The 144,179-nt window shown below is 35.2% G+C and overlaps 2 protein-coding genes across 5 annotated transcripts; both read left to right on the top strand.

Moving 5' to 3' along the window:
* The first annotated feature begins 13,592 nt into the window (after nucleotides 1–13,592).
* LOC119076410 (LIM/homeobox protein Lhx1) lies at nucleotides 13,593–69,709 on the top strand. 2 transcript variants are annotated; one of them, XM_037183142.1, is made up of 7 exons: nucleotides 13,593–14,437; nucleotides 33,328–33,523; nucleotides 34,865–35,085; nucleotides 51,664–51,848; nucleotides 51,908–52,129; nucleotides 65,932–66,214; nucleotides 67,414–69,709. In XM_037183142.1, exons 1-7 carry the CDS (start codon nucleotides 14,398–14,400, stop codon nucleotides 67,620–67,622), a joined length of 1,356 nt encoding a protein of 451 aa, XP_037039037.1. In that variant the 5' UTR covers nucleotides 13,593–14,397; the 3' UTR covers nucleotides 67,623–69,709. The 2 variants fall into 2 exon arrangements, with proteins under 2 accessions (XP_037039037.1, XP_037039038.1); XM_037183143.1 differs by having other exon boundaries at nucleotides 65,932–66,199.
* Nucleotides 69,710–96,527: 26,818 nt separating this feature from the next.
* LOC119076401 lies at nucleotides 96,528–108,071 on the top strand. 3 transcript variants are annotated; one of them, XM_037183116.1, is made up of 5 exons: nucleotides 96,528–96,647; nucleotides 96,726–98,447; nucleotides 98,566–98,569; nucleotides 100,060–107,906; nucleotides 107,940–108,071. In XM_037183116.1, exons 1-4 carry the CDS (start codon nucleotides 96,606–96,608, stop codon nucleotides 107,607–107,609), a joined length of 9,318 nt encoding a protein of 3,105 aa, XP_037039011.1. In that variant the 5' UTR covers nucleotides 96,528–96,605; the 3' UTR covers nucleotides 107,610–107,906; nucleotides 107,940–108,071. The 3 variants fall into 3 exon arrangements, with proteins under 3 accessions (XP_037039011.1, XP_037039014.1, XP_037039013.1); XM_037183119.1 differs by having other exon boundaries at nucleotides 98,566–98,568; nucleotides 101,652–107,906; XM_037183118.1 differs by lacking the exons at nucleotides 96,528–96,647; nucleotides 96,726–98,447; nucleotides 98,566–98,569 and having other exon boundaries at nucleotides 98,575–107,906.
* The last annotated feature ends 36,108 nt before the right edge of the window (nucleotides 108,072–144,179 follow it).

Genomic DNA, 144,179 nt, shown 5'->3' on the forward strand with positions numbered 1-144,179 from the left:
TGGCTTGCATATTTTTACTATGGCGAGTGTGGCGTTCAAAGTTCGAGCCGAAGGAGATGGACACAACCATACAAGTTTTTGCGCTATTGTGATGCCTTGGCATCACACTCAATACACGCTATAAATTATTAGCGTTTGAGTCGCTCGTGAAGAACAATTTCGTCACAAATTGTATCGATATTAGCAACGATACATTCCAATAAAATATTGAAATTATAAACATAGCTTGGTCAGGAACTTAAGTGTGTCGCACAAGCGACTGAAAATGCTTAAAATGCAATTCTGCATTACAAGCATATTCAGCCGCTCGATAAGTGGGACATTTGGGTTCGTCGCCAAGTTCATGTCTTAGCGTTATGAGCAAAAATTCAGTCAGTCTTTTTGGAACCGCGATTGAGATTAGTTCTTCTTTTGGAAACGACAGTAAGTCTAGTTTTGGTATTTAATAACAGCGACGGTAGTGAAGTAGTGAAACTAAATTTGGTGAATTACCGCGAGATTAGTAAAAGAGAGAAATTATTGTGAAGAGTTAAGAAATCAAATCAAAATAAAGTTTTGCGTTTATGTTAAGAGTATTACCGTGAAAGTAGTACAAGAGAGAAATTATTGTGAGAAGTTAAGAAATTAAGTCAATGTAAAGTTGTGTCTTTATGTTAAAATAGCCAAAGTTGCAGAATCAAGTTCAGTATCGTATAATATCTGCAGTAAATCTTATAAATCATAAAATCGTATCAAATAAATGTTCAACCGATAAACCAGTGACTTTGAATTAGAAATCTTAATAACATCTTGGCACACCTTTGGATTAGAGGACATAGAAATTTGTCTCCCGCCGAACCCGGGGTACGACACTATGGCGGAAAATGAGTCTGCGAGGTGGTGCACCAGCAGCAAGTAATGATACTATATCAGGTTGAAAATTCTAAAACTTCCAAGACGATGATGATGAACTATCAAGAGATGTAATGTCCAAAGCTCTAACATTTTTTTAAAGTCAGATTTATTAGAGCATCAATACACCTTTTCACTTAAAACTGAACTGATACATATGACTATTTCATCTGTTAATGATAGAAAAAGACAAAAGAAAAACGATGAGCTCCGCATATGTCGCCTTATTATATGAAACTAATGAAGTAACAGAATCTGCTTCAACCAGTTGATAACAAAAGTAATAGATTCGCCAAATATTTTTGCGTGCTGGGATCTTTAATGTTGCAGATTGTATATCGACGGTCTTTAGGAAAAAATATAAAGAGGAAATATCTAAACACTTGTCAAGCAAATCTTATTCGAAACACCAACACTGCCGATTGTCATAGTCAATTGATTTGTCTAAGTCTTTCCCTAGAGTACCAACTATTTCCGATTTAAACGAAATGTTGTAACTGTTCCTTATGATCTGAGGTCTAGAAAATTGTGCTAATTTTATTGCGCAAACTGCTACAGGGATTAACCTTTACAACTGACTCTCTATCATATCATAACCCACATCAATGCTGTAATTTTTATAAAACCGAAATGGAATCAAATTTTTGCAGAGTGTTACAAACGGATTGAGAAAAAAAGGGAATTCTTCTCGATCACGTATATATAAATACATCTTTTCGTTGCCAGTGCCTCCAAAAAATGAATTTAAAAATGTCAGAAAATTTAATGAAGGTAAAATCAAATAAATCAAAATTCTCATTTTCTAATATTTTACATGCATAATTTTTGCATTATGTGGTTCAGTTTCACTGCAGACGAAGAATTTATACCTCTTTTCGAATTATGGTAAACAAAAACAAACTTTTTTTTGCGGACCAAAACGTTTTACACTCAAATTTGTATATTATAAGACAAAAGACTTATCGTTCTGCGAATTTTTGGGCTAACGATTTTCATAGCGCATCCATAAATTGCTTTTAATGAATGAATACCAATCCTTTCCGAAATATATTTTATAACAAGCAAAACCAATTCGAATTTCTATCTTCCACATAAATACATTTTAGATTTTCCAATGTCTGACGCTCCATTCCATCCTCGACTCCATCCGACCGGAGAGAGATATTACATAATTTTGCATTTATATTGAAATATCACCATGAAAATGATAAACATTGTGTGGGACGACGATTCATAATTTATAGTGACTGGAAAAAGCAAAGAAGAAAAAAAAATGTCACACGTGCGTTTGAAGCAAATTCACCGATGCGTAGCCCTGTAAACATGACAAACGAGAGCTGATTTTCTATTTCTACACCGCAATGGAATCCTTCGGAAATATTAGACGATTTTTCGAGTGAAAAATGTGCTTGAAATTTTACTAATTAACTTATTACCGAACATCGGATTGAGGGACATTTTTTACTTGATTTTTTTTTTCCTCAAATATAATTTTGTGTGAAATATCGGGTAATTCTGTGAGCGTGAAATGAGATGTTAGAGAAGAGGAGGAAGTGTAAAATGTAGATCGAATAATTAATTTTATTTTCTTTATTTTCACCGCAGAACTGTATGACATTATAACAAGCCATGTGTAAAATGCATATATGATTTATGAGGAAGGCGAACTATTTGAATATTGGTGAGTCTGACATCTACACACAGTAGCTGATAATAGGACAATGTTTTTTCTAACTAAATGGAAATTGTAATTAAGCTATGTACAGTAATGTGTAAATGGATTTTCATGTTCGCACTAGTATGTAAGCTATGTACGCCAATGAAAGTATAAAACAGGTATGGTCTATTGTCCGCCCGGAGGACATAAAAATTTGATTTTCGTACTTAAACGCACTCATTTTCATATTATTTTGACATAAAATGTGAGTGCGTTTAAGACGAATTCGCCGATCAACCATACCTGTTCTAGACTTTCATTGAGGTACGCACTAGTGCGTAAAAGTAACGTTTGTAAAAATGAGAATCCAATTCCTGTACAAAAGATGTTGTTTTTAACTTGTGTCTAAACTCCTAACCCTTTACATTTGGGTATACATACAAAATTAAAGTTGTTTTACAATTAAATACTGAAAAAGACCTTCTACAACAGACCAATCTACTTGATGAATACACAGAACCACGAAAGTGTTCCTTCTGGTCAAAAGTTCTAGAGCTCAAACTGTTCAATTTTCTAAAGCTTTTTTTTCTTTTGATCTAGATTCATTGATTCTTGTATCAAATAATAGGAAATGGATTGAATTCTAAATCTGTCATTCGCAGTATTGTTAACACGCAAGATCGGGATGTATAAAATGCACAGATAGCAAGGATATCAGCTTTTTTACTATCTGATCTATTACTTCATTTAATGTAAGTATTTTCAAGAGATTGATTTCACATCTATTACTTCATTTCTTTGAGCCTGCAGGTTTTACTAAATTCACGCCATAAGTGCGCTTCATAATTTAAATTTTCGATGAATCGATGGATGAACCAATGAATAAAAAATAAATTGTAACGCATTCTTAAATGATATTAAAGCGAGCTGACCAAATACAACGCAGCCTTTGATTTGGTTGTTGTGCGTATCATTTTGAATTTGCAGCGGATAATGGTGTGAATTAAGACCATGTGTCGTTCATTTCGAAAAGTCTTTATCGATAACATGCATTAGCCTTCCGTAACAGGTTAACTTAGAGATAGGAAAGTAGTGGTATGACCGTACAATATAAACCGGATAGTTTAAAATTTGATGGTGGTGCTACCATTTTTTCAATCATGTCCTTTTGTGTGAGAAATTGTGGCACCGCGTCACTGTGCATTACATTTTTGAAATTCTCAAAAAAATTAAAGTTTTCAAATTTAAGATTTTATATTCATAATAATTATTTGCACCCGGTACATCATCACAACGACCGTTATCTGACATTATTTTACCGCCATCATTATAACAGATCCGACTGAAATCTGATTTGTTTGATGGCTGTGAATTTATTTATTTATTTTTTTACTCCATCCAAAGACAAAAGGCTGTTTATTTCTTATCAGGTCGGTGAACAGTTGAACAGTTGACAGTTCAACAAAAACTCGCTTAGAATATCATCGGTTATTGACAATTTCGACAAAAGTAAACGATTAGCTTTTCCTTGTTCGTTCTTATATAGATAAATGTATGCTAAAGCTAACGAATTAGAACAACATACTTTAAAACCGTTTGAAACATTAGAAGTACTAGAATCGTTAAAAAATTACAAGGCTTCTTATAAGAATCCTGATGCTTGAAACCACAGAGGTCGCAGAGAAGAAAGAAAGATAGAAATTGTGGCTGAATCAGCAGGATTTTAAAAGTTTCAAATGTTTTGAATCATTATTTAGAATGTCATATCTCTACAAAGATTTAATTAAATTTGGTCATTTCTATTCGATCCTGAACGCGATTCAAATCTATTCCCCGAAATGCCATCAACATTAGATTCTTCCAGTCGTATTGTTGTAATCAAACAAAATCTCATTGTAATGCACCATCGTCTTATAATGCACAATTTACTTCAAAACTAATTAAAAATCAAATATTTTCTTGGAATATGAGAACAGCAGACGTCTATCACTTTTATATTAAAATGATACAATTTTTCATCTGATTTGTTTATCATATTTTCCTCGTTCATTTCATCTAAAATAAAAGCCAGACAGTACCATGCTGCACATTATATGCATTTAATAACATCAACATAACACAAAAAAATATATTTTTCATGTTTAACAAGAACAACAAAAATATTTGATTCTCATTTTTCTACAACATCAACAACCAAAAAAAATAAAAAAACGAAAAGTTGAAATATAATAAACCAAAAAAATATTTTTGTTTTTGGCAGAACCAGAAAAAAAGTCTGACTTTCAGAGGATATGAGGTTCGGCGTAGATGGACCGGAACAATAAATTTATATACTTTCCATTTATATAGTTAGAACCAACCAAAACGAAGCGCATTCATATACGAATATCATTATCAAACAATCTATATCTTTAATCATATTATATTTCTCTTTTCTTTCCTTCATTTTTTTTCTTCTTTTCTTGTTGGAGAGGCACGAAGCTCTCGTTTTTAATAGCATCTTTATATATCTACAAAAGCATTGCATTAATGAACAACGAATAAAAAAAAATTGTTTTATGAATGGAAATGATGTTCACACCAAAATAAAAACGACTGAACGAAACGCACAGGAAAAAAAAGAAGTTTTTTTTATCATTTTATCAGATTCAAAAATATATGGACCGAGACTGGACTGTTCGCGGATATCAGTTTTAATAATCTTTTTATTTCGTCTTTTATTTTCTTCTTATTATTTGAGTTTTAGACGTTTTTATGAAGACGGTTTAGAGAGGCGGATACTCGTTTACCTTATATAAGGTGGGTTTCGTATCATAAATTTGCGTAAATATAAAAAAGGAGAAGAAGAACGGAAAAAATTAAAATGCTGATGTTTTGACACATGATATACGGAGTACGAAGACGTTTTTTTATTGCTTTTCTCCCTTGAGAGTTACTTCTTTTGCCAACGTTTTCTATTTGAAGGATCATGATCTTAATGTTTTAGAACAAAATACACTCAACCAAGTTGCATAAACTCTATTTTTGTGACAAAAGTGTTCTACAAAAATCAACTTGTACAGTTAAATCCCATTGTGTTGCCGCATTAGCACAAAGTGTCTACAGACCGTATCAGGATGTTCTGGCAATTATAAGAACTGTGAATGGATCAGTTTCATTCAGTTTCTTTTTAAATCGGATGGTATAGCCCCGAATGTTTTGAGGAGCTTAGCTACATGAACGAAAAGCAAATCACCAGTTTCGAATCTATTACTTACTTTTGATAGATTGACAAAAAATCTTTTACTTCGGTAGTTCTAACACACGTTTTACTATAAAACTCCTCAATAGCCAGATCTTATTGTTTATTTTGCCGTCGTTGACGTATCAGATGAGGTATAAAGAAAGGTATTACCGATCTCACCATTACTTTACATCCACACAAACATTAAAAACAGTCTAACGGTTTTACCACCGCGCGCGTGTAGCACCTAAAACCGTATAAGCAAGTATAAATAGTTTTGATTGGATGTGTTGGTGTTGATCAGTTGAAAAGCTGAATGAAAGTGGTAATACTTCACTGTCTCTGACTTTAAGGTTAAAAAACTAAAAGTTTAAGATTTTTGAAAGAGGTGTTGAACACCTTTTCAAAATCTGAAGCTTATTAATCTTTTATATTTAACTCTAGTGTAAAAGTACAAACTCGGATCGGTACTACCATATCCAGTAATTACATGTACTTATATGTATTGAATTAGCATTAAGTGATTGAAAATGAAGCTTGTTGAATTAGTAACGCCTTACTTGTGAGACTGCAACTCGAACCACTTTTTATGCTCGAGAATTATTCACGAAGCACTAAGTAATTTATGTCGAATTTAAATAAGATGGATACAAGCCTGAGAAGGAAATATATTTCTTTCAGGCTCGGATGGGAATATTTTTTTGGATCTGAGCTTATCCTGCAAAGTTTCAAGATAAATTTCTGCCTGGTTTCTTGTTATCCGAACATATAAAACAGAAAATTTCAATAATTCCAGTAGTTGAAATATATTTTTCCCTGGAGGTTTAAATTTTTTCAGTACATTTTTTAAACCATTTTCCTAACAAAAGGTTTCTCAACATATGTCCACTTGTGACGCAAATTTCTTCACTGATATCAGTTATTTTGTAAGTAAGATAATGGACTTGCGTCACATTTACCCTTTCAGGGTTTTTTGACTGATATCACCACTTTTGTTTGTCGTTTCGACAACATTAAAAAACCTTATGGAAATTGAAAAATTCTAGAGAAATCAGTCTGAATCTTAAAATCTAAAAACGAATCTTGGAACACCTCACTTATGTCGAAAATAAATCAAATCCATCAAAAAAATATAGAAGTTAGGTAGTGCCAGATGCCCAAAATTTAGAAGCCAACCTTGGAACACCTTACTTATATCGAAAATAACCCACATTTATCGAAAAAAACAGACAGAAGCTAGGAAGTGCCAGACGAATCATTTGTCATCTCAAAATTTAGGAACCTACCTTGGAAAACCTCACTCATGTCGAAAATAACTCAAATCCATCAAAAAATCCTGTAGAAGTTAGAAAATGCCAGAGAAATCATCTGTCATCCCAAAATTCAGGAACCAACCTTGGAACACCTCACTTATGTCGAAAATAACCCAAATCCATCAAAAAATCCGATAGAAGTTAGTAAATGCCATAGGAATCATCTGTCATCCCAAAATTTAGGAACCAACCTTGGAACAATACTGACTATATCGAAAATAACCCAGATCCATCAAAATAACAGATGGACGTTAGGAAGTGCCAGAGGAATCATCTGTCATCCCAAATTTTAGGAACAAACCGAATGGAAGTTAAAACTTAATAATCCACACAATTTCCAACAAAAAACACATCCCCAAACAACACACACCTTTCACCCCATGACCATCCACAACATGCACCAAAATATACAACACTCACACAATATTTCGAAGTTCAATATCTCGGCCAATTTTGAAGCTGCAGTAACGTGTGATAGCTCGTTGAAGTCGTATCGACTCCTAGATTCCATATATTGTAGGCCATTGGAGGCAAAGGAAAGAAGTCAAAAAGTTGCTGTAAATATGATCCGCCGTCCCATAAAATTCTTTTTTAAACATTTTTGGTAGTGGACTTGCGTCACGCCCGATTATAGTTTTGCTATTTACGAATGTTCGGTTTTTCGGTTTTACCCTCTCTTGAACGAACACCAACGATCACGTTTATAATAAAAAAAGGGAAAATCATGGAGCCACAAGATGGACGAAATATCTGACATCGTGTCCCCTAAAGTCTCATCTCTCCAAAAGACTGCAAAACGCAAACAAAAGGATTTTTAGTGCAATTAGAAAATTTCCAAATCTGTGTCATCATTGAACATGAGTTAAGTTAGAAATTAGGGTACTCCTGTTTCAAGACTTTAGCTATCATTTCCCACGCGCCTTGTGTCTTCCTTGAAATTTATTCGAGACAGTTCTAGAAGCAAAATCCCCCTAAGACACTAATGAATCCGAGATCGCGATAATTATGACCAAAATACACTAGCTCAGGTAATTATTACCCAACATGTAGCGCAGACCTTAATCACACATCTCGATAGCTTTGTAGCTATATGCAAAATAAGCCATACCCACAGAAACAAATTAGATTATTCAATTAACGAGAATACGAGAACGTTTACGGTTGTAGCCTTATTAAAATTCGAAATGAAAAATAATTTAAAATGTATTCTTTCAAGCAACGACTTCAAAGCACCTGCATATAGCACATAGATGGTATTATTGTGTTTTGAATTGCTTTTGAACGAAAAAAAACATTTTTTTTTCTTTGGAATTAACCTCCACACACACCACACTGCAAATAAAGGATTAATAAACAGCCACACATTTTTCAAAACAAATAAACGAAAGAAAAGCTGTTTTGTTATAACATCTTACATCTAAACTAAGATGACACACGTACATGAATGAATGAATGAAATATGGCACATCTTACGTTCGGTGTGTTATATGCAAAATTATACGATTTTTTTATCTCTTATTTAAAAATCCGATTATGATTAGCGGCTTATTGTTGTGGTGACCCTTTTCAGATGGTCGGAAGAATTATTGTAACTTTAAGTCGGTTAAGCTGTTAAAGAAAATAGAATTATTGTAAGTATATGTTGTAGCATATACGACTGGAAATGATGTGGGTAAAACGACTGGTGACATTTTTTTTGCTTATCAGGTATTTACATGAAAAGATCAGCATAATGTTATTAAAAAAATCGAAATTTGATCAAGGCTGAAGACAGGAAAGTACTTTTGAAATTCGCAGATTTCAGCCTCTCTGAACCTTTTGTTCTTAAGACGTATTTGCACATAACTGTTTAAAGAAAGTCGATATTTCATTGTCCAACAGTTGGTCTGGTCTACTTGGAAGAGAAACTTTTTTATTTAAGCTGAAGACTCGGCTGGGCTAAATTTTTATTGAATCTTCCACATTTAAGTAATTAAGAACCGATAAATCAGACATGTAAAGTATAGTAATACCAGGTATCAATGCGATAAATTGATCAAATTTACTTTGGTTGCCACAAAGGAAATACAGAGTCGAATCTGCAACTTCTTTTGACCAAAGTATTTTTGAACTTATTCATCTATAAACTCTTTTACTTCATTAGTGTTGACACACACTTTGCTATATCAGATTAAGTCAGAGTTCATCGCTTTATATTCACTAGGGTCGGTTGATTTTTGAAAAATTTCAAATCGTGCTCCTGGACCTAGCTGATCCCACTCAGCTTAACCCCCCGAAGATTTTAAGACAATTTTTTTTTTATTTTAATGTTCTATGCTTTGCCCAAGACGATTTTTTTAGAAATTTTTTGTGTTACTCCTAATCAAACGATTGAGTAAATTCTTTCTTTTTTCCTATCCAAAAATCGACCGACCCTAATATTCACCATAGAACTGGCCACTAGTAAGTAAGTTTGGTGTTTATATTTCAACTATGATTCGCTAGACTTTTTCGTGAGCAAATCGGTATAGTGTTAAATAGAGCACTGTATCGAGTACCACTGTCGCCATGGCCTGATGAGAAATGGTATTTTTGAATTGCATATTAATGGAAAACGTCAAAAGACGTATCAAATTTTCTCACAGATCGAAACAGTGATCGAAACGTCTTATCATATCTTCAGTTGTTTTGCTTGGTGCTGTCAATGAAATAAAACGTCATTGTTTACAGGTCTGAATCTGAATGTACCTGTATCCTTTGGCTTAGAAAGCACGACGGAAAGATTGAAAGTTAATTTGAGGTATTTTTTGAGATAAAGAATCGGTTTGTTTGTTTTTAATCGAACTTCTTATTGATCTTTCATGTCTACTTTCGAATATCTCATTTGTTATATGAACTCAAGAAATCCGTCTCTAAAATAGTCAGACAAGGTCTCATGACAAATTTAGCCCAGACATTTCTAAATTGTTTCTAATCTAACCAAAGAAGACTAGATGTCCCAATTCTTGGCTCTTATAAAAAGAAGACGATGGGATACTGATGATGATTGCATAGAAGTTTCGGTTCTACTAGATTGCAATTAATTACCTGATTCCAATTCATCCTCCTAAAAATCCATTAATTTTCTTGAAGTTCAGCATGTGAAATGACATCGATGGATTTCATGAAACCTTTAAATAACAAAACACTCAAGCAATCCTATTATCACTATTAGCCTGGCGTATTATCGTTACCAAAATGTTCTTAAATTTTTATTTTTTCAAGTTATTTTGTCGAAACGATTTTTTCTGCACATGGCTCATGAACCATAAAGAATGTAATTATCAGGAGCATTAACTTCGTAGCTCTGTACGAATTTTTGCTGACTTCATTCTGTGGTATTTTTGAACGTTTTTTTTTTGTCTGAATAAATGTTGCAGAGCACGCATAATTAAAAGGGCGCCTTAAATTAATTAGAATAAAAAAAACGGAGCTGATGGAATTCGTATGTTTGCTTTCATTGCGATGAAGGATGAATGTCATCAACCAGTGGAAAAATTAACGTAGCGTAAATGCCGTTGAGTCTATAAAAAGAATGGAAAATCATGCATGAGGCGCATGTGACAAATTTGCCATTTAAAATAATTTGCGTGATGAGAGGGGACAATTTATGGGATTATAAATATGTAAATTTCGTGTTTGAAACTTTTTCGATTCAAATATGAATATAACGTTTGATTGACTAGGTAAAATGTTATGATTCCGCTAAACTAACTTAACCATCGGTAAAGAAGTGAGATAATAGAGATTTCACAACTCACCCGAGAAAATGCAATTTCCAACTTTTATCCCAAGGTTTGAAAAACCAGGGTTCTAACAGATTGTCACATACGGTTATTGATAACAACGACAAAAATAATGACAAGCTCTGAGCAATATAGTTCTTTATACAGTAAAATGAATGTTAAAAAAAATTGAAGTACAAGATTTGAAATCAACAGATTAAAAATACTTTTTGATCGATGGAAGTAATAGACCCGATAATAATACTGGTCATATAGTCAATGTTCAAATATTGGAAATTGATTTTCAAATTTCAGTGTTGGTCAAGAGGTAATCGAATTTGATGATTATTTTTCTGGGTTGATGTTCAGACCTTAAGATGATCAAGTTGTAGTTGACCGAAAAAATCAAGTTGATTTGAATATCAAGTTCTCAATTATGCAAGGCTGTAAACTTTGGGGAGGTCTAGCAGATACAGATACGCGGGTGACAAACACAAAATGTGACATTTTAATACATTTTTGTAGGAGATGGATTCTCAAATTTGACAATTTCATAGTAAGTGAATTCTGTTTTGTGTGTCCCTACGTATCTACTAAAATGGTAGTCAGCGTGACCTCCCTAAAAGTCGATAGCCTTGACAATTTTAAACATTAGGATTGATTTGATGTCATAGTTGAGTTGACATTGGCTTTAGGACCCTGATGTAGCCCCGTTTTTCACAACAATGGCTTCCCAAGTTTCAGCGGATGGGAGAGTATTTCTATTTTCTCGCCTACGATGTAAACAATATGTTACTGTCTTGATGCTAGAAGACGACTCATTACCGTATCAACAAAAAAGAGTTTTTCGCAATTTCTGGCATAGTTAAAGTAGCCCAACAGTCGGCTTTTTCTTCCCAGGATAGCTGCTCTCTATTAACGCCAGCAATATTGAGAACAATTTGGAACCGTTTTTGCATAAATTCTGCGAAAAATTAAAAAATCTGGTTTTTCTCGTACCATTTTTTACACACTAGAAGGTCAACGAATCTGCAACCCGGTGAAACTTTACGTCAAGTCTATATTCGTTTAAAAGCTCTTGAGATTCCCGTTAAAATGAGCTACGACACAACTATATTGATTTCCAGTCACAGTTTTCAGAAAGCTTTATATCAAGAAAAATTCGCAAAAAGTCATGGTCGGGCGCTTTTTTCGTAATTTTTCATCGGTGAGTCAAATTTTTTTAAATTTTCAAGTATGCCAAATTGAAGCCACGGTCTCTACGAGTAATTATCATATACACTTAACACATTTTTTTCCACCACACAGTCGCCAGAACTGATCTCACTTTGGCTTTGGGACCAAAAAGTCGGTTTTCAGAGGTGCGCATGAGAGCTTTTTAATTAATTTTGACCACTTGAGACACGAACGAAGAAAATCATTGCCCGATTTATGAGGATGTCCTTAGATTGTGATTGTACTTTGCAAGCTTCTTCGAGCTAAAAATTAAGTTTAAAATCGACACAGAAACACCTCAATTGGTTAGAGCACCACCCCAGTAAGGTGAAGATTCTGAGCACAATTTGTAGAAAATCCTCTAAAGCTTTTGTTAGCTTTTCGAAAGAAAATCTTTAAACTCAAGAAAATCCTTGAATTGGGAGAAAATCATAGAAAATCTCAAAAAAGTCATCCAGAGTCAGGAAAGAGTCTTCAAAAAATCCTAATATCCTCATTTAGAGGATTTGCTTTCTGAAAATCTTTCGTCAAGGAAATTTACAAATATCCGTCCCTCGATTTGCATAAAGTTTCTTTGGTTAACAGTGACTTCACGTCTAACACTTTTGCTTGTTTTCTCACCATAGTCGAACTCATCCAAAGTTCTACTCAAACATCATTCCAAATGTTAAAATTTAAGATCAATCCAGCAAGCAACAATTTGTTATGTAAATCAGGACCTTGTCTATACGTATAGTACACTCAAAAAAATACTTTGTTCAATTTGACAAAACAAAAATTTATTTTCTCAAGTACAAGTTCACATTAATACAAATAACAGCACGAGATTGCATCGTTTCGCACCAAATCCCACCAAGCCTAATGTAACATTCACACATTAAAGAAGGAAAAAACTATACCACAGCAAACAATAGATGCCGTCAATCCTTTATCACCCGAGTGGTAAGGGGCATTACAGAGCAAAGACCATGGTATGTACCGAGTATATACATACATGCAGCATGATACAGCATATACAGGATAAACTTACGATTTTTAAATTTTCTCCTACTGTACGCCCTTTTTTATGATTATGTGCACTTTATTTTTGTCTTATTTGATTTGTAACACTGAATGTACACCACGAGTACTCCAGGAATGTGTTCGTAATTCTTTTTTTTTTATTCTTCTTGTGTTTCGTAGTGATACAACATAATACCCCAGCTATATCTGTACAGGTATATAACACCGCATCGTACAATACTATAATTTACTATGTGATCGGTAAACATCAACTCATTCCAATGTTGACACACCTACAGACAGCATAAAAAATCAAACTTGGTAGTCATTTCACAGAGTCACACCTCGGTAGGTAACGTAGAGAGGCGGAATCCATATATGCCATTGGTTCAAAGCAACAGTTGCTTAGCAACGCCCATTTTTCTACTGTGTGTATATTGAGGAACCGTATAAAGCGACATTTTAATAAAATGCACACACAAACCAAAGCAGTCACCATTTATATATGCGATAAGAAAAAAGGCATCGGGTGGTTTATAAAAAAGTTTTCATAATATTCAGTTAGCGATCGTATGTCGTCGGTGTTGGTTGTTCGCATTTCATTCAAACGTCGATTCTGATTCGTTTTTACATAGATTTGTTGTGTGAGAGGTGAAACGATTATTGTGGTGGTTTCTATTTTTCAGTTTTTTTATTTTGAAATCTTGCAACTCACACAGTGCAATGATTTACACATTTTTTGTTGTTTTTATTTGGCCTATGCAAACATCGTCCTTATAACTTGATATACTAATTTACGGTGCCGGTATTAGCGTTGATTAACTCGACTGGATATTCGAGTCGACGCCGAACACTGAAGGATTACAAGTATTCAACGGCCATTATTGTTACGTACAATTTGTGCAACACACCCAGCCATCTGATCATGGGTCAACTAAATGGATTAATTATTTATAGAACATAAAAAAGTGACGAAAATAAAATAAATTGTTTTGATGAATAAATCGATGCAGCCCACATTGAATCCACATTTTTTTTTAAGCCACAAATGGTATCCATGTGCATTGTAATAATTGAGTGATTTGTGATTGGTGGTGTGGGTTCATCAATATTAGTTGTGGATGGAAAGTCAAATAAAAGAATTTGTTTGGTGAAAGAAAAATTGTCTCTCCGAAAAGGGAATCCCATTTCCGAAAACGTAACAGGAGATAAGGAGAACATTACGCCTTGTCTCAATAAATAATCAAAATTTTGACCGAAGTTTCTAAAGTGCCCCTTAGGGCTGTCGCACTGGCGTCATATTTGGGAGACGGATATTCCTCTCTCGGACGGGCGACTCCAGCCAAGGATTTAATGGCTTTCGGTGTACTGCAGCACACACAACACAACATAGGTATGTCGATGAACTGATTGTCTGATGTTATTGATTTGAACGATGTGTGAAGTGGCAAACAGTATGAATGTCTTCGACGGAATCGTTGTCTTTCGCAGTGGATCTTTAGTAATGTTTTTCGGTGAGTGAGAAGAGATTTCACGTGGTGTGGATGATCTCCTATCACATTCGTCATTAACGCGCGCAGGGCTTGTTAGGAATTCTTGCGAAAATTTTCATAACAATTTGAAAGACCTGGTGATAAAACTAAAAAATAATCTTGTCGGCTATATCATATTTGTTATCGATCCCGACGACAAACATAAATAACGTGCTCCAGCTATTTTAGTCTTATTTATAGCCAAATGTGTGCTTGGACAAATGAAGTACAAGATTTTTTCAACCTACACGAAATACTCAGATCAAACCAAGTAATAGATTCGATAACTATTCAAAAGAAAAATGTTTCCTGTCTGTGTAAAATGTAAATGTCTTTCGAGTACTGTTTCATCCGACGGTACTACAACTCTTTTGAGCCGGTTATTCTTACAATTTTCCGTTTCTTCAATTCGACGTTACTGTCATCCAATGGGAACTTTGATTTAAACTTTTGCTGTTTACTGCGAGTTTTGTATAATAAAAACAACATACACTGGTGCAGAACTTGTACCAAGAAGACGAATGTCCTCTTCTGTAATGGTTTGGAAATGAGATAGCTGCCAGTATCAAAGAAAACTTTGATCAACTTAAAAAAAATCTTTTGACGGATATATGGTGACAGTAATGTTAATCTGAACACTTCAAAACTGTCTAGAAATGACCTTATTTTGAACATTCAATTTGCAAAACTTTTTTTAATATTTATTAAAAAAATGAAATTGTCTTTGGCGATAAAGAAAGAAATTTTATTTGTGTTGCGGTGGTCAGTTAGAGGTATTTGTAGGTGTCTTTCCTGAGAAAGATTATTTTCATAATTATAGTCGGAAGATGATAGTGGAAGATGTCTCATGATTCTCCTTCTTGAATGGCCTAAGATATAGAAATCGCTGATATATTTGCAGGTCTTACAAGCGGTCTCAGTTCTATTTTGTGTTTGTTTTTAATTATGCCAGTCCTGTGAAGACCTCGTCAATGTTACTTTTCTGCAATTAAAATTTATTCAATTTATTCGGATGAATAATCCTTGCATTTCTCCTGGTGATCGATATGGGCTGACTAACTACATCCAAAAAGATATTCCCGTTATTATAGTAAAGAATCGGCTTTAGACTTTTTCATATCGATTATAGACACAAGTTGTCTAAACTTCAAAACGCACAATCTCTCCGGCACATTTTAGGTCAGCTAAATTTGTAGCGAATTAACTTCCAAATAATGAAAAATAAAAATTTAAAATTGGTATTACGTTGAACAATTTTTTGCTTAACACATTGAAATTAATTGAGGCTTGTCAACTTTCGGCACCTAGACTTTACTTAAATAGTCGTGGAATATCTCCAAATAAATTTCTAAAAATTCAAAACTGAATTCTAGAGTTTTAGAAATTTATTTGGAGGCATTCCACGACTATTGAAGTAAAGTCCAGGGTGCCAAAAGTTGACAAGCCGCAATTATTTTGAATGTGTTAATATGTTTTCCATCTAAATTGTTAAATTCCGATTCCATGGAATTGCCAAAATTCTAGCGAAAATTTGCGAGAAAATGTTTTCTTAGGCATTGGTGATTTTCAAAAATTTAAAGAAAATCAAGAAAATATTTTCGAGACAAATTTGTTTCTGTATTTCAAAGAAGTCACGTATTTATCGCGCATTTGCTAAATATCAGATTGGACCCATTTCCATGTAATTGTCAGTTGTGAGAAATTTAAGGGGGAGGCATTTCGATGACAAGAGACATCTAAGGATTTTTAATGATTTTAAGAGGATTTTCTTCACCATCAATTTTTAAGGATTTTTCTCTGAACGTCTTTAGTATTTTTTATGAGCTTCCAAGAATTTTTTCTATTTTCTGAGAATTTTTGTAAGATTTGTTTCGATTTTTAAGATTTTCTAATTTTTCAAAATTTTCAAAGAATTCTCCAAGAATTTTTATCTTGGTGATCAGTGGATTTTCTAGTTCATTCGCCCCTCGAAAAAAAAACAATGACAAATCGCACTCCAATTCTGGCCTCAATACCATTCTTTCCATATTCAGGCTTTGAATTTGAATTTGTAATTAACAATAGATTCCACAAGAATTTCTTTAAACAAATGAAAATCTAGATTTTAATTTTCAGAATTTTGTTTAGACACGGGATCGCACCACGGATGAAATACTAAAATAAAAAAATCTAGATTTTCATTTGTTGAACAAATTTTGTGTGGAATCTTTAAAAAACCAAAAAACTCCGAAAACAGAAAACTTGTCCAATTCTTCTTTTCTCTTGTTGTAGACAAAAACTTGTAGTTGTAAGTTGTACAAAAAAAATTCAACCAAATTTTTTTTATGATTTTACGACAAATTGAGACCACAAATTCCATTATTCGTCTACCATTAGACCCTCGACAGTACGACATGACACGGCTATTAGTCGGATAAAGTTCAACTCACTTCGAAGTGGTCTAGTAATTATCTTGAGGATTTTAATTTTCTAGCCGTTAGTGTCACGAATTTGTCAGTAAATCCATTTACTAAAATATTGAAACCAAATGAAAAATCTCGATCTACGACGAATTATTGAACGCCGCAACTTATAAAACAGAATTTTAAAATTTACGACTGTTTCTGATTAAAACAATAATAATAAAATACGAAACGTTATGTGTGCGCTTACAATAATAATATCAAGAATGAACACACACAGAAAACAAAACAAAAAAATATTTTTTTAAAGAATGAGAAAAAAAAAGTTTTTTTTATCACAAAAAGCTTCGTGTAACAAATATTCACCTTGTACTGGTGTAATACCACTATGTGTGTACCTAATAAAATGTACATAAAATGGAACCTTAAAAATCGATAAATCTTTAATCCGATAAATTGCCTACATTCTTACGATTCGTCATGTGTGATGGGAGTATGTGAATTTATATATTTTTATATATAGAGAAAATCGGCGATTATTACATAATACATGCTCGAATATGTGTGTAAGTCAAGCCATCAAAATATACAAATTTATTTATCGTTGAACGGCTTTTTTCTTCTCCAACATTAAAAAAATCTCCACGAAAAAAAAGTCGATTTATTTTACTCGTTTATGTTCCTTGTCTGATTAGTAAAAGTATTTATAAATTAATCCTTATAATTGGTAGACAGAGCATAATTTCCGTATAAGCATAACACTTGATCAGTTTATCAAGTTTCTTTTTATTTCTCTCTTCATTTCTGTTTTTTTTTTCGTCGTTGAAGAGTGGTGTCGTAACAGACGAAATGAGGAAGAATGAAATTTAAGGTTCCATAGTTTTCACCAATAACTTAATTCGTTCAATTTCGTTATCGTCTTTTTTGATATTGTCTGCTTTATCATTCACATTTCATCACACTGCAATCAATCAAAATGTTAAAGGTCAAAGACACCACAGGTTTATTTCTTCTTCTCTCAGAAAAACAGATGACCTTTACAAAACGTGAACTTCGATTTAAATCGATTGTTAGTGATAGCTCGTGTGGCATGTAAAAATCAAAGATTTGCATTTTGTATGTTGAGCTTTTGACTGGAAAAAAATGTTTTTCTGTTGACATGGGATCATCGTCGCTTCATCCCATGTCAACGATAACATAAAAAGTAATTTGTAACAAACGGCAAACGGAATAAAAATTACTTGAAATTAGAGCGTACAGAATCGTTTCTAGTAGAAGCAAAGTCAACTATGTGTATCGAATCGACAATTCAAAGAATTTCGTTTCGAGATTTCATTTTGTGTTACATATTGATTGTCGAACCGAACAATCGAGCGCTGGACTATTTTATGTGGTGCGCACAAACGATGGCTATGTAGATTCTACATTCTAAAACGATACAATGTAACATTTTGAGGTGATGCACACCGAACCTCTGAGTTGATAATTGTAAGATTGTGTGTGAATGGATGGATGTAAATGTAAGAATGTAGCAACACTCTTAACCCAACTGATAATTCTTTTGTTTATTTCGTAAAATTGCCAGCGCGCAATCGCACTGTACAACGAGTTATTTTATTAATTATTGTTCGACAGCAATTTTAAAGCGAATTGATTTATCGAATTTTGCAAAGCAATTTTGTGTATAGTAAAACGATAAACTTGGTGCTACACGTTTTGCATTTTCTTAAAAAGATTTAAAAGTCAAAGTCGGCAGAAGTAATATTTACAATGTTTTGCTTAATTAATGGTTCTTTGTTGGCGTAGATTCAGAAAGGTGATGAAAATAACAGCAAAAGGTTTTTTTGTGTGTGCTATAACTCATTTTCCTAGCGACACACTCAGATACGTTTTTAGGACATTCATGGGCTTGGTCTGTACAACTCCATTTTCAATGATTTCTCAACAACCATTTTCCCAAATTTGAAATTCTCAAATTTCTTAAAAATTAAGAAATTGGTTAAATGACTTCACCAAATTAATTCTGATCAACCTGGTCAATACTGGTGACGTTTTCCTGGAAAGTCTAACAATACAAGTCTCAAAGACTGTCAATCTAGTAAATTATTTCAAATTCATGTAAAACACGAACGAATAATCATCTGTAATCGACAGAAACAACAAAAAATAACGATGTCCTCCGGTCAATGTGCTTTTAATATAGCGAAATGTATGTCAAAACAAATGAAGTAATAGATTGGACTTAATATTATGCATTTTCGGCCTAGGATCACAATCTCCGACTCGTCAAAATAAACATTTGGATACAGATGCCTATCATTTTTTATGTGTCGATGCAAAGATAAACCCAAACTCCCTCTCCGGGCTGATGCATAATGTTACTCATACCACACGGAGACATGTTAAAAATTTAGCTATAACTTCAACAAAGGGTGTAACAGATTCATTGATTGCATTACAGTGCGTATGTCTGCTGTTTCTAAAATGTTGATAGATATATATAGAATAACGAGGGAAATAAAATCTAGCGGGGTCATCGCAGCCGTTTCGGGTCACTATATTTGCTGAACACAATGTGATTTTGGCGCCTCTTCAAATAAGCAAAGAAATTTCTTGGCAGACAAAAAATCGCAAATGCGCCAAATCGCATATCGTTCGTGTTAACGTCCTCGTAACAGCAATGATCAAAATTTAAGATCAGACATAATCTTCCGTTGAAAAATTTGTTAAAAGGAATTTGAAAAAATCAGTAGATTGATATTTACGAAATAATTTGCACGTTCTATGTCAAAATGCAGAGGTGGTTTATATAGCCATTGAACTTTATTTGTTTACAAAATTGTTTCGTCGCCTCCCCAATGCACCTCCGTTCGTTCGTTATAATCAGACGAAATCGATTCTGTCTTTATCGCTTTAAACGTTTCCCCACACAAACAGTATGACGTAGATAATCTTCGATTTTTTTTACGTAATCCGTTGTATGATCCAAATGGATTCAGAATATTTTTTTGGTCGTATCAAAGTATCAGGCGCTATACACTATTTATTTATCGCCACGTTTTCAATTCTTTTCTCTCCTTTTTTTTTGATGTCTTCGTTAACATCGATGCAGATAACTCTTCTGAACTTTGAGCTCTTATGAGATATTGATAAAAGATTTTCCAAATCAAATATTTAATTAGTCGAAATGGAATTGTTATTTGTCAAAATGAGACGTTTTTCATTGAATTATATTTCTCATGCAGCAAATTTTTCTGTTATTAACAGAAATTATATTAAAATTTGTTCCATGTCATTTTTCAAATTTTACTGCGAGATTTGTCTCGATATTTTTGTTGTTGTTGATGATGACTCGTTATTAGTTGAAATGTGATGATATGTTGAATAAATAATCAGAGCTACAGAAATGTTGTTGACACTTAAGCAAAACAATATTTTTCCCAAGTCGAAGTGATTTTGTAGCACAATGTTCGTTATTGATTCATGGGCTTCGTTTTTACGAAATTTTAATTCCTTTTTTGGGTGTAGCATTCTGGTGTGTTTGTTTCTATCGATGAATTTATGAACATTTTGGTCGATTCATTATTTCAACGACACGTGTGAGACAAACATGTGTTTGAAATTCTCCGATCGGTGCTAATTACAAGTTCTCATGTTTATGGTTTTACGGTTTTCAACACCATCTCCATCACTTTTCATTTGCACGCAGAGACGAGAGAAGGAGAGAGAGATTGAACAGTGAAAAATATTGATAATCAATCAACAATCCATAGATTCGCACCCTCTTCGGTCAAATATATAACCCTAATCAAAGGATGGTAGGTTCATAGAAATTGTAACAATCGAATGAAGGTGGGTGGGTACGCACATCTGCGGTTTATTTTTGGTGAATGGATATTCGATGGTTTCGGAAGTTTGGATTTTATTTCTTTGTTTGGGTTACGATGGAATAATTTGGTCGGCAAAATGATGTTCAAAATACGACATCGAAGAACGGCACATAGCCATTAGCACGTTCCAGTTATTCTATTGAATGAATCTGTTACTTCAATTGTTTAACATTTAGATTAGTGTTCAATGCAAATTCTAGTACTTCATTTGTTTCAGTATATATCTTGCTGCATGAGAGAAGACGAACCAGAGTATATCATTAACTTATGTCGTTGTTGTCGATAATCAGATAATTCCGTCCCGACTCCTTCATGATACTAAGCACAAACCAGTTCCGTTCCACTGAAAATTACATCTTTCCCGATAAATCATTCCCAGCGACTGTCACTTGATATTCATAAAAATTCATTCGTCCGTTCGTTCCATAAATTTGCATTGTAAAATAATTCTGTGATCTCCTGTTTTACCAATAAATTTCTGTCAATAAAGCTTAATCATCAATCAGTTTTGTGATATAGTAAACGGTATGTGTATGATGTTGCCAAGCCCGTCGAATGGTATATAAGACATTTTCGCAAACAGTCAATTTATGAGTGGCACTGCACTTTGTTCGCCCAAAGAGATGATATAATAACAGTGTTTGTGTGATAGCAGCGTAATATATATCGTGCTTGGATCATAAGATTATTTTTTTTCGCTTCTCCTCACTGCATTTTGTTTGCATTTTACGTTGGTTAGCTTAAGGGCTTTTTCTCTGGTTATATGCTAATCGATCTGACTGAACTTCACAAAACTTAATTATATTTTGCGGCAAAATTTTGCTTGTTTTAATAGTGTATGATAGAGGTGAATTGTTTTTTTTTCCATGTTTTAAATAATGTTTTCAAAACCAAAACCGTGTTATTATACGGTGGCTGTTTTGTTATGTTTGCGCTGATATCACCCGACTAAACGCAGTCATTATCAGGTGTGTAGCTTCTGGCCCAGTTAATATATTATTGAAAATTTGGAAATAATTTTGAGTTTATATTCGGTGCATCATCAATGTGTTAAGTCCGATGTTACATACTGTTTGAGAGAGAGGCGTTCCATTGATACTAATGATCGATGGAGACAAGAAACATGACCTTGCAGCTATTAGCTTGTTACACGAAAAATCATGCGAGATATACTTCCGATCACTTCGGTCCACTAAGGACATTTGGTGATGAAAAGTGGATGGACACTAAAAGGATGTGAAATATTGTTTTTATTGAAGATATGATCATCTGATGCGTCCGTAATGTTTAGTACTTTTTATAATGTCATGTTCGGGTTCTGTACGGTTTAATTTCTAGGAGGTCAACACAGTAGTTTAAGCTGTTGTAAGTAAAAATGTTGAAAAATTTCAGCACTGCTAGACTTAGTCATTTCAGATTACTTTCGATTTACTTCAGTTAGAGACACTGGTACGTTAGTACGTTTGACTGGTATGACTGAACAATTGAAAGAAAATCATTGAATGGACCAAAAAAGACCGTAAGATCGACGTGATCAATTTTGAAACACAATTTGTTGTGAGAAACTGACGGTTGTAGGAATTAAATGCTGGTGAGAGACTTCAGTCTCCTGTTGTACTGTTATTAACATCAAAATAAAAAAAAACTTGGAGCTGAAGGTAAAACTTCAGAGACTAACCTTTAGAAACCATTAGTGCATCTTGATATGCGTATTAAGTCTACTACTTCTTTTGTTAAAAGAATTCCTTTTGGTGCAAAATCTATTACTTCATTCGTTTTAACATACATTTTGGTATTAGAAACTACGTTTTTGTCACTGCTGTCGATAAGAGATGGTTAGTCGTTTCAAATTGATAACTTTTCTGATTTACTAAAAGTTTCCACCTCAAAATATTTTACATGACGAAAACCGTTCATTTCATCAATGAAGCATTTTTTCTGTGCCCTCAGCATGTAAAACTCGGACGAAAAATTAAAAGTAACGTTTTCGCGTGGTTACTGACCTCGGCTTCGACTCGGATCAAAGAACTTCAAGCAAAAACTCGATTTTTCTACTTTCTTTGTGACGTAAATATCTATTACTCCAACGATTCCCTAACGATTAACTATGAAGACCGAGGGGTGACGCACTTCCATTTAATCCATTTAATCCATTAAATCCATTAAATCCATTTAATCTATTTAATCCAAAAAAAAATTTTTAGTTTTACCGAAATAATTAGGCTACCCACCTGAAAAATTTGTAAAGTAATTGCGAAAAATAGATTTGCACGATCCCCAGCTCGTTTAAGTACTCGTGAGGTATAGGAAAAAATTTTTTGTGAAAAATGGTATTAAATTTATTTAATCCATTTAATCCATTTAATCCATTTAATCCACTTTACACCAAAAACTCTTAAAAGTGGATTTTTTCGCTTTTTAACATTGTAGTATGAGTTGTAGTACGTGGTTCGATCAAAATCAACAATTTTTAAGACTTTTACAGTATTTGATAAAATGAACTTTTTTCCTATTTAATCCATTTAATCCAATTTTTATTCCATTTGATCCATTAAATCCATTTAATCCATTAAATCCATTTAATCCATTTAATCCATTTAATCCATTTAATACCATTTAATCCATTTAATCCATTTAATCTAGAAGTGAGTTACCCCTCGATGAAGACACTCGTTTCAGTAGTCAGTTAGTTTTACAGTCTACTAGACTACTGTTTTCATGACATAACAACATGAAACCAATTTTTTCCCCTCAGATGCAACGTAATTGTTTCTCAATAGAATTTAAATGCATTTAACTGCACGTAGACCATTCAGCACAAAATATTCGATAATTGAGATCCAAATTGGAAAATGCAACAGACAAGACATTCAAAATGCTGAACGACACTTTCACATTTTTACAAATGTTCTTGTTTGTACACAATTCTGTGCAAAATATTCGATGTTGTTTTGTTCAACATTCTAAAAGCTGAATATCAATTCAATAACGGCCATGGAAGTTGTGATATAGCTAGTTGTCAGTCTATTCCATAAAACTCTACAACTGACCGACCCAAAGTGCATACTAGAATAACAACACCTATCGTCGTTGTACGGCATGCATTTCGAATTCGCATGAATGAAAACAAAGCGTTTATGCAGTGTGCCTACATTCGAGTGTATATTTCGAGAGTATAACGTACGTCTTTTTGATGTCTGTATTCATATTCAAATACATAAATACGAAATTGGATTTGGATATGGAGGCTTTTTGAGGCGTGACCGACCAATGTTACAAGGGACACTTTTACTCAATTTTTTCGCTTCGTTTCTTGAGATTTTTTTCTTGTTGAAATGATTCTAAGACTGGAAACTGAACTATGATACGAAAATGTAGCGTTAACTTTCGGCCTTACGTTCTGTTGTGCAGAATAACATTGAAGATTTTCCGGAATGGTAAACCTATAAATTTGATATGCAAATTTTATTAGATTTCATATTTTATGCCGTTAAATAATTAAAACGAAAAATTCATTTGATTTATACCGACTGGGTACTGTTTTACTGAAATATAGATTCAAATCAAATCCATACACCGTTCGGCACTCAGTGTTTGTAAGAAAATGTTTCACTTCTAAAAAAAACCGTTCAACATTACGCAACCTAACCCAATAGCAAATGGCCATAAATTTTGAATTTTGACGTGACCCTTTGCTGATATCGCAGTATATCGCAATTAATTCAGGGTTTTGACGACAGTAAAGCTGTTAATTTTATGTGAAGGTGAAGTATTTATATCGCTGCTTGGTCTCTCTGTGTGCACAAAAAAAATGGTGGTGCGAGTATGTGTATTAGGCAAGATTTATTTATCGTTACAACAAAGATTACGATGCGGGCAAGTGTTAAATATATGCGAACTCTGCCCGGTCTGTTTTGAATTGATAGTCTCAGTAACATCTTCATTTGGGTATCTATAATGTGTGTGAACATAAGACAGTATTTTCAATGTTTGAGTGTAGTTCTGGTATAGTATATGCAATAAGCGATGTAGGGATAGGTCCTTAGTTCAATGATCTCTTATAAACGGCATGCGTATCGCCATCGAGGGGCAATATTGTACTTGCGTTGACAAAGGATTTTCAAAAAGAAAATCGTTTGAAGATTTTCAAGGTTTTTTTTTGAAGATTTTCTATGATTTTTGGAGTATTTTCTTTACCATTTTTGCTGGATTTTCAAGGATTTCCATCGATTCTTAAGAATTTGATGATTTCCAAGAGTCTTTGGCTTTCTGAGGATTTTCTGAGGATAGGATTTTTTGAGGTTTCTAAGGATTTCTTAGGATTTTTTTAAGTTCATAAAGGATTTTCTAGTTTATTTGCCTCTTGGTTGGCGATCTAAATAACGATCTAAATCTACTACTTCATTTTTTATGTATCCCTTTTGGTGTCGTCTACTCCATTAGTTTTTTTTTCACATTTACCTTTTTAGAGAACACTAGCCATATGTCTGGTATACTCAATTTCAGCTCTCATACACCTACACTAAAATCAAAAAGATTTTTCGCTGCTTGAAAATTTTTATTTTACATGAAAAGATCACAAAATTGGTAAAAGGATCTCATTCACAGAAATCACAAATTCGTACCTTTCAGAGTCGTATTTATCATAACACGGTCAATAGCTTTTGAAGTAGTCTTCTAAATAATGTCGTTTCCTCGGCTCTTCCAATGAGTGTGGAACAGGCATCCGTTAGTCCTGTCATTCTCAGTTAAAGCGGCAGTTGCTTCAAACAAAGCTTGATTGTATTCACCATTGATGCAGTTGTTGAGTTATAAAAATTGAAAGCCATTTTTGACCGAGTATTTCCGATGAAACTATGAGTGTTGTGAACTAACCAAGTAGTGTTTCATAGGGATGGGAGGCGTTCAAAATTATCGATAATATCAATCGAAAGAAATTATCGATAATTGATTAATCATATCGTTATCGATAATTTAATAATTATCGATAATTATCAAAATATCGAAATTCGATAATTATCAAAAAATCGATATTTTGATATTTATCTGAAAATTCATGATAATATACCGATATATCGGAATATATCGGTAAATATCGGATTTTCGGACCGAAATATCGATATATCGAATTATCGATATCTTGATAATTATCATTTATCAATAATTATCGATTATAATTTTCGATAATCATTTTCATTATCGCCCATGCCTAGTGTTTCATACTCAGGGCACCGAAATGTATCAAAAACAACAAGTCACACTAAGTTTTGGATTGCTGTATTCAGTTACCAGCTTACCCAAACTAGTTGACTGACTAAATTTATTCTCACGAATCTTATACTGATGAGAGAATAATGGGGACCCAATTTGTTTCAAATATTTCTGACTTGTAGGAAGTATGATACAACGTCTAAGCATTGTTTTCATAGAAAAGTCACATTATGATTAGAAGCAAAAAGTTGAAGAAATCTTTCGCAAATAAAATCATTTTAGCGATTAACATCAAGCCTAAAAGGTAAACCGAAGCGTAATTTCCCACCAACTAAAAATCCCACTCAAATCCTACAGATCAGCATTCAATTTTGGCGAAAGCGTGCTCTCCGAGATTGTGGTGTATATACTTACCAATCCATGCAAGTTTATTCGAGCAAAAATTTTAAAATCCGTACGGATATTCATGGTGTATAAAATGTTAAGCCCGAAACTCCACCATTTCCTGAATAACAATGAATAACATTTTGGCTGTGTGTGTTGGATAAATCTGCCTTCTGAATAAATAATAATTCACTCCATTCCATTCGAAGAATAAGCAAATGGTCTTTATCTTCTTCTTGAATGAAAAACTACAATATGTAGAGGCGAAGTGTACAAAATATTCAATGTGCTGCACGTATAAGTAGAGTTAAAATGTAACGAATAAAGAAGAATTTTTTTTTTGTATTATATGCTGCACTCATTGCACCATCTCAGCTTTATACATAGTTTTCCATCAACTGTAAAGAATTTCAGTCACGTTTTTGCAGTAAATAACTCGTGCTGGTTTTCATGCAGACGAAGCTTACTGTAGTGATTCGCACGTTGAAAAATTATTGAATTTTTCGCAGAAAAAATATTGTTTTTAAATGCAGCAGCCAAGGAGTTTTTAAATGGAAGATAAGAGATGGTGGCTTGTTCGGTGAACCATAAGCGCATATAGCATGCAACATTGCAACCTTTACAAACATTTATCATAAATAGCAAACATTATACATTTTATAATATACAAAACTGGTGTGTACAGTATAACGATTTAATGTTTCGTTTATAAAGTGCTGACTGCCATGGATATTTCATTTGAGTTGGTTGTTTTTTTTTTTTCGCCTTCCTTCCTTTTGCACAATTTTCAAGATGTATAGCCTTTGCACTTTCTTCAATCCAATATTTATGGTGGCTGTGAGTAATCTGTTATGTACGAAGTGGATATATAATTTCTTTTTCGTTCCTTTCGTTATTTAATTCACCCAGAAGATCTTATAAATAATGGTCCAGAATTTATAAAATGTTTATTTTGCTTCGTGGTCAATTAAGAACATTTTTTTTTCGTATTGAAATAGAAAAACAGTTCTTTGCCAGCTTATTGTTTGAAAGGAGAAAAGAGAACTATGAAACAAAACAAATTCTATAGCCGAACAGCTGTTGACCATCATCAATTCTGTCTATAAATTCTATTCACTTCGAAAACATTCATAATTAACCGTAACTAAAACGATTTAACCCTTAGCGCAAACCTATACGATTATCAAATATGGTCAGTTTCTGATTCGAAGGAATAGTTTGTCTATGCCAACTAAATCGTATACCCGAAATAGAACTTCAATTTGCCGTGTAGACTTTTCTTCCTACCACGTAGAATGCAGATTCAGTTTGAATGACAATGCGTGAATTACGTTTCAGCATAAATGACTACTTACAGTGAATGACGAACACCGTGAATGACGACTCATAATGAATGACGAATCACAGTGAATGACGACTCACAGTGAATGGCGACTCACAGTGAACGACGACTCACAGTGAATGACGACTCACAGTGAATGGCGACTCACAGTGAACGACGACTCACAGTGAATGACGACTCACAGTGAATGACGACTCACAGTGAATGACGACTCACAGTGTATGACGACTCACAGTGATTGAAGACTCACAGTGATTGACGACTCACAGTGAATGACGACACACAGTGAATGACGACACACAGTGAATGACGACACACAGTGAATGACGACACACAGTGAATGACGACACACAGTGAATGACGACTCACAGTGAACGACGACTCACAGTGAACGACGACTCACAGTGAACGACGACTCACAGTGAACGACGACTCACAGTGAACGACGACTCACAGTGAACGACGACTCACAGTGAACGACGACTCACAGTGAACGACGACTCACAGTGAACGACGACTCACAGTGAACGACGACTCACAGTGAACGACGACTCACAGTGAACGACGACTCACAGTGAACGACGACTCACAGTGAACGACGACTCACAGTGAACGACGACTCACAGACTATGACGACTCACAGTGTATGACGACTCACAGTGATTGAAGACTCACAGTGATTGAAGACTCACAGTGATTGAAGACTCATAGTGATTGAAGGCTCATAGTGATTGAAGACTCACAGTAAATGACGACTCAGAGTGAATTACAATTCAGCTTGAATGTGAAACTATGACAGTTTACTGAGAAATTATGATTCACCAGCAGATGTGATTTCTCTAGAATTACGATTCGCTAAGAATTACAATATTTTGATTTTTAGCGACACTTTTATCACGGAACCTTTAGCAGAAAAAGGGGTGTCGGGGAATCTCGCACACGCGATCATAGTATGCGTCCTTTTACGACATGTAACGAAAAGTCATGACTGCGCGAGATTCACCACTTTGGTGTCGGGGAATCTCGCACACGCGATCATAGTATGCGTCCTTTTACGACATGTAACGAAAAGTCATGACTGTGCGAGATTCACCACTTAGAGGTGAATCTCGCACACCATGAATTTGTGTGGTGTGCGAGATTACCCTACCCCGAAAAAGGATAAAGTAAGAAGTTTTGATTGGGACAGTGCTAGTTTTTGTGGCTGAATATTTTTGCCAGTGGTTTCCACTCAACAAAAAGTACTCCGTGAGAGAACCGTGAGGGGGTGAACTGTCAAGTATACAAAGCAAAAATTAAAAAACATTTTTGTCTCTCACACGGAGTACTTTTTATTGGCAAATGGAAATCAAGCCTAGCAAAGACAATAAATGACGCAATTCAATTCAATTTCATTTCAAAAGTATTTCCCGATGGGTAAACATCGAAAAAATAAAATCCCAATCGAACTAAAAAACTTTAAACAGCCCAAATTCGACAACAACGTTGAAAAGATGCTCTCATTTTTCGGGTTCACGCTGCTACACGAAAAAAAAACATTGATAGACAAATTAACAATCTGATACATCAAACCACAAAAGTTGTATAATTAATTACAACATGAATGAAGTAAAAAAAACATGAAAAATAACATAGGAATTAACAACAGGGGAGTATACTCATACACATTTAGAATCAGTCAACGATAACACAAAAAAAAAGTTGTTAAAAAGAATGGGATCAAAAGGAGGAACAAAATCGGACGAAAAGAAATCAAACTGTGTGGTTATTTGTCAACGCGTTATAAATTAATCAATTTGGACTTTTTTTGTCCATTATTATTGTTGCGGGTCTTTTGTTGTTTTCCGTTCGGTAGAATTACATAATAGAGAATATGATTACTACAGCCAGCGGCGGTGCGTTTTACAATGATTTTTATGACCCATACTCTAATTTGGTACATTGTATAGCCAATTTACCCCCGAACGAAATTTAATTAATGATCCATTAGTAGTGATTTAATCAACTTATCAAATAATTAAGCTGTGAAAACACTCAGCGAACGGAGATGGTGATTAACCGCCGAAGTGACAAAACATATTTCCATCTTATGAATAGTGTTTTTATGCATAGTTATTAATGCTAACACAACAACGTCCATAATTAATTTAAATTGGATAAATGCGCGATTAGCGGCTTATTAATTGATTGAAATGGACAATCTCATTTCTTATAGTTGTTGGGTGTTCGCACGATATTTTACATAAAATTGTTTTAATTTAAAAAAGAAAGAAAAACACACACACAGACGCACACACGTTTATAATGAACAATAAACAATTGGGACTGCAATGAGACCTATGGAATTTGCAGCAATGCATTAAACGGTGTGTAAAATTATCATCGCGTGAATGGGCTTTGCATTTAAATAATGAGTGAACGGTTGAATGAATCGTAATAAATGAATAAAGATGTTGTCTTCACTGACTAATACTAGAGTAGTGAGTGAATCAGTAGTCAAAGTATAAGAAAAGATTTAGTCTTAGTGACGATATAAGAGCTCTCCATCCATTGGCTACATACGTAGTGCCCTAAAACGCGTAAAACAAACTTAGTGCTAAAGAGATGCATGATTTTGAGAGAGTGAATGTATGGAATTCTCTCACAAATTGTTGCATCTCTTTTGCATTAAGTTTTTTACGCATTGTTGTGGTCAAATTCAGGTTTCCCATTTTGACACATGATAAGTTCTTCGCTAGAAGCATTTCGAATTTTTTATTCTTCGTTGCGAAACCTGTTGCACTTGAAAAATAATTTTCTTTTAACAAATACACCACGTAGCTCCATCATATCAAACAATTTTAAGAAGCGCCTAACTTTGACCTTCCAGAAACGGCAAGCAGATTGCGAAATTAGAATTTTTGTTACTTTTTTAAGGATCGGACCCACAAGTCTGGAAAGTGTATAGGGGTATGTAAACAGGGCAGAAGTTGGTCCTTTCCGATATTATTTATAGTGGCCTTGTGTTTGATACAAAATCATTTACTTCATTAGGTGCAAATCCTCAAAATGTTAAAAATCGTTGAAAGATGTCAAAAAATCCTCAAAAGCTTTCTTTTGGAAATCCCTATAAATCTTCGTGTAGAATACAATACTAACTAAGTAAGAATACTGTACACGATTATCTGAAATAGTTACCCAATGTCCTAACATTTCCTGTCTTCTGATTTTGTTAAATCTAATGACTGATCTTGCAATGAATGTAAATAACCGATTCTTTATGTCAAAATATTGTGGAAATTGAGGTACGTTTGACCACTGTTTCGATCTGTGAGAAACTTAAATATGTCCTTTGACATGTTGCAGTTCAAAAATACTATTTCTCATCAGGCCATGGCGACTTGGTACTTGATACAATGCTCTAGGAACACTATATCAATTTGCACACGAAAAAGTGTAGCGAATCATAATCGAAATGAAGTTTCAATTCATCAGTATCCTTGCAGACTAGTGGCGGTATGTGGCTGAGCCACTACAAAATCTAAACAAAGTTTTGGCTCTTTGTGTCTCATACGTTGTGACCTTAGGCCCTAGGAATGTTTGTAAAAACATTCCTAAGATCACATCGTATGAGACACAAAAAGCCAAAACATTATGAAAATGTATGCGTTTGAGTCCGTATTAAAATTTGTTATGTCGTCCGTGGTGACATTAGACCGAACCGGGTAATTTATATTCATTGCGGTTCTGTAGCACGAGCCAATATTCTGATTATGATATGATTGCCGTTTGGAGTCTTGATGTTCGACACATGATAATATCGAACAATTTTCACATACACCTATACGAAGCTGGGTCGTATGTTTCATTTTTAGTAGAACCATTGTAACACGTCTGCAGGCAAAATGCTTTGAAAATTGTTCAATTGTTGAATTGCTGCATAATGACAAGCTTAGTTGAATTTTCAATGGAAAGACAAAAGCAAATTGAACGGACTAGCAGTAAATGTTTAATATTAATTAGCTGTTGTTTCATATCCAAACATGGTGTAACAGCCCATAATAATTATTGACCATTTGGTTTATTATTTTCGTGTGAAACGCAAATGTGTGCTGGAACAACATTACAACAGTTCTCAAAACAATCTCATTTGTTTGTATAATTGAAAAGTACTAAAAACGTTGCGAAAAGAAAAAATGGCTTATTTCACGACGACAGAAATCTTGCCGCTAAAAATGCAATCCGTTTAATTTACCATAAAACCCATGAAGCTAAATCACATGAAACTTTAACGACAATTTTTCACATCAAAAATGAATTTTTACCTAATTCGTTTGTACACATACGGAGTGTATACCTCCTATGCAACAAGTCACTCGTGCAGTTTCGAATAAAATTTAATTTGCAAAATTTCAACAAAATCGTAATAAGGCATAACACATCAGATGGCATAATGCAACGGATCGTTTTAAAATGAAGATGTTGCATTATAATTTACGAGCAGAGTGCCATTTTAGTGGCATATTGTCACATAAGTTTAAGTGCTGTCGTCTAGTGTAACAAAAAATATTGAAAATTCAAAAATTAAATTAAATAATTTCAGATGATTGGATATGGTGAGGCCATGTCAGTTATACTCGTTGTAGTTAAGCCGTATTTTATCTAAAGGATGTAAGTCATCTATTGCTCTACGAACGTACTGTGCCAAACATTCAGTATTGTAACTTTTCGATCTTCATTAGCAGTGAAAAGTGATGAGTTTTGAAGCGAATACACAAGCAACTACCGTATCGCGATATAATCTGCTACTTCATATTTTCACATAATTTCCTGGTTTTGATATCAAATCTTTTACTTCTTTAGTTCAACTATTCGTTTTCCTCTATAAAACAACATCAACCTTATTTTTGTCGTTCTTGTTGATAACAGTTGACTAAAATTTAACAGTCTTCTCAATACGATTTTTTTATGCGATGCAGGTTGACACCAGTCCCAGAAATAACGAGTCGGGTAAAGTGCGAATAGCCGTCCGCGCAATTAATAAACACTGTTGCTGTCCATGCACCGATCAATCGTCTAAAAATATCAATAAATTCCATAAGACAACGAAGCATTTAAAAAATATTGAGATGGACCAAATCTTGTGTCGTAGTCACGTTAAATCGCATAATCGATAATGAAAACGTACAAAAAGAAGTGAAGTCGTTCAGTCTATTCTTTCCATATAAAACCTTAAGACATCATTTCGTCCAGCAGATTTCAAAACTCACTCGTTCTCTTCCCTAAAATTCCCGCGAATCGTATATGGTATTAGCAGGGATCACAGTGAATTTGATGATCATATGTTTACTACGGTAAGGTGCAAAAACTTCGTCTCAGAAAAAATCGAGGTCAAGCTCAAGACAAATATGATACTTCGAAAGAGAGTGTGAATGGATGTAATGACCATAATACCCAGTCCAATACAAATTGAAATATATTTTTTTAATTAAATCTGTAAAATGTAGATTAATTGATGGAAAAAAAAAATCTTTCTGTTACAGGTCGAGCGGAACCATCAGTCGGGGTTGGAGACCCCTGTGCCGGTTGCAATAAACCAATTTTAGACAAATTTTTATTAAATGTTCTCGAAAGAGGATGGCACGCTCATTGTGTTAGATGCTGTGAATGCTCACAACCATTAACGGATAAATGTTTTAGTCGAGAAGCGAAATTATACTGTAGGAATGATTTTTTTAGGTAAGAACCAACGAGTGAATTTAAACTCGGAATATTTTATATTAAAAATTTTTGAATCGATAATTTATGAATTAAGAGGTGTCGCAGTCAGGTGATTGAGATTTAGTGAATTCTAAAATAGGCTAGACCGGAATATTCTCGGTGAAAAGACTCAATAGCATAGTGGTTAACTCGTCACCGAATTGAGTCACCAGTGTGAGAGATCAAAAATGACCCACAGAAAGATTTGAACCGATTGGTTCTAGATTTGAAAACCAAACCAAGCTGATTGAATCGGTTTAAGTCAAGGGAAGTTGGGTGCAGGTAGAGATGTGAAACGTTTACCGCTCTAATAGTTTCTCTCTTAGCAAATTATAGATAATACCAAGTCTGTCGCTCAGCTTACCACACTAAAATGTTTCAGTAATGAAAGAATCTCAAAGGGTAGAACCGTAAGCAACACAACTAAATGATCTGGTCCCAAAACTTTCATTGGTTCGTAAGGCAGATTATTATTAAAATTTTCGGTGAGCTTTTTCACATTTCACACATGCCTGCAAATTTGTATTTGCCCCATGGCAAATCAGCTTTATCTATTTCCTAAATCAATTTACAATACAATTTGAGATAAAACACATTATCGATAAGTGAGATGCAGTAAAAGGGCACAAATACACGCAAAGAAAGTCTAAGTGAAGACCTGAAAACACCGAGCTCTTTGGTTTAGGGGGTCATACATTACGTAATGATTTTTCAGTGATGTCATCAAAATTAAATCTTAAATAACTAGAGAAGTTCACACTTTGTTAAGGTAATTTATTATGTAATTTATGTAATTTATGGTATAATATGAGTATAACATAGTGTTAACTTCGCAGATCGTGTACTTCTCGATTTATTTAAAATTTAATTTTGATGACAACACTGAAAAAGCTTTGCTTAATTTATGAATAATACCTTTCGGCCTAAAATAGGGAACGTCCGATTGTTTGAAGAGAAACAGAATGTCCAACACAAACAATTTTTCGTTGGGACAATGTAGCTTTGTCAAAGAAAAATTCGTTTGTCTTGGACATTCCGTTTCTGTTCAAAAAATCTGACGTTACCTAATATTAATTATTCCCTAAACGAGATGGGTCATCTCAGGCTGATGTGACTACTGCAGTTACATCTGCCGCTAAGAAGAGTTTCACCAAAAGAATCGATTAGTTAGACATAAAGTAGTACAAAGAAATATCAGAAGAAGTTAACATTTCACATGTTCTTCGAGGGCATCTGTAACAAAACTCTTATAAATTTTCATCAATCATGGAACGGCTTATCAAAAATCTATTTTTTTTTCTGTTTCCCATTTATTCGCAGACGATATGGCACCAAATGTACTGGTTGTGGACAAGGCATAGCTCCATCGGATTTAGTGCGTAAACCTCGTGATAAAGTGTTTCATTTAAATTGTTTTACGTGTTGTATATGTAGAAAAAAGTTGAGTACTGGTGAACAATTATACGTGTTAGATGACAATAAATATATTTGTAAAGACGATTATTTAATGGGTAAAGGACCACATCCGTCGTCGTTAACTGGTATGTACTTTTGTCACATTTTCTATATCCCTTTTATTCTCGTAAATAATATTCTTATCGCTAAGTTTTAAACGAAAATCGTCGCACCAACCAACCACCAACCAACCAAAAAAAAAAGGAATTCACAAAGAAAAGTAACGAAAAATAAGTTTCTCCGAATAAATATCCTCCGTCTTTAAATTTATATCTTAGGCTAAGCTCATCACAACCCTCTGCACTTTAACATTAAAAGCGACCCCATCATTTTATCAAAATCTTATTTATCATTCAACTTTTACATAACGGTTTGTACGGTTTGCTATCTATACACAACAGACGGAAAATTTAACAGACAGTCGCGTGCTTTCCACAAACACTACCAAACTTCTTTGGTCCTCTCCAACCATATACTCGTATAATTCCCATAGTTTTGTTTTTCTTGTTGTATTCTTCTGTTATTGCCGAAAGGGATATACGAAGTGAAAGGAACCAATGGCAAAAGATTGTTGGATATGATAAAAACCAGTTCGCATTGTGCCGTCAATACATCTATCTGTAAACGTATATCGTACAGTAATGTGTACTTTTTGAACCATGCGCCCCAAACAAAAGGAAAATTCTGATAACCAACATTGCTATAATGTGAGACATCTACATCATTCCCATATATAAAACACAGCCGTTGATTCCATGCCAAAAATCGTCGAGATACCATCTTTTTTAGTGTGTTGGATCAACATTAATACCAACCAACATTTCAAAATCGAATAGATGTATGGATTGATCTCACACAGCTACACCAGTCCGTTATACGGATTCAAGCCAATGCTCCACATAAAATACATTGAAAATTGAAAATGTACGTACGAACGGAGTCTTTTTTGGTGTTGTTGCTGCTGCTGGGGTTTTTTTTTTTGGGGTAGACGACAATTCAATTTCTGTTTTATGTGTACGGCAAAGTTTAACCGATTCTATGATGCGCATGACAATTTCAACTTCAGCATTGAAGTTCACATACATTTTCGAATGAGTGCGCCCTCATGTTACATAAGAGCGTCTTATGTACACTGTTCGGGTATTTTATATATTTAAAATGTTTATGTTCACTTCTCATGGTCTCCATTTCTTTTTCGTTGTTTACTCGCTGTGTAAATGCTCCATGTATGAATTCTATGTCAATTTTATGTATATCTTCGGCACACACAGAATTTATACACACGAAATATTTGTATATAGGATATAGAATAGCAGCAAAAGTTGTAATAGATCCTGTACATAAAGTGTATTTATATAAAGATGGAAAGTTTGCGTATAGAAAATTATAAATAGGGTGCTTGGAGAGCTGCTGGTGTATGTCTGGTAAATGGCATACACCCCTTGAAAATGATTCTAGTTTAATAAACAAAGCGTTTAAATTTTCGGGCAATTAAAGGAGATACTTTGTTCACGCTTGATATTCGAGTTTAATTTCATCGATTTTTTCATGGATCTTTTAAAAGCTTTTTTTTTATTTGGGTTGTCAGGTTATAAGGATCAGATTTACCTTAAATGAACGATAAGTATATTAAAGTAGCGACTAGACAGTTTATTGCTTGCCAACTTATGTAAGTCCTTAACGTCCACTTTCCTATGTCAACTCAACACATAGCTTGTAGGAATTGTTCTCGTGAAATATTGTTTAAATCCACGTTCTATTGATAAATGAATACATAAAAGATGAAGATTATGATTTTTATATTTCAAGTACACACAGCAAGCATCTGTATAATTAACGGATCTAGTACTTCTTTTTATCTAACAATTTTTGAAAACATTGAAGCGAAATCTTTTACTTCATTTCGGCGAACATGCATTTTATTTTATAAGATCACATTAGTCAGAGCTCGTCATTTATTTACGTCTTTGTTGTCGATAACAGATGGATAGCCGTTCGTAAAAGACTTTTCGTTTAAGTTTTGTATCGTGCTTCAACTGTTCAGGATGGTATAGTTACTTAAGCAATGTAAACAATTTACTCTCGAGATGCGTAAAAAACATGTTATCTGAAACGTGTGGAAATAGTTTTTTTCCTCAGACTTTTTTAGCTAAGAGAAAGCTAGCACGAGACGCTGGCGAGTTCGGAAACGAATTCGTTAAAAAATTCTTTTATAATAAGTTAGGAATCACGTCTTTCCTAAACGATGTTGGAAATACACGACGAAGTCGCGAAATTTTCACACTAGTTAGGAAAAGTCCATTTACTCACTACACGCCCGGAAAATGAGTCATTACTTCATTGAGCGTTAAAACTCATTTCAGAGTAACATAAGCAAGTTGCTGAAAAACACACAATTGAGTTTGCGAGTACCAAAATATTGTCTACTCTACGACGTAATCTTGTTTCTTGCCTACACCGTCCGAAAGTTGATTATCCCAAGGGAATTTCCGTAAAGTAATTTACGTAAAGTGAACCGAATATATTTTTAATGTAATGCGTCACGCAGGGCGAACTGACGTGTAATGGTCAATTTGCGCATGGGATACGCTATAAAAATGTTCACTCACTCCACCCCCACGTTTTCCGTCAATGACAGAAGCGTTAAAACTCGTGTGGTCACTCGCCTTCGACTCAAGCTGCGAACGTCACACTCGTCAAAAAAAATATCTCTAAACCAGTACGTTATCTACGGCTCTGACCCATGTCTTTTTCAGCTTGCAAACGCTTGTTTTTTAGTGTGTGTCGAAAGGTGAGTGTTAGAAAAAAGCTGACAACAGCGCCCCTAAAAGTTTCTACTACACTAAATTCTGACCACCCGTTTGTATGCAATCACATAAGTCTATATTTCAGCAAAGAAAATGTATTTTTGTTGAATTGAAACACATTCTTTTCATAATGTTTCTAATTTTTTTTTTTCTTAACGAAACGAAGAGAGATAGAAGACGGAAAAAAACCGCCACAAAACGGTGTTATCCTTTTTCCGAATAACCTTATTATATCGAGAGTATAGAGTATAGGATTACGATGGTTTATCCTCATTCCTGAATAAATAAAAATAATATCTCTCCTCTGTACGGCTGTATACGTAAAAAAACGATTTTTTCCTTTAAAATTTATTTTCAAATGGTCTTTTTATCGCATATATTCAAACATATTATTCACTTATTCCGAGATAAATATTCCCTCTTTTATTTTGTTCTGTCAGATTAACCGGTGGTTATTATTTCCTTTATATTCTGATGTGAAATTTTCAACGTTGGCTGTTGTTATTTTTCTCTTAGAGTATACATATAATGCGTACGTACCAGGCCTATACCATCCCAATGTATATTGTAAAGTCGTTAAGTTAATATTCAAATTGAATCTATATAAATGTATCGTTCACGTGTATTTTTTCGGTAGGTAAAGAACCGAAATGTGGGGTCTACTATATTCGGCTTTCTCGGTCCACAAGCGTGCGTTTTTTTTTCGTAATCTTTTTTTTTGTCGTGTTTGGAAAATATTATTGTAAACGATTATCTTCTAGCAGATATTTTTCTGTCTTTCTCTCCTGACGATATGGGCTAGCGGTAACACGATTTTGTTGCAAAAATTTACACTTTATTCATAAATAATTATCTTCGTCGCTTTTTTTTCATTTCTTCTGTCGCTTTCAAATCCCAACTGCAACTGTATTGAGTATCCGGATTGAGGAAATTAAATTTAAATAAGTCGTTCCTGTATCTCAATAAACGCAATGGATATTGTCAAGATTTTTGAAATGTCTTTAGAATTTGTACCATGAATGAGTATAAAATCGAATGTAAATATTTCATGTAAACAAAGTGGTTTATATTTATCGGCAGCGTGTTTATTCCTGTTTAAAGTAGCAGAGGACAGGTTTCATCATTGCTCACAACGAATCAATTTTCTTTTCATTTTTCGTGCGTTACATTTATGTTTTAGCAGAATATTGTTGTTGAATGTTGTGTCCTTCCTCCTCGAGTCGTGGAAGGAGATTGGGGTAATATTATTAGATTTGCCAATATGAAAAACGTTTCTCCCACGACTTCGGTTCTCCTTGTGTTTCGACGATTAGAGACGCTGAGATCAAGTGAACTGTGTACATCATCGCAAACTTCTATCACTTGAAAACAGAAGTCATAGAAAAAAGAATGCTCTTCTCCTTTGACACAAAATCTTTTACTTCGAAAGTTGCGACATGTGTTTTGGTGTATATAAGAGAACAATAGTTGAGTTCTACGTTTAATCTTGCCGTTGTTGTCACTAACAGATGACTAGCCGCCTCTAAACAATTTACAGGTGTGTTTTTAGCAATATCAGACTTTTATGAGCATTTTCGCTATATTCTGATATTTTCACGATTTTCTCAAATTTTTGTGAATTTTCGCAAAAAGTTTTTTGTGAAAATTTGAGAAAATCGCGAAATTTTGAGAAAATTCGTGAAAATATTTTCGCGAATATAGGCACTGTTCGTTTGTGTCAAAATCTATTTGACATACTTTTCCGCACTTGTATTGAAAGGAACGACATTTGCGTTGATTGCTTTTCATTTTTTTTAAAAATTATTTCGCCATTTGAGTATTGTATTTTGTATTTTGTATTTGTCAATTGCAAAATAGTTATTTATAACAACGAGTGCGAAGTACTTTATTAGGCGCTAGATGTGTAATTAGGTCGTCGTGTGTCACAATCATGAGTAATGATATAATATACTAATAAAGTACTTTGCACCGAGATTCATCCAACGATTTCCGCAACAGAGTGATCTAAAGTTTCCCAATTTTACACATAATGATTTTTCACACTCGCTTCGCTGGCTTCGCTGGAATTCCAAGTGAAGTTTTCAAGTGGCGAATGATCACGTCTTCGTCTCGGTTCATTTTATCCCTTGTAATTTAATGATTATTTATTAGAAATACGAATTGATCCCGTTTTTGTTCGTATTACCCTATTATCTCTGTCGAAGATCCCACCACTTTCGTTCGTTACATCAATTGAGTGAATATATCCAAGCACTTGGAAATAAGAAACGAGTTCCGTTGTTAAATAAAATTTATTCATTTTTTATGGTACAAATCGCTTGTTATATTCTCCCAAATATTCATTGTATATTATGACAAATTTCTTGAACAAGTCATTACAATAAATATTGTGTATTCGTTGCGAGTTATGGCGCTCCAGACATTATGCACTATACCATATAAACCATTTTTCGAATCGATTTTTATTTCCATTTTTTTTTCTCTTCTCTTTTTTGCGTTTATATTTCACATTTTGTGATATTTCATTTTATTTGCGATTCAACATAATGAAATATAAATTATTGATTTGCTCATATTTTTTATTCCAATTCTCGTATATACACCGAAACATGCATAAAACGTCTCGATTCGCACACGGTAACTCAACCGAAATGTGTGTTTGATCGGTGAGCTGGGTGCTGTGTGAACTATTGATGTTATGTAAGGTATGTCGAATATGGTGTGCATGGCGTGAGACGGTGAAACTGTGTCTGATACGTGTGAAAAGCTATGCCATTTGCACACTAGGGTTTTGTTTGTTGTTCGCTTTTTTGAAGAAAATGAAATGAACAACAAGGGATTGGAGCTCGCGCGAACGAAATTTTAATTTGCAGCTTGACAAGAACGTTGAATTTTTAATCGAAAATTTTCTATATTTTATACAATCATTGAAAGATGAACTGAACGTTTAATCGATTCGTACATTCAGCGACTTTGAAATAAGTGACGCTGTTTCAACTGTTTTTCAGTTGATCAACTCAACATGTAGACTGTAAAGTGAACTGGAACTCACAGTAACTTGGTTCTATTTGATGAATTTTCTTTGTTACATTCGTTCTTTCTCACATGTGTATTCCGCCAATTCTTCTTTCATTTCACGAATGAAACGACTCTCTTCCCAATAACGATCTAGAAGAGGAACATCTAATCCTTCGTTTGTTAAGCAAAATATGTATCTCATTCTCTATCTCACAAATGTAAACACGCACCAGAACTTGTGACGTCTTTCACATCTTTCTTCCATCATATCTTCTTTTCAAACCTAGCGAGCGTTTAAGTTTGTGTCTAGTGCTAATGATATCTCCGTCTAAAATTAGACTTCGATATTTGTATACTCAAAAATCATTGTGGGTCGCATCATTCATATCATTCGGTTCATTGACGGTGCCAAACTCCGCAGATTATTAAGCTTTTGGGTATGCTCTGTACAGAATTTCCCTCACCGGGAATCGAAAGGATTTTCTTGGTGGAAGGCCAGTACACCCACCGAGTCAATCAGTTCCTCGGTCTACTCTTCGTCAATTTTAGTAAAATCATGTTTTGAAAGAGAAATCATAACACAATTTGTCTTTCTAGCATACTACTCTGCCGCCTTCCGAACCATTCCCAATCATTAAATTTACTCCACTCCTTTCTAACTAATTTTAAATAATATTTTCAATGTCGGCAACAACTTTTGTCGTGCAACCAAAAACGAAACACCACCAAAAGTCCAATGAATTGCTCCGGACGATATTTATTTGACAGTGGCTATAGGTGAACAGAATAATAAATTCAATTTACCTCCTCACGAAACCAAAAAAAAGACGACAACAGAAAAGAGACCCATTCCTTATACACATTGTCGAATGGTTTTTGGAATAACTTTAAGATGCAAATTTTTATTTGTTTTTGATTGTTTTTCAGAAATCATTTGAATTTCGATTCGAATAAAACTGAACTGCCAAAGCATTATAGAGAGCTTGTCCATAAATTTGTGAATTTCCTTTTCTTCGCATTTTTTTTCATAAGTCTAATAGCTGTCAGTTAGATCATTTTATAATAAATTTTTATTTATGGCTATTGGTTTTTAAATATATTAAAGACCATCGTCCAAGCATGTGCTCGATGTTAATTTAATAAAATAAAAAATTATTTTGCCTCGTTTTGTGGTTGTGAAAACATGATTTTTACAGTACAAATTGTTGAGCTGCAAATTTTTTCAATAATAATTTGACATGCATCTGCTAAGCTAATTTAATTTATTAATTTGTTGGCTGCGGACAGGCTTTTTAGTGTTATGGACATTTGCAAATTTTGTTTAACCTATTTAATGCACCTGACAATCATTTAAGGTTACGAATTTATTCCACGATTCTATTGTTCAAAGTTCCATTGATAACTTTTGCAGAACTCTTCTGAACTTCATTTCAAACTTTAATTTTTTTTATTAGAAGCTTAACAAATGTGGCACCTGAAATCTGATTTATGAAGAGTTTCGATATATTAAGCTGATAATGTTAGAATTTCTAAGAGTCTATAGTCTAGTGAGTATTGTCCAAAAAAAGCCGTTTCGATTATCAAATTAAATATTCCTTTCTAAAAGGTTTGAGCTGTCACACGCCTATATCTGAACTGAAGTAGTTTGGTAAAGCTAAGCATATTTTCTTATGCTGTTAGCCATACTGTACAACATCTTGAAGAGTTTTTGACAGAAGTTTGTAGTGTTTTCAATTTCGCAAATTTTGAGCTATCACACGCCTATATCAGATGTAATTTGGTCGATCTGTACCTGTTTTTGTACTATACACCGCTATCTTCAATGTCAGTGCCATCTACCACTAAAATTTCATATTTTTGTAGGAAAAGATCAGCCAAATCAATTTAGTTTAGAGAAATTGGATGAAGAGAGGATTTTATAGAGCCACAATTAGTTTTTGACGGCGGTGGGTCATCACTAAGTACATGGTTCCACAATCTACTATAATTACAAAAAAATCACATTTTACATCCAATATGAGCGTAAAGACATCTTGCACCAGACAAGAAATCAAGCATATAATATAACATGTCACTATGCAATTCTACTCGGAAAGGCACTAAAGTCCAATAAGGCCAATACAATAAGAAAACAATAATTTTTTGCAGACGGGAAGCGTATCGCGATACTGTCATTAAATCTACTACTTCTTTTGTTTATATTTTGCTATAAAGACGAATATTAGTTAGAGAGTTTCATTTGTCGATAGCAGCTGTTTCTAAATGATCAACGGAAGTTGTTCAATTTGCCTTACTTGTTTTATTTAGATAATCGAATTTATAACCGCAATGGCTAGTGGAGAATTTTTAGCCCCGTACGAAGTACAAAGGGGCTTATAGGATTACGATGCCGTGTGTAATTGATGGAATTCGAAGCAGACGGTAAGGGCAAAGTGTTTGCATTTGTTCATAGATGACGAATCCGCAATAAAAATTTTGTCTGTCCGTCTGTCCGTCACGTCAATATCTTGAGTAAATGAAATCCAATTTCAAAAAATTTTTTATCCCCTGAAAGATAGTCGAAATAGTGAGACTAAGTTCGAAGATGGACATATTCGGGTCGGCCCTTCGTGAGTTAGGGCCACCTAAGTGATTTAAGGTCTTTTGGTGATATTTATGGCAAAACAAACGATGGAAATGTAAATGAAATGGCAAATGATAGGTTTTGTCAATACCAATCCAGGAAAAAAAGTTTTTTTAAATCGGGTGAGTGGACCGTGAGTTAGGGCCTTAGAAGTCAAATGCTACTAGGGCCCTATGTGTATTTTACATAGAACTCGAGTAAATTTCATCCGTTTGTCGTAATTTTTGTTTCATTTGGAAGGTAATCAAAGGCCGAATAGAATGTTGTTGAAAAAAAATATTAAATTTGGGTCCTCGGACTAAGGCCGGTACTAGGGCCCTATGTGTATTTTACATACAACTCGAGTAAATTTCATCCGTTTGTCGTAATTTTTGTTTAATTTAGAAGGTAATCGAAGGCCGAATAGAATGTAGTTTAAAAAAAAAAAAAAATTGGGTCCTCTGACTAAGGCCGGTACTAGGGCCCTATCTGTATTTATACTCAACAAATTAAAATCTTAGGGCGATTTGAAATTTTTGTTTCATTTGAAAGGAACGTCGTACGGGGCTTCGTAATTGCGCTATGCGCAATTTCTAAGATGTACACATTCCATAATAATTTTACTTTAACTACATTAACCGGCGCAATAGGCTTACGGTCAAAGTAGGGTGACAGACGCACTAGGGTCACGTACGCAATAGATATACGGGTTTGTACGGGGCTCAGTCTCAGCAAACGCTCCGACTGTTCTGATGGCTCGTTTTATAAGAATCTCTTTTATTGGCACGGACTATTTTTGGAAAAATATTTTCCCATATTTTACAAAAATTTACAAAAACATTTTTTTGTGAAAACTAAGGAAAATGTGTGAAAATTGAAGAAAATATTAGAAAAGGTTTTCCCAAAAAGAGTCCCTGCCAATAAAGAGTGCAATTACTACAACACAACACAGAAGTTAATCCATACTAAAATTAAGAACCGTTTTATTACCCACCGAACTTTATGCCAAGTTACAAAAATGTTGCAATTTTCAAAATCTCCCATTCAATGGTATTGCATGTCTCAAGCTTTGATAATTGCCAATATTTGCATATAACATAGGGTAAATATTGAATACTCCGGTCAAGCGGTCAGAATAACGTATATCCATTTCGATCTGTCAAATTCGACCGATTAAAATGTGTGATTAATTACCATGGATCGGTATATATTATAATACGTCCATCAAGTGTTTCTAACATAATAATGATTTACATTCATAACATACCATCAATGGTATTGATTGCACAATGTTTACATCTCCGTTCATACATTGGTGGATAACGAAAAAAATGATTTATTACACAAAGCCAGAGATAAAATAAATGAAGAGAAGCAAACCGAAAAAAAAATTAAGTAAAAAATCCAGAGAAAGAACCAAGAACTCGTTTATTATAATTTTGAAATCGCCTAAAAACAAAAATTCAAATATTGAAAATGATATTTGTTTGCCATATTCGTAAAGCATTTGGCAGTCGAAAGTATCGCCCCACAAAAAAAAAACTGTCAGATCCCAATTATAAGTTGATAGTTCACAGGAACAACAACAACAACAGCAAACGAACGTAAAAACAACCCGAGAAATTTATCAATAAAAAATATTTCATGTCATAAAAATGTGCATGGTTATTCATATATGGCATTTAGATATGTATTCCATATAGTATATGCGCGCACGAAATTCGCATAAATTTTGAAACCATATTGTGGTTGGCTGTTTTTATGTTTTATGATTCTGAGCACCTTCTGATACCAAACCTCTTCCACATAACAAAAAAAGTTAAAAATGTTGAAACAACACAAAATGTCAGTGGATTTGAATTGTGATATTTGAAAATATATGAAAAATTGGCCATTTCCAGAAAATTATCCACGATAAACGAAAAGAAACAGAAAAATTAGCGAAAACGAAACATAGAAAGAAAGATTACGGGGAGAGGTTCGGTATATTATTTGTGTGGTAACCATGGCGCGATATAAATATTTGACAAAGGGAAAGAAAAGAAAAAAACGTTTGCCAGCGAAAAACACAGCCATTGAGTAAACCACTCATTTATTTAAGAGACGTGTGTGTTTGGTTTAGTTTCGCGGCTATTTCTCTGTTTTTCGTATAATTTTTTTTTATTCCTTCATGTTTTGTTTCTGCTACATATTGGAGGTAAGATATATACACACAATTTTGTTCATTTTCTTTCGTGAAACATAGATTCCCGCAGAGCTACAGGGTCACAACGGGGGTCCAAGTGATTAGTTCAGGTTATGAGAGAATCATCATACGTATAACAAATTTATGAGAAAAGAATCGTGAATTACAATATATAAAAAAAGCGAATGACTGAAGTTGTTGTTTTTTTCTTCTTCTCCGTCCATATGAATAATATATTGGAACTTATGTTGACCGTGGAGTTTCTGATCGGTTTTTTTTCTGTTGTATATTACACATCTCCCATGTCGGATAACAAGTGTGAAGATCAAACAAAAAGTCGCAAAAACGCGTTTTCGATAAATTTGTCAGTTGTTATTACCAGAAAAAATATTAATATTTCCAAATGTTTTTTGGCATATTACCGGGGAGATGGTTTTTTTTGATGTTGGAGAAAAAAAATTGCTTTTAAACGTCCGCTCGTTTATTTATCTTACCCTTTTTCGGAAAAGAAATGACGATGAATCAAGCATACAAATTACAACGTTGCTGCAGGGCTTATTATTTAGAGGTTTTTCAAGAATTTTTAATAATTTTCAGAGCTTTTTAAGTATTTTTCAGAATTACACACACGGAATTTTGAAACCAAAAAAACTCGGAACAGAAAATGTGTCGGTTTTCAAAATTCTGCGAGTGTAATTCTTAACCAATTTCACCAATTTAAAAATTGAGGAATTTTCGATAATTTTTAAAGAATTTAAGAATAAATATTCCGAATAATAAGGCTCGTGTTACAGGTATGTTGAAAATATATTTGACTTTTCCAATTGAATTTAATCACATTCCATACCTCACTGGCCAGACCGTACTCGCAGTTGTATCACTTATTCGAGCAAGACAACTCAGTTCATTTTCTCTCTGGGTTTCAATAGGGATTCTTGTCACTGTTCCGATCTGAGAGAAAGGTAAATACGTTTTTCGACGTTTTGCATTAATATGCAGTACAAAAATACCATTTCTCATCAGGCGATGGCTACAGTGGTCCTTGATAAAATGCTCAAGGAACACTATGACAATTTGTACACTAACAAGTCTAGCGAATCATAATTAAAATGAAATTCCATTCCACTATCGGGACGGTAATTTTTATTTTCAAATTTTCATTAAGTTTTGAGTCATTTGGACCCAAACAAGCATTGTAATCAGCCTCTAATGCAACCCAATTGTTGATTCACTACACTTTTAGATTTACAAGTTTCTACTATCTATTTTATTATACTGCATAGCAGCTGAGAGTCTTGTTGGGTTTGGGACTTGTCGACTTTTAAGATATGAGTAGTTGAGAACATGGACAAATTTGATTCTTTCAGTAAACTTCAAAGACTTCCTGTACAATGCTTTTAAAAGATCGTTACTAGTCACTACTTATCTCAGTTTTTCAATGATACCAAGCATACATGGGTTGTGTTACGATGAATGTACTTTTGATACGTAAATAAGAGTGTTCTCGCAGAATCCTCTTCGTCACAGTGCCTGCATGTTTGAGAATGTTGTTATAGTCTGGGCTCTTATGTTAAAAAAACCGGTCCGCGCGCAAAAAATGTATGAAAAATGATTATTTTTGAAAAAGACATATGTTTTATAATTTTTCAAGCCCAATCGAATGGTATAATTGAAAAACTCGGGAAAAGCTTAGCGCGCGGATTGACATAAGAACCCAGACTACTAGGCCCCTTCGGGTCGGGCTGTAACACCCCACTTATCAAATACACAACTTGGAGCCTCGGATGTAATATACTATAATCTCTATAACCTGATGGTTCCTCTTTCGAGGCTTTATGTAATCGGATTACCCAATGCAGTGGTATATGAACCGAAATAACTTTATTCCCACACATTCTTTTCAAGTTTCATGCGTAGACATGTAAAGGCTTGGATTCGTCTGGCAATGACGGTGACAACACTGACAACTCTTCTCATTTCCAGTCTTCAATCGAAAGTAAACTTGACAGACTGACTTCACTTTATTTTTAGCAATGTATGTACATGTTGTTGATAACACCATACGCAATCAAAAAACGATGTTGAATTTGATATGTCCCCACATCGACAAACGTTCGTCGTTTCGCATAGTCTCGAACATTAAAAAAAAAAATTTAATTCACCCCAAAGCCGTTCACTGTTCACTTGTTTCTGTTTCTGACATCCGAACAACAAATCAGTTCTCCTTTTGCACAGTGCACAGTGGAAAAACCGTTCGCCCTTATTCCGAATTGTGTACATGTTAAACAATATGTATTCTTGATTCGGTTCGTATAGAAAATGTTTTACGTAATTTATCCGTTACGTGTTCGGTTATTATGTACACATAACTTACCTTTGATGTGGATTAAATGCTTCGAAATATTCTTGTCATAGTGCACAACGTGACCATGTGTAATAATGTGCGTCATGTACAGGTGCCTGTCAAGCAATTGACAGGATAGGGTTTGAATATTTCGTTTAAATTTTGTTGCAAGAAAATTTGTATTTTAAATTTGGTGCGCTTAAGAATATCGGAAAGTGGGTTTGTTCAAGGGGAGGCGATATGCATGTCCTTTTTTCAACACTTGATCACACAACTTTGACCTAGGGATTGACTCAAACAGATGTTAGCACATCAAAAGCTATTTTGATGTACTCGCATGTACTCGTTTTATGATTTATGTACCAGCTATGAAAAAAATCGAGAAAAATTTACGAAAAACGAGAAAACCTCAAGAAAATTTGAGATGATCCAAAAACCTTCACGAATTTTTATCGATTTTCTTGATTTTCTCGAGTCAGAGAAAATACGAGAAAATCGAAAAAAAATTAGGAAAATCCTTGACAAAATTGAGAATAATTAAACAATTTACAGTTAGAGGCAGTGAACTTTCAGCATTTTGTTACTTCAGCTGTTTTTGAGCTGATCCACACAAACAATCAAAACCGTTTATACGTCTTTATGCGGTTCTACAGCAGTTTCAACCGTATAAACAGTTTTGATTGTATTTGTGCATCAGTTGAAAAACAGCTGAAGCCAATACATGCTGAAACTTCACTGCCTCTGACTGTAGATAGTTTTCTCGAACTTTATTGATTTTCTCAATAACGAAATATTTCGTGAAAATCAACAACAGAAAACTTCGCAACGGTAGGCACTGACTGCACTTCTAATATTAACTATCTAACTCTGGAAATTCATCTGCGGTATTTGCGCTCTACGGAGTCAGTTCACTTATCTAATCATATCCTACGATCTAGCCCCCGCGATCGTACCATTGAAATCGAGCATTCATTCCCTTTAATGAAACAATAAAAACGCCTCATCGGAAAAGAGTTGCATAAAATCGGAAATTAACCGACTTAAACGACAAACGTGTGCTGCCATAAATTTTCCCCTTCGTTCGCATTTCTCTCTCTACATTTCATTATTAATGTCATCATTCCCACCTCACTCCGTAAAAGCGAAACATAAAGAAAAATTTGCCAACGCTTACGAAAATTGACTTATTTTTTTACGGCAAGCCCTTGAACATACTTAATTTGAAACACCATCAATAACTCACCGAATTAGTTACCCCAAAAATCATTTCAATTTAAATGAGAAAATTTATTTTTATTTTGTGAATGAGTCGAAATTTCTTCGAGTCATACGTTTGGAAGAATTGATCGATTTTATCTGAAAATCACGGAATTTTATTGTTAGATTTTCCTCGTTTCCCTTCTCGAAAGTGTATAAATGGTATATGGTGTTGGTGTATGGTGCATGGAATGAAGAGAATGTAATATACTATGCACATACCAAATACGAATCCATAGTTCGTTATGTACCATACAGCATACCAAAAATTCTCATAAAATCCAGCATCGTAAAACTTGCGTATAATAATATTGCTGTGCTCTGCCACATAAAATCTGTACTAAAACGCCTGTGTATTACTTGTACACTTTGTACGTTACCTACTCCTCTAAAAGTATTTTTTTTTCGTTGTTTCTATACCAGCTACTCTCAGCAATAATAAATTTTGTACAGAAAATGCCTAGCATTCAATCGACTGTAAACTGAAACGAATGTGCCCAACGGAGTGTCATTTTGAGATAAGCTTCTTTCCTCATTGTTTGCTGTATTATTTCGGTTGATGTGGATGACGAGATATGTTTGTTAGATGATAGCGTTTGTATTTTTCACTCTTTTAAAAAAACTTTATTTTTTATTTTTCCACTGGGTTTAATCTTTGCCAGAGAACGGGTCGAATAATATGGACGAATGTCAGTGACATGAATATAAAAAATGGAATTTAATTTCAATCTCTTTCATTTTTATATGCATACGTTTCTTGGGCGGTTTTATCAGAGTGTTCGTTTTGGAGAAGGAACTGACGATCCAGATAAGAAGTAGCATAAAGACTTTAATTTCACATATTTTTAACGGAAGAAAAATCTTGGATTAATCTTTTGGAAATATGAGAACCCACACAATTCAATGGGTTATTTTTCGATTGCAAATCTTGTACTTCAATTTTTTTATCATTTTACTATAATAAAGGACCATATTACCCAGAGCTTGTCAGTATTTTTGTCGTGGTTATCAATAACAGATGAATAACAGATGAATAGCCGTATGTGAGAGGTTAGCATTTGATTAACTAGATCTGCAATCAATTCGCACTCTGTGCATCATACATAAATCTTGAATGAAACACATCTGGTCCTTCTTTTGTTAAGTCAAATAAAAAAATTCTTGAGCGAATAAGAGGTTTTCGGTCGACCTTATCAAATAGAGAAACCATTTCTGGGAATTGAATAGAAGACTTAACCTGTTAGAAGCGGAAAACGTGTTGCGATACATTCATTAAATCTGCAACTAAATTCGTTTAAATTACTACTTTGTGATTGATACGAAATCTTGTACTTCATTTGTTTTATCATACATTTGTATTTCTCAAATCTGTTACTTTTTTTGTTAGTCGCCGAAATTTTTTTTAATTGAAAATCTTTTACTTTCTTTGTGGCTCAGAGCTCAGCATTTATTTTTTGTCATCGTTCTCAGTAACACATGAGTAGCTTTTCATGAAAGGTTGAAATCGGAAGATGGCTACCGTAAGTATGATGGATGTATGTATCCCAGGCAAGATCCCAGGGGATTTAACGATTTTTAACAAACAAAACCCTCACCTCTCAATCAATACATTCATTGTTTTTCGGTTGAAACCAGTCTGCAGGACGTAGACACACTTTCTGTAATTTTGTTATGATTCAAAAGGCCTGCAGGCAAACCACTTCCATGCAATATTTATTTATTATTTAAAATGAAATTGTGCGTAGAAATCTCTACTGGTTAAGCTTAACAAAACATTAATTTCCCTATCGCTGCCGTTCATACCACACTCGTTGTTTGATTAGAACGATAAAGCGAATAAGATTGAAACTGAAAAAGGGTTCCATTGTGCGAAGAAAATGTTTTTTTTTGCAATGAATTGCCAGTAGTATAATACTCGTATGCATGTACAGCAAATGGAGCGGTACTTTTAAATCGTTCCCATCTCAAGCATTGATAGCGGATGGCGATATTTTGTGCGTTTATTCATGTTGTTGCATAAGTTTGCACACGGTGCAGTCACTGAGGACCACCCGCAATAGTCCATGTCTTTGCAGCTAGTTCATTGAAGACTTTCTTGCAAGACTTTTTTCTTGATTTTTTTTCTCGTTTGAGTTTAACCTTTACCTATTTAGATCAATCAACAACAAATCGTGCACTCGTAAATTTCAGTGGACACGGAACGTGTTCAGTTAATCGAATGTTTCGTCATTCATTAATCATCGGTAATTAAAACAACAGCTTGATTATTTGACCGAATCGTTGCTCTAGTTTTTTTCATTGTCTTATTAAGTGTGGGAACACATTGAATTTGTTTCTGCATTTATAATCCGCAAAGCTAGCGGTCCAGTCAAGCCAAATGGCTGTTCACCATTAACACTAAAATTCCTTTGATTGCCAAATTAATAAAAAAGAAATTTCTTCCACTTTCAGATTCACTAATGGGCTCAGCGTCCGAAGATGAAGATGACGACGAACCACACATAAGAGGACCATCGTTAGGATTAGGACCACTAGGACCTAATGGGCCTGATTCAGTGGGACCGATTGGCCCTTCCGATTTGTCTGTGCAAAGTATAAGTACGGACAGTAAAACAACTCACGACGATTCTGATCAGGTAAACGAATCACAATAATCAGGCTAAAAACAAACGAAATAACAATCCGCGTTCTGTAGGGTTCGCTTGATGGTGATCCAGACGGTCGGGGTGATTCACAAGCTGAAAATAAAAGTCCCGACGACGGAGCTAATGGATCAAAACGACGCGGACCTAGAACAACCATTAAAGCGAAACAATTGGAAGTGCTGAAGACGGCATTTAGTCAAACACCGAAACCAACGCGTCATATTCGAGAGCAATTAGCTAAAGAAACGGGATTGCCAATGAGAGTGATACAAGTAAGTCGATATTTTATTGGTCGTTTTTCTGGTGTTGGAATGAAAAGGAAAGATTTTTTACGACCATTTTCGTTGCGTTAGACATTTTTGTGTAATTATATACGTTGCGATGTTATGGCCTATAATTTCACTTAATTTTATGGATCATTTAAGACACCTAATAATAATTACGGTTTTATTGCACATGCACTTCACCTCATATCATTTAAAAGCAATTGAAATCGGAATCGATTGGAGATTTAATTTAATTATACTTCTGTGTCGGTTGTGTGTATAATATGCAATGACTGTATTTGCTTTAGTTTGAACCGTCAAATTGGAAGCACGCTTTACGAATGAATGTTATTGATTTCTTTTATTCGAATTTTCAACAACAACAAATATGTTCAATTTTCAAATTAACGTTAATGGGCGCCGATTATAATGGTTTTTATGGGATGGTGTGTAGCAGAAGGTTTTCTTTCTTACATTTTTTGACGAATGGTCACTTTTTAGTCAAAGCAATCTCGGTGGCAAAGGATTGGGAACTATTTGGATTTTACAACGTGTGTCACTTTATGGCTAAATCTAATACTTCTTTTGTTGAAAGTATCGTTAAGTGTTTGATGGTACATCTAGTACTTCTTTTTGTTTTATATACTTTTGGGTACACTAATCAGAGCTTGTCTTTCTTTCTTGTCTATGTTGTCGTTAACAGATGGTTTGAAAAAAAAAATCATTCATTTGTTCACATTCAAACATATGTGCAAACTTTGCTAATTTTCTATTTTTCTTTTGATATTTCGACAAGCACCTTTTTCAGTACGTGGAAACGGGCAACAAATTTCATTAATTTTCTGCCAGCTTATTACGCATCGGTCCAACTTAAAATGAACTGAAATCGTTAGGACATTTAAATGCCTGATGTCACTAAATGATCAAAGAAAACATTTTCAATGCTCGTTTTGGTCTTGGTGTCAATGTTGAAAAATCGTTTGTTCGAACGAATGTTTTCAGTCATATAGTGGTGGAATCGTGAAAATATTTCGTGAATTTTCGCGATTTTTCACCATTGTAATCATTGCAACCTCTAAACATCCAGGGCCAAGAGAGCTTTACTGAATAATTATGTTGTCGTTAGTTGGAGGACTCTTAGTTTCGAATGCACTTATAAGTTTGTTATGTTTTTTTCTCGTGGGGAATTCTATCGAGTTCAGAACTTATTATTCGGAATTTTAATCCTAAAAGTTCTTCTATTCGAAAATTGTAAGAATTTTAAGAATTTTTACAGTTGACGACTTTCAAATGAGTGATGCATTTTGTTTCAGCTGTTTTGCATACAATTAAATGTGCTAATACCTGCTTTTACGACAGAACAATGTACAGTACACTCATTCAAAACTTCAAAAACTTAATTCTTAAAATTCTTGAAAGCTCTCAAAAATTCCTATTTTTTAATTCCTACAGTGAACGACATCTCAAATGTCTCACTGTCAAATTTTTCTGAGAATTTTATTGTGTCATTGCAAATTCACAATGACATTCTCTGAAAAAAATGACAGTGAGACATTTGAGATGTCGTTCACTGTAAGAATTCTTTTAAAAAAATACTGATTACTGATATATAGGCCCCGTAAATTGATTATATATTGTTTCGAATTACTGCACTGTTTCTGTAGCTGTGTCAGCCAATGTATAAGTTCAGTCCTGCCTCATTTCGACCTTCCGAAATTAGTTCCAATAAAATTAAATTAAAATCAAAATGAAAAATTGCTCCATTTAGAAGTCCCATAAAAACATTGGAAAAGCTTCAAGCCTGAACTTAATAATAATTTAAAACCGAAAAACTATTATAAACCACCATCAACTTATTACACTCATCAATTCCCCCGATCGAATCGCACAAACTGATATTCCACATCCACACAACCAGTCCGAATGATCCATAAAACATCCATAAAAAAATTATTAAATAATTTTGTGAAACAATTATGAAATATAAAAGTGCATCCGATCCGTCGACGACGTTGGAACAGAAACAAAACGATCGCATACAAATTTTTATTATTTTGTTTCAAATTGTACGCTCATTATCTGTTCAATGATCGCGCCGGCTGTGGATGGATTTTTGATATAAGAAATAATTTTTTCTTGCAAAAAAAATTTTTTTTTTTCGAACAATCATTTTTTTGTGTTTTGTGTTCTTCGTCGACGTTTAAATGCATTTAAAGCCATAATCCGGACGACATGAAAAACTGATTTTTTTTCACAAAAATACCATAATAATAATGTACCAAGAAACTCTTTTGGCTGACGTTCACCAACCGAACGATCAAAAAAAAAAAATCGGTAACAACAGAAATATTAAATAAAAAAAATTGTTATGTACATTTTAATGATCTCTTTTATAAAAAACAACAACAACGACTAAAAAACAACAACCATAAAAAATCATAAACTCGGCTGTTTCGAAACATGATCACTCGTCTCGTGTGTTGTTTCTTTTTTTTTTCTTCAAAAGTTATACATACAACACAGATGATGATAGAAAATTATTGTTTTTTTTTCCTTCTTCTTCTTTTATTTAAAACTTTTATATGCATAAAAATTATGAAGATGATTTATGAAGTTTCTTTGTAAATTGACTAGACTCTCGAATGGATGACCGGGGCTCATATACATAAATAACAAATAAATTAAAATTAAAATATAAAAAAACAACCAAAAGGCAACGGTTTGATAATGTCTATGGATAATCTCAGAGAGTTATACAAGCCTTTAACCAGAGTCTTTGTATAATACGAAATGACCTACACTCAATTGATATCTCCAGTTCCTCCGGTTACCACAACGATACAAAAAAAAATGTTAATGTTCAAACAACAACAACAAGAAAAAAAAGCACAAACCAAAAACGCATCACCGAACGATATATATTTAATGTATATCATTCCAGTCATCACCGAATGTGTTTTTGGTTGTTTCAATATTTATCGAAACGTTCAAAACATTTACCAGTCCAACATTGATGATCTGATATTGTAATGAAACAGAACCGCAGAATCGTCGGACAGAGAGCGAGCATGTATTATGTGGAAGGGATCGTTATGGATAATATTTTACAAATGATTCAACCGAACAAATCATCTATGAAAAAGAAGAAAAATGATGAGTATGATGATCATTAAATTGACAAGGTCACGTTTGTGTATAATATTTTTTTTTGTTTTCGAATTTTACCTGGCGCTGACTGACTACGAACCACGATATTATGTCTAACAAATCAATAAATTATGAAACTGTTCGTTTAATGTCTATGATTATGTACGGATCGCGTTTTGACATCACTTGATCTATTGTCACAGAAAAAAGCATCTATTATTAACCGAACGGGATATCCGAACCCTTCCATTATCGCCCACATAATTGCGGGTCAATTAGGTGAATTTAAATAAATTATTTTGTTTCGATCACCCAAAGAATTTCACAAAAAACAATCGATCGGTTCTAAGAAAATTTTAATTTGACCGACGTTAGGTAGGCAACCACAGATTCGCGGCAGTACTTTTGATTTTTTTTAAACCTTCAGGTGTTTTGGAGTGAAAAGCTCTGGCCCAGTAAAAATGTGCAGCAATTTTATTATGGTACAGCAAGCGATATGAGGCAAAAGGATATGTTCACATATTACGTGACGCTATTTTGTAGAATTTTTGACAACATTTCCCATCCGTCACGAAAGGGTCAATTTTGACCCAAATTTGTTAGAACCGTCACCGAGACCGTCACGTTTCGTTGTACCCCATCACCCCATTATAGTGCGTGACGTAACATGTGAACAGCCCCGACTACCATAATAATAATTAAATTTTTAGAAGCAGAGATACTTACTTAGTCTACATTTGGGCGTATTGTATTGTATTTTCGCCTTTTTCTTTTTATTAAAATCCTTTTTGAAAAATGTGAGATGACAAAAACCATCACAAATGTATTAAATTTCGATTAAAAATAGATTTGTTTGCGGCAGTTCTGGGAAAGATCAACAGTTTGCTAAATTTTGCATAAACTGCTGAGGTTTCAACAAAAATGGTTCAACTGTCACAAACGAATCTATTTTTTATTGAACGTTATTGTCGTCTTACATTGTTCACAAAGGACATTTATCAAAAGTTATCAGCGAAAATACAATCATTAAAAACCGCCCTAATGTAGGCCTTTTAACAAAGCATACATTCCACACGCGTTTGAGACTAGATCATTACTAATACTAGTTTCACAGCTTATGCTTCTAGTCACGATAAACCCAGTCCCGTCTACGTAAGTGTGAATCGAATGCGGCTTCTCCCTGAAATGCTTTTGCCGGAAAGCCTTACGGAAGCTTTACATTCTTTTTTTCCACATTCAACTTAACTTCAACCGATTTAATCGGTACCGTTTTGTTACGAAACCTTACAATCGGTTGAAATTTGTCTGCGGTTGAGTTTTGCTAGTAGTTAATCGAGTAGAATTTCCAGTAGAAATGTCTTTATGTTGGGACACCCAACCCACCCAACTCAGTTCAAAGCAAATTATCACTATTTGAAAGGTCGTATTTAAAGAGAAATGAAACAGTTTTTATTTTGTTAAAAAGTTCTACTCCCAGTGGTCACAAAATATTGTGTGGTGGGACCCACTGGTGGGTAGACAATTAAAACTTTTTTTTTATAAAAATTTTCGGATTCGTTTTTCCGGTCCGGAAAAATCACCAAAGTTTGTGTGGTCAGAAAATTTCCCCATATTTTCACATACAAATTTTGATTACCCACCACCTTTCCCATACAATATTTTGAGACCAGTGTGACCAAAACTATGCAAAAGAAACACTCATTGCAGCTATTATATTTTGATGAGCATGTAATAAGACTTTGACTGACGCAAATGTAACTTCTGTGACAAGATAAAATTACTTCGCATGGGACATCATTTTGTTAAGCTAACATAAGCTACCGATGACAGTTGCAAACAAGTTAACAGCTAAAGTGTGTACGCATTAGATATGAAATTCAAACTATATTAACAGCAGCTAATTTCGACACTCGGTATTAAACCCTCCCTTCGCCACTTTCAATAAGAAGCCCTATGAATTAAAGCCAATTTTCGAACATAATAAAACCAATTTCGGTGTTTCTGAAAGCCACAACGTATTCATTATTACAATTTTTATTGTTGTTTTCTAACATTGAAAATGCTAAGGGGGATATAGACTTCTGTTGGGTTGCATTGAACCAAATTTTTGTTTTGTTCGATTCAAAAGTTTTTTTTTCTTCTTTTTTACATAATAACATTATCGAAGGCAAGTTTTATAGTAATCTACATCAAATACACACCATGCACCATCGAAACGGGGTCTCTTTCGAAAACAAAATTTTTATTCCAAAATTGTTCTCAATTTGCAAGTCATCGATATGATGCTGGTTCAGGTGACGCCACTATATCAGAAGAAATAAGAAAAATAATAATAAACGAAACGAAACTTACAATCGGCATGTTTATTGAACGGCAAAACAAAATAGATTTTTTTTCTATTCGTTGAAAGAAACTGAAGCTGAACCAGTGAGAGGTTAAAAGCTAGGCTAGGGAAAAAAACGTTGTGTAAGAAAAACCTTCTATACACACAACCGAGCGAATAGGTCCTGCAGCGGAACAAATTAAACTCGAACTCGATCACCTCCCGTGTATTTTATAATTATTGTTTTACAGAAAATTTTTGTGTATAGGAAATTGTTAATCAATATGTTATGGCCGAATGATGAGACTTTATATGAATGTAGTATATCTCTTTGAACATCAAAACAAAACAAAACAAAAAAAAGTTTTTTTTTTCTTTCGTCGAATGTTTTCTGTGGACGTACTGATGTACAGAAATGTAGGTTTATTTTCATTGTTTTTTTGTTGTTGTTTTTTTTTTCGGATGATGAAACTTTTTTTTTATTTATTTCGGGATGAGTGTTGAGTTCATTTTTTAAATAATTTGAAATGATTAGGCAAATTTTGTCAATAAATCTGTTTGCTTGATACGGTTTTTTTCTCTTCATTTTTTTTCCTTCTTTCGATTGATCTTATTGGCGTGTTAGTTAAGGTGTATTGCCGCATGGCTGAGAAATTTAATGGTTTAATTTAAAACAGCTCTCCGGTGTTTTTTTTCGTCAGGTTTTTTTTTGTATCTTTTATTGCTTGAAATTTCATTGTTATTTGGCTGAATATAGCAACTTATTAATGGTAGCTGTGTACACCGAATCTATCTAAATTATAAACCTCTCCTATTTTACGTTCAATTTTTCTGTCTACACTTTTCTTGTGGTTTGTGTATAAATATGAATAATCATTTGCGGTGTACCTTTCTTTGTGATTTCGTGTGTAATACACCGCTTCGACCTTCATGTGGTTAAATGTAATTAAAATTTCATGTGGAAATATCCATTGCTTAGATTACACAGTGCAGATAAATTCGTTTTTTTTCTTCGAATAGATTTTTAACGGGGTTTGACTGCTTCAACGGTGAAACGGTCAGCTAAGAAAGTTTTTCGTACTCTTTGTAAAGACTGAATCTTCACAAAAAGAAAAAGTTTGTGGCTGAATTTTTGCGATTGTTGTCGCAGTGGGTGGAGTAAATGATTCCATGATACCTACTAAGGCCTTGGCTGACGTAGTAGCTTGTAGGAGTAAAAAAAAATTGTTTCAATGATCGAAAAATACTCCAAACACCACTCGTCGACAGAGAAATCTGTAAAAAGTTTTTCATCGGTTTCCCTTAATATTTACGTAAAACGTCGCAAGTTTTCTCTGTAACACAACCAAAATCTAAAAAAAACTTTTAAATTCCAGCAAATTCTTCGAGTACTTTCCTCTAACATTATTCGCTCTTTTTGCCGAAATAATGAATTTTTATCGCTCATAGTTTATTGTTAATCGTTTATGTTGGTGGTACTAAATAGCCTCAATACAGACAACACACACTCTACGGATAATAGCGGCAGAGTCGAAATTTTGCTTGATTTTTGCAAGTGGTTCCAGGTGGTTCCGGGTGGTACCTGTGGTCCAATCGAAAAGTGATGTATGGAAGGTGCCCCTTATTTTTGATAATGTACAAGTCGTCCATAGATCATTTTGTCCAAAAACTTTAAATTTAGCCGATATAATTTTGGGTCATTTTGACTCTGCCGCTATTATCCGTAGAGTGTGTGTTGTTCGTATTGAGGCTATTTAGGTGGTACGTTACATATGTCGATTTTATCTTACCTGTTTGGTACTTCTTTTGTCTATCAAATGATGTTTTTGGATTCCTCATTACCTTTTAGAGCCAATTACTTGCAGCATGCTGCAATTATGCACAATATTATTAAACTCACCCAATATGGTGACAAATCCAATAAGATTTAAAGCATTTCTTTGAAAGAGGCAAAAAACATTTTAGCAAAATTGCCATTCCAAGAGCGTAAATTTTATTAAATCTTCGATTAAGTTCTTTTCTTTACCGCGATATATATCCATTATTGCCTATTAACAGTCACTTAATGTTTAGCATTTTATTGCGATTATTATTTCCAACCCGCCGGGAGATGCAAATTTTGTTTCTCTAAAACAATATCTCACATTTTGGAATGAACGTTCGCCGATAATTTATAACGAATGAAAATTTGTTTTTTTCCTTCTCTCGTTCCAATATTTATCCAAATTGTTTATATCACAACGACAAACAAAAACTGAAATTTATTATCGCCTATCATTCTCTGGTCATTATCACATGCGGCAATAAGTTTTTGATCCCCGATAATATTGGAATAACAAAAGTTTTCGCACCATAGGGGGTCTTCCATGCTCAAAAGCAAATGACAGTTGTCGGCGCCGCCCCTAACTGCATGATGTCATGTACTTCTCAGCTAAAATGTTGTTGAATTTCAGTGTTTTTATTTCTCTTTTATTAATATTTTTTGCTTCGAATTGCTTGAGAGTTGTTGTGTTTTATGAAAGTGGAACTATTACAATTGTGGAACAGTAACGAGGTATATGATAAAGTTGTGATTATATGGAGCTGTTCTTTAATAAAGCAATAAATGTTATGCCTTTTTTCTCCGGTTTGTCCGTCGTGTATGTCGTTTATTTTGAAGCGTTTTTCAATGATGACTTCACTTACTTTTTTGTGTTGAAATTAGTCCAATTAACGTTAATGATATCTGGCCTCTAAGGATTTTATCTGGTCAGATTCTATTTTAAAATCAGGTCGGAATACTAAATCTAAAGAGTTACGGTTTTACACGTAGACCGTTAGTGAATCGTAAGATTAATGAAAACAAATACATTTTTCTTATCTAACGAAGATGTTGAGAATGTAATCGCTCGTTGTCTTTGAGTGCATCGTTCATTAACAGTGAGCAAGAACCCATTGAGAGTGAAGGTAGACATTGTCTCCGTGTCTCTACTCAAAGTAGAAATGTAACGGACCGAGAACCTGTTTCCATATCAGTCTCATATTATTGCTCAACCGGAAACGAAAAGACCAATGTCCTCTCTAGCCCATTTAATTGACTCATGTCACAGTTAGCTTCGGTGCTAGAGGAAGCACTGGAAAAAATATTGTTTCATACGAGGGGGAAACAACAACGGAAAATCATGTCTCACCATTCGCATTCGAATGCCATTCGCTCACATTCTCCATTCATTCGCTCATATTTTCCCGTCGTTAGCTCCATTTATTCGCTCATATTTACCGTTTATTCGCTCATACTTTGCTTTCGTTCGTTCCTATGGCGAATGCAGCCTGTCCCTTCATTCGCTCCTGTTGTTTCCCCCTCGGTTCCATATATTTTTAAGGGCTACTACGCCTTAGCAAGAGGATCCCGAGTGTATATCTCATCCGTAACAGATTGGTATGAAATCCGACGTTCATTTCAGTAAATGAACGGTCAAGAAAATAGTGAGCAGATGCCAAAGCCAATAAATCGTTGCTCCTAACACATAAAACATAATGTGAAACGACTATTCAATAGTCATTGTTGCCCACGGCAATGCGGGAACAATTTTGAGCAAATAACTGCTAAATGACTACTGCTTCAATTTTAATCCGAGAAAAAAGAGTAAAAAATGATTTATTAATGTTTTCGTTCCACTACAAAAGCTACAAAGAAACAATATGCCAAAATAAGACACAAAAACGAACAACCAATTGAATGTAATATGCGTTCAAAATCCACTCCTACAATTTCAACCTCATTGTTACAATGTTTCTGTGTTGTGACCGCCACAATGGAGTATATTATTGTATATCTCAACGACATTGCAAATTTACATTGTTTTTACGTTTTTTTTCATTTCATTTTTGATTGAGAGATAATCTCACGTAGAATGAATTTTGAAAACGGAGCTTAGTCAAGCGTTTTACATAGTAATACACCTTTAGCTTGCTGAACCACAATAACCTACATAAATGTTTATTGGCGAAACTAATTGGGCTTTGTCAAGTAGAGTAGACCGATGCGTCGATAAAATCGTTCAGCTAACGACAACTTAATACAGTCAAATGAAATGGGTAAATCTGCCGATTTTTCTCGTTGTATATTGACAGCATGGTCAGTAGAAAAATGTAGGAATTTTGTCAACAATTGGAGACTTGCAAGCTCATTAAACGATTCGTGGAGGAAAATGACATTTCATTCATTTATCACCGTTTCAAACAGGCTGACGTTGCCAATAGAAGTTTTGTTTTTGAAGAATTAAAACAAAGAAAACATCGTAAGCCTATTCGAAACTCAGTTTCAACGAATTAAAATTCATTTTTCATATAATTCGCTAAAATTTGACATGTCCCGTTTCTACATATAATGTTTTTCAACCTTCTCCTCATTAACCGAAAAAAGGCTAAGATCGGAGTGTCCACCAAACGGCCATTCGGGCGTTGAATGGTTCAAAGTTGGTAAAAAACCCTTCTTTCATGCAACAAATAAGAAAGCCTGGCTATTGCAAATCTGCGCTTCGACAGATTATTTTTCCTTTTCTTAATGGACATTGGTGACAATTTCGCGGTTTAATAAAGACCGAATGTTAAGACTTGTGCTCCGTTCGGAGCAGTAGCATTTTTTCGATACGTACGTAACTCATGCACTTAAAGACAATGTAAACTTTCTCAAATTTCCTTCATACGAAAAAAAAGCCCACAGACCAAATTGAAAATATTTCATCTCGCAGTTAAGTTGTGGTTTTTCGCTGTAAGAGAAAATAATGAAACTCGAAAAATATGTTGCTTTTTTGCGCTAAACACCAAGGCCACAAATAAACATAAAAATTTGCAATAAAAACAGCTTTACAACATCCCATTAAAACGAGCTCCACACTCACAAAAAAAGAGCAAGCAGAGCTAGTACAGTGTGCACACTCGGATTGCTACGCTCGAGATGATGAAGAAGAAAAAAAAACCAAAAAATCCATTTCTTTAGTTATAAATTTGAAATACATGAACTGTATTGGAATGGTTGGTATATATGTACGGTTGATGGTAAATTAACATATTAAACCGAAGAAAAATGGGTATACCACAGAGTTATGGAATATAAATCATCTTCACCGTTCGACCATTTCGAACATGCAACATTAAAGTCTACAAGCATTTAATGCCACATCTCTCATCATCGTATGCACACACAAAAAAATGTTTTTGGTTTTTTTTCTCTGGTTCGTCTTCGATAATTCAGAGCTCTTTTTTATCTATTTTCCATAAATTTAAAATAATATTTTTATCGTTGACCACTCACGGAACATAGGTACATTTTATCCCAATTTTTTTTTTCTTCGTTCGTTCGTTCTTCTTTTAAACAAATTTTTATGTTCATTTCGAATGACATAAGAGCGAAGAGCGGTGTCTATCAAACGAATAACTTTGTCGTGTGTCAAGGAACTGAGAATACCGAAAAAACCATAGGGGAGTCGTTGGTTAATCTTCTTTTTTTTCCTCTCGTCTTTCTTTGAATGTCTTACTGGTATGGATTGTGCCTTATTCTGGTATTTATCGAAATACGTATAACATAGCATGATGGTGAGCATGTTACCTCTATTTATTAAAATATCACAGATAAACCATTTTTTTCCTTCTGCATTCTCACAAGTGTTAAGATCAAAAAACCGCTGTCACCTGCTACTTTAAAATGTTAACATGACACTTTTGGGTTAAATTTATGGAATTATATGTAACATCTCTCTAGTTTTTAAGTGTTCTACATGGGACACAGTGTTCGTATCAATTGTATGGAATGGGTTTATTAGCTGTAAACATGCGGTAGATTGCGGTGGATATATGATACGATATTATCGTGCAGTTAAGTGTGAAATCTGTTTATTTTTTTCTGTCGGGGTACTCGAAAGGATAAGAAGGTTTGAATTTTGGTTTCTTGTCGGTCGAACTGTGAGAAATGCCTTGAGTCATTTAATTTATTGAAGAAATCATTTTTTATGGAAAAGTCGAGGGAAGAACATTATTATTCTGGTAGCTCTGACGGTCAGCTATAATCTGTTGTTGTTATTTTGTCGGATGGATAAATACATGGGTCGTTTTTATTCGTTCAAGTATTAGAGGGGGAAAATAAGTCGACAAACAAACGGAATTCTATAAAGATGCAATCGAATAAAGATGCTCAGCTAACTTATCAATTGCAAAAAGTGCTTCCGTTCTAAGCGCAAAAAAGGGACATCCACAACGTGTAGAACGTCAAACATGCCATTGTGTATAAACACATCTAACGGGTCATAAACGACATCGTTCAATATCATTAAACATGCTAACACATGCAGCAATGTGGTGAGGTACCACAAATCAAATTTAACCCAATGATAGTACACGTACAAGTGTATGCAGGACAAGTGGGGAACCTTTTTGATTTCCTCACTCAAGCATATGTGAGGTGTTTTGTTTGAGATTAGCACCATTAGAAGAGAAGCAAAACATTGGCTAACTAAACAATATTTACGTAACTGCACTGCAAAAAAATTCATTCTCCATTTTGCTTTCCTCAATATTCATTCAACCAGACCGGGCCTATTTTAGATAAAAATTTAATGAAATTCCCGAAATTTATCAAAAATTTGCTGAATGTCCCAATTTTTATCGAAAACGATTTTTGGTAAATTTCGATAAATTTTGGCAATTTAATGCTCGGAACAGGTCAGGTTTTGACCTGACCTGAACCTGAACTGAACAAACCTGATATATTCAGGTCAGCTTCAGGTCGAACCTGAAATTTTCATTCAGGTTCAGGTCAGATTCAGGTCAAAATATTTCAGGTTCAGGTCGAACCTGAAATGTATTATTCAGTAAACAGGGGCCTCCAGAAAACTTCCAACGATCTTATGTCTTATTTCTCAATCTACTATCGAAAGTACAATCTTGTTTCCTGATGCATAAAGTAGTTTAAGCTTCTAAAAACAAACTAGCAAACGACCATAATTAGGTGAAAAATCGACAAACACAAGAAGTCTAATATTTTCACTTAAATTGGATATTAATCTTCGATGTAATTGTTTCTTTGTTTGCCGTTTAATTGTTTAGTTTTTTTTTCGTTTTGTCTTGGATCAGTTTGCGTGCGCGAACAAATTACAAATAAAAAAAATTATTGTTTTCCTTTCTAATAAGTCTCCATTGTGTTCATCATAATGCACTGCATAGTGAAGCGGTACGGTGTATATAACATCGCATTATGTATTTCATAACTAAACCAATATTGAATGTATACCATGTTAAGTGGATGTTGGTTGTTAGAGGATTAGGGTGCACTGATTTTCTCTATTTCGTGTGTCGAAATGAGTACGGAGAACAAGTATTTGTTGAGCGAAAATAGCTATAAATTTTCAATAGAAATGATGCATACAGAGAAAATCTTGTACTTCATTTGTTTTAACATTCATTTTACTGTATAAGACCTGATTTGACCGAGCTCATCGCTTATTTTGTTTATGTAGCTGCCGTTAACATATGATCACTCATCTCTTTCTAATATTTAAATTTCCATCTTTAATCCACCATACTATCCGTTGCACACATAATTTCTCGAAATATTAATTTTCCTGGTGGCATGACAAAACGATATTATGTTTACAATGTGATACAAGAGAGAGTGCAACAAAAAGACAATGGATTTATGTGTACGACTATTACAAAAGCAAATATACTTGAGCGTTCGAGTGTTTTTTTGAAGTTGAACTTGAATGGAAAACTGCCCCCTTGCTATAGCTAAAGAATGACCACATGAATGACATGATATATGCACTCGGTATAACGATACTGGCACGCAGATTATAGTAGAATTTTTTCTTTTTTTTTTGTTGCTGTTCGATGTTAGAAAATGATAAATATGTTTTCGCCAATGCACCGATTAAATCGTCTCTTTTTCTTTTTCGCTTTGTGTACGTTTGTGGCACTTAATAAACATTGTGTAGGGTCAGAGTGAGGGGGGAATTCGAACAGAATTTTTTTTTAGTTCTAAAACCATTCACACAAAATTACATACAGCACCCATTGTATCGAAGCACAGGTGGCATTTAGACATTTCATCGGTTGAACAGTTGCGTGATAGAGCAATTCAGGGAAAAGAAAAAATTATCGAAAATTGACTACAAATTGCCTGTTTATTTGTAAATATTAATGCTGTTGCTTTTAAAAATAGAGTGTACACTGTACATGCACGATGCGCGTTCATTTGTCCCATTAATTTTTCAATTATTTATGGCCAGTCATTTACAGGATAAGATCAAAACGTTATTTCGGTTAGTCAAATTGTTAACGCAAAATATTTTCTCCGTTTCAGGTTTGGTTCCAAAACAAACGATCGAAAGAGCGACGACTCAAGCAGCTGACAAGTATGGGTCGCGGTCCATTCTTCGGTGGTGCCCGGAAAATGCGCGGTTTCCCAATGAATTTGTCGCCTGGTGGTTTGGACGATGGTCCGCCCGGATTTCCGTACTTTGCCAGCGAAGGGAAATTTGATTTTGGCTATGGCGGACCACCGTTCCATCCGCATGATGGACCATTCTTTCCGGGCCATCCAAACGGACCAATGCCGTTCAATATTCCAGGTAAAGGCATTATATGTATGTACATCATTTATCCTACAATTTATATTGATGTTTGTCGTTTGTCATGCATTTATTACCATGCAACTGGCACAGATCAGCATGCTCTTGCAGTTGCAGTGCACTCAATTGAAAATAGAAATGTTCATTTTCTATGCAAAATTCTTGATCCGCAAAGATCAGATATACAAATGGGGATTTCCATGACCTGTCCCATGATGAACGAAATTTCGTTTTGAAATATATGGAACTTTCCTCAGGGCAACGTTCACCGAACCGTATTCTCTGAACCGAATTCAGAAGAATTCAAGAATATTGAGTCGAGTTGATCCAATAAGAGTCTAATAGATATTTGAGGAAACGGTGTCAAACCTCTGCGTGAAAATGTCATACAGTCAGAGGCAGTGAAATTTTAGCATAAATTTGCTTCAGCTGTTTTTCAGCCACACATATAATCAGTCACTGTTTATACCGTGTAACACGGTTGAAGCTGCTACATGCACGCGCGTGATAGTGGTAAAACCGTATAAACAGTTTTCATTTTTGAAAAACAGGTGAATCAAATTCATGCTAAAATTTCACTGCCTTTAACTGTAAATATTCAGTGAAAAAGTTCTCAAATGGTCACACAGTATTTTGAGTAGTCGGTGACCTCTCAGGATCGCTTCATACATTTGGTCAGTTAATATTCATAGCTCAGTGAATAGTCGCTACCTATTGTCCAATTCGTTACATCTTCTTGGTAGTATTTAGTCATCAAAATCGTTAACAGAACTATCAAATTCAAGAGAGCGGACAGACAGCAATTGAAGCATTGACAATAATCCTCGACAAAATCTGTGGATTTATACCTGTTGATGCCTATTGTTTACGCTGTGAAAATAGGATATGCTCCTTCTCACCTCGTCTTCTAATAGTACTTGTAACATGAAAGATTTTATGTTAAGACACTTTGTGTATTCTAGCAGGATATGCAAAGAATCTACTACTTCTCTAGATCAAAGTATTATCAAAGATTGAAGAAAAGCTCTGATTAAATCTTGCTATGTAAGACCACCATAGCCACAGCTCATTTTTGTCATCGCTTTCGTAAAGGGATAACCTACGCGTCTATAAATAGATTTTTTGCACGGTCAATATTCTATAACTGTCTAGAAGAAATTCAACGAAAAAGAAAAATCAATTTCCTTACACCGAAAAACTAATTTCTCTTCCAGGGGGTCCAATGGATCACGGCGGTCCAATACCAATGGTCAACGATTTCGGTGGCTTGACGCCCGATTCGAGTTTTCTGAATCAACCGGGTGGACCAGGCGGCGGTTCCGATCATTTGCTGAACGGACCACGAGGCGGATCACCCGAGTTCATGAATTCCGGCAACTTTTCCGAACCACAAAATATGCAAAACGAAGGATTGGTTTGGTGAAATTGATATAAAAATTCGGATAAAGATGATGATGATGCTGATGTTGACGACGAGATTTTGTGTAGAGACTCTGTCGTTTAAAACTCGGTGTAACATTAATTTGTTTTTGTTTTTTTTTTTGTTCATTCGTGGTTGGTTTATTATTGTATACGTTCAATGGTTGTTTTTATTTTCCGACGCTACCGAATTGCATACTCTTCGGCGTATGCTTATTTGGAATGAAACGTGGAGCCTCTATACTTTGTGAATAATAATATAATGATAAGAAAGAAATGAAAACTCCTTATTTATGTGTTAATTTTACTACAGACAATTCAAATTCCTATTAAAATTTAGTTGCAAAAAATGTCCTTGTTGAATTTAATTTATAACTTCGATCGTCTTTTACAGTGAAAGTCAACCGAATTAGTGTCGCAGGTGGCTTCAGCTGTTTTACCAGCTGATACACTCATACTATCGCACTATATTTTTGACACCACTTTCCCCATTGTTCGACCTCGTTAAATATACAGTCCATTATCGATAGTCCTTGCATTTCTTCGAAAGAAAAAAAAAATCAAAAACTTAAGAGAAAATTAAATTTGAAACGCAACTCTGGGACGTTTGTCCACTGGTTAAAATGTCGCATCGGTTGATAGCAAGTACTATTTTCTTGAAAAATGTTTTCCCAGACTTTCCCTTTTTTGAAGAAAGTTCGAGAACCTAGCTGATAACACCTCTAAAATAGCAATAGCATCTGCATTTCTACCGGACAAATGTAGAAAAAGCCGCTGCTCTCTGAAAACATTGTTCATCAAAGACAATGACGAGTACAGGAATCACAATATAAACGTAAAGTTCCTTAAAACAAATGCATTTTAGGCTTGAGTGGTACTCTAAATATGGTACTGAAACTGTACAGTGTATCATACAAATTACACTGTAAAAAAATGTTCATGCAAAAAAGTACTCTATTTGGTAGCTGTTACTGCGATCACGGATCACTCATGCAGTGCGTCGCAAAAACAAAAAAAAACGAGTTGACAGTTCCGTTGACAGTAAATCACAGAAAAAAATATCGCTGACGCAGGGCTAACTGTAAAAAATTCGTGAAGTAGATAAGCAATTTATTAACTCCTGCAGCTATGACTTATAATTTTGTTCCAAGTAACTGTAAACACGAATTTTCGCTGGCCGAAAGAACACGATTTCATCCAAAGAGATCGCTTTACATATAAATACTCTATGAGATTAGGTGTCTGTGGATGAAATTTCACAGTAATTTGATAATCCGTATGGCCTTGGAACAAACCTATACACTCTGTAAAGACATTTATGGGTCAATCCGTCATCGTCCATGTTGTATATTCAATTTTGCATCCTTTTCAAATAACGCATGTGAAACATAAACAAATGCTGTTGCTTATACGACAATAAGCAACTGGTGTTGGAGTGAAAGAGAAAACATATTCTCGGCAATGTGTGATTATATGAGTTGACCAGGTGGTATAACAGTTTAGCAAATTGAGACACAAATTCGGTTGACATTAACTGTAATTGACGAAGAAATTAATTTAATTTTTTGTCGTTTAGTTTTTAAAAATAATTTCAACGATAACTTGGCCAAAATACTTGTATAAATTTCGTATAAATAATTCTAAACTATGATTTGTAGACGTAAAACATGCAATGTGTAAATATTTATAAAATGAAAAGAATTAAACAAAATAATTGAGAACACAAAACGAGAAAACAGTAAAAAATAACTCAGAATCCCAGTACATTGTGTAAATGACGAACAAAAAATAAGAAAGAGAAAATATTTAAATGAAGAGAAGCTTTTTAAAAAGACAAAGTAATTTGTATAAACTTTACGTGCATTTTGGGCTCTGACCACTAAACTAGGACAAAATGTTTTTTTTTTTTTTTCATTTAATTTCCTCTTTTCATTTGTTGTGTGTATAAATGGAAAATAATTGCAAAAAATTAATTATCAAAATAACATGATTTGCAGCCACACGAAAATCATAATGCTAGTTTGATGACAACGTTTTTATTGTACATAAAGAAATTATTAAAGAAAAAAAAATGAGATACTGTAAACAAAAATAACTGTCAGCGTATTTCTTCTTATCCATCGACATCGTGACTCTCCTTGCAGACATAGTGCATTAATTTCGTCTAGAATATCATCGTTTCCTGTGCAATTTCAATCACGATCTGGCATAAATATAAATTCCGCTTTCCTCTCTCTCTGTTTATAATCGATTTTGCTGTTTGCTTACCTACTTATATAGTTCGGAATCAATATGAATACATTTATTAATGTCTTTGTTAATTTAATGTACCGGCGGCACACTGTACCCGAGTCTTCCGAGCTATCCCAGGAACGATTTCGTTTCGTAATGAGCTTTGACCAGTCCTCTCACAGCTTTATAAAAAAAAATATTTTCTAATTTTTCCTTATTTTTATAAAAACCTTCTTATTCTTCCTTATTTTATTAAAAAATCCTTATTTTCCTTATTTTTCGTAAATTTCATCGACTGAAATCAAAATTAAGAAAAAAAATCGCTGCGCGGCAAAAATAACAATTTTACTGGAGCAGAACTTCTTGATCCTTCCATTTGCTGTGGAAACTTTGGGGGTTTGGTGTTTAGAAGCGATAGATTTCATCGACAAACTCGGCAAAAAAATATCACAAGCAACGGGAGAAAGAAAATCAAAGGCGTATCTAAAAGAACGGATAAGTTTAGCCATTCAAAGAAACAATGCTGCGAGTGTAATGGCTACATTCGATAAGTCCGAAAATATGAACGAGATATTTTATATTTTGTAAACGTTTTATTTCTTGTAAAAAAAAAAACGTTTTGTAATAAAAATTCCAATTAAACACAATTTTAATTGTTTAACACAAAGAACTCTAATAAAAAGTTGGTGTCGTAGCTCATGATCGTTCCAACATGACCGGCTTAACATATATTTTTGTGGTTCCACGCCGCCTCTCGGCTCGAGAGTCTCGAGTAGAACTATTTGATTTAACATGTAAATCACCCTTAACATTGTCTGAGACATGCGTCCTTGTTACAAACAATTCAAGGTTTTAGCCTTATTTACACTTACTTCTTTCAAATTTATCCTTTTATACTTTTGCCAATTTATTATTTTTTCGAAATTCGAACGGGATAACAAACAACAGCTTTTGCAGTTAACGAGATCAAAATCTAATCCAGCAAGTTTTTAAACTTCAAGTAAGAATTGACGCCGTAAGTACGCCTTAAATTTCAAAAATTTTGTCGCATAGAAAACTGATTGAAAACTGCCACCCTGCAAAAACGATAGGTACGTCAAAATAGACAGTGATGCGTTTCATTTTGAATTTTGAAGCGCACTTACAGTGATATTTGGTAAAGCTAAACTTTGCTGAGAATCTAATTCAAGTCTTAAACGCGCCCAAAATATTCAAATTTTCATCGTGATAAAAGTGAATTTTACGATACAGCTTTACAAAAACGATACGTCAATAATAAACAGTAATGGGCTTTATTTTCAAGTTGAGGCGCACTTCCGATGTTAATTGCTGTGTCTTAGAATAATTTCGATTTTTATCGAAAAATTTCTCCTCACTTTTCCTTAACTTCAATTAACAATTTCCTTATTTCTCCTTATTTTTGTGCTAAAACCACTTAATTTCTTAATAAGGAGTCCAGGGTGAGAGGCCTGGCCTCGACGGAAATTTTTTCAGCAAAAAATTGTTCTATAGCCAAAGCCTCTGAAATGTACCGTCTATTTTACATCCCTCCTCAAAGTCTAGTCCTTCAAAAAATGTTTTTTTTTTTTTTTTTAAATTTTCAACCTTTCTTCATTTCTACATCTGACAAAAAAGACAACAAATTTTTGACGTCCAATTTTTAAAAAAGACGGTTTCTTGGTTATGTTCGTCAATTCGACCAAAAATTTATAATTTTTTTTGGGAAAGGGATCATTTACAAAGTATGTTACGTGTTATGACTATTTGCATCTCTGCCGTAATTTGCATAAGAGGCTTAGTGAAAAATTTAAACAAAAGAATTCTTATATTTCTATCACATTTTAAGCCATGTGTGTTATACTTTATGAAAGATTCCAAAGAACTTTGTGCTAAACTGCAATGCTGAAACTAAAGTGGAAAGACTTATGAAAGAACTGAAAATATTTTACGCTGCGCTTTCCTCATCAGAGAAGTGCAACAGACGCTTTTCTTGTTTAAAACAAGTTGTTTTGTGCATCACATTACACTTCAATGGTCCAACGACTAATTAAACTACAAGACGGTCTACAACAACAACTTCGAAATGTCGGCAACCCAAGGAACTCCTACAGTTAACTTCGTGAAATAAGTGCGGATCACTTTGAACAACAAGGTATACCCGTAAATGAACTTCGATAAATTATATTATACCCTACGCAAGAACTGCTATCTCTCAATGCCGATAAGATTGCAGTAGATCCACATCTATTACAGCTACAGCATACACTCTCTTTCTACTTGCTATGGAGTTGGAGTGTCACAAGTTTTTATTTTTACCTATACACTAGCGGAAAAGTGAAATCCGACAAATTTTCTGATTTGTGAGCTGTTGTGGTTTGTAGTTGTTCACATAAATTGATTCTAACAATTGAAAATCAAGGTTCAAACCATTAAATATTTCGGATGCCTCTACAGCCATACTGACCTACCCTACAACGCATAATAAACTTAGTGCAAAAGAGAGATTTAAGATTTTGATAGAGTAAACTTATCTCACAATACAACTATTTAAGCTAACAACTCTTCAACTCAACTAAGTTTTTTATGTGTTTTAGCACGTAATTCTGAAATTACATTGAGTGGACACAAAAACTCTATTCTAAAAATTATAACCAAAACCTTGAACACATGGCAAGCGGACCCCTCCCACTAATAGACTGACGTGATTTTAGAACGTCTCTACAATTACACCATTACGATTACGAATTTCAAAGTCTAGAAAATATTCAGTCTGTCCAGTTCGTTTATTCCCATGTCACTCCAAGTCCATCCTTGATTAAATACTTCACTTGATGCAGTAAACAAGATTCAAGTTGTAGGCTTTAATGCAAATTAAAGAGAAAATTACGTGAATAATAATCGATAGAATATTGAAACGTATTAATAACTTCTCATTACGTAACCCGATTGAAAACAGTAGGACGCTGTTACATGACTCATATTAAAGTTCTAGAACAAAGCAGTAATCATAGAAAAATAATAATTGAGTCGCACATTTTTACACTGTTTCAAGGTTACATGCGATTAAGTTGAAATCTAAACCACATAGGCAGCATTCTAATACAGGATTCCTGGACTGAAATGAACTGCAGAAAATTCATTTTCAGATGAATCGGTTCACCTAGAACATGTGAACAAGCTTTTCAAACACGAAGAAGTCAGATTAAAGGGGTAGCTAGATATAAAAAAATATTTTCCGAAATTCTACAGGTAAAAACAGCTTTCCAGCAAAACGTTAAGAGGGATTCTTTTGAAAAACAGAATCTTGAAATCGGATGCATTTTCCATTGGACTTTTTTATTTGTGCCTGAATTGGTATTGGTCCCTAGAACCTAAAGCCACTTTCAAAAAAATTCTTCGAAACTTGTGTGGCTGGTGGGAGGTGATCGAAAACTGAAAACATGCACTTTTCTTACAAAAATGTCTCCAGTCACACGAGCCGTACAGGGTCGTGTGGGGTGTCATTAGAAAGGTAATTGCATGTACTTATGGGAAAAATAGGTTCTTGTTAGGTTTAAACTTCATCCACACTGAGATATGTGCGATATGTGCAGTTGAAGTTTTCAACCGAAAAAAGACTGACAAAATACACTTTTCTTACAGAAATTTCTCGAGGTACACGAAACGTACATGGTCGTGTGGGGTGTCATTTGAAAGGTAATTGCATGTACTTTTAGGAAAAAAAGAGCTTACAGAAGTTTGGTGGCATCTACGATGAGTTATGTGAAGTTGAAATGTTTAAGTGCTTATATTGCATCGAAGATGCTACCAAACTTCTGTAAGCTCTATTTTTCCTAAAAGTACATGCAATTACCTTTCAAATGACACCCCACACGACCATGTAAGTTTCGTGTACCTTGAGAAATTTCTGTAAGAAAAGTGCATGTTTTCAGTTTTCGATCACCTCCCACCAGCCACACAAGATTCGAAGAATTTTTTAGAAAGTGGCTTTAGGTTCTAGGGACCAATACCAATTCAGGCACATATAAAAAAGTCCAATGGAAAACGCGTCCGATTTCAAGATTCTGTTTTTCAAAAGAATCCCTCTAAGTAAATGTTACCCTTTCTACCGGTAAAATTTTACTCGGTGGATTCAACAAGCAATCAACAAATGAAGTATCTCGGAAAGACTACTCGAAAATGACACTATCTGACTTGCACTATATCCAGCCCAGTACCATTGAATGGCCATAAGTGCGGGTGAGACAACTATAATTTTAGACTCTTTGGAGTTATTTCCATTCTACAAATACAGATCCGACTCCTTTTTATTAAACAAATAGAGAGAGCCAGTGGCTTATCTGCTGATTATATCGTAACAAACAATTAGGGAAATTGTATTGATAACCCAATACGTATAAATTACGCACGAAGTGAAAATTAAATAATTACCAACCGATTATCACTGTCGATAATTACGCATTATGTACCATAAATATGCTTTACGAAAAATTCGTGTACACGCCACCACGCAGCTACTTAAAATAACAAAACAATATCACTCACCCCACGTAAAAACAATTCAACAAAAAAAAACTACAAACATTTCGTGCCCTCAACTCCACATTTATGTACCCATACCCATAAACAAAATACAAAAAAAAGGATTTTCCTGATTCATGTCAAAAAAAAATTGGAATTTTATGAACATGGAAAAAGGCAAAATTTTTACAGAGGAAACCAGCAGTTGAGAACAGACTTTTCGGTTATATTGAGTGTAAGTTTCTATGCGAACATTTTCGATCGTAGTATTTATAACAATTTGAAAGGTAGCACGCTAAGCAATCAGACATTTTTACCGATCACGAAAGTTTACGTTACGTTTCCGTTTGTCTATCCGTATGACATGATAGCTGTTACAATATAAACTTCAAATAGTTTTGGATATGTGGCAATGCCGACGTATAAGTTCCAGCGCAGATGCTATAGATAAGGTTTGGTAAAACTGATGACGGAAACGTGAGGAATGGTGGGGAAAAGTGTGCAAACTAATCGAAACCAACTTCACAATTTCACATAGTAATGAATAAGTGAGTGCGTCCAATTCTTCGAAATGAATGCAAATGAACTAAATACGGGGAATTCCCTTAGAAGCAAAGTTGGTTGTCATTAGTTTGCACACAAAACCGAACCGTCGATCGTCACGCCAGCGGTCATTTTAGTGATCTATGGGAGGGAGAAAAGGGTTTACAAGATTGAGTATGGAGACATTCAATTTATACAGTCGACTAGAAACGATAAGAGGAATATATTGGGTAAGTAAGACATCAGGTTGTAAAACTGGGGAGGTCATGAGGACCGCCATTTCATCATGAAGACGATAGTCATCACGATTGGTAAATTGGTTTCATGATAATCCGCCATATTATCATCAGGTGTGGTGAATCTGTATTCGTGAACTTGCCAAGTTACAGCCTTGGTCATCACTACGCTTTTTTTTAGAGATTATAGAGTAATATCTTGTACAAGTATGCATCTCAGTCTCTAAAGTGAGAGCAAAAGAGAATAAACAATTCAATTTATAGATTGTGGATTTGAGCACTATTTTTTGATTGGCGCTGTCGGCAAGTTTGTCACTTCTGTCACTTCATCGAACAATATTTTCATGGACAATGTGATCGAAAATGTAATTTCCTAACAAATGATTTTCATTATTAAATTTCGTATCTCAAAGGAACGACTCGAAGGCAGTGCCATCGCTGATTTTTGCGGTAGTAACGATAACAATTTCCACAATCTATTTTACGCAAGAGAGTCTAATCCAATCAGATGATAATATTGCCTTACATAGCTGAAAGAGCTTCCAGAGAAATCTACTGTTATTTGCTAGAGATGCTTATATCGGGACTGGGTCGTTTCGATGCTAATATGTTGAATGATTTTGAATTTGGTTGAGAGAAAATGTATTGAATTCTCCCTCAAAAAAACAGTTGTCATTCGACATATTCCCTCTATACGTCGACATATTAGTATCTCTATGTTCTTTGCACACGCGCGTGACACGCCTTGTGACACAAGGCTTGTGTCATTCATTCGTTCATACTGAAACCTGTCCTTTGTTAGTGAATTTTAACAGATTTATTGTCTACAGTGGAGTTGAGTTCTAATCTAAACTATTTTACCAATCTCTTTATCAGAGAGAATGGTGTTTTGCTTGAATCGGTCAATGATTTAGAAACACTTTGTGTTGTTTGTTGATGAAATGTTTTACACCTAATATTCCGTTAAGCATCTTCGCTGCAGAGCTGATCTAACTTTCTTTAAATTTCCCAAAGTACAGCAAGGGTCCTTTATCTCTGAACATATTTGAGATTTTTTAGAGTTTCAAAAGTCATCGACGTTCCCAGTCAATTAAGTGTTGCCCAGAGAAATGACAAGTCTGTGGCGAGAGCATGTCGAAAAAATTGGCACTTCTCTTGAGAGAATTCGTATGTAATTCTCTCCCATACCGTACACAATTTTTAACCTCAGATTCCTTCTTTCTCGCAACAGACGTACCAACTTATCATTTCTCTGGAGGTGCCAGTTTATGATATTTGGCGCAAAATTTGAAAGCGCCTTAGGGAACATCGATGACTTTTGAAATTCTGATAGATCTAAATTTATGTTTTTGTAAGGTTAACCAACTGTAAAAATAATTCGACGCATCAGTTATCAGTAACTTACAATAAAAGAATTGCCGAATAAAAGTTCCTACTGAGCCGAGCTATGAGGGTTGTGAAGTATTTCCCTATTAACAATTCAAGGAAATTTGAACCGTAATCAACCGTTTCAGTCTCGTCATTTATCCGATCAAATTCTCAATGTCCTAAATTAAACAAATGTACCGTCGATGTTTCGGCGTCCCATATTTTCAATATTTTTCTAAATGAAATCGTATACAAAAGGACGACAGTTAAATCGTAAATGAAATGTCTGCGTTTGGCGCTGGCTGGTAGGTATGCACGGAAAAAAATGTGATTGGAAAATTTCGAATCAAATCGAAGGAAAACGAAACCAAAGATTTTTATAAGTCAAAGCCATTTGTAAGAAATTGATGGCATGGCAATATGAAAACATATACCACCCAAGTTGATCGTTTATTCATTCTGATGAGTTGCAAGTGCAATGTAGCAAATTGATTTTCATTATTTATATTCTCGGGGCTTTATTCCGTTTTGGTTTTTTTGTGTGTGATACTGTGATATATTGATTTTCTTACTGACATGGAATTTCAACGTAATTCAACGAAAATCATATTTTCTTCTCATGGTGCAACTCAAACCGTTTCGAGTGTGTAATTCCTTTTTATGAACTTATTATGTGTACTGTATAAGTACATGTAAACTGTACACCCGCTTTTGCCGCTCTAAGAATAAATCATTTAATTTTACAGATATCATAGTTGCGTATATGAAAACGTGAAGACAGCAAACGAAGAAGTGTGACGCAAGTCCTCTGGCTGTGGTCTTACTTCGTTTGATACCGTCTGCAGTAACTGTCGTTAATTTCCGATAACGAAAAACCTTCATTATGAAAATTGTGGGTGAAGTAAAGTCCGATCTGGAACTTATACAGTCACTTACCGTTCATATCACGTTAGACTTGTATGAGCATTTTGATTTTTCATGCTTCGGTGCCGAATATGGGGACAATTTTGGATTTTCTCTCGACTTTTCGTCCGCTTGCACGATAAATTACATCTGCCTTGGACGATTGATGGCACTTTTGCTTGTAGCCCTCGCTTCAATCGTACAACTCGCGAAATTCACGTCATGAGTGCGCCAAAAATTTAAATATTTACAACTGACAGTTGTACAAAATAACGCCGACGTCATGTAATAAATGTCAAAAACTAGGCTATTTTCCTAGTAAGGAAGGAAGTAAGGAAGTAAAAATCGAATCGACAAAAACGTTTTTTTTAGAACTTCTATCTTCATGAATGACTTGCGTCACAGTGTCTGTATAACCGTCAGTCCATGAATTGAAAAGTGTAATCTTCACTTCGTTGACTGTGGTATTGGAAAGAATATTGAAATATCCGTGCTTCCATGGTCGACACAAATATTATCTACGCTGAAATACGATATAGCGGTTAATTGTTCTCACATTACTCACAATCGAAACTATGGGAAGAAGCTGAGTTTTTTATTACTTTTCGATAAACATATTTTTTACGAGTTGTATACGAGATGTGGGAGGAGGAGGATTGTATATTATGTGGATGCATGTTACGGACATTCTCATTACAATTTTCAAAAGTAATACCATACTATTTGAAGATGGAATCGATTGAGTTTTGTATAGAAAAAAAAAGTTTTGTGAAAAAAAAAGAATTTAATTTCGTATTCCTTTATGAACTAAGAGTCTACTTGCTGCACACGGAAGTAGTTACGATCACCAGCGGAGATTAGTTTTCCTTATCAAACATCCCAAGTAGCATTCAACGGTTAAAATTCGGTTGTACAACCGTTATTTAACCGGGGTTGTAAAAATTAGAAGATAACTAATTAGTTGTCGCAACGTTGCTGCAACGTTGTAATAACGGTTGTACAACGGTATTTGCCCAGTTGCAAAAGTTACAAAAATGTTATAACAAATTCGTTGCACAACGGTTATACAGCAAATTGGTTAAAAGTTGTTAAACGGTTTTATAACCGTCGAATAACTTATAAGTCATAATTGAAAATTCAATATTTTCTAACCAATCAGTCATCAGACCGTTGTACTGCCGTTTTACAACGTTTTCGTTAATCATCATATTTGTTCTTGAAGCCACATTTCCAAGAGTTTTTTGGTGTTCAATTTTTTCTTTCTTTTCGATATTTTCAAATCACATAGTTAATGCACTCAAAATATGTAAGTACTGCGCAGTTCGCAAAGTTAAAATGTTTGTGTCATGGTTATTATAAAATACAAGCAAAATACTTGAGATATATTCCGTACAACTGCAATACACGTAACATAATTGACAATTAAAATTGCTCTCTCTTGTGTCGCCAATTAAACAAAATTTAATCCATCAATTTCACTTTTTTGTTAGCAGCTGTTGCCGGTCCTAACTCCTATCCTAACTCCTAAAGAAACCTAACAAGACATAAGAAACCTAACTTCGACAACATCGGCAGACAAAAATAGTGAAGTCGATGAATAAAATGTTGATTTATAAATTGGCATAAAAAAAAATTTCAAAATTTATTAGTTACACTGAAATAGCAGGTTTTCCATTACGATGATGCCGAGAATTTTCACACTTTCACACACATTTTCAAACCGAACTACTGAAACATGAAAAAAGTAGATGTAAAATCTACAAAAAATCGAACTTTCCATCACGGCGTCTTGATTCGTACTGACGGATAATGAACATTTCTATTAAGTTCCATGACCGTTTTACGACGAATTAGTTAAAGTAATGACTCGAACTTTTTGGTTGTATGACGGTTTCTGGACGAAAAAGTTTTAACAAATATTATCGGTTAACTCATTGGTCAAATAACCGTTTTGCAACTAATTCGTTTAAAATTGGTTGATGACCAATTAGTTGTGTAACGGTTATATAACGAATAAGTTAAACTGAATACAACTTATTCGTTACATAACTGTTGTAGAACGAAAAAGTTGGCAACGAATTAGTAACGTTTATAACCGCGGTTATCAAATGCTACTTGGGATCTTGAAGAATGAAATCGATTTTAATTAGATTAACATGAATAGGCAGATCAAGATGTGTAGAAGTACTTCCTCCTATTCGTAGGTCCTGCTCTTTTTAATCCACTAAACTTCATACACATTTTTCAGCCCTTCCGGCAAAAATTGTGAAATAAAAATGAATTGTGTTAAACCTGTTAAACATAACTATTTTGCTATAGCTGTAACAGACTTTATGACGATTCCATGATACGCTTTTAAAAAGCTGATGAATTCATCATCAAATCTGATCCAATATGATCGCCACAAGATGGAATATTTTGAAAATTAGATATGACTATCCGTTGAAAAGAAAGAAACAAAAGCGACGAGGTATCTTAACACGATTGAAGTAATCGAGGAGGACCGCTCGCAAAATAGTTGCAAATCTGCCTTCTCGGTAGTAATAGATCAACATAATTATTGACAATGCTTCAACTACTAAATTTAACTTTATTAGTGGAGCAGCCAGTCAACAAAAATTGGAAATGGCAGATTTTATACACTATACTCCCAGGAGTATACATTTGCCCTTCGCTGAGAGCGATACTTTCGTAAAAAGAGCATATTGAATCGGTTCATGGTTTCTTATGGGTTTCTAACAACTTACTGGCAAGACTACAGGGCTCATTATTGGAACTGAGTGGTGTTGGGAATAATATGGACAAAACGACTGGGATGGAATTTGTTTTTATGTCAATTGACAGACGATAGAGGAAATAGAAATTTTATGTTCAATGTCTTGTAATAACGCAAGGAAGACGGTTGAATTACCAATAAACTGAATTCCGTGTAAAATGAATTGTTCGTCGTTTTATAATTCGAACCTGCAGTAAACGACGTCGACATTAATGGTTCTTCGAGCCGGATGGATTAACGGATTTACAACCCGAAAAACGAGAAATTGGTGAAGAATAGCTGAAATTCGCGAAAATTGGACTACGTCAAATCCGTACAGTTGAACATTGAAGACAAAACAGCTTTGGGAGAAAGATACAATAACAAACGTCTTCAAGATAAAGCACATTTATCAAACCTCTTCGATCAAGAGGCTATGGCGTGTGAAAGTGCAGAAGCGTTACGATTGTCGTTACGAACGTCACAAAAGTGTTTGTGCTCGTTGAATTCGTTGGGTGGATCAACAGATACTTGCGATTGGTTATTAGTTCATCTGACAACTTCAAAATTGGATCCGAAGACAAGACGTTATTGGGAACTCAAACATACGTTGAAGGAAGTTGCCAACATGGCAAGAATTGATTGCAGCGCTTGAAATTCGCTGTAACGCTCTCGAATCTGAGGAGAGCAATTGACGGTCATTGTTCATTTCAATTTGTTGAACCATGGATAGTTCAAGGTGAGGAGTATGTTGGGAATAATAAGAACAAAACGACTGGGACAGAATTTGTTTTTATGTCAATTGACAGACGATAAAGGAAATAGAAATTTTATTGTCAATGTCTTGTAATAACGCAAGGAAGACGGTTGAATTACCAATAAACTGAATTTTGTATAAAATTTTTCTTTATTTTGTGTAACTAACATTTCAAATCAATTATACATAATTCGATAAGATGAATTGTTCGTCGTTTTATAATTCGAAGCTGCAGTAATCGATGTCGACAAATGGGAACCATCAGAACTTTTCAAGAAGTTTCAGAAATATTTTTAAAAAAATCAGAATTTTTTAAGAAATTTTAGATTTTTGTAAATATTTTTTTTACATTTATTTCCGATAAAATAAACTTAGTACATGAATCGCGAAGCATTCATAATTCCAATGAGGTATTAAAATTTTTGTAATAATTTTCTGAAAAAATCTTAAAAATAGTTCTAAAACGAGCCATCAGAACAGTCGGAGCGTTTGCTGCGACTGAGCCCCGTACAAACCCGTATATCTATTGCGTACGTGACCCTAGTGCGTCTGTCACCCTACTTTGACCGTAAGCCTATTGCGCCGGTTAATGTAGTTAAAGTAAAATTATTATGTAATGTGTACATCTTAGAAATTGCGCATAGCGCAATTACGAAGCCCCGTACGACGTTCCTTTCAAATAAAACAAAAATTGCAAATAGCCCTAAAATTTTAATTTATTGAGTATAAATACACATAGGGCCTAGTATCGGCCTCAGTCCGAGGATCCAAATTTTTTTTTCAACTACATTCTATTCGGCCTTTGATTACCTTCCAAATGAAACAAAAATTACGAAAAACGGATGAAATTTGCTCGAGTTATATGTAAAATACACATAGGGCCCTAGTAGTGGCCTTAGTCCAAGGACCCAAATTTAATTTTTTTTCAACAACTTTCTATTCGGCGTTCGATTACCTTCCAAATGAAACAAAAATTACGAAAAACGGATTAAATTTACTCGAGTTCTATGTAAAATACACATAGGGCCCTAGTAGCTTTTCACTTCTAAGGCCCTAACTCACGGTCCACTCATCCGATTTTAAAAAAACTTTTTTTTCCTGGATTGGTATTGACAATACCTATCATTTGCCGTGTCATTTACATTTACACCATCGTTTATTTTGCCATAAATATCACCAAAAGACCTTAAATCACTTAGGTGGCCCTAACTCACGAAGGGCCGACCCGAATATGCCCATCTTCGAACTTAGCCTCACTATTTCGACTATCTTTCAGGGAAATTTTTTTTTGAAATCGGATTTGAATTACTCAAGATATCGACGTGATGGACAGACGGACAGACGGACAGACAAAATTTTTATTGCGGATTCGTCATCTATGAACATAGGCAAACACTTTGCCCTTACCGTCTGCTTCGAATTCCATCAATTACACACGGCATCATAATCCTATAAGCCCCTTTGTACTTCGTACGGGGCTAAAAACACATTTAACAGTTTTCTGTAAGTTTTAACAGTCATCGATTGATTGGGGTCAATTAAGTGCTTCCCAGACTTTGCGTCTTTGCGAATTCAAATTTTCCGTCAAAATATCATAGACTGGGAAGCACTGTATTGACGAAGAACATCGATGACTTTGACAACTCTTAAAAAACTTTCAAATTGTGTTTTCTAGAGATGAACAAACTGTAATTCTTTCGGAATTTACAGAATTAAAATTCCCAAACGAAACCTTGAACTCCTACTAGTTTAGTTAGCTAGTACATCAATAGATGGCGACAGGGTGTCAAACTAGTACAGTAACGATCTTGTTTATTAATTAATAGCTCAATAATAATTGAAGCCGAGAATTAGAAAAATGTGTTGTTAACTAAGCATCCAACAAAACCTCTATGGGTTTCTTATTCGAAAATCATCATCCATTCGATACGAATAGAGCAGCTACGACCGAATCCAATCATAAAACTGAAATCAAAGATCACAATTGGTAAATGGCATAAGAGGCAACTTTGAACATTGCTACTCTTAGCAATGAACCACACAATATAGTACATGATTCTTGGACACTAAACTATAAACCCAACCAATTTCGATACAGAACATGCTTACGTTTATAGTTATACACACATAACATGCTGCTAGATGCTGGGCTATCCTATTTACAACACAAAGAGCAACGAGAAGCGTTGAGGGTATTATACAAAATAATCTATCCTGGGCTTGTTCCATTCAAACAACAGCCATTCTCTGTATCCAGTAGACTCGATATTGTATTTGTACGGTGTAGAGGACGATATAGAATGTGTACGTATACAGTGGAAATACAATCCCAATTCCCCTGCCATGCATTTAAATCGCTTCATTAGAGTGTTGTATAATATGTATATGGACGAGTATACGATGCCTTTGCGACGATAGTAAGGCTGTGCAGAACGAACGGATAGATGGGAAAATGGGAAGATTTTTAGGTATACATTTGTAGTACTATCATTAAAACAACAACAATATGCCATTTATGTATGTGATTCAATGGATGGTATAAGATAGGTTTGTCTATCTAATCCTGGAAAAATATTGTCTTTTAATGCTTCGACTCGTTTAAATTTAAATTGACACTGTTGCATGGAATTAAAAGTGGATGTTTGCACCTGAGGGAGTTGAGATTTCTTTTCTTTATTATTACGCTGCTGCTGCTGCTGCTGTTCTTTTTTATTTCTTTCTTTCTTTCTTTTTTGTCTTCGTCTTCCTATGATTGGATGATGTGGGTCAGTTTGATTGGATTATCCACATTGTTTTTTGAATTAATTTTGTTTTTTCGATTATTTATGAAGTGGATCTGATTTTTATGCAAGATTTGTTTTAGATTGCACAGCCTATGATGAGAGTAAATTCGCGAAAAAATTTGCACATTTAGCGATTGATAAGAGGGATTCTTTTGGAAAACAACCAAACAAAATCGGCGACCCTGACCCATAATTTCTACTTGTTATCGAAACCGTCGAGAGAAGTAATCAACGATCATCTTTAATTGTAAAATGTCTGGTAAAACAAATGAAGTGAACAGAGGGCAAACTGCTATGTAATGGTCAATTTTCGCATGGAGCAGGCAGTAACGGTTTTATTTCAATCGTTCGTAAATAGAAACTTTTCATAAGAAACGAGCTCCGGCTGATGCCCTATTATATGGAAAAAATGTTTCACAACAAATGAAGTAGAAGATTTCGTATTAAACATTGCCGACAGTTTGAAAAAAAGAGAAAATTCTTATTGTTAGCGTCAACAATTCAATCAAAACTGGTTACGTGAGTTTTTAGGGATTTAACAGTACACGCGTTTATACAAGCGCGTGGTACTAAACATATGTAATATGTTAGGCAGATTTGTTTATATGAGTGAATATGGATGACGTCTTTCTATATGACAAAAACATGTTTCACAACTAATGAAGTAGTAGATTTTGAATCAAACATTAACAATATTTTTGGAAAAATAAATAGTAAATTGTAGCCGGTATTGCGGTCTTACATAAAAAAAAGAATTTTTGTTATAAACAGAGACGTATTAACACGATGGGCTATAGGGGCTGGCGCTGGATAAAACTGGCGAAAACTGGCGCTGGAAATGTTAACGATATATCTATATTTAGCGCTGGAAACGAAATAGCCCGGTGGCGTCCGAAGTCTTAATCCGACCCTGGTTATAAAGAATAATATCGTGAAAAATACGCCCGAAAATAGGCTATAATTTTGCTACGTATAAATATACTTTAAGAGACATAGAAACTTATCTGAAAGTAAAGTCTACATTTGGAAGTGTTGTAATTTCGGAGATATATTTTTACAAAAATGTGTTGAAAGCTATAGGAAACCTCGGTAGGCATGTAGAGGCAACATAAAATGTTTTAGTACTTCATTCTTTGCGCTCTATTTTCTTGTGATACAACATCACTCTGGCAAAAAATCAATGAAATATCATAGCAGTGAAGTTGGTTCACAAAAAGTAGAGTGCTAACATTAGTAATTTTATGACAGAATGTACTAAAAATGTAATGGAATCATACTAAAATCTATTACATTTGTGTTTTAGTTTCCGAACAGCCCATACCTATTGCTGCAGTTTGATCAGTCAGAGAAAAGTCAATTGCAAGACTGTTGTCTTTACACAAATAAACCACGTAGCTCCAGTATGTATGCAATTCTAAGGAGCTATATTACTGAAACAAACTTTTTTGGTCTTTATTGCGGTGTTAAATTTTCAAACAATTTTTATACAGGAAAGGGAAATCATATTTTAGGTTAACTTTGATTCTGTTGGCTCATACAAACGAAACCGGTTAAGAGTGTTCTCGCGAATTTTTCGGTGTGGTACTAGTAGAACCGTATTAAACTTGTATAGCCAGTTTTTTTTTTGTATGAGTGTATCAGCTGAAAATCATCTGAAGCAAACCTAGACTGAAATTCGAATGCCCTTACCTGTACAAAGATATCATCAAACATTCAATGAAAAGGCAAGAAAGTGTGAACACACTCTCCTACCCTTGTCTTAATACTTTTATTATCATTATTGAATATGCGACAGTCGCATGGGACTACGACGAAAACCATATTCAATTTGACAACCTTTTCAATTAATTTCCATTCCAGCAATATCAAATCAAATCAACAATCCAATAAAGTGATACACAAAAAAAAATCTCAAACAAAATTAGAAGAATGAGGAAAAACGTCCACCACATTACACTCCCATCCTTATTAAATGCCCCAACAAGTTAAAATGCGAAAACGTTTCTCATAATCGCATTTACCGAAAATTAGGTTACTGATATCAGCCGCTAATTTTCCCGCAATTTAGTTGTAATTGAGTAAAATTCGAATTTAACTGCAATTTCGGATATTGCAATGTACATACACGAGAGAGAGGCTAAAAAAAACAACAACAACAAGAAATTTGGGGTTGGAAACCCTCAACTGGGTGTATAGGGATGCGTTATTGCACATATGTCATCGCATCCGAAATTGGTTTGTGCTTGGGGAGAAATTTTGTATTGTATTTTGTTCGTCGACGAGAGTTACAAATAAACGCGGGAATAGAAATTGGGTGAGAGGTAAAACAAAAAAAAAGAAAACATAAAAATAAAACATTCTCGTTTGCCAACCCGAAAAGCCCTTGAGGACCTGGAACCGATGAATTTATAACATGTGTCTATAAACTGTGTATATGTTTGGATGGTGTACATACAACAATGATTGTGTTTCCCGTTTCTCGTTGGGGTGAAACAAGAGTGTAGACAAATATTTACGAGCGCAAGTCAGTGAATGTGTGTATTGTAAACAGAAAATTGTGTTCGGAGAGTATAGAGTCTGTGGATGGTGTTTTTACCAAAATATATTGTTGCACGTACTTCACATCGTGTGTAATACATTCGTCCATATACGGCAGCAGGAAACTTTGAATCGGAAAATTTACAGGAAAAATTTCTTCCACTTTGTTGTTAGTTAGACGAGAGGATAGGTTTTGTGCGTAGAAAAAGTGTTTTTCTTAAGCATCCTTGTAACAGCCCTGAGTGGTTGAATGTTGAATATGCGTTCAAGGAATTAATTTTTATTTGTTTGTTTTTAATTTTTCCTTCTTGCTTTAAGGACAATTCATAAACCAATAAATGCTTGAAGTTGTTTTCCTTCTTTTTTTCTTCGGTGGGAGGGTAGAATCATGAGATGATACGGTTTATGCTCTTACGCTCCGGCGTATAATTATGCAAACAACTTTTGAATTGGAGAAAGAAAAGGTCCTTCTTCGTAGAACAGAAACACATCGTGCGAATTTAGATTTTGTTTGATACAATCACTTCTTCTAGTCGAACTGTCGAACAAAGAAAATCCTTGTGATTTCGACTTAAAAGCAATCGCGTTGGAGCTGCAAAAATTTACGGTTTTCTTGCTTACATTTCAACTATGTTTACGCCTGTTACAAGACTTTTGCTTCCTTTTCGTAATGAAAGCATAGCCTAATTCGAAGTGACTGTATCGCCTTAAAACGGGATGGCTCATAGTAATTACTCACAACGCTTCTACGAAAAATGACCAATATTCGAAAGTTCACTCAAGCTTCATAATTTTGGTAGTTGTGATGTGTTTGGTGCATGATGAAACTCAAATACAAACGATTTAATGTGCCTACATTTAGGCGAGAGATCAGTTACGCCCCTAACTTTCCTCTAAAAGTATTTGCATACTTTGAAGCGTGGTTCTCCAGACTGCACTTGTTTTGGCCTTAAGGCCTGTCATTGGGAAATGACAGGACAGTTTCCCGAAAATGTATGGAAAATTTTATCACAAAAATTCACCGAAAAGATTCAAAGAAACTCACCTCTCATGCTTTCCATTGTATTCGGGCATAGTCTATTTAGGTCGCCAAGGCATATTTGAACACTAAACTCTTTTTACTCGATGCAAAAACAAAAATTTTTTTTTGTCGCGACAAAAACACAGAAAATATTTCGACACAACTGTGACACTCCGCTATTATAAGGACTAGAATGAATGTTTGCTGTGTTCACTTCGGCGGTATAATATTTTCATTCAAAAAAGGGTCCGAAACTTCAACGATGGTAAACATTTATTAAAATTGTAACCTCTCCCACTTCTTTAGTAAGCTAACAAGACTTCGCTGAGTCTAATTATGCCAACTCTTTGAATAAAAATATCGGCTGAGGTCGAATAATTCTCCGCTGAGCTTTGACAAACCTCCGCTGAGCTCTTATAATTCTCCGCTAGGCTTCAGTAAGAGTCCCTCAGACCTTAGCACGTTGTAGTAAGGCAATGAAGCTAGGCGAACACTCAATAAGCATCAGCGGATACCTAATAATTGTTGCTATGATTTAATAAGACTTCAAATAGCTTTGGCAGATCTCCGCTGAGTGTCCGATTCGCACCATTAAGTCTTCCTGCAACTTGCTTAGACCTACCGGACACTTCCTGAAGCCTAGCGGAGAATTATTAGAGCTCAGCGGAGGTTTGTTAAAGCTCAGTGGAGAATTATTAGAACTCAGCCGATGTTTTTATTCAAAGAGGTGGCATAAATGGACTTCGCGAAGTCTTCTTAGCTTACTGAAGAGGAACTAACATTTATCAGTGCAGTCTTACGAGAGGCTAAATTTTTAATAAATGCTCTCCCATCGTTGAAAGAATGTCCGCTGAGCTCTCGTAAAGCTTTAAAAATGGTCGATGAGCATTATTAAATGTATACGCTACCCTTTGTCAACTGTTTCATGATTTTTATAATATGTCCGACACTTTTTTGAATGAAAATATTTTACCGCCGAAGTGAACACAGCAAACATTCATTCTAGTACTAATAGTAGCGGAGTGTCACAGTTGTGTCGAAATATTTTCTGTGTTTTTGTCGCGACAAAACAAAAAAAAACTTTTTGTTTTTGCATCGAGTAAAAAGAGTTTAGTGTTCAAATATGCCTTGGCGACCTAAATAGACTATGCCCGAATACAATGGAAAGCGATTTTCGATTTTCGTCAAATTTTCGATTTTCGTCAAATCTTCGATTTTCGTCAAATTTTCGAATTTCGTCAAATTTTCGAATTTCGTCAAATTTCGTCAAATTTTCGAATTTCGTCAAATTTCGTCAAATTTTCGAATTTCGTCAAATTTCGTCAAATTTTCGAATTTCGTCAAATTTTCGAATTTCGTCAAATTTCGTCAAATTTTCGAATTTCGTCAAATTTTCGATTTTCGTCAAATTTTCGATTTTCGTCAAATTTTCGATTTTCGTCAAATCTTCGATTTTCGTCAAATTTTCGAATTTCGTCAAATTTTCGAATTTCGTCAAATTTCGTCAAATTTTCGAATTTCGTCAAATTTCGTCAAATTTTCAAATTTCGTCAAATTTTCAAATTTCGTCAAATTTTCAAATTTCGTCAAATTTTCGAATTTCGTCAAATTTTCAAATTTCGTCAAATTTTTTAATTTTCGTCAAATTTTCGATTTTCGTCAAATTTTCGATTTTCGTCAAATTTTCGAATTTGGTCAAATTTTCGAATTTCGTCAAATTTTTTAATTTTCGTCAAATTTTCGAATTTCGTCAAATTTTCAAATTTCGTCAAATTTTCGAATTTCGTCAAATTTTCAAATTTCGTCAAATTTTCGAATTTCGTCAAATTTTCAAATTTCGTCGAATTTTCGAATTTCGTCAAATTTTCAGGGAATAGTCAACATAGCGGTCACTACACAGCTTACATTACAATTCGGAATCAATGACACCTTCTCAATGATACAAACTTAACGACAAAACGTTGGCCACGTTTGGCTAAAAATGTATATGTTCTCTTCTATGAAAGCGTTTCTACACGTTAAGTTATATAGAATTTAGGTTTTCATATTATTTGCATTTGTAATGTGTGCAACATTTACAACGATTTTAATAAAAATTTGGAATACGACTTCAAATGTTACTCTTACAATGCTCATAAACATATTTCAAGGTTTCATATGAAGTAATGAATAAATTTATAGATGAAACGATATTTATTGATATCTTTTATTTTTGCATAATTAGTATAAACATTTTTATGCTCAAAATAGCGGCAGAATAAAATCATTTGCATACATAGTCCATAGCTTAAAAAATTAACAGTGTCACATCTTCACAAGAAGACGTAATATTGCACCAACTTTTTTACTTCAAAGTAAAATATGGTTTCATTGAGCGGCGTCTTACAACTAATATTGGTATCCTATGGATATAGATCGTAAGTGCGCTAGGTTAGAATGGTCCGGAGCACTGAGTATGAGTATACTAGATGCGGCACTGCACATTACGCATTTTATGCAAAGATTACTGTGTAGAGGTAGACTTTACTATTGCGAATTTTGACAACATGCACATACTTGAAACATTTCAAATCAAAGATGTGCAAAATTAGCGTAACAAAAAGACTTTTGAAATTTTTGCATATCCTAAAGTGTATAAAAAGAGACAAAATGTGGAGCCTTGATTATCAACACTATTTTTGTTCACAATTATGGACCATTTCATCATTGGTACGTATTAGCGTGTTACTAAAACAACTTTATGCAACTCATCCCTTACCAGTCGGCGCACCGCCGCCGACTATTTTAAAACCGGCACACACCTCTAACTTTCGTCAACTTCCGACTTAACTTCTAAAACGACTGATATCCCGGCAAAAACTCTTTCAGAGCAAAGTTGGACGCAGTCTACAGTCTATATGTGTGATAACTTCTAAAACAAGTGATATCGCTAGAGGTGACGCTGTCAGCGTCGTTACGCAAAATTGAATTTCACAGCCAATTAATTGAAATTAGCTGATCTAGTTTTCCAAACCATTCGCCAATTTTTTTTTTCAGAAAAAATTTTAACCAACAGAATTTTGACTGAAAAATTTTCAACAAAAAATTCTGCGTCGCAAAGTGGCAGATGCTCACGGACAAACCTACGAGAACATTTAATCTGCCACATGCGACGCAGAATTTTTTGTTGAAAATTTTTCAGTCAAAATTCTGTTGGTTAAAATTTTTTCTGAAAAAAAAAATTGGCGAATGGTTTGGAAAACTAGATCAGCTAATTTCAATTAATTGGCTGTGAAATTCAATTTTGCGTAACGACGCTGACAGCGTCACCTCTAGCGATATCACTTGTTTTAGAAGTTATCACACATATAGACTGTAGACTGCGTCCAACTTTGCTCTGAAAGAGTTTTTGCCGGGATTATAAAGTAGGAAAGTGTCAATTACTGACCAAGCTAGTAAATAATTGTCTGCGAATGAAAACCACTTACTTTTCCAGTTAAACATCGACCCAGAACCAACATCTCATCGTTTATTCGAGAGTTAATTACTTTTAGATGATTTTATATTGTTGGTTGGAAGAAACTCTATTAAAATTTTAGTGGTTGGTAGTTGTTGTTGAACTGTAATATGCATCAACAAAGCCGAAACTTTTGTCGCTGACATTACAATATTACGATATATACCTAATATTCTGCAAGAGCAGTTCCCAGTGTAATTGAAATAATTTTCCAAAGTTGTTTTTCGTTTGTATTCAAAGGATGTTGAACTAGATTTTATGCTATTGACAACTACCATACTGTTTGGGCCCCCATTACATCTGTACTCTTGGAGGACATATACTCTTTTTGTTTACGTTTTGAAGTCAGTCTGCTGCGATTTTAGTAAGAGTGTACTCTTTGTACTCTTTTTCAACTCTACTTTATACGACAAAAGCTACAGCAATTTATGGCAAAGTTCGCTGCCCGGCATAACATCTTATTGTATAGACTCCTTCATTTATCAGCTATACAATGAGGTTCCTACGACCGAAACTGTTCATTTTCGTAGTATTGTTCAGCTTTGAAATGATTTTTTCTCAATGTTGGACCGTAGAAGATAAAAAAGTTTGTCAAGCTCGATGTGCAGATATTTGCAAGTTTCGTTGACAATCGATTTTCAAAAAGAAAATCTTCTCAATGACTTTCGGAGCATTTTCTTTACCATTTTTGCTGGACTTCCAAGGATTTACATCGATTTTTAAGGATTTTGTTCTTAGGCTTTAAAGATTTTCTTGGATTTCCAAGGATTTTGTTTAGTTCTTTTTATATTCGTTCATTAAGGTTGCATCCGCGGTAAATGTATTCTAAGCTTTTTTTTGTGATTTTGAATTAACTACCAAGTATTTACTTATAACCATAGAACGTTTACTCCTCAGTTTAGTTCACGAAATTATCTCATCCCTGATGAAGAGGTTAGAGATTGTTTCTTAGAACGTTTGTTGCTCCCGTCATATCATTACCTACTTCTTTCATTTCAAGTTACAGTAGGCACCCTTTTGTAAGAATGATGTGCTCTTTTTTCATAGCGCAATGTGCTATGACGCGGATGGATACGAAGGTATCATCGAAAATATATTATTTTTATGCACAGACTTAGGCTACAATTAGCGTTGTGTTCGTCTTAACTGCTACACATCTGTACAATTTTAATAAAGAAATTTTTTTATTGATCTACTCTCCACACATCATTTTTAGACAAAATTATCTGTTACAGGTTTTTGCGACAAAAAAAAATCTCACGAATACGCTAATGTTATGCTATTAAAACCAATTTTTTATAAAATATTTTCTTATTATAAATAATCGTCAATCAAGGTGTCTATCGACAGATGCGTTTGTTTGTATTGATTGTATTTAGTAATATGAAATTTACTTAAAAATTTATTTTAAAATAAAAATCTTCAGTTTGACAAGTAGGTATTTCTTTGAAGGTCTCTTCTGGTTTCATAATTATAGAAATTGTTATGCGATTACTTAGTGCTAGGCTGACTCCCGGAGTTACTTAGTCTTGATTTTTACTTACGAAGAAAGTACTCCATTTTCTCTCCGTTTACTCTTTAAACAATAGAAAAAAAGGTGCGGTTAAGCTAAACGGAGTGTTTTTTTTGTAAGTAGAAATCAAGCCTTCTGTCAAGCATAGCAATATTTAGATCAACGGCATGACCTTCAAACCAGGTTCGGAATTAAGTTTATTGAAATTGTCGTCTTGCAATAGAGCTTTTTGGCGCCTTCTCCTACATTTCACAGTAGCGCCTTTCGGTAGCCAGTTTGGCCCTGCTTAAAGAAGTGTAAAAATGAAAAATGACATGGTAAACCGGCGGAATCTACTACTTCATTTGACATAAGCAACATTTTATGTACTACTGATAAGACTTATCAGAATTTAATTTTAATTTTATTCAAAGTCAAACAAATATGGTTGGCAAAAAAAATATTTTGACCATTTGGTCTTACAAGTGGTACGACTCTACAGTGAGCTAGAAGATATACAGGTTTGATCAGTTTCTACTATTTAATTAACTATTGTCACAGGTGTATCTTACAACAGTTACATTAGGAGACAATCGAACATTAAGAACATATTTCGTCAGGTAAAAATTAAAAAAAAAAAATATTCACAAACATAGCTTATACATTTACAGTCTTCAGACCCAAGTTCCACTTCTTTTTTGATTATGAATCGTGGTGTTTTCTTGAAGACTGAACAATAGTATTTTTTGCAATTCCGGTCCATAATCATCACCTTTCCATGCATCCATTTAATGTCGTTTTGAAGGTATTTATTTCACTGTATTTCTGGACACAGTGCGATATTACCTTTTTTTCGCACGCAAATTTTTTTAATAGTTATTTATCTACCAAGGTAGGTATGAAGGTATGTTTTCGCACTAGATGTCGATTGTCGACCCGAGGCGAAGCCGAGGTCGACAAGACGTTGTGTGCGAAAAAATACCGGCATACCTACCGTGGTAGATACAACGTTTTTCGCAATTTCGTGCCATAATCACCTTTCCAATGCAAAACTTGTCCTACATTTTGTTCCAAAATTCTTGTGTATACAGAAATTCATTTGAACGATCAAGAAGGCTGCATTATGATACACATTGCTATGTGATGTAAAGAGACGCGTTGAATGAAATCGAGTAGTCAATGCTTAGTATATACGCTTCAACAATACGTTCGGTATAATCGTGTGACTCTATAGCCGAATGGCTATAGTCGGTGCTTTGTGTTCAAAAACCTTTTGGTGTCGGGGGTTCGATTTCTGGTCAATGCAAGATTTTTATTTATAAAAATTTAGCCTTCGTTGAAGGTAATAGGTTCTTTAGCGTGCGAAAAAAAGTTGATAACGCACTGCGTGCGAAAAAAAGTTAATATCGCACTGTGTCCAGAAATACAGTGAAATAAATACCTTCAAAACGACATTAAATGGATGCATGGAAAGGTGATGATTATGGACCGGAATTGCGAAAAAATAAAAATCTTGCATTGACCAGAAATCGAACCCCCGACACCAAAAGGTTTTTGAACACAAAGCACCGACTATAGCCATTCGGCTATAGAGTCACACAATTATGCCGAACGTATTTTTGAAGCGTATATACTAAGCATTGACTACTCGATTTCATTCAACGCGTCTCTTTACATCACATAGCAATGTGTATCATAATGCAGCCTTCTTGATCGTTCAAATGAATTTCTGTATACACATCTAGTGCGAAAAAATACCTTCATACCTACCTTGGTAGATAAATAACTATTTCGTACCAAGACAGGAAATGACGATTTTTTCAGCACCATTAGGCAAAATCCGACAACTGAAATACGACCTATTTTGCCATGATTTTTCATTAAGAAATGTCAGTTTTTCCCGAACTATATATCGTGCGGGAAAAAACTTCATTTCTTTACAATTTATAGTGCCATAGTGCGGGAAAAGAATTACATGAATTTTTCTGACTATACGAATGATTAAATTTAATATGGTGAATGTGAAGTGTGTATGTTTTCAAGTAAATTGATGTGTTTTGTCTATTTCAGTTGTCCGATGCACAAAACGTTGTTCGTACCTCGACAGAAAATGGATTTTTTCAGCACACGTCCTAATTTTCCTTACTGTTATCAAAATACTATTATCGTACATTTAATTCATTCGGACTTGGAATGTGACTAAAAGAGAGGGCTGGGCTGGCGCAGCGCCATCTGTTATCATTTCTCTGTCAGAATCCTTTTTGAAAAATGTACGACCGCAATTCCGACCACGAATTTTTATATCAATTTTCATAAACTGCTCACGTTTCTCAGAAACCGGTCAAACTGCTACAACCAAATGTATTTTCTGGTGAAAGCTACCACATTCGTGGTCGGAATTGCGGTCGTACAATTTTTAAAAAGGATTCTGATGGAAAATTATCTTCAAAAATTAAACTAAAATCCAGTATTTAAGAATCGCCCTAATGTTTGCTTTTCAGCAAAGCACCAATGTCTCTTAACGAAATTCATAGAACTGATTGGTCGAAAGGTAGCGATAATGAGCTGGACAAAATATATTGTCTTTATTAAGCAATAAAAATTGGTTTATCCAATTACAATTACAGAATATTTTGAACTAATTGCAGACGTCTACTTCAAATTTTAATTGAATTATCTCACAAATATTTTCAGCCGCAATACACCAATGTAGCATTAAATTGGTAGCCTTGAAAACATTCGCGAAAATATATGAAAACATATGCTGTGCAGTCGGTAGACGAACCGTACTTACCTAGCACAATACATACAATATGTTAGGGTGTGTAAAATTTTCAGAATTTCTGTATCGAGGACATTGAGGAAACCAAGGTCTGATATCATCAGGTATGGAGATTGCATTTTTTCATTATTAAAACTTAATTGAAAGTCTCTCTCTAGAATGGTTGGCTTAGTAAGGATAGTAATGTTCCAGCGGTATTTTTTTGGGGGTGAGCGTTGTAAATAACTCGATTTACAAATATTTTCATCAAATTGGTGCCAATTTCAACTTTATATTAAATTGATTGGTAACTTGGGACCGGGAAAAATAATCCATCAAATACAATATCCCGTTTTAGCATCACAAAGCAAAGTATAATTCTTATAGCATCGATACTCTAAATACTTAAAGGTCTGCTATAATTTGTATATGAAGGCCCTACCACTCAAATATGAGCCTTCATTCGCCTAAACAGCCTCTATACAAACAAACACCTCTCTCATCGGGTAACAACAGTGGTCGAGTCGTTTGTCAGTGCGACCTATTGCGACAAAATGGTTCAGAAGAAGAAGAAAAAAAAAAGAAGAAGAAAATTAGACGAAACAAAATGGTTTGATGTGTATAGTGTGATGATTGTTCGTTTTTGTTATGTTAAAACCAATTGTAAAGCGAAAAAATGTAAATAAAATCATAGAATCCAAATATAGAAACAAATTCAAAACTAATTCAAAACAAATTCAAACTTTCGCGCGACAAAATCCAAAAATCTTGTCGGATTTTGAGTGTCGCAAAAAACCGACTCGGCCACTATTACCGACTCGGCCACTGTTACCCGAGGAGAGGGGTGTTTGTTTGTATAGAGGCTGTTTACATTCGCCTTCATTCCTGTCCTGCGAAGGAGTCGGTGTAGCAACTAAAGATGGACAGTGCTACATTTTCCCATAACCACCACCGAACAGCTCCTTATTCGATGGTTAATCTATCTAAAACAAGAATTTTTGACCTATACTCTAAAGCGTAGCGATGACTGCTCGCTCGATAGGTATAGTTAGGGGGTAGTAGAAGTCTTCTTGCCCATGCTGCATTAATTTTTGAAATTTTCTCCACAACGTTTAGTAGCTGCTACGTCATTTTTCGTTTGCGTACTCTGTGTACCCAAAATGAAAACAATTTGCACCGAAATTTCTAATTAATGTCACCTCTGAAATTGTCTTGTTTATGCAGTTTCTACCGAAAGATGCCAATTGAGTCAATATTGGAATGGTGCCTACGTTAATTTGTTTTGGATAAAAGTGTTCCAAAAGATTCCATTTTCTTTCTTTATCGGCAAAACCATAGGAAAATCTGTTTTTTTGTTCATATACAAATTTACGCACGAAGAATGTTCTTTTTTGAAAATAACAAAAAACTTTTCTTATTACTTATAGTAGAGCGATATATTTGAGCAGTTGGTCGTCTTTTATTTCATGCGCATTTAGGAAAAAAAAACTGTTGACTCTGCTGTCTCAGCAGAAAAAACCTATAAAAGAAGTGAATTAATAGCCGAAAAATTAGTACGAGGTTGATTAAGCGCCTAGCAAAATGAAGTGCTTGGCATTGCTCGTTTTTGTGATTTTCTTACAAGTAATTTTTTGAATTCATTTTTTTAAATTTTCTCAATCATTAGTTAACGTTTTCCCATTATTTTTTGTGCGTTTTTAGTCACTTGACGCATACAGACTAAGTGGAAATAATAATGGACAGTGCAAGACTTGTGGTAATTCTAAACCGGTCCAATCCGGAGGCCAAAATTTCAATTTTAATTTCAACAATTTAAATAAATTAAATAATGGCCACAATACACACTCAAACAAACAGCGTTTGGCTAATATTCACCGATCGAGCGGTCAACGGTTTCCAAACATTTCTAATGTTGGATTGAGCCGTTCGGTACAGAGCGTTACAACGAATTTGCAAGAATCATTTGGCGCATTGATCGACAATCTAGAAAGTTTAATTCAATGCTCATCGCAAATAATGTCTGACGTATCCAGTCAGTTGCTTAACAGTATCGAACCGATTGTCTCGCAAACGGGATCAACATTGCAAATTTCCTCGATAGCTGCAGCGCTACCAGACGCTTTCGAATCGATCGTTCAGGCCGTATCAATATTGAAAATTGAAGCAATAACGAATCCGGTTATAGCTTCTATTAATGACATACGAATTTGGATGCAAAAATTGATTGGACTATGCAGTGGTCGAATTACACCGGTGCATATAAATGCCATTAACGATGTTGTTACTGGATTAACCAAATCTATTCAAACTTTCGTTAATACTATTACCCTCATCTTTACTACTTCCGTCAAAGTCATCGGCAACATTTCAAAATCGGTAGAAGACTCAGTGGCTTCACTTGCATTGGTATTAGACACCGTCTTGGTCATCACTCAAACTTTGACTATTACAATAACGACTACGATTTCGGTAACTGTTTCGTCAACGTCAACGACTATAACGACGTTGAACACATTTTTGGTAACTGTAAACAGAACTCTACAGGATTTGAAGAGCACGATTACATCGATCACCGCATCAATTAATGTAAGTTTAACAGTAGCTATTAAGAACATTAGCTTTACACTTACTACTCTTACGACTACCCTCAATACGTCATTGAAAAACATTGTTGGAGTGGCTAGCGATCTAACGCTAAACGTTGGAAAGATAACTCAAGGTTTGACTTCCAGTGTTACGCAGCCTTTAACAAGTGTAACAAATACGCTCGGTAATTTTGCTAGTAGTCATGCTCCTATCGTAGATGGTCCAGTCAGAATTTCAGTACCTACAAAAACTCAACAAAGTTCGGAGACTACATATCAAACACAGTATTCTACAGGGTCAATTTCTCAAATTCAGCAAATTACTCCTATAGCTCCTCTTGACGCATCTGTAGCTCCTGTTGGCGCTGCTGTTGATGCTCCAGTTCACGCTACTGTTGAAACTACTGTGGCTACTGTTGACGCTCCGATTCAAACTACTGTAGCTAATGTAGACGACCCTGTGGACACCCCTGTTGACGTTACTGTTGAAACTCCTACAGCTACTGCAGACGCTTCAGCAGCCACTGTTGATGTTTCTGTTGACGCTCCTATTGATGCTCCTATTGACGCTACTGTTGATGCTCCTATTGATGCTCCTGTAGAAACTTCTGCAACTACTGTAGACGCTCCAGTTGAAGCTAATGTTGACGCCCCTGTTGATGCTTCTGTTGACGCTCCTATTGACGCCACTGTTGACGCTCCTATTGATGCTCCGATTGACACTACTGTTGATGCTCCTATTGACGCTCCTGTAGAAACTTCTGCAACTACTGTAGACGCTCCAGTTGAAGCTACTGTTGACACCCCTGTTGACGCTCCTATTGACGCTCCAGTTGATGCTTCTATTGATGCTCCTATTAACTCTTCTGTTGATGCTCCTATTGACGCTACGGTTGACGCTCCTATTGATGCTCCTATTGACGCTACTGTTGATGCTCCTATTGACGCTCCTGTAGAAACTTCTGCAACTACTGTAGACGCTCCAGTTGAAGCTACTGTTGACGCCCCTGTTGATGCTTCTGTTGACGCTACTATTGACGCTCCTATTGACGCTACTGTTGATGCTCCTATTGACGCTCCTATTGACGCTACTGTAGAAACTCCTGCAACTACTGTCGACGCTCCAGGTGAAGTTCCTGTTGAAGCTCCTGTTGACGCTACTGTTGAAACTCCTGCAGCTACCGTAGACACTCCTGTTGATGCTACTGTAGAATCTCCTCTTGACGCTACTTATCAAACTCAGCATAGTTCGGGATCCACTTCTATTGATACGACTTTCAATGCGATTATAAACAACAGCGAAAGTATTCAAAATAATTATTCCGGCTCACTTTCGGTTGTAACAGACAAGCTTTCTCAAATTATGCGAGAAGTAACAGTCGGTGACGGTTCCACCACAATTAACATTCAGGAAATAATTGAAGACTACGGTCGATATTTTGAGGCTATTTTGAACTCCTTTTACGATTTGGACGGAGTCGATAGCATATCCCCTGCTGTTGCTGACAATGTTCGCAAAATTGGGTCATCCCTTCAAAATGTGTTTACTTCGATGCAAGAGTACAGCACTGACATTGACTTTGAGTTCAAATTTAAGACAGCCCTCATTCAACTAGGTGCAGACATTCAGGTCTATGCCTCGATTGTTGGTGCGATTATAAGAGCTGTAGAGCCGTTTAGCAGTAGTCTCGATTGGAAAGTTCTCGAATCAACTTTATCGATTGCAATTACGCTATCGTCCGTCTTATCTGTTGTACGAACGGCATTATCTTCGTCGTTGCCTTATGTCAGTCAGAGTCAAAACTCAGACCTCGAATCAATAATTGGAGCAATTAAAACATCAATTCAAGCATTTGATCCAGTCTCTTCTTTGATATCCGGATCTGACTCACATTCCATTCCAAGCTACTTCAGCGTCTTTGCATCAGCTATAAGCGACATTTCGAGTATTCTTTCAAACTCTCTGAGTAAATTCACTTTTGTCTTACCTGACGTCAAAGTCAACATACTTCAAGTTGTAAGAGAAATAGGTTCACAAACCAGCTCTAACACTCAGCAAACTACACATACTACTTCTCAAACTTATCAAAATATACAATCCACTTCACAAACTGAACAAACTCAACAATCTTATGTATCAAATTCCCCTGTTGACGCTCCATTTGAAGCTTCTGTTGACGCTCCTGTAGACGCTACTGTTGAAGCTTCTGTTGAACCTTGTGCTTCTGTTGATACTCCTGTTGACGCTACTGTTGAAACTACTGCAGCTATTGTTGATGCTCCTGTAGATGCGCCTGTAGACGCTACAGTTGAAGCTCCTGTAGATGTGCCTGTTGATGCTCCTGTAGACGCTCCACTTGAAGCTCCTGTAGATGCGCCTGTTGATGCTCCTGTAGACGCTCCACTTGAAGCTCCTGTTGACGCTACTGTAGATGCGCCTGTAGACGCTTCTGTTGACGCTCCAGTTGAAGCTACTGTTGAAGCTTCTGTTGAACCTTGTGTAGCTTCTGTTGATACTCCTATTGATGCTACTGTTGAAACTACTGCAGCAACTGTTGATGCTCCTGTAGACGCTCCACTTGAAGCTCCTGTTGACGCTACTGTAGATGCTTCTGTTGACGCTCCTGTTGACGCTCCTGTTGACGCTCCTGTTGACGCTCCTGTTGACGCTCTTGTTGATGCTCCTGTTGATGCTCCTGTTGATGCGCCTGTAGACGCTACAGTTGACGCTCCAGTTGAAGCTTCTGTTGAACCTTGTGTAGCTTCTGTTGAACCTTGTGTAGCTTCTGTTGATACTCCTATTGACGCTACTGTTGAAACTACTGCAGCAACTGTTGATGCTCCTGTAGACGCTCCACTTGAAGCTCCTGTTGACGCTCCTGTTGACGCTCCTGTTGATGCTCCTGTTGATGCTCCTGTTGACGCTCCTGTTGACGCTCCTGTTGAGGCTCCAGTTGATGCTCTCGTTGACACTCCAGTTGACGCTCCTGTTGATGCTTCTATTGACGCTACTGCAGTGCCTGTTGACATTGCTGCAGCCCCTGTTGATACTTTGATCGATATTCAGGACCTTTCAGATGAAAACAACACGACTTTTGAAGGTATTCTATCTTCTTCTCATAATATTCAAAATGCTGAGGATATCACCGAAGCAATGAATAACAACATAAAAAATGTGCAAATAGACACTGAAAACTTACTGGCTTGTACGACAGACATCGAGTTTGACTTCGACACGTTTCAAGAGATTGTAACAGAATTGATTCTTCATGTGCAAGAGTTCTACACAAATATCAGTTCCGTCATTACAGCTGTTAACCCGTCCAGTAATCTTGATTCTGCAAATATTGAATCTGTTTTATCGCTTGTTTCTTCGTTTTCATCTGTTCTTTCTATTGTTGAGAAGACACTATCTGTCGCGTTTTCTTATATCAGTTTGAATTACGGCACAATTCCAAACCTAGAAACTGTCAATAATGCTGTTAATTCTGCAATTCAAATATTTAGTGGAATTACTTCATTAATATCGAATTCAGACTCACATTCAATTTTAAGTGAAGTAACATCAGTTTTACCTGATGTTACTGTTTTACCCGATATTCATGGAAATTTCCCACCCGGAAAATATCACGGTCGATTCCGCGAAGGACAATACCCAGGCAGCTTCAAACCAGACAGTTTTAATAGAGACAATTTTAAACCTGGCAGTTTCAATACGGCCAGCTTCAAACCCAGTAACTTCAAACCTGGCAGCTTTCCAAAGTGGAACTTTAAACTCGACAACGTTAAATCAAAGCACATTTACCCTAACACACGACATACCAACACTGACAGAATTACAAAGGATCGTCGAAACGTCTTAGCCTTCGCAGAACCCAATTATCGTCTTCCCAATAGAGGTCCTCTTAATGTTCCAGTTGCACCGCAAATTGCAGCTCCTGTTAACCCAGTTACCAAGCCAAGTGATGCAGTTGAATCAGGTGTTTTATCAGGTTGTCAAACTATCGTTGACCCAGTCCACGTAGTAACACTTGTTGACGTTCCTGTTGACGCTCCAGTTGAAGCTCCTGTAGATGCTCCGGTTGAAACTCCTTCAGTTACTGTAGACGCCTCAGCAAGCACTGCTGACACTTGTTCAGCCCCTGTTGACGCTCCTGTAGATGCGTCTGTAGACGCTCCAGTTGATGCTCCTATTGACGCTCCACTTGAAGCTCCTGTTGACGCTTCTGTAGATGCGCCTGTTGATGCTCCTGTAGACGCTCCACTTGAAGCTCCTGTAGATGCGCCTGTTGATGCTCCTGTAGATGCGCCTGTTGATGCTCCTGTAGACGCTCCACTTGAAGCTCCTGTTGACGCTACTGTAGATGCGCCTGTAGACGCTTCTGTTGAAGCTTCTGTTGAACCTTGTGTAGCTTCTGTTGATACTCCTATTGACGCTACTGTTGAAACTACTGAAGCAACTGTTGATACTTCTGTAGACGCTCCACTTGAAGCTCCTGTTGACGCTCCTGTAGATGCTTCTGTTGACGCTCCTGTAGATGCTTCTGTTGACGCTCCTGTAGATGCTTCTGTTGACGCTCCTGTTGACGCTCCTGTTGACGCTCTTGTTGATGCTCCTGTTGATGCTCCTGTTGATGCGCCTGTAGACGCTACAGTTGACGCTCCAGTTGACGCTCCAGTTGAAGCTCCTGTTGAAGCTTCTGTTGAACCTTGTGTAGCTTCTGTTGATACTCCTATTGACGCTACTGTTGAAACTACTGCAGCAACTGTTGATGCTCCTGTAGACGCTCCACTTGAAGCTCCTGTTGACGCTCCTGTTGATGCTCCTGTTGATGCTCCTGTTGACGCTCCTGTTGACGCTCCTGTTGAGGCTCCAGTTGATGCTCTCGTTGACACTCCAGTTGACGCTCCTGTTGATGCTTCTATTGACGCTACTGCAGTGCCTGTTGACATTGCTGCAGCCCCTGTTGATACTTTGATCGATATTCAGGACCTTTCAGATGAAAACAACACGACTTTTGAAGGTATTCTATCTTCTTCTCATAATATTCAAAATGCTGAGGATATCACCGAAGCAATGAATAACAACATAAAAAATGTGCAAATAGACACTGAAAACTTACTGGCTTGTACGACAGACATCGAGTTTGACTTCGACACGTTCCAAGAAATTGTAACAGAATTGATTCTTCATGTGCAAGAGTTCTACACAAATATCAGTTCCGTCATTACAGCTGTTAACCCGTCCAGTAATCTTGATTCTGCAAATATTGAATCTGTTTTATCGCTTGTTTCTTCGTTTTCATCTGTTCTTTCTATTGTTGAGAAGACACTATCTGTCGCGTTTTCTTATATCAGTTTGAATTACGGCACAATTCCAAACCTAGAAACTGTCAATAATGCTGTTAATTCTGCAATTCAAATATTTAGTGGAATTACTTCATTAATATCGAATTCAGACTCACATTCAATTTTAAGTGAAGTAACATCAGTTTTACCTGATGTTACTGTTTTACCCGATATTCATGGAAATTTCCCACCCGGAAAATATCACGGTCGATTCCGCGAAGGACAATACCCAGGCAGCTTCAAACCAGACAGTTTTAATAGAGACAATTTTAAACCTGGCAGTTTCAATACGGCCAGCTTCAAACCCAGTAACTTCAAACCTGGCAGCTTTCCAAAGTGGAACTTTAAACTCGACAACGTTAAATCAAAGCACATTTACCCTAACACACGACATACCAACACTGACAGAATTACAAAGGATCGTCGAAACGTCTTAGCCTTCGCAGAACCCAATTATCGTCTTCCCAATAGAGGTCCTCTTAATGTTCCAGTTGCACCGCAAATTGCAGCTCCTGTTAACCCAGTTACCAAGCCAAGTGATGCAGTTGAATCAGGTGTTTTATCAGGTTGTCAAACTATCGTTGACCCAGTCCACGTAGTAACACTTGTTGACGTTCCTGTTGACGCTCCAGTTGAAGCTCCTGTAGATGCTCCGGTTGAAACTCCTTCAGTTACTGTAGACGCCTCAGCAAGCACTGCTGACACTTGTTCAGCCCCTGTTGACGCTCCTGTAGATGCGTCTGTAGACGCTCCAGTTGATGCTCCTATTGACGCTCCACTTGAAGCTCCTGTTGACGCTTCTGTAGATGCGCCTGTTGATGCTCCTGTAGACGCTCCACTTGAAGCTCCTGTAGATGCGCCTGTTGATGCTCCTGTAGATGCGCCTGTTGATGCTCCTGTAGACGCTCCACTTGAAGCTCCTGTTGACGCTACTGTAGATGCGCCTGTAGACGCTTCTGTTGACGCTCCTGTTGAAGCTTCTGTTAAACCTTGTGTAGCTTCTGTTGATACTCCTATTGACGCTACTGTTGAAACTACTGAAGCAACTGTTGATACTCCTGTAGACGCTCCACTTGAAGCTCCTGTTGACGCTCCTGTAGATGCTTCTGTTGACGCTCCTGTAGATGCTTCTGTTGACGCTCCTGTAGATGCTTCTGTTGACGCTCCTGTTGACGCTCCTGTTGACGCTCTTGTTGATGCTCCTGTTGATGCTCCTGTTGATGCGCCTGTAGACGCTAGAGTTGACGCTCCAGTTGACGCTCCAGTTGAAGCTCCTGTTGAAGCTTCTGTTGAACCTTGTGTTGATACTCCTATTGACACTACTGTTGAAACTACTGCAGCAACTGTTGATGCTCCTGTAGACGCTCCACTTGAAGCTCCTGTTGACGCTCCTGTTGACGCTCCTGTTGACGCTCCTGTTGACGCTCCTGTTGACGCTCCTGTTTACGCCCCTGTTGACGCTCCTGTTGATGCTCCTGTTGATGCTCCTGTTGAAGCTCCCGTTGAAGCTCCTGTTGAAGCTCCTGTTGAAGCTCCTGTTGAAGCTCCTGTTGAAGCTCCTGTTGAAGCTCCTGTTGAAGCTCCTGTTGAAGCTCCTGTTGAAGCTCCTGTTGAAGCTCCTGTTGAAGCTCCTGTTGAAGCTCCTGTTGAAGCTCCTGTTGAAGCTCCTGTTGACGCTCCTGTTGACGCTACTGTTGAAACTCCTGCAGCTACTCCTCTTGACGCTACTTATCAAACTCAGCAAAGTGCGGAGACCACTTTCCAAACTCAACAATCTTCGGGGCCCACTTCTATTGATACGACTTTCAATTCGATTATAAACAACAGCGAAAGTATTCATAATAATTATTCCGGCTCACTTTCGGTTGTAACAGACAAGCTTTCCCAAATTATGCGAGAAGTAACAGTCGGTGACGGTTCCACCACAATTAACATTCAGGAAATAATTGAAGACTACGGTCGATATTTTGAGGCTATTTTGAACTCCTTTTACGATTTGGACGGAGTCGATAGCATATCCCCTGTTGTTGCTGACAATGTTCGCAAAATTGGGTCATCCCTTCAAAATGTGTTTACTTTGAAGCAAGAGTACAGCACTGACATTGACTTTGAGTTCAAATTTAAGACAGCTCTCATTCAACTAGGTGCAGACATTCAAGTCTATGCCTCGATTGTTGGTGCGATTATAAGAGCTGTAGAGCCGTTTAGCAGTAGTCTCGATTGGAAAGTTCTCGAATCAACTTTATCGATTGCAATTACGCTATCGTCCGTCTTATCTGTTGTACGAACGGCATTATCTTCGTCGTTGCCTTATGGCAATCAGAGTCAAAACTCAGACCTCGAATCAATAATTGGAACAATTAAAACATCAATTCAAGCATTTGATCCAGTCTCTTCTTTGATATCCGGATCTGACTCACATTCCATTCCAAGCTACTTCAGCGTCTTTGCATCCGCTATAAGCGACATTTCGAGTATTCTTTCAAACTCTCTGAGTAAATTCACTTTTGTCTTACCTGACATCAAAGTCAACATACTTCAAGTTGTTAGAGAAATAGGTTCACAAACCAGCTCTAACACTCAGCAAACTACACATACTACTTCTCAAACTTATCAAAATATACAATCCACTTCACAAACTGAACAAACTCAACAATCTTATGTATCAAATTCCCCTGTTGACGCTCCATTTGAAGCTTCTGTTGACGCTCCTGTAGACGCTACTGTTGAAGCTTCTGTTGAACCTTGTGCTTCTGTTGATACTCCTGTTGACGCTACTGTTGAAACTACTGCAGCTATTGTTGATGCTCCTGTAGATGCGCCTGTAGATGCGCCTGTAGACGCTACAGTTGAAGCTCCTGTAGATGTGCCTGTTGATGCTCCTGTAGACGCTCCACTTGAAGCTCCTGTAGATGCGCCTGTTGATGCTCCTGTAGACGCTCCACTTGAAGCTCCTGTTGACGCTACTGTAGATGCGCCTGTAGACGCTTCTGTTGACGCTCCTGTAGACGCTACTGTTGAAGCTTCTGTTGAACCTTGTGCTTCTGTTGATACTCCTGTTGACGCTACTGTTGAAACTACTGCAGCTATTGTTGATGCTCCTGTAGATGCGCCTGTAGACGCTACAGTTGAAGCTCCTGTAGATGTGCCTGTTGATGCTCCTGTAGACGCTCCACTTGAAGCTCCTGTAGATGCGCCTGTTGATGCTCCTGTAGACGCTCCACTTGAAGCTCCTGTTGACGCTACTGTAGATGCACCTGTAGACGCTTCTGTTGACGCTCCAGTTGAAGCTACTGTTGAAGCTTCTGTTGAACCTTGTGTAGCTTCTGTTGATACTCCTATTGATGCTACTGTTGAAACTACTGCAGCAACTGTTGATGCTCCTATAGACGCTCCGTTGGAAGCTCCTGTTGACGCTCCTATTGATGCTCCAGTTGACGCTCCTACAGAATCTACAATTGACGCTCCTACAGAATCTACAATTGACGCTTCTGTAGACGCTACTGTTGATGCACCTGTTGACGCTACTGTAGACGCTCCTGTTGACGCTACTATTGACGCTCCTGTTGATGCACCTGTTGACGCTCCTGTAGACGCTCCTGTTGACACTCCTGTTGACGCTGCTGTAGCAGCTAATCCTGTAGGTGGTACTGAAGGAACTGTGGACACTATATACTCTGTTGACCCTATATTTACAACATACCCTATATATAACGTTGATCATATTTATCCTGTTGACCCTGTTGTCCCTGTAGCAACTATTGATCCTGTTTTTTCAGGAGGAACTACTACCGTAACAACACTTGCCATTAATTCACTAGAGAAAGCTTTCCAAGAAGTGTTGCAAACGTTAAATAGTTTAAAATCAATTCAAAATTTGATTGGAAATACTTACACAACTGTTCTAAAGATCCAAACTATTTTGCGAACATTGTTAATACGAGTAGGAAAAATTGACAGAACCACATGCTCGAGCGGTAATACTTTGGATGGTATAGTTGTTGCTATCAACGATAATGTTGACGATCTTGATGATTTAGTAAAGTATCTAGTCGACGAAGTTGCACGCATAACCAAGATTTCGGCCATTGCTACTGATGCATTGATTGTATTTACAGGTACTATTGAATTAGTATTTTGCCTAACAGGAAATGTAAACACATTCGTTACTGGTATCTTGGATACTGTCGCTAATTTAAGCACCAATACTGTTTCCACAATCGAAACAACAATTGGTTCATCAGTTCAGGGTCTAGTTTCATCGTTCAATGAAGCTGTAAGCACATTACAGAGCAGTGTTAACTCAATCATCGGCAAAGACCAACTTCTTAAAACATCTCTCAATGGCGTTAAAAGATCATTGTCTGAGGCACTAGGAACTCTGTCAGCATCCTACATAAAATCGACACGTGGTACAGCTAAGAACATAAATTGGAAAGGTGGTCTTTTCAACAATCTTAAGGCAGTTCAAGAAAGAAATAAATCATTGTCAGGAACATCGATTACAAGACCAGCATCAGCTACAACTGGATCTTCGGTTAATTTGTTGTCGAATTTGTCCAAATTACTCAAATCGTTAGGAAATTCAGGTGGAGGATTCTTTAAGTATAATATCAAAAATAACGGTTGCCGGAAATGCCAATGCAACTGAGTAGTGACATGATGTCGTGTATTTCGTTTCGTTGCTTTAATGTAACACATGAAACTTAATACGACTTATTTGTGGGACTATTTTATGGGTGATGGGTTGAATGAATTAAAATTATATTATGGGTGGTGGGCTAAGCAAATTATATAAATACGAATGGATATTGGGCTGCACAATATTTTTTCGGTGATACAATTACTACGAAGTTGTCGTTTTGCACTCCAAAAAAAAATGTTAATTACTCGACTGGATATGACGTATTGTTGGAATATTTAAATCAGACAATATCTATGAAACTTTGTTTTGTTTGACTATTGGCATTATAGTTTGGAGTTTTCATAATTGCATAATAGTTTTCTGTCGTGTATTTAGCTTGAATTTAACTTTTATACAATTATAAGTAATTTTAAGTGCAAAAATTGTATCCCTGAAAAATTTTTTTGGAATAAATGAATTCACACACTGCAATTCGTTCTGTTTGATTCAAAAACTAACGGAAAGATATAATTTCTCATAAGTTTTCCGGGGACACAGTAAGCAATAAATACCAAGGCAATAACAAAATCTGAACGCCGCCTCAAAGTATGCACAGCATATATGCCAACACTTTCGCTTAATGTAGGCTAGACGTATGTACATAAAATTGATCGTATTTTGGTGATATCATTTAGTCTGAAAAACATCGTTGGCTAGAAAAATTCCACACGGACGCGTGAGCCGATTCTGTGATTGTCTCTCGAAATCATCCAAGAAGTCCTGGCCGAATAAAATTAAGCAGATTATTTTTAGACACATACATTCGAAAATGTCGACAGTCCTATGTATTTCGTATCACTTCTCTTCTCTTCTTAAATCGTTCAATAATGAAAAAATATGTCAAAATTCGATGCTGTTCTGAAAAAAAAAACTTAGTGGACAAGATATAAATGTACGATTTTGTGAGCTAACTTCATACGTTCACTGTAAAAATCTTGCATCACTTTTGCACTAAATTTTATATGCGTTGTAGGGCACACGTAAAAAATCCCACTTTTAAATCTAAGCTGTTATTGCTCGTTTCTCTGATTTCGTATGCCATTTCGATTAGCAAATGAGAGAAACAGAGAAGAAGAACAGCTTAGATACGATACGATAGGGGGATTTTTTTGTTGTGCAAAACAGTAACCGAAAGACAAAAATTACAAGCAGGGGAAAAAATTCTCAAAAGGAGTCGATAAGCTTTGTCAGGCAATAAGTTCAAAAATCAAACAAAATATTCGAATTCCTGTTGCTCATATCATATTCAACCGAAACGCTTCTTAAAACTGAGTACTATGCGAGCCTTAAAATGCAACAGATCTAGTGAATAAATCAAAATATCAAATTTGAAAGGAAGAAAAGTAGAAACGAAATAACCGCCTTTTATTAAAACGAGCCGTCAGAACAGTCGGAGCGTTCGCTGCGACTGAGCCCCGTACGAACCCGTACATCTATTGCGTACGCGACCCTAGTTCGTCGGTCGCCCTCCTCTTACCCTAAACCTACTAACCTAAAATTCTTATGAAATGTGCACGTCTTAAAAATGGCGCATAGCGCAATTACGAAGCCCCGTACGACGTTCCTTTCAACTGTAACCCAAACTTAAAAATTTTTGCAACAATTTATATTAACCTATATTTACCTATAAGTAAACATTTTACTAATAAATATGCTAGTATATAGCTCAAAAGAACTATCTACACCGTTATATAGCTCAATATAGCTGTATATATTTATAAATAGATATCCATATTTGGGATGCTTGAAACACCCCACACACATAACCAATCACTTCCCACTGATCAGTAACTTTGTAAGTATCATTTTCACCGATTTCTATTGTTTTTACAAAAATCCAAAATGGCGGCCGACGGCCATTTTGTTAGGAGGTGGAAATTAGTACAGCTGCTTTACATTCAATAATACCTTTCAAACAAAAAAAAATTCATGAAATTCGGTCAAAGTTTACTCGATATATTAACAGAAAACACCACGTTCACTGTACGGCCGAGTAGCCACATATAAGCTCACTCCAAGAGACCTAGCTCACGCTCCGGTAAACCGAATTCCATGAACTTTTTTTCCCTGATTGGTACGGTCAATACCTATCTAATAAATCCATCGAAATCTGTTCAAATTTGGCCAACCTACAAGCAAAAACGGCTTGCCACCCTGTACCTAGTTCACTCCAAGGGGTCTAACTAACGAGTCGATCATCTGATTTCCATAAACTTTTTTTTTGTCGATCGGTATTTTAAATACCTTTTATTTGACGTATCACTTACATGTTTAGCCTTTGAATGGCCGCAGATATCTTCGGAAAACGTTAAATCAGTTATGGGGCCCCAGCTCGGGAGGGGTCGACCCAAAATTGCCCATGTTCGAACTTAGCCTCACTATTTCAACTATATTTCAGGGAAAAAATAATTTTGAAATCGGATTTGATTTACTCAAGATATCGACGTGACAGACGGACGGACAGACGGACAAACACTTTGCCCTTACCGTCTGCTTCGAATTCCATCAATTACACACGGCATCGTAATCCTATTAGCCCCTTCGTACTTCGTACGGGGCTAAAAATAAAAATAAATTCTCTTCATCCGCGCATATACAGTCCCAGTGATGAATTTATCATTAGAACGATGCGTTTCGATACCCATGTACATATTACAACAGATGAACTTGAACACATAATGTTGTATGGTATGATATAAGGACAGGGTAACATGGTACGAAACTATGTATATAAAATTCCTTTCCATGCTATTTATATACACACACCACACACAAATTATAATTTTGCCTGGTCAGCGAATTTATTAAAATTTTAATTAAAAACATAAAACCATTACTCCTCCCACTTCCGAACCACATTTTTCTTTGTAATATTCAAGTTTTAGGCTTTTCATTCATATTTCATCTTAGGTTTTGAATGGTTTTATGGCTACTCTCTTTCTCCACGCCAATAAATAAAAAGCCAACGAATCGGGTGGATAAGACTTGTTTACGATCCTATTTTATCCATTTCGTTTAATACGGACTGGATGGACTGAAGAACAAAATTACCATACATTTGCATCCATGTAGCCGTATAAATGGCAATTAAATATAGTAAATTCGAATGGTAGTTATTATCGGTTCAATGCAACAGGATTTTATTCTTGTCACAAGCAAACGTTTCTAATGAAAGTTCGCAGAATTGTTTCTCGTATGCACGACATGGAATGATAAAGTCTACTCTGGTCTCTATACCGTAATCTATTTTGGTTCTTTTTCGCTTAGTTTTTCTTTTTAAATGGAGTGTGATTGTTGCCTCAGGGGTGAATAGTCGATATGTTATTCTAGACGGTAATCGACGATGTCGCAAGAAGCAAAACGACGAATTCACAAAAAATTGAAAAATTTGAATAGATCAGACAATGTCTTGTAGTTGCAGAAGTCAGACGTTGCAATGCTCTTTAGGTTTTTGAAGTAGTTGCAAACGTTTTTGCCAAAAAATCATTGTGAAAGGTTTTCTTTTAAAAATTTTGCAATTCAGGTGGGTGTTCTTGGATAGCATTCAGAAAACGATCATCAAACAATTCTGTCACAAAAAGCCTTCTCATCAAACTATTTCCGTGCTGGACTCTTGGACTTACATCCGTTCATCACAGTTTTATAAAGAGCCTATTTGTACAAAGTTGTCCGTCTGATCATCTTTATTTTAGAAACAGTCTCTCTCTCCATGTAGAAATTCGATAAAATACATACAGTGCATCATCAATGAAGTACTTTTGGGATACTGTAGCTTCAGCTTCCTAGAAAATACGTAGGCATTCTTTTGGAACATCCACTTGTAACTACACAAACTAGATGTCAACATTAAATTGTTTCTGACAAATCATTAGATACGAAAGACTTCCTTTACTACGATTACGGCCGATCATATTCCATTTGCGTATACCACACGATTCCGTCTTATTTACAATTTACTTATAAATTTATTAAAACATTTATCCAACGAACAGTTACAATTTATTCTATTCCACCCATTCATTGACAACAGATGCGACCGATATTCTAAATCCCTTTACAACACAGAAAAAAAAACGCATAAAGAACTCCCATGGGGAAATGGCACAGCCAGACACAGTTTCACCCTATTTGTGTACAAAAGAAATAAAACCAGCGGCACAGCAACTCCCAAAAACACTTGTGCACACACTTAATAAATAGTTATTCATGTTTACAATGTTACAATCTATTCATTTTTATTACAAGTATGATTTCAAGAGATTGATAGCCCTTTGCTTGATGGGAAAAAAAATGGAAACAGAAACTGAAGTAGCTTACATTTTACATATATTTTGCAATATAACAAGACGTTCTCATAATTATTACGGCGGCTTATGTTTAAATCATGTATAAGTAATTACACTCGAAAGAAATTTTTGTTTGTTTGTTGTTTCAATATATATACGTGTATAATCAGCCAATCATCTTTCGGTTTCGGTTTCTGACGTAACGAAAAAACTGTTCCGCTCTCGTGTGAAATGTGCTTTTGTTGCATCAGTTGGATGAGTGAAAAATCTAAGCACTGGCCATAATTCTCAATAGATTCGCTTGTTTCCAAATTTTTCAGTTGATGAAAACCGCAGAGCATTTAAATCTAGTTCTTCATTTGTTAAACGAAACAGTCAGTGGCCACCAGGCATAAATTGCGCAAAATGTCGTTTGAACCAGCTTTATTTCATCCAAAACTTAGTTTCAAAAAAATCATCACACCCAAAGAGAGAGAAAAAAATCTGTAGCTCCAATTAGTGGTAGACAGTTTTTGGGACAATGTAGCTTTGTCAAAGAAAAATCGTTTGTGTTTCCGTTTGCGTTGGACATTCCGTTTCTGTTCGAACAATCTGACGTTCCCTAGATTTTGGTAGTACTACCAGAAAAATTCTCTACGACAGCAGTCAATTCAAATTTTAGGGTAATTTGCGGGGACTTGTTGAAAGTAGAATAGCAACTGATTCAGTGCACTATACGATTTTACACATAAACAATTGTAGCGAATTATAAGTGAAAATCAAATTCCAATTCATCACTAAACTTGCTAACTCGCTAGGCTGTCGTGGTGAGCTACCACACAACGACGGATCGTTGATAACAATTAGAAAATATTCCCCACCACTGTCCACTGTCTTTCTACTTAGTCATCTCTCAGTTAGAAACAGTGGTCGAATGTCTTACGAATCCCAACGATATGATGCATGGATTTGTTGTTGATGCGATGAATAAAATTAGCGTTCGAGTTAACCATATAATGAGGGCTTAGCTATTTGGTGGTAAATATTTCAACAATGCCACAGCTACACTTTCGATCGTTTCAGATTCCTATTTTCTCCAAATGCCTATTGAACCTATATAGTGAAACCTATAGTGTCCGGTGGTACTTCCTGCCACTTTCATGTAATGTTGAGCAGCTCCTTTGCTGACGTTTCGTCAGAATATTGGAGACCAGTGGGACCTAGTTTTCAAAAGGAGACTTTCTATATAAGCTCTAACGATTAGTTTCCCTTTTTTGAAAGCACACTGCTCCAGGTAATGCAATTTTTGTACGAAATTTACCTGTCGTTAGATTATTTGTCTGAAATCAAGTAGAATCAAGTCTTGAGTACACCTCATCTGTGAGATCAATACGCACGAGGGAAGATAGTTTTTGAGGTAAATTGTGAGAAAACCAAAATTATTGGTCAACCACAAGTTGAACATATTCATTATATTCAGTAACAATCTAGTTAGCAATGTATCTAGGTAACACAGAAGGGTATATAACCAAGATATAAGTATTTGCGCACGCAATTGACAGAATCCAACCACGATCATGTACAGAAGGATTCTGTGGTAGTTACGGTTCATGTGATTTTGCTTGAAAATTATGAATACTTTCACTAGAAGGAGATAAAATCTTGTTGGTACACAAGGTAGTAAATGGGACTTTGCCCACACGATGTGATTCGGAACTCGCTACTTTCGTATCGCGAAACTCACTTCTAGTGCGTAAAACCCCCCATTTAATAACTAGTTAGCAAAATAGCTATTTTGCATCTCGCACTAACGAATTATTTTAATATTTTCCAGCACAGTAATTCGAGGAGATGTTCTATTGTTCTAATAATTGATCAATTTGTGCGAACAAACAGGAACTCTTTCACTTTCTATTTATTTATTTTACGAAAATGTTTCCCGCCTCATATCAAAACATGTTCATATAGCTTCAGGCGAGTAAAGGAAAAACGTACCGTACGAAAACACCACATGGAAGACGAGAAAAAAAGGGGAAAAGAGTGGATGAAACACTTTATTGAAGGGAAGTCGAATTAGTTTCAAAAATTACATTTATTTTCAATTTTCAATGTTCCCGCTGAGATAAGTGTATGGATTTACCTACACGCACATCAGACAACATTTTTGAATTTTGTTTTCAGGAAAAACAATTTTTTTTACTTTTACTTAGTTGTTTCGCTGGAATATATGTAAAGGGCCTGTACACTAATTTGCGATTCTATACTTCAATGGAAGAGAATGGTGGCTCTTTTGTCGAGGGTTTTTTTTTACATATATATTTAGACATAAGGTATACTTTTTCGACTGCAGAAGAAAGATGTTAAACTAATGAAAAAGTGGAAACATAATTTCTTTTGTTCCATACATGGGTGGCTAGATAATTGAGTTAAGGAGTTTTTTAACATTAGAAGTCAACGATTGAACCACCAACTGAGAAAAGTGGAAATGCGTTAAGGGTGTGTTAGGGCACTTCTAAAAAATCATTTAACTTTCGAAAGAAGCTCTTGATAAAATTACAAAATGTTCTCTTCAAATGGAGTGAAGTTTTCCACCGTGTAGTAAGTTTATCCAATAATTTTGTTGGACTCTTGGGATGAGAGCGTAGATATTTACCTGAAGATAGTTAGCACAGAGCGTAAAATATGGTGGTACTACTATTTGGTAATGTCCTGTCCATATGTGCCACTTATTTTAAGTTTCGATACCACTACTCTATAATTGTTATGTGAGAAGAGATACACATGGGTATGACGTAAGGAAAAACTTTAATATGCTTGCTACTATCAATTGAGGCGGCCGAACGAGTTACGTATTAAGTTTTTCATGTGTCGGGGCCGAAAATGAGAGTTCTGAGATTTTTCTCTGGTTTTCGACCCCTTACATGAAATTTTTTTTTGAGTATCTGTTTTGGACGATTGATTTTAGGCACTTTCGCATGTACAACTCGCGAAATTGCCTAAAAACAATCGTCCAAAACAGATACACAAATAACTATTACATCCTACATGCGTTGAAAATCGCCTTTTTCATGTTTTCAATAGCATGTTTCTACTTTCATTACATAACTCGGGATAAAAATAAAGAGTCTCGTTTTTGTGTAAATTCAACTCGGCTACGACTCGGATCAACAAAATTCAAACGAAAATTGAAATTTTCATTTTTTATTCTTAGTCATGTAAAATAGAATACAATGCCCATGCGAAACTTGACCATTAAATAGCACGATTGCAACCCGCGAAAATTCTCCATTACATGTGGACCATTTTCGGTTCATTTTTTTTCATTTTCCTATGTGATAATCAGCTACTTCATTATAATGATAAACAAGATTTTGGCGGTGTACTTCGGATATGTATGATATACTTCTGTTATGCATAGTATGCGTCGGGTATGTATGGCAAACCTGTCGTATGTAAGTTTACGTACGATATGTGTGCCATACATCTCACGCGTGTAGTGAACAGGACATGTGTAAAATTTTGGTATGTGTAACTTCATCGCAAAATTACCTCATACGCCCAACACGTTTGAGAAAAGCACACGTTTAGGATGTTTGTATACGCATGGTAAGTATGATGTCAAAAGATCGTACTTGTTGTGCGTTAACATTCGTACACTGTGCATTTTATATTAATAGCAACTATGTCAAGTCCTTTACGTACATGAGATGAATGTATCTGTATCAGGATTTTAGGATTCACTTAAAAACAGAAATATTAAATTCAGTCATTTAAATTTCAAAACGTTTTATTCCCTGAGTTCCAATCTCATACTGTTGAAATATCGAAATATTACGCAAAAAGAAGAAGAAGGAATTACGATTACGATTCTCGATATTAGGTCATTGTCATATACCATAGTTCTAATTAGAATAAAAAAAATATTTTCAAAGTTTCATATGTGTGTCATGTAAGTAAACGTATAGCATGTATAAGCACTTTGTGTGCAAACGTGCTCCACGTTTACCTACTTCTACCAACGCTTCACAATACAACTATCAATGTAGTATGTCTTAATTGCAACATTGGTTGAAGCGCCGCTTTGAGATCAAGAGGTCCCCAGTTCAAACCCAGCACCAAACATGGAGAAAATTTTTATCTAAGAAAAAGTTACGATATAAATGAATAAAAACACGAAAAATAAAAAAATTAAAATTAAAAAGAACGAAATTTGAGGAAATAATGTACATCAAAATTTCATTTTATTTCGGATACCAGAGCAAACGTACTGGACGTTTACTGACGCAGTGCACGTGTACTAAACGTTCCCGAAGTTCGATCCAAAAATAGCTGTCTGCCAGCCAATTTACACGTCCACTACGTACAGTACACGTCCAGCGCGTTAACTTTTCTATCAGTGTACGTCGGAAAAAACTTTGTTTTTCGGCAAGTCTAGTCTCTCTTTACTCATCGAAAAGTCATTACTTATTGTACCTCATTACAAAATAGTAGATTTCATAAAAATGACGGTTATAGAAGCAAACTGCTCCAAAACACACGAGTGTGTTTACAAATATAACAAAGTTTGCGATGTCACGAAAGATTTCACGTCCGATGAACCAAAAGTATTCTTTATGAAATGGATCATTTTAAAGTATGGTTTCCACTCAACAAAAACTACTACGTGAGAGGGTGAACTGTCAAGTAAACAAAGCAAAAAGCAAAAATAAAATAAAAATCGACCGCTGATGGTGATATTCTGATAACACAAAATTCTTATTTGGGAGATCTGATGTACCATTAATCATTTACGCTTCAAACGGTAAACTTTAAATCTGTAAACAATGAGTTTTTTCCTATGAATTGATTGTCTGATGAATGGTCAATGTAATATGCGATTTTATACCAATACCATAAATTGAGCAGTTCATCGAAGAACATATGCCGTCTGTTGAGCACATTTTCCCTCTGCAACAAATTCAAAACCATTCACCTCGCCATTCACTTGTACAAAACTATATTTTGTTTTCATTGTTCGATTGCTAGAAAACACAAAACACTTGCCGTTAATTTGAAAATGAATAGATTTGGAACAATGGGCGATAATGTTGAGTGTATGTGCGCGGTTCAATTCATACACGATGCCATAGGCTCAGTGCATTATGTTCTATTGATTGCAATTTGCAATAAAGTGAGCATAGAAATCGTGTGAAATGGAATTGCTAGAACAAATAAATGGAAATTTACGGAGTTGAGAATCATGTGAAACCTTACGCAACGGGGTAATTATTTAGATTCCTTCATTTTGGATTTACTAACTAATTTTATATCGAAGAGTAGAATTAAACGATTGCATTCATTGGTAGCGCACATTGGATGTTGCTAGAGCCACGTACGTCATTACGTCATTACGTCATTACTCGCAAACTCACTCATGCGATTCTGAGCAACCTGATTCGGCAACTAATTTTTGACAAGTGTAGATGTATACCTCGCCTTCGACTCGGATATACAAATTCCACACTTGTCAAAAAGACAGTTACCGAAGCTTCTTATTCAAAAACACAAAAGTGAGTTTGAAGTATCACAAAGTTGTAGCCGAAGTAATGAAATAATTTCGCAGCATCCAATGTGACCGCATCAAATAGTTCCATAAATTGAAGTTTTGTCGGGACAGGCTATCAAAGGGCGCATGAGGCAAATTACCGTCTGGGGTCTGGGCCTACGACGCAAATTATAACTGAACCATGGTCGTGTATGTACATTTAGTTTTAGTAGAACTGTGCGTCTAGATTGTTTTACTTCGTTATACCAGTAACACAAATGTGTTGAAAATCTATTGTGTCCTACATATCAACTCTATTAACTTGACACTAAAACAGTAGCGTACCACAAGTAAAACTGAGCTAAATGTCTAAAGTAAACATTATGTAGCAATCTTCTTTTAACATGTAAAAACACATAGAGAGACGCAAGTCCTTGTGTGTTAAAGCCCGTCATAGGGAAATGACAGGACAGTCTCCCGAAAATGTATAGAAAATTTTATCACAAAAATTTACAGAAAAAAATCAAAGAAACTCACCTCTTCTTATGCTTTCCCTATGTATTCGGACGTAGGGTCTTCAGGTCGCCAAGACATATTCGAACACTAAAACACTTTTTATTTGGTGCAAAAACAAAAGGTTTTTTTTTGTTGTGTCGCGACAAAAACACGGAAAATATTTCAACACAACTGTGACACTCCGCTATTATAAGGGCTAGAATGAATGCTTGCTGTGTTAACTTAGGCGGTAAAATATTTTCATTCAAAAAAGTGTCGGACATTTTATAAAAATCAACAAACAGTTGACAAAAAGTATACATTTAAAAATAATGCTCACAGACCATTTTTCAACGCTTTACAAGAGCTCAGCAGACATAATTTCATCGATGGGAGTGCATTTATTAAAATTTTATCATCTCGTAAGACTGCGCTGAACATAAATAAATGTTCGTTCAGACATCACAGTCTTGTTAGCGAAGTCTTGTTAGCTTACTAAAGAAGTGGAAGAGGTTACAATTTTAATAAATGTCTTCCATCTTTGAAATGTCCGACACTTTTTTGAATGAAGATATTTTACCGCCGAAGTGAACACAGCAAACATTCATTCTAATATTTACAAAAAAAAAGAATCGAAAATTGTTTCAGTGTTCAAATATGCCTTGGCGACCTAAAGAGACTATGCCCGAAAAGCATAAGAGGTGAGTTCTTTGAATTTTTTTTGTGATAAAATTTTCCATACATTTTCGGGAAACTGACCTGTCATTTCCCTACGACGGGCCTTCTTACGAAATATCGCTTCAGATGACACATACTTCGTCTGTCCCAATATTTTTTTTACATTTTATTGTAGCATAGGAACTGCTCCGCTTACTTATGTGTGATGTAAACGCAGGGACTAATTTATGAAAATCAACACCCGGAATTTTTTTGTATGTAAGAGACGCTACATTGGACTGAGATTATTGACTGCAAAAACTTCTGAATAAAACCCAGCTCTGTAAAAATCGGCTAAAGTGTTGGTAAACAAAAACTGAGAAAAGACGATACCTGGAACGATAAACATTGGCTATAATCTGAAACAATAATACAGGAACTTAAATCACATCCACCATCCAGACTGTTTTGTAAAGAACGCTTCGTAAGAAGTTTAAAGAATCAAAAGAATATCAAAAAAAATATTTTTATTCGAAAACAGGATTAAGACAACCGATGAAGAGAGGAAAAAAAATAATGAAAATAATTTGATCCTTCTTGATACGACCATTCTCTGCCATAATAAACATTAAAACGGTATCGATTTCACATTTCCCGGGCCCGGGATATTCGCAAACACGTACCCCCCAAACACACCATGTTATATTTTACTACACATAGTCATATTTATAAAAACGCAAGACAACAAACAATCCGCACACAACAAACATAATAAAAACAATCCAATTGTTGGAAATCACACATGCGAATAATCGTAATTTAAGCTCTGCATACATGAGGTTTGGTATGGAGAGAAAATGGTAAAAGAATTTCGTTTTGATATTGTAGGGTCCTTCTCGTTTTTTGACATTTATCTGGGTATCTTTGGCCTGCATAAATAAATGCGGATATTAATACGAGATATCCACACAAAGTGTGATACGGTGTCTGGTGGTAGACATAGAATATATATACGAAATGGATTTTAAATAGGGCGTAGATAGATCCGAAACACTATAATCCTTAATGTCAACACAACAAAACGGAAAATCCAGATTGGGATATGTGTGTGACTTAGCTGCGTCACATTCGGTCACATTTTATATCTGTATCACACTTTCAGTGAAATTTTGTACCATACGAGAAACGAATGTGTTGACGGTGATGGTTTATAATTGATGTGAGATGAAAGGTGCATCGCTTTCCGTTTACTTTACTGATTGGATGTGAATATTCTGGATGCATAAGTGGAAATGATTACTATCCATGATCATCTAGAGAAGTTTATTGGAAGTGATGGAATTGGAGTGGACATTTTCCTATTATCCGAATGAGGAAGCTGTAGTTTTCAAATGTGACGTTCAGTCAATACTCTATTTGAACACAGAAAAATACCGAAATAATACTGAGAGATTTGAATTTTCCTCTGATCGGGATAAGTCAGTTTTCCGAGAATCTTATTTGGCAAAATTAAATGCCTCATACTGTGACTACTTTAAAAAAAATCCCAGATTTTCTTAAATTTTCCGTCTTTAGCAAAATGTGTTTCATCCCTAATGAAGTAATAGATTTTGGATGAAACATTAGAGAAATTTTAAAACTAGAGATAGTGTTAGTGAAGTAACCGCTTTCGGCAGTGTTGTTGTTTCACGTATGGTGTTATTTCAATAACGGCAAAGCACAGCTCTATGTTTTCTTCTTAATGGTGGACGGCTTTTTATTGTTGTATGAGTTCAAACAATCTGAAGCTCCAAATTTTACGCTTCTTAATTATGTGTTAGTGCTTGAACAGTCGGTGCTGCGATAAAGGTCTACGTCTATATATACAAATTTCATTCTAATACGGAGTAGAAAATGACACGAGTAAATCGGTTGAACGAAAGCACTTGGCATTTCATGTATTCTATCCTTCATGAACGCGAGTCGCTTCTACATCGCTAGACTATTTAAAAACGAGCCGTCAGAACAGTCGGATCAAACTCATATCGTGCTCAAAAACCCCTTATTTACTAACTAGTTAGTAAAGTAGCTATTTCGCAACAGGGCAAGGAGAGAAAAGTGAAATCCACGCCATTAGTCGTATAAATTTATTTATTTATTATTTATTTATTTTTTCTCCTTTGTTATGATCTGTCAGTTTTTCTATTTTTCGATTTAGTATGGAAATGAAAACTAAAATTGAGATATCTTTGCTGTTTTAAGTGACTTTTCATATTTTTTCGGACCAAAATGTTTTATAGTGTGTTTGGAATCGATTGACATTAACAAAATAATAAAATAGAAAAAAATATTTTCACACAATCTGTTACAACCAATCGATTCCAAACACATTTTAAAAAATTTTGGCCCAAAAAAATATGAAAAACCACTTAAAACAGCAAAGATATCTCAATTTTAGTTTTCATTTCCATACTAAATCGAAAAATAGAAAAACTGACAGATCGTAACAAAGGAGAAAAAAGCTCTCTCTGACGTATAAATTTATACGACTAAAGCCGTGGATCCGATATGTTTTCTTTTTTGTAGGTGTTGTGGTTTGTAAATGATTCCAAATTCCACAAAAAATTTGTATAACAAATGAGAATATAGATTTTTGTTTTAGTATTTCATTTTTGTTGAAAGCACGCACATAACTAGACTTATTTGTTCTACTTGTTCTATTTGTTCTTGTCACACTGGTGCAAATAGTCTTAAAAAACGCAATTTGTACTTGGGTGCAATTAGCCTAAACTACACTATTTGTAACAATCTATGAAAACTCGGAAATACTATTTACAACGGAACAAGGAAGAATGTGATAAGAACGCTTATCGAGAAATGCAATGAATACAAGATTGATGTGGTCTTGATATTCATAGACTTTGAAAAAGCTTTTGACTCGGTGGAAACATGATCAATATTGGACTCATTAGACGAGTGCAGAGTAAACTCAAGGTACTCCAACACAATTCGATACGTCTATAAAAACGCTACGTCGTGTATAAAACTCCATAAAAGCACGGAAAAATTCAGAATTGGCCGCGTATTTTTAAGAAATTAGACTGGAGTGAAATGGGTATCAACATAAATGGAGAATACCTGAGTAATCTCCGTTTCCCAGATGACATCTCCCTGATGGCAGCTGATCTAGATCAGACGCAAATTATGTTACAACAGTTGAATGAGGAGTCAAACAAAGTCGGTCTCAAGATGAATTTGTCGAAAACGAAAATCATGACAAACATTGACGATGACAGAGACATTAAAATTGGTGATACTGTCATTGAACGAGTCGAGAGTTATGTGTACCTAGGTCACAAATTGAAGTTGGGTCTGGATAACCAAGTTGCAGAAATAAAACGTAGAATTGGTCTTGCTTGGGCAGCGTTCGGAAAACTCAAGCTAATTTTCAAAAGCAAAATGAACAATAGCAAACGTAAAGTTCTCGATACGTGTGTCACGAAGTGTGCGCACAAATGAAGCGGAAACGTAAACGTTAACAAAAGCTTCCGAAAATAAACTAAGAGTGGCTCAAAGAGCCATGGACCGGGTATGCTTGGAATTACGTTCAGAGATAGAATGACAAATCAATGGATTCAACAACAAACAAAAGTCGTTAATGTCATGGAAAGAATAGCACCTTTAAAGTGGAGCTGAAGAGAATTGGGGAAGCCTCCATCGTCATCGTCAGTGGCAGTGGATAGAAATAGGCTGAAAAAGAAGAAGAAGAAGAAGGAAGATTCAAGTTACTTCTGACGGAACATCAATCTTCCTTGTATACATACTGTTGCAAATGGTGTGCCTGGGTGCACATAGTAGACTATATGCTATTTGCACCTGGGTGGAAATAGCATCTACATTTATTTATCCAGTAAATGAAGCTGAACACAAGAAAAAAAATCCGACGCCTTTCGTGTTGGTTTAAGCCATCCGTATTCACAAGTAAAAACACTCTAGTCGGATGAAGTGGAAAAACGCACAAAATGTGAAAAAAAAATGGATTACACACTGTAACCTAGGTACCGAACACATCATTACGCCGAGCGGTAACATGCTAACTAAAAGTGGAATATTATGAAAATCATAAGATTAATAGATCAATTCAATGACTTGACAAAATGTTCACCTGTTGTATTATTCGAATTGTGTTTTCCTTTGTTTATTGCCCAGTTTTTATAATTACCTTTCGTTATACATCAGATTTTAAGTTTAACATTGCGCTGGATACAAGCGCCTAAGTTCATAAACACTAATTTAAAGATTAAAATGCTGTAGTGCTGAAGACAAGTAGTACTCAGCCGTAGAGATGGATAAAGAAACGGAATATTTTCGTTAAAGAGGGAAGCAGAAATTATTTTTGTAAATTTGGTCTTTCTTTTCCGCATAATATGAATTTAACAAGATTTCTAATAAGAAAAAGCAGTCATCTCAACATAAGATGGTTTATCCAACCGCAATTCGTTTGCAACATTCCACATAATGCAGATTATGGTTCCGTTGCTGTTCGTTCCCCGGGTACACTACACACATAAGGTAATTTCACCTTTTATTTTAATATAAAACATACATTTTCGCACACCGTCTTCATGCAGCACGTATGTATGTATAGTATATAGCATCAACTAGATAGTATAATGTCATGTATAATACTGGTATACACAATGACTGTTGTGTATACTGAGTGTACCTAGTCAACATCGGGATATACACAATTTTATGTATAGAGACATACAGACACAAACAGAGTTCGTATCCAGAATACCATACTGGAAAATATTGTGAAGTGGTGTGGGATAACAAGTTTCACAAACGACACTCACCCTTGAGTGCTACTCAAGTGATGAAAATCGGAAAATATTAAAGGTTGATAGATCTATTTCAACCATTTTTTCCCTTCTTCTCCTCCTATCCCATTCTCTGCTTGTCACTGTTGAGGGAATTTTCTGTAAAGTGTGAGGAATCGTCGTATAAGTGAAGGAAAAGTGTATTTTAGTGACTGAAATGGGAAAAATGGAAAGAAACTTCGGTTCACTTTGTCATGACGATGGTATCAATCAAATTGTAATATCTCCCGTTTGGTCTTTCATGTTCTACTTTATGTAATACTCGGTAACTCAATTTTCCGCCGTTATAGTTTATTTTTATAGTTTTTCGGTAATAGTAGTTGGATTGATGCGATTTACTCAATTTGACTCTGTTCATTTCTGGTAGTTGAGTAAGATGCTACGAATCAGTTTTAAATGTATTTTACAAGTGGTTAGCCGAAGGCGAGTCATCGTAATTTCTCACACCTGGTAATGATCGTTCACACAAGGTCTTCTGTATACCGTGCTTTAATGTGCAACTGCTTGTTGCAGAAGCCAAAATTAAGAGTAAATTCGTTCACCATTGCCAATCAGAATAATCCACAACATGTAAAGACGAGCACACAGTTCGTGAAAAATGGTTTAAAAATGACTGAAAAATATCATACGGCCCACTGGCTGAAAAATGAGTGATTTAGAGTCCACAGTTACCAATTTATAATTCAATGGTATACAAATGCTGCACTATTGGCAATTATATTTTACCAAAGTTACCAATAGCGCAGTATCTGTATCCCATTAAAATATAAATTGGTAACTGTGGACTCTAAATCACACATTTTTCACGAACTTACTCATCTTAAATGTTGATTATTACGTTATTTACGAGAGGGGCACGCTCACATTTTCGTCAAACCCTCTGCATTTAAACAGTTTTTTATGCTTTGTTTACATGGTCACAAACAAGTAACGTAGACTTCATGTACCGACCATATCGCTACACCTCACATTAGTAGAGTACATAATTGTTTGGAAATTTATCGATTAGAAGAGAGGGATTCTTTTGAAAAACAGGCGATCGAAATCGAAGCTTGTGTGACTAGCGATAGGTCATCAAAAACCGAAAACTTCCACTTTCTTAAAAAAAATTCCTCCAGTTACACGAGAATTACATGGTCGTGTGGGTAGTCATTAAAAAGGTAATCACATTCATTAATAGCCTAATAGCGACTTGTTACAGACGGCTGTCATCTGTTATCGACAACGACAGCAATAATAAACGACAAGATCTGACTAATGCGGTCTTATATAGCAAAAATCATGTTCAAAACAAATGAAGTAAAAGATTTCTGAAATTAATCTCTGAAAATCTTCAGTCAAATTAAGTAATAGATCAGTTACTAAAACTGTTCATCTACACTGAAATAATACTTTCTCGAGTTGATTGTGAGATTGGATCGGCTAGGATCAGTGTTGATCATGAATGGAAGAAGCAAAATTTCTTGTTTCTTTTCAGTATATTTCGGATGTTATTTTGTCATCCATCTTCAGCTATAAACATAAATAACATCGTAAGGATATAAGCTAAATACAGAGTATCCCCACGAAAAGTGTGAATTCTGGTCAAGTTTCGATTATCACAGATACAGTTGTCAACTAAAAATAAAACAAAACTACGCCATGATATGACACTCTTGTCAGATGATGGCAACAGTTGAAAACTTTATCTTGTATGAAGTTGCTTGAATGAATTCATCACATTGGAATAGGTCCAACGCACTGCTCTTAGCATGAACATAAGATATATTTGGAGGCTGATGAAGACACAGTAGGCACTGCGTTTCTTTCGTAAAGATAGATGACTTGTTTCGTTGTATGATTTAAAACACACAATACAATCAATGTTGAGCGGTAGCTCTCATCACAAAAGCCTCCAAATTGGACATTTGTCAAAGTAGTGTTCATGCTAGGAGCAGTGCGTTGATAGGTCGCATGCAATTTGTTAGACAATTTGTAGTTCTATGCCGATTCACCATATAACTTAATGTTACATGCTTCTAAAGTCTTTCGTTTATACCAATCCGATTCACGATCTAAAATTTTTAGTTATTTCTCGGAAAAATCCGGTTCATGAGTTACATTTTCAAGGCAGTGTAAAGGCGAACATTCATCATTCCCAGCACGGATTTTTCGCTAAGAGGTCGACCCAAACGAATCTTATGGAATATGTATCGAATGTTGCCGATGCAATAGTAGGAGGTGGCCAGGTCGATACGGTTTACACCGATTTTGCTAAAGCATTTGATAAGGTTGATCACGGTATCCTGTAGGACAAGTTGAGGTCCCATGGATTCCCGGACAAGATTGTGCAATGGTTCTCGACATATCTTCGTGACCGATCTCAATTTGTCATCATCGGTGCATCCAAATCTGATAGAATTAATCCGACGTCCGGCGTTCCTCAGGGATCGATACTGGGCCCATTACTTTTTATTCTCTTCATCAACGATTTGTTGTTATCACTCTCATCATGCTCGGCATTCGCAGATGATCTTAAAGTTTATAAGTCCGTAAGGAACGAGTACGATTGTTTATTACTCCAAAATGATATCAATAAGATCGTAGATTGGTGTAGAGTTAATAACATGCATCTCAATGTGGACAAATGTGCGGTAATGTCAACGTCTTATAGACCGAACAAATTACTATTCCAATACAACGTTGGTAAGGACGTACTAAAGAGGGTTGATAAGATAAAAGACCTGGGTGTGATCACTGACGATAAATTATCATTTGTAAAACACATAAGTGACATAACCCGCAAATCGTATAAAATGCTTGGATTTTTATTCCGCTGTGGTAAATACTTTTCAAGTCAATTGAGCATGCGTCTGCTTTTCTCGTCACTGGTTTTAAGTCGGCTTGAATACTGCTCCACAGTTTGGAATCCCCTCTACGCTAATCACAGTGATCAGATCGAAAGAGTGCAAAAAAAGTTTACGAGATTGTTTTATTATAAATTTCAAATTGCTAATCCACGTACTGAATACCATGTGCGACTAAAACGCTTAAAAATGCACTCTCTTGAATCTAGACGTCTGGAGAATGACGAGATCATGTTTTATAAATTAGTCCACAATCGTGTTGATACGCCACTCTGCCAGAAACTCTCTTTTCACAACCCCACGAGACAAACGAGACAGAAATCCATATTCTGCCTGCCAATGATGACCACAAACTATCAAAGGAATGCGCCGGTAAATAGAATCCAACTGAACCACGATATCTATTTTGGGGATCTCAACGTTGTTGGTTCGAATCTACGTGCTTACAATAATTTGGTCAGGAATTTTTTTGATTGGTTACCATTTCGCAGACAGACCTGCTATCATTTGGTTATTCTACCCTGTTCTGGTTTTGTTTTAAATTCTGCTACTGTATATTTTCATTATTACTAGTGTCAAAAAATTTTAACGTTAATTTAAATTTGATCTTTAATTATGTAAATTATTCATTGTTTTTATTCATTGTAATCTGACTGACTTGTTATTGGGCTACGGCCTGTTAGTTGGTCATTAAACGTGAAAAAATAAAAATAAAATAAAATAAATAAAATAAAATGCTGTTTTGTCGCCTGGTACAAACTTCGTCTTTATATCATATTCATGCTCTCTCTTTCTCGTGCAAAAACATCTCCTATGTTTCTCCTATGTAGAACGTCGAACACATTTTACATCGGATCCTGTAGACGATGCCTTTCCTCCACATCTTCGGGATCTTGGTCTTCCTACAGGAGTAGATCGCTGTTTGATTAATGTTTTCGGTGCCGCTCTGAGCTGAGTTGCTTTTCAGTTGCTTTTGGATTTGAAATGATAGGTCCGGGATAAACGGTAAGGATCAGTCTTTTCGCAAAAGATGTGGTAATGAAATCTATAACTGCAAACACTGAAATATGTGCAGTTAAAGATTTCAACCGAAGACTTACTGATCTTACAGAAATTTCTTGAGGTACACAAAACGTACATGGTAGTATGGGGTATCATTTGAAAGATAATTTTCAAAATCAAGGACATTTTTTACTGAAATCACTCCATAAAAGTCAGAGAAGCAATCATTAGACTGTGAACGTTAAGTTCCCACCTTCAAGTTACTTGACTGAATATTTGGTGCTTTAGTGTAACTACGTGTCTATTCAATGATCGAATAGAGGTCCGGGGTTCGAATCCACTTAAGTTTGGAGGATTTTTGTTTCGAGAAATATTTTAAATTATAATTACCTGTCAACCACACTGACCAAAACAGTGCGGAAATCACTTTTTCACTCTTCAATTAGTTTGGATGTTTATAATAGCAAGGATGCAATTTCCTTAAATTCCTACAAAATTTATGGTGTACATTGGATTTTGCGGTAGATTTGGCTATTCTACGAATAAATGCTTTCGTAACATAGCTGATCAACGATCAGTAATATTTATTATCTTTCAGTTGAACTCGACGTTTTAATAAAACTTCAGACGTGAGACCAAGCAGAGCTCCACTATTAATCACGTTCTTAAGAAAGAAAAAAATTGTTTTGACGCTATTAAGCGGATGTTATTAGCCTGTACGACGCTGACTTATACTTTGTGTGGTAAAAATTAAAAAAAGCAACAAGAAAAACATAAATTGGCGAATGTCTCATAAAACAGGTGATAATTTAGTCATTCGATGCATCTCTATATATAATACGGAATATGAAAAATCAAACAGAAGCGTTTTTCATATTCGATCTTCTTTTATTCTCTGCGCATACAAAGAAGTTTATTATATATATATGCAGAGAGAGAGCCTGGCATACGGACATGCAACAAATCATTTAATTTATTGCATTGCACCATCAATAAATATTTTTTTATGTTTTGACAGGGAAACATTCAGTGAGATAAAATGTGGTTGGTTTTTTTGTCTTCTTATTTCTCGTCTTCTCGTTCCTCTCGAGTTTAGCAGAATTCTCATTATATTTTTTTGTCACAAAATAAATTTTTCTTAAAGCGTTTCGTTGAGATGGTCGTTTTTTTTTTGGTGCGGTAATATATCAAAAATGTTATGTGTGGGAAATGACATGCTGGAAATAATAAACGGTTGAACGTTGCCCAAGTAAGTTTAATGCGAACAAGGTATTGAGTCCACTTTGTATACCAGAGGAGTACGATGGGTATTTGATGGATGGAATTTATGGTTGTGTGTCTAGGTTTTTTGTTTTATAGATCGAAGAGTATCGAAAGTGGAAGCAGACAAACAATAAAAAAGAGAACGAAAAAGGTGAGAGGGGCATAAAGGCTTGAAGCAGTTTATTTGATACAGACAACAAAGGAAAGCAACAAAGAGATATAGAATGTCCGAATTTTTAAAGCCTTAACTGAAACTTTAACAACCACATTCAAAATGCTCCATAAAAGTCAGATGTTGATCCATTTGCAAATTTTAAACCCACTTACAAAAAATAACTCGTGCCACTTAATCTGAACTAAACAATCTGATGATGTACTGAAAACAGCAACAACCCAATAATTTTCCGAATACGACCTGGCATTGAACAATTTTATCGAAAGTTATAAGTAAACGAACACAACAAAGTCTAGCGAATTATATGATCAATGAATTATAGACGTGTTACTTACAAGTTTGCGTTACACTGCTATTAAACTGCCTTGTGGCCATTTTTTAGGATTTTTTATTTCAAAATTTTCTAATTTCATGGTGAATTGCGGAAGACAATTGCGGTTTTTATTGGTGCCCTGGGCTAGGCTCCCAAATGACACCAAGTTAATTCTACACTGCGTCTATGTGTCACCAATTTTAGCACAATTAATAGCTTTGCCTCAGATACTTAGAATATTTTGGACAGCAAAACTAAAAAGAGTAGATCCCGTTACTTTTACATTTTCTTGTCTGTTTTTAGAGACGACAATCATAATACCAATTGTAGTTATCGAATCTGTTACTTCTTTTAATCTAAATAGTCATTCAAGGCTGCAGGCCGTGAGTGAAAATACTGATTCCGATTAATTAAAAAGGCTGCTTGGCTCACCACAATACGCAACGTTTTTATAAAAAAACAACGAAAGTTTTACTTTTCGTCACTGAGCTGTGAAAAACGCAGCTTGTAAAGAAAGTGATGTTCCTGTCTCGGTGCAAGAGGTACTTCGTTAGTTTTAATTAGTTTATCGAGTTCAGTTGTCGTAAAGGCTATTACCATTTCATTTATCTCGAATTGCTTTCTTTTGAATACCTACCACTGTCACGTCACTATTATTGCTCGAGAAAATAAAGCTTCGGCTCCATGGAATTACGTCGAACAAAATCATCAGGTCGTAAATGATTTACTTATCTAAATTAATCTCTAAAGTTATTAAGCAGATAATCATAAATTCAATGAAAAGGACAAGTATTAAAGAGTATTACAGTTGATGCTTTGGCATTTATACATCACACACAGCTTGTGTCTTTATGTATGTGAACGCCATAATGTCTAAATCTTTAGAAATAATCCAAAAGTTCGACGAGATCACAATAGAATTCGAGATAGAAATTATTATTAGAATCACCTTTGCTCGGTTCGACGAGGTATATAGAATGGGGGAACGTATTCACAGTTTTGCCCTGCGTTATCATGTAGAGCAGCGATAAACCACCAGTAAATACAGAGCGAAAAAAAATTGGTAACATTATTATTAATGTTATGCTTTCATTTATTTGCACACACAAAAAAAAGGAGGAAAGCTCCATAGGTCACAATATTATGCTGTGTTGTGGTTGCTCTATGTTGTACACACCGAATATTATGTACGGTTATTCAGGATATTTTCGTTCACTAAAATTTGTTTTAGAATACCATTTCGTTGAATGAAGAAGCGGTTGGAGGTAATAGATTTCACGAACGCTACTCACACTTGAGTGCCACTCAAGTGGTGTTACTGTTAAGGTTTTGATGATAAATTCAGCAAATTCGAGATGACGTTAAAGGTGAACCATTCGATGGTTTAAAGGGAAAAATTAAAATGTGTGAATTTGATGAGCTATAATAGGTAATTGGAGTAGGAAAGTTGCAATATTACATTCTCTAAATGGTTCAACGTAGTCGGTTTCCTATAGTCAATTTCATTTTGTGTGTTATTATTACGGGCAAATAACAATGAAAATGTTGCACACATATAAAAGCGAGCCAAGGCAGTTTGCTAAGACATTTTACAAATTGTTTTTGGAATTTATGAAATTTATGTGACAACGCCAGATCGTGCTGGACGTTATATATAAGACTTTATGGATGTTTAGTATAGTGTATCGATTATGGAATCGCCTTGGAAGTATTGGATGCATTGGAAAAAGTTTCTCGGTATTCGCAGAGGGAATAAATCTTTCAACCAGGGCCCATTTTAAGAAATTTAAAATTCCTAAAAATATTTATAAAAAATTCTTAAATTTTTGAAAGCTTAAATTTAGGAATTTTTTAAACAATTTTTTGAAATTCTTAGGTGTCAGAAAAAATGGCTCCGTCCGACAAAAGTGTGCTTAAGAAGTCGATTATTAAAAAGAAAATTTGTTTCACAACTTTTCATTCCCAATCTGATGACTGAAAAACTCAAAAAACGTAGAGTGAGTGGGTTGACACAAAGAACCCGACTAATCATCACTGATGAATGGCAGAAATATATAGAAAAAGATATGATAAAAATATTGGAGCGATAGATTTTGTATCAAACACTAGTAGCTACTTTCAACAAATGAAGGACCAGATTTAATGATTTTGTTGCATGCAAAGATTGGGGACATCAGGTAGAACTGACTTTCATGCACTACAGTGATAAAGACTTGAAATGATGTATAATCTTGAGATCTACATCCAGGATCAACAAATAATGCTTTTAGCGGAGGTTTGCATTTTACTGAGTTGCACAGAGTGTCAATAGTCAATTTCGCGATTTGTAGCCCGAACGAAATGAGAAAGAAAAATTCCGAAATTTCCAAGGCATGAAAAAATCTTTAGAATTTTTCTCGTAATTTAGACCTTCAGCATGAAAAGTTGTATACGCATCTGTGGTGGACGGTTGATTTTAGGCACTTTCGCTTATCGCCCTAATTTCGTTCGGGCTACAACTCACGAAATTGCCTAAAATCAACCGTCTACCACAGATTTAGTTACGTAAATAACTATTTTATGCAACTCTGCATCATAATATGCAAAATTTGTAAAACTTAAAACGTTGTACAAATACTGTACAAATTGGAACTAGGTTACTACTTTCAATTTTAGAACCCTGATTTCAGAAGCAAATCTGGAAACGGGATGACGACTTCCGAATTACGATAGTTTTCAACTTAACACTACGGCTGCTCCTATGGTGTCGTTCATAAAGTATGTCAGACACAATGTTGTGAGCTAGAAAACTCCTAACAAAGTGAGGTCTAAATTTCACTGAAGTCAATATTGGCTATATTCTCGGGACAGGATCGCTCAACTTGAATACTGAAGTGAGGTGGATAGCACACTATCAAAATAACTAACCAGCCCGAACATACCACTATCTACACGATCCGCTAACGCTGACAAAGAGAGACATTATCCCTTTCACTCAAAATCGTTAATTTAGTCATTCATGTCTTGTAAATTTCTTTTATTTCTTTCGTTTTTTGTTCACTTTTTTTAAAGTACAACAATCAAGCATCGCTGAAAGGTGTTTACCTTAACACCGTGGCCATATAACAAGCTGTAAAATTAACTTAATTTCCCAACATTATAATGACAGTAATACTTCAATATCCAAGAACAATTAGAATTAATAACTTTATTACATAATGGCGAGCGGGTTTTTTGTTGTTGTTGTTGTTTAAATTAAATATAAAATACACTTGAAAGCAGCAGAATATTGGATATGCTGATGATGTCTCGACGGATGCCGTTTTATATAAATCGTATGAAATTGCGGCAAATAAAACCATTTTAAAACACTTTCATTTTTTTTTATCAACTGCAGGTACGCTTAGTGAAGGTTTATGTATGTATATTGTATATATGGGTATGGGTGGGTATTATTATAATGCTCTGCCCGAATAACAACGTCTTATTTATTATTTTTATTGCACCATTAAAATTATAATATTGTAATTAAGTTAATTATTGTAATAAATAATTACGCGATTTTATTACGGAACGACGAAATTATTAATTTTATAATCAAGAAACAAGAGAAAGAGAGAGAGAGAGAAAGAATTCCGACACTGCATGATATTCGTTTGCAACGATTTCGGTTCAATACCTTAAACGAAATATTTTTTTTTTCTCTTTGACGAACCAAAATCAAAAATTAATATTTTAGACGAACTCAAAACTAATTGCAAAAAATTGTAATCTTTGAACAGATTTTGCCGGCTTTCATTTGAAAATCATATTTTCTGGCGTACATATTTATATACGTCGCATCTTCGATATTACATCAGGAGATTTCTTTGTAAATATATAAAATAATGTTCGATTTCCTGTAATTTTACACAGCGCCGTTGATGTTATACACTCCGATATAGGGTTTAATTTCATATCAAAAAACCATAAGAAAAATATGAATACAAACAAAATGACTCGGCACGGCCAGTGAGACCCGTACGCTACTTCGTCTCGAACCATTTACCATTCCTCGAACATAAAACATCCTTTACAGTTCTTGTAGTGTAAATAACTATTCTAATGGTTTAGTTCAACATAACTATGTCCTTTCTCAATGTCTATTGATTATGTTTCAGTTTGAAGTTTTGTTAGTTAGTGGTATTGATTTTTATGTTTCATAGACTTTGGAGTTAAAGATTTATGATTTATTAAGATCAACGCGCACACAGAACACCACATTCACCTAAATCTAGTACTTTACTTTGAGACCGATGTTAGTGTGATTACTTCTTGTTCTCCTTATGTGATTCCCTATGCTGTTCCTAGATGAGTGAAATTTTGCTTTTAAGTAGCTCAAAATTTATAGGACCTTTCTTAATGCAACGTTCATTGAACCGGAATCAGAAAATCGAAGATGCACTGAGATATGAGTGGTAGATTTCAAGATGTTTTGGTTTGAAGTTTCGTTAGATTCTTATGTTTATTAGACTTTGAAGCCCTAGATTTGTCATTTACTCTGTGGCTTATAATAGTGGGACTTCTTCTTCTTCTCCTGCTCATGCTATCAAGACGAACGAACAATAAACTCGGCTAAAAGTAGCTGAAAACTTTCGTTTGGGAATAATTTATTCTGTTGCGAAAATGTACGAACATTAATGTTTTAGTTTAGTCTCAATACATCTGGTCATTCTAGCCAGAATTTTTTCAGAAATAGAACATCACTGGCCATTCAGAGAAAGAACGTTCTTGGAAAAGAACCATCTCTTAAAATAATTTGGAATTTCAACTGTTAGATGATTTTTACCAACAAGTCTTCAATTAAGACATTTCAGCTAGCAAAAGGTAAACGTATAAGACCAGAACTTTGTATGGGTCTAACGTCTAAAAGAATATTATTAAAAATGTAAACACGTCGTATGGTCAACCAGATATGGATGCAGTTTAATTCTTCTTTTTTTACGTATTCGCTGCCTTTTTCCACAGTTTTTTTTAATGTCTCTAAAATTTCACATAACTACCGATCAACAGATCCCAAATAAAAAAAAAACGCATAACAAAAATAAAATCGAAAATGTTAACATTTGGCTGGCCTGACTTTATTGAAAATGGGTTAGGTTCTAATGACCAGGTAAATGGTTGAGTTTTGTTCTTTTTTTTTTGTAGTAACGGAGATAATTATGGGTATACTTTGTGGTATGTAATCATCGAAATACAACGTTATTATCTTTTAATACGTGTATACGGAAAAGTGAGCATAACCATTTAAATGCCTATAATTACGGTAAATGATATGTATTTTATCGAGTTTTATGGCCCCGGTCTTCATGTTAGGTTTCATCAAATTTTTAGCCGAAAATGACAACTTGTGTTTAAAGGCGCAACAAAAAAATAATAATTGAAATGTTCAGAAATATTATGCTTAAGGAGCTGCCGAAAGGTATTACATTGTACATCAAACAGCAACTGTGGGTTGAGTCGGCGAGTTTATTATTTTCAATCGACGATTTCGAAATTTCTCAGAGCGTTTACGAAAAACGCTGTATTCGAGAATTGTCAGTTGCTGGCCAACAAAACGTTAGGAAAAAAAAACAATTGTACTGGAAATTGTAACATTCTCGGGAATAGAAGTAAACAAAAATGAGTTAAGGATTATAAAAACGTTCAGCACAGTTCCACAGTTTTCTCGATTTGTTTAAGTTTCATTTCTGTTGTGAGAAAAAATGACCAGACCGAAGGATTTCAGCAATCAATAAATCAAGATTTATCCTGTACATATAACGGTGACCTGATCGCATTTAAAGTTTTTCAATATTTTCTCAAAACACTTCCTGATATTGGACCAGCACGAATGTTAGATGCATAATAAATTTATAAGATGAGAGAATTCATGAACTGAACAAATGAAGAAGTAAAGTCTTTTAATAAGAAATTTCCTAACTCTTACATCTTCTCACAAACTAAAAAAAATCAAATTCAAACTTGGCGCCAAACTATCATAACCTAAGAATTACTTAATTGACTGGGAAGATCGAGGAATTTCAGGATTCTGATAAATATAAATTGTGTTTTCATAGGTAGTTTGCTAAAAGAAATTTTAAAATTGAAGAAATATTTTTCGAAATTTCTACAATTCCAAAAATACTCGACAGTGGACGTCAGTGAAATTTAGATAGGAATTCGCTTTATTTGTTTTTCAGCTCTGCATATTTATACAGGAGCATCAGCTGCACGCACGCATGATTGATGGTGGTTAACCAATATTAGCACGATTGTTTGTACGAGTAGTCAAACTGAAAATCCTATCTGAATTTCGCTGACGTCCACTGTCGAGTATTTTTATAATTCCCTTGACTGAAAGTCAGGGTCTTACACCAGAAAATACCGAAATATGTGGGTAACAAAAAAGTTCACTGTGATTGAAATGTATGAAATGGTATGAAAAACGTTAAATGTGGGTAACAAAAAATCGTTGAGGGCACGATAACTTGAGTAATTTTTAACCAATTTTGATGAATCTTTTTTTTAAATTTGTGGAAGTAAAATACCGAGGCTAAGTTCGAAGATGGGCTATGTGGGACGAAGGATCTGGAAGCTATCCCAGAAAAACAGGATTTTACACTGTTGATTTTAGCCTCAATCGAAGAAGATTACTTTGATGAAATTTTATTTTGTTTGGTAGTGTTGGTAAATCATATAAGTTTGTTTTCGACGTGCATGAAACTAGGTCCCACCTTTTGGGCGGGTCAGGTCCCTTGACTGACAATTTTTTCAATATATTTTTTGACCAATTTCATTGTTGAACTTCCGAAGCATCACTGATACAAATGCTTACATTTAACATATCGATTACTCTAAACATTACAACGAAATGTGACAGAAAAAGTTTTTCAAATAAACCTTCGAAGACCGAATGATCTTTGAGTTCTCATTTTTCTTATAAATTTGCAGCAAGATTTTCAATCAACCACAAATCGTAAATAAAATGCGACTCGTGTGAATACGGCCCTCGCTTCGCTCTGGCCGCAAACTTCCCACTCGTATAAGCTATCTATTATTCTGTTTGATTGCCATTTTGTCATATTTAATCAGAGTAGATGCGAAGTTTTACAAATGTGGAACGATGAGAGGACTTGTTTGTACGAGTAGTAATCACTTTGGTAAAAAATTTGAAAAAAAACCGATAGATGTTCTTCTCTTACAGTTTTGTACAAAAAGGAAGTCCCTCGGTATTTTGCAAAACCGTCACTCGTGAATAAAATGTGGATGGTAATAAACGACCGATAAATTAATTTAATTTTTTTTGACGTTTCTTCACTTTTGTCGATTCAGAAAACGACAAAAGTGAGGAATCGACAAAACGTCTTTAAGTTACATTTCGTAGAAGGATGAATTTCCCTAGGAACGAACAAAACGTCTTTAATTTACATTTTTTTAATTTCTTCTTCTCCTTCTTTGAACATTTTACTGAGTTAGCTGATTAGCTCAGATTCTAGTCAGTAAATATAGTCTCGAGCTACAATTATTCGACGAGTTTTTCGATTACATTGTCGAATGCAATTTATGCGCGACCAGAGATGAACATAACGTGTCGTCCATATATCACAAACTATCAAACTTTCATCCGAAACCATTTCGTGTTCGTTTTTACATACGAATGTCCATCACGAAAAAAAAGGTAAACTGACGGCGCTACTTTATTGTTATATTTCAGCCAACACAAGGCATGATTTTGTATCCGTTTGACATGTACAGTCGTAAATCCGCTGGTAATCATGTACTTTCAGTAAAAATGTAAGACATTTAACTTGAAAAGGGCGTTAACATTTTGAACATAAAAAAAAAGTTTAAGTCAAAACAACATCATGCAACGATGACATATTACTGTTGGTGAAGTATTTCTGTTTTGCTAATAAAAAAAGCTCTCTAACCTGTTATTAAAACCGATTAGGTATGGAAAGTAACTTAGACTATTATGGGGCTTAAACAAATACGAGATACGGTTTTTAATAGTTACAGGAATCGATATAATCAGACTCCTATGTAAAATGTAATTAGGGTGGATCACTCTACGGAATTTTCTTTTAAGTTTATCTCATCCATTTACACGATTGATCATTTTTTATTCATTTTTTTAGCATATTTTACTCAAACGGGATTTTAGTTAATGGAAGGGAAACCTAACCTCATGTTTCAGAAGCCCACCTCACTTGTCAATATTACAAATGATAAAAGAAAGCTTATTGTGTGCTTTTACCATGGTTAGTAAAGTACTATTACTAGCGAAGCCCAACGAAGACTGCTCCAAATGTCTTCTAATACCCGTGAGGTAAGTCGAGTTTACTTGTGGTAAGTCTCGGCTCAACAAACTTCACATGTCAATTTGACTTTCCAACTTTACATCCCTAGATATGTAACACAATTTCTCTGGTCATGGTCAAATTAAGAACATAGCAGACGAACACGTGAGTTTTAAGTGTAGAATTACGTAAATTATGTTGCTCGCTGTAACACCGTGTTACTGTTAACCTGAACGGCTATCATATGTTATCAATAACGACTGCAAGAATAAACGACAGGCTCTGAAAAATACGGACTTATAGAGCAAAATACATGTTAAACAAAATGAAGTCAAAGATTTGAAATCAATATCAAGAGAAATTGCTTGCATCAAATCAAATAATGAAGTAGTAGATCCGTTAGTAAAACCGCTGATATGTTTGCCGTCTGTGAAAGGTTAAAAGTATGCAGCTTGAAAATACCTTGTAAATTGATCAAAAATCGAGTTTATTGGTGATGCCGCAGTTTGATTTTGATGGACGATTTATCCAAACCGATCCATCCTACACGCAAAGCGTACACTTTGAGCGGAAAAAATTTCTTTCAAAAAATACATGTTTGAGAGTAAATGTAATCGCGCAGCACAAAGATAAAACATTACTTTCTACTACATAACATTTTATTTATTCGCTCGGTGCATGCTTGTGTATTAAGAATGGTTGGTTGCATGTTTTTTTTACGTTTACGTTAAACGCCTTTCGTCCATATGGGAACTAAAACCACTAACAATCAGTGGCTAAAAACTCACCATTTTTTTCTTATTTTGTTTTTGCTGCAAGATAACATCTTAAATGAAAACTGGTTGTAAAATTGTATATTATACGACGATAATCAATTGGTGTATTGTATATAATTATATGGAAGGAAGGACTGTGAATGAATTATGTGTGCTTTGTGCCATGCATATAAAACAATGCAATTCTTATAGGGAACCACCTCCAAGTCACATATTATGTGTGCGATGTTTTTACTTGGGTTCTTTCTGTTTTTGTTGCATTTTTTTTCTTTAACTTTCTATCTTTTATAAGTATAGATCTACAACTTGAATAATTGAGTTTCCGAAGTAGCTGATCATCATGCAGTATGCGATGCACATCGCTTTATATGAAATAGCTTCAATGAATAAGTATACGGTTTTTCCAATCATTAAAGTTTGTCGAAAGTGTTGGCAATGCAATACGCAAAGTCCTCTTTCAGGAAAGTTTTTGCACTTCGGGAATCTTATCGAAATGATATGACAACATCGGAGGGTATTTCAGCATTGTTTTTTTTTTGAAACAATTTTCACTGACGATCACACCTAAGCGATGTCGCTAAAGTTTTCACAGGATATTGTTATATATACAAATTGTAAAACAAATATTGATATACAGAAAGGGGACGTGTACAATTAGCGAATTATAAGAAAAATTAAATAGCTTTGATTAAGTTTCATTCCTAAAAAGTTGACGATGGTTTTTCTTCTGATGTATCAACAAATTTCTCTTACCATCGTCAGACTATTCTAATCATTTCATTTTTCTATTTTTATCTATCTCTATTTAATTTTGACAGAGTACGAGTTTTTTAAGCAATTTTACCAAGCTTTAGGCGAGTCTCATCATCTCATCCTAGTGATTAGTGATGTCTTTTTGGAATGACATGACTTCGCCTAGAGAATCTGGAAGCAAAGTTTCAAGTACCTTTCAGTAGAACAGTTACAATGAATATGAACAGAACATAGACCCATCAATCTATCTACCCCAACGTTTATATAACTTTCTATCAAAAACTTCATCTCTCAATCACATCACACCCACACGTTTTCCCATAATACAGAAACGGAATCAGAAAAATGTGTGCCACATCGACCCACATAAAAGGCTTTGAATTTTCAATTCCTTGCTATTTCGGGAACGTTCAACGTACAAATGTACAAATACACAACAATGATGCAGTAAAAAAACGCACTGGCGAGATAAAGATATCGTGAACGGAATGCTCGAACATACCCCGATTCATATTGCAAATGACAACGTAACTGATGTTGGGAAACCTTACCGGCTTTACGTTTATCAAACCAACGTCGTGACACGTGTCAGATTTACATTTTGACAGGTTGATCTGCACTATTCGATTTCATTTTCTCGTTTTTTTTTCTCGGCTCTGCCAGCAGATCGCAGTGCGTTTATTTTTACAAAATTTATGTATTGTGCGTCGTAATTCTTATCTTGCATGTCATACGCACTTTATGTAGGGTTGAATGAAGATGGTTGTTTTATACATAGATTAAATGGGTGGTTGAGAGTAATGCATTATGTTTTGTCATAAAATCGTTATTGGATTAGGAGGTTAAGCAATTTTATGGATTTTTAGGCTGATACGTACCGGGGGTAACAGAGACATTGACTAAATGGAACTTCCTTTACTTTGGTTTAGAATTGCACTGAAAACTCGACTACGAGAATATCGATGATTTTCTGAAGAAGTTAGCGATACTTTGGCAATTCGCTGTTTCATCACTTCGTTAAATATAACGCTAAAACTCGAAGAATATAAAGCTAATTATGACTTAAAAATTGGTCGGATAGGTATAACCACCATGACATTTGCAAATTCGTCGAATTTTCGTTCAGTTAAAACTTTTAAAAATGGCAAGTGTGTCACGACATAAACATTTAATCTTTGAATCTGCTACTTCTTTAGTATTGCATGGTGATGCTACTGTTGATACAAAATCTTCTACTTCATTTGTTCAATTAGACATTTTGCTATATAAGCAGAACTATATTTTCCAGAATTATTCGTTTATTTTTGTCGTCGATTTCGATAATAGGTGACTAGTCGTTTCTAAAAGGTTTCACTGTTTTGGAACATGTTCGAATAAAGTTTAAATTTACCAGACTTTACGTCCAGACAGCATCTTAAATACGAAACAAAAAAAAAACTTTTAATTTTATTCATGACGTCATTCATTGATAAAATCACATTCTAATTTCTTTCAAATGACGATATTCATATCCCAGCCATATTATTCATGTAACAAACAGGCGAAAATATTGCACGTGTTATCGCACGTGTGTCTCACTCAGAACGTAATGCTTTACAGTTAAATAATATTACTTAAGTCGGACGACATTATGTATATACCAATTTTACGATGCTGGATTTGTGTGGAACTGTTTGAGATTATAGCATTCGGTGTAATAACCTTAATAAAGTTACTTATCCCAGCATGGTTATTGAGATCATTCGAAAGTAATGCAATCCTACAAATAATAAGCTTGCGTAAACATTCTTGCTGTAGTTATGCAATATTATGATAACTAATTGGTAACTGTGAGGGAGTTCAGTAATTCGATACTAGGGAATGCAATCCCGGTACCAATCCCGGTACCAGTACCGGAAAATCTCAATCCCGAATCCCGGTATTGATCAAAAAATCCCGAGATTAGTACCGAAATTTAAAATTCAGTTCTTTTTAACAAAATTTTGATATCGATCAACTTGTATGATTCAAACTCCTATAGCAATATAAGATAAACATTAAAATATAGGATTACTTGACTTTTTTCTCTCATGTCGTATTATTTGCAAACACATTTTTAAAACTACGATGGCTAGCTAAAATTTGTCAATAAGGGTTTACATACAATCTTTATTATAGTAGTTGAGTTTGTTTGAGAATGAGGGCAACTAAACCGCAGCCTCCTTTTATAGTTCTCCTCGGTTTGAGAAACTGAGGACAGCACAGCACAGTGCAGTGGATTACTTTGAGGATTTTGTGCTCAAACTAATCATAGTTAACCTCGCAAAAGCGGAATATTATTTAAATTCCTGCAAATTTTAGACATTTTTCGAGCAATTCAACGCTTTTATTTTCCTTTACTTCAAATGAAAACATTTCACGGTTACTAAAAGTGTTCAATTCAATTTACCATTAGCATTTTCTATGTTTTCTGAAAAAATATTTTAAAAACTGTCCCTCTTTGCGAAGTTGGCCGTGTTTAGTTTGCACACAAATTTCGTACTGCCGGTGGTCAACTGAAAAGATCTATAAAAAGCACATGAGTGTCTGCTGCTCATCAAACCAACGAACGTTGAATCTGAACATGCATTTCCGCGCCTGAGGATCATAATTCGATGGTTTTCGACACGCACTTTAGAGTCAAAAAGTGCTATTTTTCTGGACTGATATTTGCGGCCGGGAAAGTAACTTTTCCGGCCTCCGCATTACATTTGCAGCCGGAAAAGTAGTTTTTCCGGCCTCTGATATGATTTGATATGATTCTTACTGTTTTTGAGTTTCATCTCATTATGATCCTCAGGCACAAAAATCGTCGTTCGTGACTCGTGATGAAAGCTGAATGTTTCGGTACACGTCGTAAGCTTACGACTAGTCGTGAAAAATTCAACTTTTCATCACTCGTGACGAAATGTGCTATTTCGGCTTGTTGTTACTTGCGTAGGAAAATATATTGTGGATTTAGGCGATATTTCACAAAACTGTCAATTATTGACGCTGTCGGCAGGTCGGTCTTCTGTCACTTCTCACGATTTATATTTTCATAGGCAGCGTGCTTAAAAATTTTAATTTCCTAACAAATCAATTAATTTTTAAATGACAAAGATCAAAAATTTGCGATTGCGACGTCAACAAGTCCCGAAACCTATACGTTCAAGATTGAACGATGACACGTTGAGTGCATTGCGCGTTCTAAGATCATTTTTCCAAAGAGAAAATTGAAATTTTCAATGTGACATCTACCCTGTTACAATAATAAATTAAAGTTATTACCCGGCCTTCACACAGCGACGTAAATATCGAATTGATTTTGCCCTAGTGTCAAATTTGATATTCAGAACAAAAGAATTTCGATACGTATGTCACTGTGTGTAAGCACTGTACCATTAACAAACTTAAAAAAATGAGAATAAAATGAAAATAATTTCTTTTACTGATATCTAATCCATATCTTTCCAGTACCGGAAATCCCGGTACTGGTACCGGTACTGAGTTTCTCAATCCCGAATCCCGGGATTCCAAAAACGGTCCGGGATTGCATTCCCTATTCGATACATTGAATGATTAGATATTACATTTTATGATCAAATCACTAAGCATACGGACTTATTTACATACTTAGTTTTTCAAAAATACTTTCTGATGTAGAAAGAAGTGCAAAGAATTTACTTGACGGAATATATGGTTGAAAATATCTAAGTTCAATCGAATCTGTTACTTCGTTTGATCGAGGTATTTTCAAGATACTGATGCAAAATCTTGTACTTCATTAAATTTAACATACATTTTACTACATAAAACCACACATTAGCGGAGGCTCATGTTTTATTTTGGCCATCACTGTCCATAGTAATTGTCATCAATGGAGACGTCTTATCTTTTCTTTTATTTCTGATAGGTAGATTATAGGTAGACTTGGTTGAAAGTTTATTGTTTTGACTAGTGGAAAGTTTTCTGCTAGAGCAGGAGGCAACGGCTATAATCCATATTTCTAATAAATTTCATAATTCAAACAATTGTAATGACGCCATTTCGTAGATGAAGCAAGTAAATGTGTTTCATTGCTGAAAATTTATAGCAATGGCTTGTTGAAATTAGAGGAGAAATTTGTGTGCATTTTATTGTATTCTTGTTTGCGGCATAGTTTCACCAAGTTTGTGAGCAGCCTATGGAAACTTCCGCAATTGCTCACTTTTCTCAAAGCTGGTCGTGCCACCACATTCGATTCTATTTTCGTTGATGGCAAACACATTTGCTGGTGATTTTAAATTTTTCAAAAAGGAATCTATCTGGTACAAAGATATTATCAAAAAAGACGTACAAATGCAGGCTATAATTTCAGTGAACCATCGAACCATCGAATTAGGGACTTGTGTCCCGTTTAACGTTCGTTTATTGATTGCGAATAACTTACAATATCGTTCTGTATTTATAGGCCGTTTCAGAGGATTCTAGATTATATTTTAATCAATTGGCCGTCTTGATGTAATCTTAAAATACATTTGATTTATAAGTGATCTGATTTACGAGTGGTTATCAGATTTCAGGAGTAATTTCTACAACAATAAGCGTAGACCAAGTCTTCTACTCGGAATTAAATACTGTAGATAATAAGAAGCTATTTTACTAGTACATTGAGTTGATTAAATTAATTAAATTTCTTTGCCCCTGTCGCCATGGCCTGATGAGATGTAGTATTTTTGAACAGCATTATTACACGCGAAGCATCGAAAGATACTCATATTATCTCACAGATCGAAACAGTCAGTGGTGCAAACCCTTCACGATTAAATTAAGGAAATTTATTTCCTATAAGTTTGTTCTATAGGTTCTTTGATGACATCTTTTCACCAGAATCCTATTTCAAAAATGTACGACCTTAATAACGACCACAAATGTGTTAGCTTTGAATATAGTATATTTCAACATACCCCAATACACACAAGATAAGTGCACGCGCGGGCGAAGCCCAAGCGAAAACACACACCGAGTGTGTATTGGGGTATTTTGAAAGACATTTTTCTGTAATAGTGAGAGTGTGTTGGTGCATTCCTTCCCAACAGTTACTTTCCTTCTCGACCGTTTACTTTCTCTACCGACCGATTCATATCATAGCTCACCAATACACTCTCACGTATACAGAAAAATAATTAATTGTAACAATCAGACGATCTCTGAGAAAATTGAACAGTCTCTGAATATTTGTGTAAACTGCTGGGGATGGTCAAACTACTACAATCAAATCTATTTCCTTATTGAAAGCTAGAGAATTTGTGGTCATTTATGCGGGC

The sequence above is a fragment of the Bradysia coprophila genome, unplaced genomic scaffold (assembly GCF_014529535.1).
Source record: "Bradysia coprophila strain Holo2 unplaced genomic scaffold, BU_Bcop_v1 contig_232, whole genome shotgun sequence".
In the NCBI taxonomy this organism is placed as follows: Eukaryota; Metazoa; Arthropoda; class Insecta; order Diptera; family Sciaridae; genus Bradysia; species Bradysia coprophila.

What these genes read in the sequence shown, in the direction of transcription:
- LOC119076410 (XM_037183142.1), top strand. Translation starts at nt 14,398, where the DNA reads ATGGCTTTCGGTGTACTGCAGCACACACAACACAACATAG. An exon ending in CTCACGACGATTCTGATCAG is followed by an intron (nt 51,849 to 51,907) that starts GTAAACGAATCA and finishes CGCGTTCTGTAG; the next exon opens with GGTTCGCTTGATGGTGATCC. An exon ending in TGCCAATGAGAGTGATACAA is followed by an intron (nt 52,130 to 65,931) that starts GTAAGTCGATAT and finishes TCTCCGTTTCAG; the next exon opens with GTTTGGTTCCAAAACAAACG.
- LOC119076401 (XM_037183116.1), top strand. Translation starts at nt 96,606, where the DNA reads ATGAAGTGCTTGGCATTGCTCGTTTTTGTGATTTTCTTACAA. An exon ending in TTTTTGTGATTTTCTTACAA is followed by an intron (nt 96,648 to 96,725) that starts GTAATTTTTTGA and finishes GTGCGTTTTTAG; the next exon opens with TCACTTGACGCATACAGACT.